A 143,768-nucleotide genomic window follows, 5' to 3' on the forward strand; every position below is an offset into this window, starting at 1 on the left:
CATTTGACAGAGAACATTCCATAGGAGCACAGTTTCCAAACTGTTTTTTGATGTTTCACTACTGAAGCACGATTAAAAAATCCCATATCCTGAATATACAGCCCACAAATCTAAACTACTTAATAGACAACTTATGGGACCTTCACAAAACCCAGCTATGAAAATTTGCACAAAGCTTAATGAAAACCATGGATGCACTGGAATTCAGCACGCAGTCTATCCTCCAACTCGGAACACGAGTGACTCTGCTTATGCTGCTATCATTTCGTCTGCTTTGCAAGTTGTGAAAGGCTCCACTACATCTTCCAGCTCTGCTTTAATGTCAGTACATTCATTGAAGCATTTCTCAGCAGCTCCTAGCCATGTATGGCAGCCTCATATCTCCCCTGTTCTTCTGTTATAAGCCTCATTAGGTGACACCTTAGCAGAAAATGAAAGGGAAATAGAGCAACAGTGAAATAGCAACATGACAGCACATTGTTATTATTCACTGTGCTGTTTGTGGTGACATTTTTTTTCCAAGGATGCCAGGATCAAGTAATTTTTTTCTCAATTGCCCTTATTTGTATTAGATGATCTGGTCTCATGAGTAAACTTTGCCAGTGCAGAATAGCAATGCAGCTTCCCAGCTTGCAAATTCAGAGGCCTAACATTTATACTACAATAAGCTGAATGAGGAACACCGGTTTTATCTTACAGAACTTGTTACAAGTCAGATATTGGAAGGACTGTGCAAAATAGATTAGTAAATCACAAGTTCTACACATCTGAAAACAGAGTAAAAAGGGCAGACTGTACAAAACACTTCCATCTGTATCTCCACTGAAATATTTCTGAAGTATCTCTCAATTTTTCTGTTTCAGAAGTATAAAGCAGAGAGCGTTACTGTAAAGATCTCTAACTCATTGTCTTTGTTTGGTTTTTTGGATCAACAGTATGATGTGATTGGCCACAGATCTTGGGGACAACATGCGAATAATAAAAATCAGAAATGCAAACTGTGCTTCAGTTCTTCCCACAGCCCCCAGGACCAGCACTTCTGTCTGTGTGGTGCTAAATGCCTTCTTGAGAGCCAAGCCCTGCAGTAAGGCTAAATGGCTCAAGACAAATGAACCAATGGTCCTTAACCACTGCCTCTAAGATTCTTCGCACTATGCAGACAAGGAAACTTCAAGGCTGGGCAGCATTCAGACTTACTGCGAAGTTTCACTCTCCTTATATTCTTAGGTAACACTTCAGTGCTCCTAATATTGAGTAGCCTTTTCCTTAGGGAGGCTCTGAAAAGAAATTAAAGTGCACCTTTCCTAAGTGCAAGGAACTGAAGAGGAAACGACACTTGATGTAAAGGAAGTCATTCTGCTTAGCTTGTGTGACAGTTGGCTGAAGATGTTACAGAGCTGGGACTTGTATAGAATGTTTCTCAGTCTCAAAAGCAGACACGATATTACCCCAAAATCCACATGACTCCTAAGGCTACATTTTTTCCATTTTTAAAAATTATTTTTATAATTATTATTGTTAAAGACTTGTGGTGATCGTGTTCTCTGAGCTTTTCCTGCTATTATTCTGCAAGAAAAATGCCCTGGCAGCTGGCAATGTATTAACACACTCTTTATAACTGAACTTAGGAGAGAGTGAGAGTTCAATCAACTTGGATCAATATATCTTCTCTTAAGGCAATAATGAGAACAAGATTCATAGCTAGGAAAAAAGTAAAAAATAGGGTCATATCCCTCAGCTTTGAGGGAGTTTAAATATTACTGTGTTGTCAGTAAGATTCACAGCTCAGACTCTGACCAAAATGAAAGCTGTATTTGTTACATATTCAGTACAACAGAATAAAATCAGTAGATGCTGAGAGTACCATACATTAAGTTCAAGAATTGTAGCTGAGAGTAGCTTTAGGCGGGTCCTCTAAACCAACTCACACACGGTTCAAAGCCACCCCATGGAATTGCCATTGTTTGGGAACGTTTTAGGAAGTGGAGGCTATTTGGCGCTCAGCTGGGACAAACTGCTGGCTACCTAAACCAGGCTGGAAATTAACTTCAAACTACATCAATCCCTTACACAGAAGGAACTCAGACAACACACAAGACATGCTCATGTGCATCATACAAGTATCAGAGAAGAGCAATACAGAAGTGTGTACTTTTCCACACCAGAGTGGAAAAAAAAACCCCACAGTCCATCTTCACTATTGAAAGAATTCTGGAATATAATAAACAGGGGGCGGAGACCTGACCTGACAAGGCACAGTCCTACAGAACTCAAGCACAACAGTTTAGTTTGATACTTCAGGCAAAAATTGTAGTGTGGACAAGATATTAAAGTGTTCTAAAGTGTTACGTTCAGACTTTAAGGTTATAAGGTGAAGGTTATAAGGCTATCTACATCTTTGCAGTACGCTAAACTAGGCAGTCAAAATTTCTTAATCATCAGAACGTGATAAATTGCTGTTTTATGTATCTTTGTGTGTATAAATATATATTACGTATACACACTGTGCTATATCCAGAGACTGTTGAACTCTATGCTGATCTTCAGCAAAAAAAATTCCTTCCAAAACTGAGTCAAATCATCAATCACAGTGGAGAAATGATGCCATGAATAATTTGTATCACTGTTTTTACATAATCTCAGGATTTTCATTTTAATTTTTCATTAAAAGCAGCAAAATAGTTTGAATTTGCTGGAACAGTATCATCTTGCTTCCACTGGGTTTGGGACGGACCTGTGACTTTTCAGGTCCTGGATTCTAAGAGGCAGTTCTTACTGAATGCCTCTTTCTGCTGGAATTCTGACTACCCATTCTATGGCAGAGAAAAACAGGTTCTCTCTCCCAGACAGTCAAGTTCTTGCTGACAGAAACACGTCCTATGAGAAGAAAAGCACCCTACTTGAAATGTTGAAGTCACAGATAGCATTCATGCTTAGGATTTATTTTCAGCTCACAAAGAAAATGACAGAACTCCGGTCAGAGCGATCTTCAGAGCCCTTGACCCATTACACAGTAATCAACCTTAATCTAATTATACTGATCATGCGAAATTGCTGGTGAGACTGAAACACAGTATTATCTTACAGAGAAGTTCTACACTATTTTACAGCAGCTCAAAGCATGGAGAGAAATAGTAAATGTCAGGAGTGCCTTCAGTACCCCTAGGTACACTGCTGCATGTTACAAACCTGTACCGACCACATTAAAGTGGGTGCAGAAGATGCCTCTGCTCGTGTGACACAAAGGTGTGGCTCAGGCCATGCAGCTTTGTTGCTGAGGTAGAAACCTTCATGCAATCATCAACCTGCTGACAGACAATTCTGACCTCCTCTTCTACCTGTGGACTAACTGAGGGTCGTGCCTTTCTCTGCAATTAAAAATGGCGAGTCGTGCTGAAACATTTCCTGGCTTTGTGAATGTCTGACTGAAATGAGTTGTTGGCTGAAAAATTAGACCAAGAATAACCTGTGCACAAAAGAATCGCTCATGAGAAGAGTTGAACACTTCAAAACACTCAGAACTATTACCACCATAAGCTTCAACACAGTGTTTTTCTGGAATTTAGATTTAGACTTGGCCACGATTACACACATAGTGAAATATTTAGACTGGAATATGGCAACAGTATAAAGCAATGAAGGAACAGTTGGAAATATTGTCTGATTTATAAAACAGCCCTGTGTCACAACTGCAGGGTCAATGATTCACTCTTTGGTTCCATTCTTGGCTCCTGGTTGTAATTGCACATGTGCCAGCTTCCACACCTTTCTCCCTGCACTCTCATCACTGCCTGCTTCCATCGGAAGAAGTCTTTGACAGTTTAAAGAATCATTTCTTAACCTTTCATTGAAACAGATAGAAGATAATTCATTTGAACCCCGTACCTTCAGCAAAGTGGATTCTGGTTTGGGATGGGGATTTTTATTAAGATAGGTGAAAGATCCTATCTTATTGGTAACAACATAGTCCAGAGCTGCAGAAAAACAGCTTTCCTAATTTAGTGCAGGGGGTTTGAACAGCCATGTCTCAGATCTTTCACGTAACCTAACTGTGGGACTGTTGACTGTGTTTGGTTGGGTCCTTCCAATTGGCTTCCCTGACTTGGCTTACCTTGTATAAACAAGTATCAGCTGAAGCGAGGACCGAACCTTACTCTGTTGCCTTGAAGGTCCTCGAATTCTTCTGAGCAATTTTAAAACATGAGTCTATAGCAATATAGCGACCTTTTAAAAGAGTTCTATTTCTTAGGTCTTCCTTTTCCAGCACTGGTCCATGTCAGAAGTTCGTGCATGTATGCGTGTGCCAGGTTTTGTCACTTGCACAATTTCCCAAGCCAGGTATTTTGTCCTTTTGTCTTACAGTATGGATTTTCTGGGAAGGAAGAAGAAATGGAGAAGGGAGAGGTCATGTGTGAAACGGCTTGTTTTGTTCTATCATTCTCTGAGTTGATCTTCAGCTGCGTAGCCTCCCACCAACAGATTTCTTGTGTTCAGATAGTGATGACTGCAGTATCCATAACAACGTAATTTGTTAGTTATTTCAGAGGATTTCCATTTTTGCCATGCACATGGGACAAGTGGAAGAATAACCAACATGCTCATGTCTGTGGTGGTCACTGAATTTCAGCATTTTGCACAGGGTTTCTAAGCATCTCTTACCTTTATTGATGCCGCTTCATGCTCCATGGTTTGGACTCCCATGCTACCTTACTCGCCTTGGTCAGTGTCTACTTCAAAATGAAAGGGGCAGGGATTCTTCTTTTTTAATGTATTGATTCATTTATTTCATTAACTTCCTCAGGGCTGCAGAACTTGGTGCCAGAAACAATTAGAATACAAAGCACATAGACTCAAATCAAAAAACACAGAATTCACCTTGCCCTAGGTCATCTTCCCTTAATATGTAATTTTTTTTTACTGTTTGCTTTCCTTAGAACCAGTTTCACTTCTATTTTTGTCTTTGACTGAAGTACAGTGAAGTCACTGAAGTATATAATGCTTGTCAGAAACCCCATCAATAAGTAATTGCAAATAAAAAAGCTCCAATTAGAGTTTTATCTTTTCACCTTCTATTCAAAAGTCAAATTTAACGCTACCTATCAGACTGAAGAATATTACTGGAGAGAAGATGAGAATGTTCATGTGTTAAATTAGGTGCTAAAGGCATCTATTGTACAAACATATTGATATTGGCAAACAGCTTAATTAAACACTTCATGTAGGGACAATGCACTTTCCTATGTGCATGTTAAATGATGCACACAAAACCCCCCACACCTGCTAGAACATACTCTTTCTTCCTGGTGCAAAATACGAAATAAAGAATAGAAAACCAAGCATTTTTACTATTTTTTGCCTATGTTCCTGGGTAGAAAACAAATAAACAAACAAAACCACACAACAACCTGAGAGTGAAAAAATACGTGCCAGGAACATGAGACCTATATATGTAGCCTCAAGTTGTGCCAGGGGAGATTCAAGTTGCATGTTGGGAAATACTGCTTCCCTGAAAGAGCGGTCAGGCGCTGGAATGGGCTGCTCAGGGAGGTGGCGGACGGAGTCCTCGACCCTGCAGGTGTTCAAGGAATGTTTAGACGTTGTGCTGAGGGACACGGTCTAATGAGAACTGCTGGTGACAGGTGGACAGTTGGACTGGATGACCTCAAAGGTCTCTTCCAACCTTGGGGATTCTATGAGTCTATGACAAAAAAGCTAAAGGAACTTTAGCTCTGACTATAATGTTTGCCCAGTGAACCAAAATACACGTGAGTATACAGTGCTTGGTAGATAGCCTTTTCATTATTTTATACAAGAATGGACTCTTTTGGAAACACAGTCTTGCTGTCATAAGACAGACTGCCATGCCTCTTCTCTATGCACTGTCAGTATTTTGCAGCTGGTTGGTCAAGAAGCAGGTCTTGATTGAGTTCTCAGACAATAGAAATGCGCTACTCTTAAATCCTCTGGCTACTGACTTCAGGCTGCTTCTCTCTGGAGAAGTCACATAGAAGGTAAAGAACGTGCAAGCATGGAATCTGAGTGAGCAAGCTAACAGTCATACAGCATTACAAACTAATGCTTCAGAGCTGCCTCACTGTCACCACAAGCTCTGCTCCATCTTCTCTGGAGTAAAAACAACAGCTTAAATATTTTGAACCGCACAAATATAGAAGCCACAAGAAGTCGCAGTTTGAGCTTGAGTTTCCATGTAGAAATTTAAAAAGTAACACAGGAGAACATCATAGTATTTTCTGTATTTTAAATGTATTAAATGTAATGCAAAGAGACAGACAGCAACAGATATGTCAAGATTCAATCAGAACTACTAACTGAACTGATTTTCTCCTGGACTTACAGGCTTTATTCAAGGCCACTTTTTTTTTTCCAGAGGAAAATATTTATTAGGTACAAGTAGTGCTACTGCATTTTTTTATTTTTATTTTTTAATGCAAGAGAGGAGTTAGTTGAGCCACTGAATGCAGGCTTCAATTATACCCATGAGATGTCATCTAGTAACATTTCCATGGATCAGACTACGTTCAGATTTGGTTCAGATTCCTCCACTAAAGAGACTGAAGAAAAGATGTTTTGGGCATTCTGTGATTCACTGCATTGTGCATATGAGTGGAACCTATTGAAGGTGAAAAGAATTGGGTGACATAAAGAATTCAGTGGAATGCAGAGACTGGAAAGGCTTGTCACATTTGTTCACCAGTGTATATATAACGCAATGACCCGAGAGTATGTCAAAATGTCTTCCAAAGCAATGCGTACAGAGGGGACAGATAATTAAGCAGTAACTGCTGTTTTGTGAAGCAGACAGGACAGCATTTCCTCCTCTACCTTTCATGCTATCAACAACAAAAAACCCCAAAATAGAGTGCTCCCCTGAGATCTGAAAGCAGAACATCACATTTGGCAGTTTCACGTGAAGTGCAAGAATGGTTTTGATTACAGTGGTCAGAATTCCCTCATACTCATTACTCAGCAATTTCCAGAAATGCTTTAAATGTTATGCAACAAATTTGAAGTGAAAAATAAGATGACCTGTGCTGAAAGTATAAGCATTTTTTTCCCACTGTCAGAACTGTGTATTAGAAACATTTCAGCTGATACAAGTAGAGGCAAGCATACTGTTAACAGAAGCAAGAAAACACATGTTTTTGGCACGACATAAAATTCACCCACGTGCACTGATATGTGCACAGCTCTGGGATGCACACAGTGTATTTGTTTGTGCCTTCTGACATCTCTAGTACAATTCACGTCAGTATCAGTAGCTTTTTGAGAAATTATGAGACTCGCAAGATTTTGAGTTAATTCTGATAAATGAGATAGACTTTGTGAGCTCTCTGATATGATGGGCAATTCACTAAGTGTCTTGAAATATACGCTGCACTTTTTGCAAAGTCACATCTGAGTGCTAGATAATGTTGAGTTTCCAAGTGTACATTTATGTTATGGGTTCTTATCTACATCATTTGAAGGAAGAGAAATACATAAAATTCCAGGCTATTATGGTCTGAGCCCTACACTATTCGATTTTGCCAGTTTTGTTGGGTGTTCACTGCCTCTGCCTTGCAAAAGATGTCATCAAGCATCAAGCAAGGACTTGTCAGCACCATGTGGGTGCTGAGAAAGGCTTTCAAGAGCTGAGCTGGGGATGTGGTGTCACATTGTCCATTACCTGACGCTGGAAGGGCCACCTTCATCACGGCCTTGGTGGGGATGCTAAGGGAAGAAATCATTGCAGTGAAGGTGCAACACACTCCTCATAAAGCAACTTATTTTCTAGAAACATTAGTTGCTCAGCACTGCAAGACGCAGAAAGGGCTTTAGAAAAAAAGCACAAAAGACTGTAGAAAAATGACAATGCTCTCTACCAGTGTAAATAGAGCTAACATAAGTTGGTCTAACACAGGTGACTGCTGGCAGCTACTGAGCAAACTTAAAACGATGCTACTCCTATACAGCGGGCTGCGTGTGCAAGAAGTGAACATACTGTACAACCATGGAAGTCTGAATTAGTAATCGAACCATGCCAACCATCAAATCTGAAGTGGCTGTCCTACAGGAGGCAAGCTGTACCTTTATGTTACACACGGCATCAGACCACAGAACCGACTGCAGAGATGGAAGCACTGGTGGGCTACCATAAAGGAGCTTTGTGCACCACACCAGGTAGTGAGGACAGCATAGAATTGTTCTCTTTGAGACGATAATAAATTAATTGGCACGCAGCACTGTATCTACGTGCGGGTAAAATCTCATCAATGTCTACAAGAGATATTCTTAATTAAGAACAAGAATAGCGCCTGAGGCAACCAGGATGGTGACACTATTTGAGCAAAAACCAAAAGCGACAGATAAATACACTTAAAGTAGGCGTTTGGGTTTTAAAAACAAATCTCTCGCGTGTAAGAAAACATCCCAACTTATCAGTTACGCAGAAGCAGCAAAGCATCGGGAGGGGAATACATTTAAACCCTAAGGAGGGCACTCCAGCCTTTCAGCCGCGCCGCGGGGGAGGACAGTGGCTGAAATTAAATTAATGTCGCTTAAAGAAAAAAAAGCGGGCTCAGAGCTGGGGGCTGAGGCGGCGGGGGGCTGAGGCGGCTGGGGAGCGCGCCCGCCTTCCCGCCCTGCCGTCCCTCCCCTCAGCCCCGCTGCACGCGCAGTCTCTCCAGCGATCGCGGCGCCGCTTCGCGGCGACCTCACTGCAGGCCTCGTTTCCACTCTATCTTTTAATGCCGCCGCATTTGCGGCTGCTGACCGCCCCTCCCCTAAAGCCATGATCTGATTACGGCTGTAGGTCGTTAGGGCAGCCCTCTGCCCTCCACCCTCCCCACGCGCCCAGCCCCGCTCCCCTCCGCGGGAGCGCGCGGTGGTGCCGTGACGCCAGTTGCCGTGGTGAGGCGTGCGCGCACCACCCGCCCGACCCCCATCCCCAAACCCGGCGCCGCTCTGGGTGGCCCGGCCATGGCGGCGGAGGAGGAGGAGGCCGACGTGGAGTGGGTGGTAGACAGCATCGCCGGGTTCCTCCGCGGGCCCGCCTGGTCCGTCCCCGTGTTGGAGTTCATGGAGCAGAAATGCGAGGGTGAGCGGCGGGGCGCTGAGGCCCTTCCTGGCGGAGGAGCCGGGTTGGCGGGCGGGCGGGACGGGCGACCCCGCTTCGGTGCGGGTTGGTGAGGTAGGCCGGCACGGGACCCCAGCGCTGAGGGGCTGAAGGCATCGCTCTGTGGTACGAGGAATAAAATGTGGTCCTTCCGGGTCGCACCCGAGGAGCTGCCGTGCTTAAGCAGCGGCTCGCTCCAGTCAGCTGTATCTAAGAACAGGGCGTTTTTAACCAGGAGAACGATATGAAGGAAAACTAACACATATTAAGAGGTTGGGAAAGCTGTTGGAGGTTTGGGTGAACGGGCCGTTCTTTGTCACCCCAAAGCCTCAGTGTCCTGGGTGGGATGGGGAGGGCTGGGTGAAATACCTGCTCAAGCAGGTATGAGTGTGGAAAACCCCCAGTGATGGTGAAGGTATGTTATAAAATAAAAACCTGGTTACAGTCACCTATCCTGAGTTTCTCAGCGTGCAATAAAAGGAATGCTTTGATTGAGGAGAATCCTTTAAGCCATCATCGATGCATTTTAACACTGAAACACTGACATTATGACACAAAGGCTTCCCGGCGCTGTCACCTTGTGCTGTGCAGCAGCTCGTGTCGAGGGCTGCTATGAATCTGGAAATTGTTTCCACCCTTTGTGACCTCTGAAGATCACTGTGGGCACTCACACCTTTCCCTGATACACTGGTAAATGAGAAGGTCGGGTAAAGTTACCAGTCTGCCACATGGAAGCAACAGAAAAAGCGTGGCTAGAGCTTTTGCCTCAGTGTCTGCTCAGACTTCTTGCCATTGAGGCGTTTTGATTGCCGTGAAGTGGGTGGGATAGGTGGGAGCTGCCTCTCTTGTTTTAGGAATCAGGGTGTGCATTATCCCTCTCTGTAGCAGTGATCTCTCCTTAGAAGGTTGAGTGGAATTTACTGGCAGTAAGAAGATTTATGGAACCTCTGTAAATTTCCATGAAGCGGGCTTATATAATGGCCCCCTGCCAGTTTGTTGCTGTGTAAGAAATTAGAGGAGCAAAGTAGAGAAATGGGAGCAAGTGGTCTTCCAGGGTTTCTTTGGACAACTCCCAGCAGCTATTGAGAAAAAAGAAAAGGCTGAGGAAGTGTTGCTGCAGTGTTAGGGTTGCTAAGAAGCACAGTTGAAGAAATGCAAACTTTTAATTGCAGTTCAGCGCTTGTTTGCTTTTCCTTTCAATAAATGTGCTAATTCTACCACTGTTACTGAAGTGTTTTGTTGGGGCAGAATTCTTTTTGTTCTCAAAATGTCCAAAGCCTTCGGACTGAAGAAAAAAAAAAAAAAAGGCATCATTTCAATTAAGTGTCAATTTCTGATTAGTCAAAACTAGAGTTCAAGCTTTAGTAATGGGTGTGCAATTATTTTGCATATTTAGTTGCATATTACTGAATTTTGCATGTTTATTTAACATTGCATTTAGTAGGAGTGATCCTACTGTTGTTGTATCTGTTGCTAATTGCTTGTTTTCTCTTTCCCTCTTTCTGGGGACTTGACTAATTTCTCGTGGCTTCATTAATTTCCATTTCTGTGGCTTCAGAACTCAAGCTCAGCCTGTGGACATGCCTTAAAGGGTGGGGGCTTTTCTGTTTTACTCAGATATTCTAAGGTATAAATTGAAATATTGCTTTGTAAATAGATGAGCTTGACAATGATGTCGAAGACTGGAGGGTAAAGACAGGGTACAAAAAGCAGCAGCAGGTGACTGACTCCCGGTTGGGGGTGGGACTGGGGGTAGGAACAGAAGAGCTCCTGTACTTACTGGGTCTGTGACTGCAGATGAGTCAGCTCAGTCCCAGCAGGGAGGACTCAAACTTCACATAGCCGTCACCCTGTTTGAGGAATTTGCAAGCAATGGTTTTCAGTGTTAGCAGGAAAATGCTGAGTTTGTCTCCAAGGACGTCTGGGTCTCCCATCTTGTCCTGGTGTATTGGGTTCTTCAGGTCTTTCCTGTTCGATGACCAAAGACTCAGAGCCAAAACCTAGAGGAAAAAGATCACAACATGATTTAGAAGACATAACTTGAGAAAATCCAGGATCCCCATTCAGACACAGTATTCCTTAATGCAGTTTAACACAGGAGGATGTTGACCTCACTTGGTTTATTTGACATTTCACTTCATCCTTTTTGTTCAGACTCTGAAAGCAGCAGTTTGTGGAAGCTTTCCATTCTGCTTTCCATGTTGTCCTGGAACTGTGCAAGGAGGAGGACCTGGAGTCCCTTTGGTCCTTTTGCCAGCCCTCCGGGGTGTTCAGAGGGGTAAGGAACAGGAGGGGGTAGAAGGGCAGGGAGACATAAAGACAAAGGTTAGGGCCTGCATAGGCTATCACAGAGATCCCCAGAGGGAAGGAGATGCAGAAGACAACAGAGGAGTTAAGAATCTTCACCATCTTGGGTTTGTAATGTGGTGGTTAACATAGAAGCTGTTTTGTTTTAAGAGTAGGATTTATAGTACTATTTTTGTGAAACAAGCATTTTCTACCATTTGTATGTATTGCTGTATACTTGTAAAACCTCTTTTTTTGTAATGAAATGATATGGAAAAAAACATTTTCCTAGGTGGAGAAATGAAACAAAAGCAATTGCTGGCCTTCCAAATTCTATCTATTGAAAAGCAAGCTTCCTTGTGTTATTTAGAGGGCCAGAACTGTTTGATTAGATGTTTGTATTTGCTGTAGGTTGTAATGAATTAATGCTAGCTGTTAGGAACGACCATCTTACAGTCTGGGTTCTGACTGACGTTGCCTCAGTGTTGTTGCAGCTGGAAAATAATCTTTCCAAGAGTCACTCTGAATTACTGGGAGAGTTGCACTAGTTCTGTCACACAAATACCATCACCATTGCGGATGGCACATGAAAAAAAATCTTACCCGCTCACCAGTTTGTGAGCAGAATTCCTATTCTTCAGATGACTTCAAAGCATGCAAATGGGCAGTGATTTGTCCAAGGTGGAGTGGCTAATCTTGAGGGGAACTGACGATGTCTTACTAATAAGCCTCTGCTTTAATTGCTGGGTTTTGCATGACTTCTGTTCATTGCTGACATGATAAAAATGCAAATTGTAAATGTAAGTGTAAAACCCCCAGTCTTCCATTTCTCTTGCTTTCTGCTGCTTCTATTCTGTGCTACAGAAATCATTAGCTTGGTATTTCCAGTCAAAAGTTGTTAATGTGAGTCTACATGGATAATAATGGCACCTGCTGCATGGATTCCCGTTTTGTCTGGACCGTGGTAGATAAAATGTTCAAGTAACAGTAAATGACCAGCACCAGATCTTCTCTTTGGGACTCTCTCTCAATTGTTTTGCAAGCACGATCTCTCTTTCCTGCATCGCACTGGCTTCTTGTTAGTGAACAGCATTTAAAATAAAAGTTCAAGTCATTAGCACAGCCTTCATTTAAATGTATGCAGAGACAAATAACCTGGTTCAGTGTCATCTTCCGTATTAGAACAACCTCATGCAAGTTCACATGGTAGTTCTTACATTAAATCTTACTTCTTAATGCATCTATCTGCCGAATCCTCGGCTTGCTTAGGAATCTCTTCTGTTGTGAAAATGCATTTTTCTAGTATTAAATTAGCAGTGTTAGGATAAATTGCCACAAGTACGTGGGTAGCCTGAATGTGTGAAAAAATAGGTTTTTATTACTGATCATGTCTTGTCACATGATGAAAAGTATTAGCTTGTAAAGGTCGGTCTTACTTTAAATGGAAAATTAATTTGTGGCACTGGTATTGGAAGTACAGGTATGTGAAACACTGACTCAGAGATGTGTGTTTTCCAGTTTTTGATGATGAAGAGGAAAGCAAGTTGTCCTACACAGAAATTTATCAGGAATACCAAGCACTGGTGAGTGTTATTCACTGCTGGGGTGGAATTCTAAGAAATAATGTGCACTGTTGAAGTAGTATGTGGATAAACTTCTAGTTGTGCTGTATTTGTTATTCGGAATTTACTAATGCTGCATGCCATGAGTGTTATTTAGGTATTCTTTGAGTCATGCTCATCTGTGCATTTTGAGGCATAAGCACAGATATACAGAAATGTTACTTTTTCTTACACAGCCTTACCTATTTGTCCTTAATGTGAGTGCTGTGGCTAGCTAGAATGTGTTATGAGCTGGAGAGCCTTCACATGTGGAAAGTTAAGGACAAACAGCACAACGTTAGAAAACTTGTTTCCTTATGAGATCGGTAAACCTTATTTCAAGTATCAGAATAAAATACAGAATGTTTTTGGAGCATGCTGAAAATACTTACAATCAATGCACACAGTTTTCTAAAACGTTTCCTTATAACAAGGCTTGGTAGTTCTTGATGTCAAGAACCACGAGTGGAGTGAGTATAGGCCAGCAGTGATTTCTGCTGTGATCCTGAAGATGGATCCTTGGATGCACAGACTGGCCAAAAAATCCTTTTACTTAATAAGTACAAATGGTGAGGAATATCAGCTGGGAGTCTGGAGAGAAGGTAGAGAGGTGAGGTCCCTGGAGGCTGGAGAGGTTCAGTTAAGCAGTGACCAGTTTCAGCAAAAAAAATCGGCACTGATTTAGGACGGCTTATAAAAGCAAATAAGCCAGAAGCATCAGAGAAAGCAGTGATGTTATTGCAGTGATTTCTCTGGGAGTTTTAAAAAAACACAACAGCAGCAAGAAAGAAGACAGAGCTATGGGCAAAAAACACCATGATTCTTAGGGGAAAATCTCCTAGAAAGTAAGGCTTATATTTCTTACAGGTCGAAAAATTATTAGAAGGCTATCTTACAGAAGTTGGCATTACTGAAGAGAAATTTCAGGAAGCTTTTTCATCTCCTCTTGCAAAGACTCACACTTCGCAGGTATATTTTCCTTTGCTAAGGAATGCATAGATTTAATGTTTTAGCTTTGTCTTTCCACAGATGTATGTTTGAACATGCAAACATACATGTTGGAAAAGCTTTCTTTTTAAAACTTCAACGTTCTAAAACCTAATGTGCCTGTTTATATTGTGAACTTTGAGCAGCAAAACATGCATCTTTGAAACAGCAGCGGGCACTTGTGTGCTGTCACTCTTTTGAGATTTCTCTTCCATGCTTTATACTTTCTAAACCAAACCTCTAAGCTTAAAGGCATGTCTGCCACCTACCTTTATGTGCAGATTTGTCAGCTTTATGGTGGCATTCAGTCCATTTGTAGTAGCAGAAAAACTTGAAGATTAAGAAAAACAGACACAAAAGCAAAAGGTGTTTTCCCCCAATTTTGTAATAAAACAGTAAAATCTGTAAGACAGAGATTGCCCTGGGGAGACAAGGCTTGATTCTGTACTGCTTCACCTGCTGGAAGCTATCTTTAGGAATTGTCTCAGGTATGTGGGGCAGAGAAGTGGGAGCTCCTCCTGCCAGTGAAGTGCCTTGTTGAAATGTCTCCTCCAGCAAGGTTTGTCAGGGCGCACATTCCTTTCTCAAGCTTACAGATTTGTTCAAGAAATCCAACAAATTGTGGTTGTAAACTTACACTGGGAAACCTTCCGGGCTTTATGATAATATGTAGCCATGATGATCCAAGGGCAATAAACCATCAAATTCTTTTCTTACCTACCAGCTCAACTTATATAGCTAGAAAAAGCAGACAGATAAAAGGATGAAATAGAGTTATTAACATCAAGTTCCACAGAATGTAAATTTTAATATAATTTCAAGCAAACTGAAAAGGTTTTGATTTCTGTATTTTAATTAATTTGCATATGCCTTCCTCCCACAGGCCATTTTGCAGACAGTGCTGGCAGCAGAAGATTTTAGACTATTTAAAAAAATGATGGTACAGAAAAATATGGAAATGCAATTGCAAGCCATAAGAGTCATGAAAGAAAGAAATGGTAAGAAGTAGAAAAGAAAACAAAAAGCCTCATATTTATTTATTTATTTTTTTTTAAGACTGTGTAATCCAGTTATAAATGAAAACAGAGTGCTGGAGTTGAAGTTAAGTTAAGGGAAAACACTGAGCTGGTTTTACTGAGACCAGGATTTTAGTTCTTGGATTATATTCTCAGACACAGCAGTTTATTTTCCTTTTTCAAGTAACAGATGGTGAACTCTATAAAATTTTGGGTGAAACTTGATCTGTTTTTTGCTAGAGAATTTTGCTGAGTGTTAATTGCATCAGTTCATCAGTAGTGATAGTGCTCTGCTGCAGAGCTCAGTGCAGTCTGTCATGCCTGCCCTACAGTTCACACTGCATTTGCACAGGAAAAAATCTATGGACAGAGCAGAAGTTTGGCCTTCATCATTGTAATAGATAAGTGCTGTAAAAGAAGAACTTTACACCCAACTCTACTGCTCTGCTGATGTTCCTAGAAGTTTTTTTTTATCTTCTCCCTCTTTTCATCCATGTCTTCTGTGTTATTCCTTTGTTTTGTCTCACTGGGTGTGTGTTTTTTTTCCAGAGAATACTTCAGTTTAATGCAACACCTAGATTAGAAAATGGTTTAATTAACCATGGTTGGTTTGTAGTCTGCAGGAAATAGCATATGACAATCAGTGCAGACTGTGCTGTATGTTCTGCCCTCAGATAGCAAAGCCTTTTTTATGTCAGAGACTTTTGCCTTTTTGCTACTTGCAACAAGGATCTAGAATCATTTTGTAAACAATTTACAGCAAGGAAGGATTAGGTACATTTTTTCTTTCTCTCCTTTATCTCAACAAGATTTATTTCTCATCTTTGTCTGAACACTGATGCCAGTGGAGTTCGAAATAACTTTCTTTAGAGTAAAGCATGCTTTTTGCATACTTTTATTTTTTGGTAGGTGTGTTGCCTGACTGTTTGACAGAGGGTTCTGATGTATTCAGTGAAATTGAAGAAGAAGAAATGAAAATACTCAGGGAGGTTCTAAGGTAAAATAAGAAATCAGTCCTACTTTCCACCTTCCTGGAAAATAAAAGGATATAGGACCTATATAGCCTTTATAATGAAGGATATAGACCTTCTAGCCTTTTCTGGGAAACTGCTTTCAGATGGCACGAGAAAAATGAATTGTGCTAGACAGTGGATGTGATCAAGGCTATCTAAAGACATAAGAATTACCACTCTGCCATGGTGGAACCATCTTGGTGATTCATGAAATGATGTGCAGCCTTAAAAGCCCCACTGGTTCCATTGTCCTCTGAATCTCAAGGCAGAGCTGTGTCCAGTGACTTTGGACAAAGGAAGCTGTAAGCTGTTCTGTGAGCACTCTTAACCCAGGAGTGGAGATATACGATCAACACTGCTTAAAGCAGCTTTGTTACTCCTTAACGAGGATACCATACTTTGTTCTGTGTCCTTCAAAGCCTTGGAAAGGCAAATTCTGCTTCTGCAGTAGTCCTTACTCATTTCCACAGCCTCCTCCTTAGTTGTGTTCAGCGTCTCCTGCTGTCATCTAAGATGCATGTGACTGATACAACTTCCATAGATTCTCCTCCACTCCCAGTTCACCCATATAGAAAGAATCATAAACAAATAATAACATATTAATACATTTGGGTTATATTATTATATTTACCCTCTGCGTTTCTACCTTTAGCAAATCAATCAGTGGATAGATAGATAAGCCCTGGAAATTCATATACAATTATTTTAGTTCAGGGAGAGATAGAGGACTGAGTTCTGCATGTCTATCATGATTTTCTCTTTCAAGAATGCATTTTCATTTAAGTCATGAAATACGTAGGCTGCTCTGGAAGAAATGCCTGCTGTGTTATGATGCTGGCCTACAACATCACAGCCAGATGGTGGTAGTACAGCAGTAGAGGTTGAACCTTCCCAGCAATATCCAGTTATATTTTGTTGCTGAGTGACAGATGGCAGCAGAGGGGCACTCTGGCAAGATGGCATTTGATACAGAAGCACATATGAAGCCAAGGTGCATCCTTGGATTCCTTTATGCAGAAAAAAAAATTGCTTCCACTGAAACTTGTAGATGCTGGCTGAATGTGTATGGAGACCAGGCACTAGATATTAGCACAGTGAATTGCTTGATGATCAGCAGTGGTGACAGCAGTGTGGAAGGTAGCCGTGTTCTGGACAGTCATGAAGTCTTCTAGGAGCACTGAACACAAGCTCTTTTTCATTGCTGCTGAAAATGCTTGCTTAGTGGTGATTGCATTGAAAAATAACGTTTTGTAGCTGAGAATTTACCAAATTGTGCTGTTGTGCTCCGTTGTATCTGCTGTCATTTCTGTGGAAATAAATAGGAGACACTGCCTATGTATTTTGGACACTTGCTCACATATCCAACAATTGATTTGATAGTCCCCAGCTATTTAAGCAATGCTGAATTTACGTAGAAATCATTGGTAGCAAAGAAGTCTCGACTTATGTCTTGTGTTACAGGAAATCTAAGGAAGAATATGAAATAGAGCAAGAAAGGAGACGGATGGAAGAAGTGAGTATCTTATCTTTCTAGATGGTTTATGCTGAGGATTGAGAAATGCTGTGAATATTCTCGTCCCAGGCATCAACTGTATCAGTCCAAGGCAGCACATGCCACCCTAAGCAAATAAAAGCTCTGTCAATAAGGTCTTCATTTTGAAGGGGCTGTTCTGTTGTCTACATTTTTCTTGATGGTATCGTTGACGTTAATGCCATGTATAATACCAGTATTTACCAGTCATCTGGTGCAGCTCATAAGCATATTCCTTTAGTACCTGAATTGTAAGATTCTGGCAACGGGTGTCAGCCTTTCAGATTTAGAGAACATCTGAATTACCAATTCTGTCAAGATCAAAGAAACTTCAAAGCATAAGCTTCTTAGTGACTGCAGCATTCTTAATCTCTCAGGAATGTTAAGGATTGCTTCGTAGACACTGTAGTTACTCATTAAGTCAGCCCAGCGCTGCCAGAACCTAATCACCAGGAACTAGAAATCCCTTCCAAGCGAAACCATCACTCAGGTAACTGAATGTAAGTGGGGACTGGCTGAACTGCCAGTCATTAAGCAACTGAGAAGCAGATTGAAGTCTGAGGAAGGCTTCTCTGAGGAGGCAGCAGCAGCTACAATGACTGTAGTTTCTACAGTGAAAATGTGTCAGTAAATCTCCTCTTCAACAGGAGAATACATTTCAAGTATACAAAAAAGCTCGAATTGTAGGCCGTTTAAAAAGGGAGCAAAATGGCTTCTCTGTTCTTTTCCATCATAGGAAATTGAGCCTAGTAAATTTGAAAAGAGAAAGCATTGTGTTTCTTCAGCCTGATTGACAGAGGAAACTACCTGGAGGCCAAATATAACTACTGCAGAGGTCTCCACTTTATTTCCAAGCTTGTTCCTTAGGTCAGACCATGACACATGCAGATGATAGTCATGTTACTGAAATTCTACCAAAGTAACCTCTGCTGTCCTCTGACACTGCAGAAAAAGGGTGAAAAAACATTGTTTCCTATGTTACAATGATGCATTCCAGGAAATGAGTCACCTGTTCTAAGAAACCTAGAAGCTCTCTGTCTCATTTTAACAAATGATATTCTAAGGTACAGGCTTATCCAAATCCTTACAGGCCAGCCAAGAATATCAGTATTCTTGATAAACGTGCCAGATTACAGCAGTGTCTCATTTTTCAGCCTAGCCACTGAACTGTTTCTTCTTGGAATAGAAATGCATGCACGGAGCTGTACCTCATGAACTGCACTTGAGAGTTTACGATATCTAATTCCATTTAGTGGTTCTTTTTGAAGACATGTAATTCTGTCAGCCAAACTACTTACTTATTGGAAGACTCTTCTGCATATTTGATAAAGATAAAACTTGGTACTTCAGCTCTATTTGCTCTAAGATGGAATTCTTAAACCTTCTTATCCATAGAAAACTGTAGCAAAGAGCACGTGGAAAATACTATTTCAGCTTACCTTAGCATGACTGATCCCATTGGGATGCCTTCTGCCACTTCCTTTCAGTCACAGGACCAGACCATAAGAGTTTAATAATGCAGAACTTATTTGGAAGGCATTGGCAGGAAGTCTGGCTACAGAATTAATAGAAATTCACTCAGTTTAACTCAACAGAAAAGCACGAATCAGAGAGCTGATGAATAGTAGAGACATTTTCTGGGCAATTTCCAGCTTTTTCAGGGGTGGATTGCATGGTCAAGATTTCTCAGATAAGCATAGAAGTAAAGCAGCATCAGAAATCATCCAACCTGTTACTTCCATTCAGGTGATTATTTATTTCTAACTTCAGTGCATACTCCTAAGTCCTCTTACTATATGACATGTTTTTATGGTGGGTGGAGGTCTGTTGGAAAGTCACAAGCAAAGCACAGTATAAAAAACCCCTAAGTCACCCATTTGTAGCTGGGAAAGAAAAATGTCAATTTATCTAATGTTTTCAATTTGACTGTTGGTTAGAGAGTAAGTTTTGAACTAAAATAAACAGAGAAGCTCATAACTATAAGCCAGTACAAACATTCCTACCAGTAAAACAAAATAAGCAGTTTGCTTTGTTCACTTTGTCAATGCAATATAGGTAGTGTAAACAACACCATTTTAATTAGGAGTTTTCAAGAGTTTCCTGTGTATTGGAAGTTTAATGCCTGGGATACAGTGGTGGGAATTGTAATGCTTGGTTTTGTTTGCTGTTTTAATTCAAGGCACGTGCTAAATGCAAATCACCAGCTGTGACCAGTTCTCCAGGAGATTCAAGAGAAACTGTAAAAGTTAAGGAGTCTACTGAGGGAGCTGATGGTTCTGAAGATACTCCAAAGTTATCATTAGGTAATCTTATGAGAAAGCTCAATACTAGATGTGCAACACACACACACGTGATCCTCAAGAACAAGCATTGTATCTCAGTGGAATTTATTCTTAAAGAGAGTTTGTGAAAAATTTGTAGCTTGATATTCTGAGATCACTTTCAATAATACAGTTCCAACTTTAGCAAGTCTGCACTGTCCTTAGTTATTTTTCCATGGGTCCATTATTCATCTTTGTATGCATTCACACTAAGCTCTCATATCACAAACACTTGAGCTGGATACTTTTAGCCTTTTTAGTACCTGTGGGGCATCCTTGGGCACTTCCTGTTTTGTGGCCGTTAATACATGAAGTGGTTGTAGGACCCTCAGTTCTTTAAAACTGACTTAGTGTCCTTCATGTTAGGAAATATAAAAGAAAAGAGTGTCACCTTATAAAATATCTTTTTCCCCTCATCTTTTCTGCCTTCTTGGAAAGTTTTGTTACAGTTGTTTGAACTCTGATTCTCTGCTTTCCACTCTTGGAAGAATGCAGGAGGCCTGCAGGTGTACTTGTATTCTTCTCTTAGCCTGATTTGATTCCTCTTATTTTTGCATAGTTATGCCACCTTTCAACAGCACCGTTAGATTACTCATCTGCAGAACTTAATCTGTATTTGAGAGACAGGGGATCTTGGAGCCTGGGATCAGAACTTGTTTGCTGTTCTTGTGCCTGTTCAGCTGAAGCTGAGCATTTCTATGCTCCTTAAACACCAGAGAAGAGAAGTCAACAGGCAGCTCTTTGAGAATCATCTTGCTTTGTAGAGCTGGCATCAAGCAACACATACCTGTTCCAAAAGGCTACTAAGAAAGCTTGTCTCAGCTTATCCTCCAGTATAACCTTAGAAAAGTGGTTTCAGTTGATGGTGAGGGCTAAAATAAAAATCAAAGAGCACGCATACTGTGAATCTTCTTCCAGACTACTCTCCTACAGAGACTACTTTTCAGTCTCTTAATACCTCACTCCAGAGCACAGGCTCCCATCTAAAGCTCCATCTTGGATAATGGGGTCATAACCGCAGCTTGAGTCTCTTCTGCATAGTACCACATGCAGCGCTGGGAAGGAGCACAGCACTCTGTGCCTCTGTCTTCTCCATGTGGTTTGGTCCCAGACCCTCACTGCCCACCACACCTGTTCTCAGATCCTGGATGTATTCTCACTTGAAGAGTCACCTTAGCACAGAACAGAGTAGCTTGCCTTTCCTACCTGAGAAGAGGAAGTATCCCATACCAAGGGAGCATCAACTTGGCAATGTGACCCCTTACACAAAACAGTCCTCAGTCAGGGAAATACAGCACCCCACCTTTTGTCAGGCACGTATTTCTTTTCTTTCAGCCTCTTGCCTTTTCATCATCTTTTGCAGTTTCACTTCAAGATCCCAAACTTCATTTGGTGGACCTCTAAAAGTTTTCTACTATATAATGAATTTGAAGCTAATGGCAATTGTTTTAGTTTTCTTAGTTTCAATTTGTTGAACCCTGTTAGTGGTTCACAAATGAGATTGCAAAACCATTCATCCTGTGCACTGACCACCCAACTTCTTGCACCGCTAGGAGATAGGAAGGAGAGTTTCATAGTAACAGTCACACACAGCACCTTGGAGTGCAGGTGACCTTCCTACCATTCCTCAAAAACACCCCCCCTTCCTTGATACCTGCCAGTTGTGTTTGCACCCAGCACGGATAAGGATGCAGCACCTGCTAGAGTGGCCCTGGGGTTGCTTTTGAGAAGAGTGAAGTATTTGCCCACATCAAAAAGCGTTGCTTAGCTTAGTCACCCACAGTATGAGTGTACATACAGACAAATTCTCAGAGGAAAAAACAGGTTATATGCCAGTGCAATTACAGTGCTTTGAGATGTTGTCTCCTTGTACGTCTGCCATCGACCCTCCTTCCCTTGTCTCCTTAGTGTCTTTTCAGGTTCATGGGTTAAGTGAAACTGAGGGTCCTATGATCACATCCTACAGGTACTGCTAGGACACAAACATCTCGAGTGTTTGCAATATGGACAGCAACAGTGTAAATGCACACACACAGCACATTTCAAAGGACCACTTCCTGGTAAGTGGTTTCCCTTGTTCATAGTGTTGGTTCTGGTGTTCGGCATGCACTGTGTGTTCTTTAGGTCTTTTTTTCCTCTGCTTTTTAAAGAAGGCAGCTCTGGTGTAAAGACTTCTTCCTAGCACTTTTAGCTCTCGTGGTACCTCTAAGCAATTTATCAAAAAAGATGGACATATTTCACTGAAACACAAATTCTTCATCTTTATTCTACATTTCTTACTTTGTTTTCTGCGCTTTGAGCATTCTCTCTCCTTTGCTTTTCCCATTGCTTTTTTCAGTTGTCATTTTCTGTACTGAAGAAAGCAGCAGCATTGAACTGAACTATTCCATGCTTTAACTTAAAACAACAGCAGCCTCCTGCAACAAAAAACCCACAAACAACTGAGGGAACAACACCTTGCTCTGCACTCGGTGTCAGTGAAGCTAGGCTATGCCATCTCTTACTGTGCTTTGCTAGGGGCCAAGGAAACAGCTCATACTTTAATACTAATGCCACTTGTTTCTAAACATTACTGAGAAAAACCCACAGTGCATCACTGCAGAATTATAATTCGCTACATTCAGTTGTGCATCTTAACTCAGGGATCACAGATACACTCAAAAAGACTGCATGCACTAAAATTCTTATTGTACTCAGTGTTTTTGCATTGATACCAGTATTTTCAGGTTTATTTAAACAGTTCTAAGACTCTCCATTTTTAATAAAAATGTAGCAGGGGCGGCAGCTTACCTTACTCAGAAATAGTTGTAGGTCGCTTTGGGAGAAGTCTTGGTGAAGTTCTAGAGACATAGGCTGCTCTGCAGCTTGGTGACTGGAAAACTTTGACTCTAGCCTCAGCAGCACACAGTGGAGTTCTGTGGGATTGCAAGGCAAAATTATCCTTTGTATCTGCAGACATGAAAAGCACAGCTGGAATCAGCTGAGGGTTTGTTTGTCAACACAGGCAGCACTTGTCCAACAAAAAGCAGCCAGAACTAAGCAGGGTGGCATGCAGAGTAGCTGCTTTGGGCAAGGTGAGGGAGCTGATTGAGGAAGGAAGGCACTGGGGTCACCTGAACCTTGTTTGAACTTCCCTGCCCAGAGCTCCCCTGGCAGCCCCCAGCCAGCCCACCTGGGCCTCCGAGCTCTGCTGATGTCAGGCACAAAGCCAACTTCTGGTGCATCCTCTCCTAGAGAGAAGATCAGTTCTGAAAATGAGATCTTGAGCTGTGGGTCTGAATAGGTGACCTTCCAGTTTTGGGGCCTGCATAACGCTTTGCACCTTGAGTATTTGCTTTCTTCCCTCTTCCCTACAAGTTCACTTAAATACTATTGTCTGATTCTGTTCTTCGAAGCTGAAAGCTGAAGCAGCACCCTTGTATTTGGAGTTGGCTGAAGCATGCTGTGTGGGCTGCTGATTACTTACTCCTAATTAACACAGAGAACGAGGGCATAATCTTAATGTAAACCATTCACTGGAATATTGCATATGAAATTACATTCCAAGCTGTAGCAATAGGGCAGAACAATAGGATGGGAGAATTGGCATGATAGAAAGGTGCTATAAGAGAAGGGGAAAAAAAATTGCTTACCCATATCTGAAGGCTCCAGGTCCACAGGGGAAAGCTTCACCAGAAAGAGACCTCCAGAGAGAAATCCTTCCCCAGCAGGGGTCAGCCCTTCAGTGGGGTCTAAAAGAGGTGCAGCCAGGCTCCACCCCTTCTGGTCACACAGCTGAATTGCCTTCACCTGTGCTCCCAGGGCTGACCGTCCTTTCCCCAGGTGCTCCATCAGTGGGTCAGGCTGGGACTCAGCAGTTCCCATACACAAGCACTGCACAGTAATTCATCATAGCAGTAGCGGTGCTTTAATGTAAAGCGTTACTTAGTCGTGTAAATACAGTACTTACCAGTGGATTTTGATGGTAAGTTTTATGAAAAGAATATAAAATCACATTTCTCCCCTTCTTATTAAATCTCCCACTTCTTCAGAGGAGAGATCTGGATGTTAGAGGAAACCCTCCATTTATTTGTTATTTGATGTGTTACTGTTTTGTTTTTTTTACGTGACGTTGCTGTTTAGAGGAATCTCGGCAATCTGTAAGGGCAGACTTAAAGCCAGTCTGCCCAGCACAGAAAGGCCCAGAGCGCTCACCTCAGCCCACCAGAGGGAAGGAGGACACGAAGAAGAGAGCACCTGCAAAACGTGCAGAAAGTGCAGCACAGAAAGCTGTGCCAGAAGGACACGTAAGTTTAAAACAACCAGCAATGCCTTCTGCCCCAAAACAGAAACTAGAATGACAGAATATAGTGTTACGTTTATAATCACGGTTTTTATTATCGTGATGCATTTCTTTTAACCAGCATGCTGTTTGTGGTATTTAGCACTTTGATTTGCATGGAGTTCAGATCACCACTCCGTTCTTAAGAGTAGAATTCTAGAACTTAGCATTCAGCCTTTAACCTTGTGATAAGTTCTTAGTAAGACAGCTGTGGCTTGAAGTTCTCGCTTGGCTTCTGAAAACAAGCGACTAAGTTGAGAGGCAAAGTTGATGTAAAGGCTTTTATTTCATGAATGCATAACTTAATTTTGTTATGTGTATTATTTCCAAATGTACTTCAAAAACATCCAGAATGCACCAGAACTTGATGAGCAGCAGCTGAGACAACGGGAGGAGTACCTTAAGAAAAAACGAGATATGCTGGTAGCTGCAAAGAAAGAGTCAAGAAATAATATAATACCACCCACAAACAGGGACCAGAAGGAAGAGGAACCATCTCCTAAAGAGGTAAAGGGTTCGAATACTTAAAATCATCCTGATGGCTTTATAACAGGCAGGCAGTTTCAGTGAAGGTATGGCTGAGTGTGGTACCAGTATTAAAGGACAAGTGGTGGGAGTAGTGGAACTATTGTCAGGTCACGGGTTTTGCAGAAGAGTACAGGCTAAAAGTGTTAATGATTAACTTAGCATTTCACCTCTGTATTGACAAATCCTCTTGATTAAGTTTACGAACTGGCTTTCTTTTAATCCTTTGACCAACTCTTGGGCTTCCTTAAATCCCTGTTTTTGTTTTTTTTTTTTCCATCTAAGACAGGGAAAAATATTTTGCAAAGTCCAGTTTTACATAGAAAAGCTTGCTTAGTTCTCTTGATCTCAGAGGGTTTTGCTCCTTTTTCAAATAAATAAATCCCTGGTTAACAAATCAGCCACTGGAGTAGAAGTGATGAGATAATGCAATTTAGAAAGACAAGGCACTCTGAGGAATAGATGCTGCTATCATCTATCTGGTTGTCTTCAACACAAGAAAATATTTGTGGAAGAATTAGAATTATAAGAAAGGGAATGGTAAATTTGTAGAGATACAAGAGATATTCCATTCTTCATGGTGTCTTTGTCCCACATACAGTTGTGAACGGTCTCCTACCCATGTTGGTCAGTAGCTACAAACGTGTTCTCTGTTCAGCCATGTATCAAGGGCAGGGAGAGCTCTGTGGGATAGTTCTGCACCTCAGAAAGAAGATTGAATTGTGACTGTAGTAATAAGGCTGTGTCCTCAAGAGATCCTCATCCCATTATTCTAGTTGGTAGACACTGCAACGCAGCAGCAGTGGTTGGCTTGCGGCGTGTTGCTGCTGGTTCAGCTGGTCATCCTGTCACCATCTTGGTTCCATCTGCAGTAATGACTGAAGCATTTGTCACAGTCTGACTTTACAACTTGGACAGTCAGCAGATCTCTCTTACAGAGGGCTTTGTCCTTGCATGTGTAGTGCAAGGAGGTGAAACCTGTGATGGTAACAGCAAGTGCTCCGTGCAAGGAAAGTCAGTGAAAACAACAGAACCACTCTTGTATCAAATCCTGTTTCCTTAAGGCACAGTAGGAAAAAAAAAAAAAGAAAGAAAGAAAAAGAAGGCTTCTGCTGCTTTTCAATCTGTTAGGCAAATGCCATGTATAAAACACCCAGTATTCTGGGCAGGGCAGGGAGATGAACTCAAGGACTGACTGTCAGTCAGTGAATTAACCGATATGCTCCTTAGCATGCAGGAGGTGCTGCGATCACAGAAATCCTTGTGATAGAAAATCACATCTGGGAAAAACAGTCAGCTGCACCAAGGAAAGCAGGCACAGCCATAAAGACTGGCATCCTATGGCAGGATAAAGCAGTCAGTGTAGGTCAGACTTCAGGAGAAAAGAGCCTTCTGCTAACCATTAATTATGGTAATATGATGTGTTTGTTACAAATAACAGGTCTGATAAACACTTTTGTGAAAAGAAATGCTTAAACTCTCAATGTGGATAAGGGGGATAGTAGAAAACCTTAGAAAAGAACGCTATTAAAAAGCAAATCGCTGCTCCTTAGCAAAGAGAACCCACTTAAGATAAGAAACTTTGTTGTCTGACGAGTGCTTTGTAATTGCTGAGCATTTTAATGTGCTCAGGATGCGCCCTTGGCGATGATGGGTGAACTCCTGAGCAGCACCAGTAAAGTGAAGACACTGCTTGACCCACTTCCCAAGAAATGAAGAAACTTTTTGCATCATTTTGGGTTGCAAGCGAGTTTGAAGGGGTGGCCGTGCAGCATCAGGTTTGAAAGTGATGCTCTTTGGCTGCTCCTGGTTAGGAAAAAAGGTCTCTGCCAGCACTGCCTGCCGTGGCTCAGCTGCCTGGGTAGCAGTTAGCATTAGAAGCTGCAGTACGCATTAGGAAGTCGTGCAGTTTATTTATTGCAGTGTTTTTTTTTCCCCATTTTGTTTGTAGGAAGTTTCAGAAGAGAAGCAAAAACTACTGCAGAAGAGGAAAGTGCTCGCAGAAAAACTAAAAGAAGAAGTTATTAATAAGCGGTAATTGTGAGAAGCTCATTGCAGACCTCAAGAACATAGGCATCTTTTAGAATAAATTATAACCAATAACGGAACGGGTTTGTTTTCAAGTATCTCACACTTGTTTTTATAGAGCTTTCGGACAACTCATTCTGTACTTTGTATAAAATATTTGAAGTTGTGCTGAAATGCATTGGAAACGGATTTTCCAGAATGCTGGAAGCTCACGGATTTTCACTGGAATGTGCTCAGCACTGAGGCAGTTTCACAGCCTCACCCACTCAAATGTACAACAAATATTCATCTGTTAAAATAATAGCTAAAAAATGTGAACAAACAGGTTTGATTAACCTTAACTTTTTCTAAAGATTATAGAACTTGGTTCATTAGAATATCAGAAATAAACTACTATTTCGGGCTGTAATGAGTCTGAGTTCACATAGAAGTGCTAATGTGACCATCTTGTAGTTGAAGGAGCAGCTCATGCAGCATGAAGTGAGGAGAGCTGGAGGTGACGCTGCTGTACACACCTTCGAGGCAGCTCACCTGTATCTTAGATCCAAGTTTGCTATGAATAATTTAAAGAACAAAGCAAAAGTAAGAACTAGGAACATCACCAGAGCAATTTGGTTCCAAAGTCAAGTCTTTAAACAAATCATTTACTGGTTTGCCTTTGGCAGACTTAAAATGAAGCAGGGGAGAGGGTGTCCTTAGCACACTGTTGACTGTAACTCTAACTGACGTTAAAAGAAACGGCCCAACCACTTCAAGTTCGTGTAGCTTTTTATTAAAATAGCATTTATAACTGATACATGTTGGCAGATGTTCTTTACTTTTCCAAAAGGAGTGGTAGTGGAAGGGCTCCGGCAGGATCCGTGCAGGGGAAGCAGCTGTGGGCGACCCCTGGGGGCCGAGATGCGAGGTGACAGCCCCAGCCGTGAGCTGCTCGTGTGCTGCCTGCCGCTTTCTACAGGAACCTGGAGAGGAATGCGAGCAGCACAGCTTAATGCCCCTTTATACAGTTTTTTAGTAGCTGTAAAAGTTGGTGATGTTCTTGTTTTTGCTGTTGGAGAAAGACTCGTGTTGGTCTGAAGCATTTTTTAAGCTCCTGACAGCACTTGAGGAGAGAGCTGACGTGGTGAGGAGCACTGAGCGAGCTCAGTGAGCTTCAGTCAGAGCCTGAGGAGCTGCCTTGGGTAGCTGTTCAAAGAGCATCAGGACAGCCTGGGTCCACGGGCCAGGTAACAGTCTTTCAGCCTTAGGTTAGTAAAGGCACACGGTGCAGCTGCTGCTTGAGTAGCACTGGAGGTGGTTTATCATCTTTACCGATGGAGAAAAGACTCGAGAAGAAAAAGAGACGGCGGTCAGCGGGAGAGCAAGCACGCAGCAGCAGTACTGCAGGCAGCTCTGCTTGGAGCAGTGAGGGAAATTCAGATCCTCCACGTCCAGAGCTGAGGGCTCAGCACCGCCATCCCCAGGTCCACACGAGTGCCATCCAGCTGCACCTGGCTCAGAGGTGGGAAGAGCTCGTGTCCCCTCGTAGCAAGCAGTCACTAACACAACGGCACAACAGCTATTCTAAACGAGTGGTGGGAGATGACCGCACTTAAAATCCTGAGTGAACTTACCGTGTACAACAAACCAAACAAAAGCAGTAATTATGGAATTACAGGGTCACATTTTAATTCCTGAATTGTACAGTTCAGCATTAATATCACCACGTGTATACAAATGGTGTAAAACAAGTACAGTGGTATTTTTAATACAAAATAAACTTCTGTTTTATGGAAAAACTATACTTCATATCTACACAGACAGCCCATCTTTTTCCAAACGATAGCTAAAATTAAAATTAACTACAAAATCTCCAAAACAGAGAAACTGCTTCAGTTCAGACTATTCCAGGAGAAATGGACCCATAACACATTACAAGAGTGATCTACGTGGTGGACTGCAGCTGGTTTCGTAGCTCATTCTGTTTTTTAAACATTTCTGACATCACGTGCTGGAAGTTTCCTCTCCCTTCTTTGTGATCTCAGAACACATATGGGCAAACTAACATTAAAATATTTACAGTTCGCTTCCTGTTCTTGAAATAAAACCCTGGACCTGGCCTCTCTCAGCTCACCTAGCTTGGCTGCGCTTCATTTACCTACGTGGAATGTACTTTTATTTTCTATCTTTAAAAAGCAGCTTTCGTCTCGCACCCAGACCGAGGTGCTGCCTGCTGATTCCGCCCCAAAGAACTTCTGCTCCTAGAATTCCACCTTGGTCCACACAGACTTTGCTGTTAAACGCCACTAAACCCTAAGAAAAACCCGTTAGTGTTTCTTAATACCACCTCAGCTACGCAATTTCAAGTTGCAAACAGGGAGATCTGCTCTGAGAAGCTGCAGCTCGTTTCAACCAAGCACAAAATGATTCCGATTCCGCGTCCTCCACAGCGTGAAGCCCACAGCTGTGAGCACAGCAGTCCCTGCAGATGTTTGGGAAGCAGTCAGTCCTTGGCTTAGTTATTACTGGATATCTAATGGGGGCTGGGGGGAACAAAAAGAAAAACAACAACCAACCAAGCAGAACCATCTATTCTGCATCCAGCTTCCGTTTTATCCTCTTGGAAAATAGAAATTAAAACTGATTTTCAATCGTTTAAAAAAACCAAAACCAAACCAACTCAGCATGCACTAAAAATGCCGTGTCCCTCCCTCCGACCGCGAGAAGTTGCATCTGTAATAAATGGTCCCAGAAATCTAGATTGTTCTTATGCAAATACAGTTAGTTTTCCCTTATGATTTTTTTTTAATTTTTTCAGTTTTTTTCTTAAAGAGGCATTGCTAAAAGAACACAATGTGACAGCACCATTACAAAATTAAGATTACCGGGTTCCAAATTTAACCTTGATTTGTTTTTCCTAGTTCTGTCAAACACTGGGGAAACCCTGCAATAGTTTTTTTTTTAAGAAATCGTTCCCTTCCCCCCCACGCCCTCCCAACACCTGAGACTTTCCTTGCTGAGAAGCCATCATCCAGGTTCTGTGAATACTAACCCACTTCTTTTTTCTTTTTTTTTTCTTATTTTCTTTTTTTCTTGACAGCCTGAATGGCAGACTCCTTACTTACTAGAAAGACATTCAGTTCCTTGGAAGCCTTGTGTTTACAGAACTAACCCTTTCTAGCTCACAGACTGAGTTTCTTTTGCTACTCCTTGCGTTATCTCATGTACTCGTGGGAGAAAGCTTTCTCAATCAGATTCTTTTTAGCTCTTAAAACAGTTGCAGCATTTGAAACCCCGTAATAAAAAGTTTTTATTCCAAAGTTTTGGTTTCCTTTATGAACCCAGACGAGATCTTTTCCTTGGAGACGTCTCTTCCTCTTCGTCGTCGTCTTCATCGTCAGGATAATCCACCAGGCCAACTAGACTTCCCTGCCAAGCCAAAGAAAAAGAACAAATCTCACACTGAAAAAGCACCCAGCGGAGTGACATTTTTAAGCATGCCTCCCCCAAAGCTCATCCAGGACACAGGAGCCTGCAGAACGCCAGGCTTTTCTTAGGATGGCGCTCAGATCTACCAGTGCTTTACAACTTTCTGTGAAGTTCAGTAATTCTCCTCTAAGGAGTTACAAACGCCGAGTGCTATTTGCAAGCTGGGGATTGCCTATCTCCTTGGTGATGCCTTTTCCATTCACAGACCCATTTGTCTTCAGAGTGTCTTTCAATCTCAAGGGCAAAAGAAAATACTGAAGCATCCCTGCTCCTCTGCATCCGGCCTCGGAATTATTTCAGATCTCTGTAAGCTCAAACCATTGCTGCAAAACCTAACGTGTACACACACATCTTCCTGGTAAGGCTCAGCAGTGTGCAATAAACATTTTACCACACTCATCTCCAACCTCTCCTGAGCTTTCAAGGCTGACAATGCAAACAAAGCACGGACAAGACATACCAGGTGCATCAGCTAACTTCTGAATTTCATCTGCTTAAAAGCACTGAGGCTCTTGACAGTGCAGCCCACTGACGTAATACAGGGGGAAAAAGTAAGTCACCCCCACAAAGCAGGAATGGACTCGGAAAAGCTGAGGGCTGGGAGCAGCGGAGTTTGGCAGAAGATGAGATGACAGCCCAGTGCACGAGCAGCAGGTTCCCATCCCCACTCACTACTTCCAACCTTCCCCAAAGCAGCAGGCAGCAGACAAATGCACACTGCAGTAAGGCACCACCCACAGACCAGCGCCGACCTGCAGCTCCGCTGCCCTGCGTGAGGGCAGCTGCTTTCACACACATCTCCCACCTTTGTGGCTGTCACTGCTGTGGTCAGGGTGGCGTTCTTGGAAGAGGAGCCATTGGAGCTTGCTGGTGATGTCTGAGCTGCCACAGATTTGCTGTTTGCACCGTTTGCACCATTGGCTGCGCTGGCTGAGTGGGAAAAAGTGAACTTGAATCCCCCAGCTGAAGTCCTTTTGGGAAGATTCTCTTTATCTTCACTTTCCTTAGCTGAGGGACAGAATTTTCACGCGTAAGTATCAGCCGTACCCCACGCAGCACAATCCACATCACTGCATCATGGGGCAGAAGCAGCCTCTTTCTAAAATTCTGGTTTAAACGAGCAGCTTGCTCGCTGACCTCATGCAAACAAAGCGTGCCAGCACTACAAGTGAGAACGGCACAGCTTTGGCACAGGGACACAGCACACACACACAGAGACATTTGGTTTTGGACGCCAGTTAAAGCAGGTGCACGTGTGGAGCAATTGTGCTTGTTTTAATCCTCACCTGCCTCACAAAGACACACCGGCAGTTCATCCCTCACTGTGGAACCCCTTTCCTCCTGCTTGTGACTCAAACCCCAGGTGTGAGCACACAACACTCTGCGTGTCTTGCACAGAGTAAATATGGTGGCAATGAGATGAAATACCTTTTTTAGTTTCCATAAACTTTTCGTAGCTGTCTGGAAAATCATCCTCTGGTTTAGACTTCTCAACTGGAGGTACAACAGCTTCACCTTCCTCCTCTTCATCTTCATTGAACCACATTTCTTCATCCTCCTCTAAGGCTCTTGCATCTCTGCGAAATCTATTGCTACGCAATATAGATGGAACACTGTAAGAGACACACAACGTGTGGTTCAAGTGTCAGGATCCCACAGGACAAGAAATGGCTTCTGATGCCTTAAGGTAAACTGTTCTGCCACCAACAGTTTGACCAACACCACAAGTGGCAAGAAGGCAGACTGAGGCCCAACTTGGAATGAAACCTTCTGGCTAACATCTAGCGTGCTGACAAACTGAACTGTACAACAACAGACCAATGATGAAAGCCAGACGTAGGTTTACTCTTAATGCATATAAAAATACAAAGAAGCTCACACCTCAGCCACAGCTTCCTGCTTTTTCTGACATTTATGAAAGAATTAAAAAGAAAACAACAGCAGTAAGCTGATACTACATGACACTAACAGTAGCATTGCAAACTACAGTTATTACCTGTTCAGTTTCTGGTTTTGCCGGTCTTTCTCTTGCTCATATTTTGTCTTCAACCCCTTGAATGTTTGAACGTATTCGATAGATTCAAGTGCATTATAAAAGTTTTCAACTATATGTGCAATAAGCGACTTAATATCTTCCTGCATAAGAACAAAGCAATATTTAAGTCTGCAGAAGTTCAGAAAGCTTTACAATTAATTTTAGAAGTAACTGATGAGTTGCCCTAAGTGAATTACAAATTCTGTGGCCAGCAGGGTCGGGGGAGGGTGGAGTGTCCACTGCTGCTCTGCCCTTGTAAACTTCATCTGCAGCACAGGAGGGATGTGGAGCTGCTGGAGAAGGTCCAGAGGAAGGCCACAAAGATGCTCAGAGAATGGAGCACCTCTCCTATGAAGGCAGGCTGAGGGTGCTGGGGAGACCTCAGAACAGCCTTCCAGTACCTAAAAGGGGCCTACAGGAAAGCTGGAGAGGGACTTTTTGCAATTGCATGTAGCGGTAGGACAAGAGGGAATGGCTTTGAACTAAAGGAGTGGAGATTTACGTTAGGAGTTACAAAGGAATTCTTCACTCCAAGAGCAGTGAGGCACTGGCATTGCTGCCTGGAGAGCTGGGGAGGCCCAAGGCCAGGTTGGATGGACCCTGGGCGGCCTGCGCTGGTGGGAGGCAGGAGGGTGGGTAACTGTGGGTGGGGGGAGAGGGGGAGAAGGGACACTTTAAGGTTCCTTCCAACCCAAGCCATTCTGTGACCATGATTCATGTAAAAAGCATAAAAAGCAATTGCTGTTTTTCACAGTATTTCTCAGATTAATAGACAACGCTCTGTATTTTACCAACCCTATTTGTTATATTTTGATTAAACCATGATACTCACTACCCCAGACTAGGCTTAACTGAGGAAAAAAAAGTTTCATTAGGCCCTGCTCTCCCCCTAAGTTTTACTTCTCTTTATAGTTCTAAATAGCTGCATCTGCACATGTGGAACATGGCACCTTTTGTTCAGCCGCCCAACCATAAGCCTAATTGTGTTGGTAAGCCTTAACACTCAGACCAAAGGGCAAAAGACATCTGAAAATACAACACACTTCCCCTTTTTCTGGGAATGACAGCAACTGCAACACCCTACATCTCAAAAGTGCCTTCATTCTCACAGGCCACAAAGACTTCTGAGAAGACTCCCACGCCACCGTGCTCGCAGCACACAGCTCAGCACCTGCTCTGAACCCTTGTTTCCTACCCCACAGTACAACAAGAGGCTGCTCCTGCTCGTACTGCCTGTCCTGTCCGTGTGCTGCCGTGGAAGAGCCACTGTTTCAGAGCTGACACCATCTCAGAAAGGACAATGATCTTTCCAATTTACACTCAAATCGGTCTCGTTTTCCTCACTTCCAAGTCTGCTCTCAAACAACTCAGCCACTGACAAGAATTCTGTCTCCAGGATGCCATCTTCTACACAGACACGGGTATAAATAAGGCTTCTACATTTATCTGCACAGAATATCAAGTAAAACAAGCACACAGCAGCGTACTGGCTCCTTTCTATTTTTAATCTCTCTCTGGGATTTTAATTTGTGACTTTAATTACTATTAAATATTTAATTCCTGTGAAGTACGTGCATTTTGTTCTGCCTGGGGTGACTGGTGTGCATATATATACACACACACAAGAGCTGCAGAAGCTGCTTAACCACGTACCACTCTGATGAATTCAAACAGTTCGATCACAGCAGAGTTGAGCAGATTGTATCTGGTTCCATTATCCAGCAGAGCATTTATAACCGGCTCAAAGAGATTCCCCTTGGTGATGTAACGGTTGTAAAATTCATCTTTCAGGCCAATTATCCTCCTCATGAAGCGAAGAGCACCTATATGAGGAAAGAAATGGAAGAGTAACCACACATCCAGCCTCCAATCCGCCCCTCTTGGCAAGAACTGAAAAGACAAATTCAAAACAAACATCTGCAGACGGTTAACTTGCTTTCCTCCTCCATTCTCTGACTTTCCTCTATCTGAATGCCATCAGGATCCATCAGGTTCTTTTTGAAGTAGTGCAATAACAAACCTCAGTGAATGTCGAATTAGCTCATTCCCATGCTTCTGTGTGCACCTTCCAGAACCACGTATCATCCAGTCTGTTTGCTCCCCAGGTGCAGCACCAGATTTAGGAAGTTACTTAGAAAAGACAGGACTTCCACTTAACACACAAGATCACAACAGATCCCTGCTACCACATCACCAGCTGCAGTCATTCTCCCTCCACCACTCCAGTTAACTCCACTAACAGATATCTGCCACTTCTTCTTTTCAGGCTCGCTAAACAGCAAGCCTGTAAAAACAGAGATTTACCCCAGTTCTGTACTTAGGCTTATCCTTTTATTTCCAACCTATCCCATGCAGTACAAAAAACATCCTGAGGAAGGAAACTGTGGCAGCTCCATACTCACACAAGGCCAGAAAAGTGTGTTTTGAGTTCATCAAAACCAGCACCCTTCTTAGCAAATCCTTGTTCATAATGTAGTTCTTGATGTGATACGTGTGGTGCTCCACACAGAAAGTGAGCAGCTCCAGGATTAAGGCGAGCAGCTGTGCTGTCTGGTAATTATCTGCAAGGAAAACGTAGACATGAACAGACACTGAGGAGGAGGATCTTTCAGAAGCAAGAGAGACCGGAAAGGGGAGAATTAAAAACACAGCTCCTCAGAAAGAGATAAAATGTTCTTCCAGCTTCTTGCTAGCTCAAATGAAACCCAGCACCCACAGCTCCTTTAACAGTAAGTATTGAAGCAACAAGATGAACTTTCTCCTTTAAATGAAGATGTGCATGATACAGAACAAGGTTCAAAACTGAAGGTCAGTTAAAACTTACCAGGACAAATTGTATTACTCTTAGTGGACCCAACTACCGCATCTGATAAATAGAAAACAAAGCAAATGTAAGAAAAAGTCTTCAAAGCACTGCAAACACACAAAAGATAGGGATAAGTAGTTCTAGCAGCTGTTTGAGCTTTTAATTTAACCAAAACTCTGAGCTGCAGGGAAGCAATCACAGGCAGAACGCATGCCAGCTGACGTCTCAGTGCATTTATGTTACAAAATTTCAATGCAAGTAGGTGGAAATATGTAATCTAACACTGAGGAATATTATTCCTACACAGCTAATTCTGTTTTCTTCAAATATCTCCAAAGGAATGCTCAGATATTCTATTTCTGTTCCCAGTTAACACACATTTGGTTTTTTTCCACTCAACCACGAGAAAATGGGTACCACCAAATCAAACACATTTGCAAGAAAAAGTGCTTTAAAAAAAGCCTGACTCAGAGGCTGCCATGACATTAAGTGTCTGTGTAAAGCATTTAACTGATGTGAGTGCTAATTACGTAATTAAGTGCCAATTCGTTCACCACCACCAAGTCAGAGAAAAGAAGAAGGAGCTCCACAGAGCTTTCCTTCAGCATTTCTCCACTGTTGCCTAATCCAGGCTTCAGTCAATCGCCTGAGCTGACAGGAACTTCCCACACCATCACAGCATCTCTGCACCTGCTCTTCCAAAAGCCTCCTGTGAGCTACAGATGCAGCTTCATGGCAAACATCCTCTTTTACTGCCTGGCTAACACTGGCACACTGAGCAGGTGTCTGAGAGCACAGACCTGCACGTCGCCATGCAGTGCTGCAACACGGGCTGTGAATGCTCTGTGCTCACAGAGGCCCAACAGTTTCCAGGACACACATTCCCACCTTGCATCACAGGCTTATTGCTGGTATTTCCTAAAGCTCAAAAAACCAAGATTTTAAAACCAGAAGTAACATTACCTTTTTCACATTTATCCTCTGATGTGTTTGCCAGAAGTGGAGCAGTAAGAACGTGCATACAATGGTTGTAGAAGAAGTTGAGGAATTCACTTTTTTCTGTTTTCTAAAACAAACAAAACTTTATTAAACATTGGCAACTGCATGTGTACTCTTAACTAAAAAGTAGCAGCAATGGAGATACCCTGCAGAAAACTGCACCCAACCCCCTCTGGTCTGCCTGCATCTTCTTGCTTGCAACTGCAATGTTAATCTCTCAAGGTGTATTCTTATATTTTGGGAAAGTGATCTGAGACACCAAATCAACTTAAATACCAATAGAAAAAAACACACTGAAAAGACTGACTGTGCTCTCACTGCTTCACAGAGCTTGCTTAAACCACTCCTGAGGGCATTAATTTTACCCATAATCATCTGCAACACATCACAACAAGCACCACCGTGTCTATTTCCTTACATCCTATACAGCAAATGCCCGCCAACACAGCGTGCCTTCTTAAGGACAACACACATTAAATATGCTTTGCATTTAGGAGGAGGTTTTTCAGCCAGAGGGTGGTGAGGCACTGGAACAGGTTTCCCAAGGAGGCTGTGGATGCCCCATCCCTGCAGGCATTCAAGGCCAGGCTGGATGTGGCTCTGGGCAGCCTGGGCTGCTGGTTGGTGACCTGCACACAGCAGGGGGTTGGAACTGGATGAGCACTGTGCTCCTTTGCAACCCAGGCCATTCTATGAAATACCCTGGCATGCTGCTAGCTGCAGCTGCATTGTGCCACTGGTATTAAAACAGCAACTCGGTACAAGTGGACTCTCTCATCCATGTATCCATAGCTGAGCTACCAGAAGCTATGATCAAACTGGTGCTATTTCACTGCAGCCTTCAGCAGTCTGTGTTACCAAACCCTTGGGCAGCGCCATATCCACACGTTACCAAAGGAAGCTTCAGTTTCTCTTACAGCTTGTTAAAACTGACGCTGTAACAAATACTCTTTTTTTAATCCTCTGATAAGAACAAGACGAAAACCAGTTTCTTATTTCTGCTGAGCTGGTGAAGTGCCTTCACCCCTCTGCATTCCCTTACATTAGCTGTGGCCAGCATGTTCTCTGGGTCTATCAAAGTGCGCAGGAGCCCCATCAGCTGAACAGCCCCGCCGAGCTCAGGATCAGTGTCACAGATCATCTGCTCAATGACCACATTGATGAGGAGGATGTCCTGAAAAAACAAAAGCTAACAATGAGGCACGGTTTCAGGAGCCCAATGACTTCCACAGCTCACACATCAGGCTGCTCTTTTTTCCCCTCCGATAATGAAGCAAACTGTGAAAATGCACAGAGCTGCACTTAAACACCAGAGTTTTTGTCATGCAAAACCCACCTCAACTAAAAATCACTGCTAGAAAGAGTTATGAACTTATTGCTGTGCACATGCAGGAATCCACCATACTCAGAAATGTTTGCATCTGACATCTATTTTTCCCTGTGTTTCTGCCATCTACATTTCTGCACTAAATGCATCTCAAGTGCCAGGGAGGCTTTCGGTCTGTGGGTTTTTTTGTTCTGTTCCCAAACGAATACATTTAATGAACTCAGACTTTACAACATGTTTACTTACATCATCACTCTGCTGGGCCTCTTGCATTACGAATTCTCGGACCATGGATGGACTAAATTCTACCAGATAAGAAAATATATCTGTAGCAGCAGATCTGACTTGCAAATCGTCCATTCCCTGGGAAAATGAGATCAATTTAGCAGGGAGTTACAAGCTTTGAGAACACGTTATCATTAAGAAAGATTTACACGGCAGCAGAACAGTGACAGGAGAAAGAAGGGATTTTTTTCCCCATCGTCTCCATCCTTTAGAAGATCACAGGGATGTCTGTTGATTTGACACCTCTAATTTAGGCAAGAAATGTTTTATGGTGTTATTTCCTATGGCACTGAAGGCGAGTATGCAGAGTTCTGTAGAAAAGAACCAACTGCATGTTTTAGTATAAATTCATTTGTACCTCACTCAGACAACAAGAAAAGGTGCAGTTTCTAAGCTTAGAAGATTAACAGGATGGGAAACACTTGAAGCAGTCTACACATGGACAAGCAGCACAAGATCAGAATTTGTCCCATCACTTAACATTCATATTGCTTTTACATTTGTACACAGTCAAAGAACGTTGACATCACAGGTTGTTTACCAAATATTAAAACAAACAGTACAACAGCTTCCAGCAACACCAATGACACACAACTTGTAACATCAAGCAGCAACAGATGCTTCAACCAAAGGAGTGAAAGAGCATGTTTTCACACTGCTGATTAAGATGGATTAATCTGCTTTATACCACTGAAAAGGCAGGATTAGGATAGGATAGGAACAGATAAGAGGTCAAGATTATCTAAAAATACTTCTTTGGTCCTATTCCAACTACAACAACAACAACACTGAGCTGAACCATGAAAGAATCCTTTCTGAATTTGACACTTGTTGTCAAGAGCACTGCGCCATCACACCAAGCCACAACAGTCACAGCAAGCAAGTGGGGCCACTGCTACTTTCAGAAGAACAAAGCCATCCAGTGAAACTTACAGAAAGGCATCGGGCAGATCTGCTGAAAGGTCACACATTTCCCCCCCTTTTAATACAAACAGTTCTGAATTTTCACTTACCATCACAATTTCAAGAGCTGGAAGGATTCCCAACTTTGCCAAAGTTTTGAAAAACGCATCTCTGTTCTGAGGTTGTAATGTCTGAGAAAATGCACAGAACTCCTTGAAAAAGTTAACCTGTAACACAGGGAAAAAACGAGCATTTGATTGAGGAAACTCAAAGTATGAAATGGTTGTGATTTGTATCAGTTTGTGTACTGGCTGGGCTATGCCTGCCTGCGAAAGGGACTGCTCTGCTCCTCTCCTCCAGTGTTCAACATCAGTGAGGCAACATTAAGGATGAAAGGAAAGCCAAAGCAGTTAACAACAAGATCTGTTAAGAGGCTGAATTTACCTCAAAGAAGGACAGTCATCTTGCAGCTATTTTATCACATTTAGCATGGGAAGGATTTCTACTTCTGCAGTTTGCCTTCTGTTAAAAGAACAAACACGTTCTCCCTTGCTGAAAACAGCCACTCTAGATTTTAGTAAGGCAGTTTAAGCTGATAAAGAGTCAGAAAAACAGGCTGCCCTAGGAGGCTGTGGATGCTCCATCCCTGCAGGCATTCAAGGCCAGGCTGGATGTGGCTCTGGGCAGCCTGGGCTGCTGGTTGGTGACCTGCACACAGCAGGGGGTTGGAACTGGATGAGCATCGTGCTCCTCTGCAAGCCAGGCCATGCTGTGATTCTGTGTTTGTAATATACATACTAAGAGACCATCATTAACCCTCAGCCCCAGGGCTGAAACAATGAGACTGAGCAAAATACAGTGAGAAAAAGCAGTAACTGCATGGTAAGCCTAAGGGAGACAGCATGCTGAAGGGCACTCGGGATCATTCACATGCCAAGATGGAAGGGACACACAGGGATCTCTGAGTCCCATCCTGGATCCTGACAGCACCACATGCAGCTTGTCACCGACCAGTGAAGGAGGTGCACTTTCAAGCTTAAGACTTAGCTTAGCACCGGCACTTTCTCAGTTACTGAGAACAAATAAATCAGATTCTTACCTCACACACAATATTCTTCTAGTGAGTACAAAACCAAAGACGATGCTACATTAGAAATGGTTCCTCTAGGGTTACAGAAACACCTGACTGGAGGCAGAACTAGAACAGCTCCAGTGTTCCTGCTTTGTGCCTGAAGATTAAAGCACTCCAACAAGTCCCCAGCACAAGGACTTACCAATTCACATCGTTTGTCATCATCTGTAGCTTCATCTGTTAGTTGTGCAAAAACTTCGGACAGAAATTTTTCATCTTCCTGCATAACACAAAAGGACAACAACTTACACAGGACAGCTTACACAGCCAAATGGCCTTTAGAGGCTGACACTACAGAGTCAAACTTAACTACTTGCTCACTTCTTAGAAAGGAAAAAAAAACACGCAGTTGTAGATCTGGTCAATAAATACATACATTTTATCATTAAAAAGGGAAAAGCAAGAATGCAAGTTCACAAACATCACTTCCAGTGCACTCTTTCAGTCCTCACGCTGTGCAGCAGCGCCACACATGAAGCTGAGGACGGGTGATCAGACCTGGCTCCCAGCAGCAGCGCTCAGCAGACCTCCCCTCTCCCTGCTCTCCTCCAGCACTCTGCTCCACACCTCACAGCACCACAGGCTCACCGTGTGACGTCCTGCTGCCAGCAGGCAGCACAGTGTCACAAGTTCCACTTCTGTATAGGCCACTTTATACTCCAGGCTCCCTCTCTGTGCTGCATGGGTCCTTCCTGTTGGGCTACAACTGCACAGCCCTGCAGCAAAGCTCTTCTCAGCAAGCCAAGCTCCCCTACTTGTACCAAGTTCAGTTTTCGCCCATCTGGAAAACTTTTCTTCTCCACAGTCCTTTACATGGAACAGTGCTGGTGTTCCTTCAAACCAAACTGCCTGTTACTCTCCAAACACAATACAGATCTTCAAGCCAACGCTAACGTTACGCTTTACTACGAGTGATACCTGAATCAGCATCAGATGGAAGATGACCCGCACAGACTTACTGGTTTATTTTAAGCGCTGCTGGCCTTAACAGCTAAATTAAGCCTGTTAAAAAATCGTATCACAACAAGCAGATTGTGTAAAGCTGCTGCAGCTGTAGTCCTCACATCCTGGAGCACAGCACAGCTCCAGGCTCACTTTCTATTCTCGCTCTGCTTCCCACCCATCAGAGCCCTGCTGCTGCACAACCTGTCACTCCTATCGGCCGTGTTCCCCACTGGTGTGCCTAAGGCAGCAAGATTTCTAATTTCTACACCAAACCCAGAGGAGCTCCAGGATTCTTATGCCACACAGAGAAGCTGATTTACACCAGGAAAGTGGGGAAAGTCCTGAACCTCCTCTTAGCAGCACCGCGCAGCTCCCCAGAGCTACGACAGCCAGAAACTTCTGCCTGTGCTTTCTGCATCACCCTCGAGGCAGGCTAACTGATGTAGGTAGCAATGCCACTTGTAGATCAACGTGCATGCCTCAATTACAGTGCTAACACCAGATAAACTGTGTGCCATCCATTCATCCCAACCACAGCCCAGATGGCAGATTGCACAGAACTGCCACAGTCCAGAGCTTCACTGAAGTACCAGAGAGACGAGGCAGAAAGTGGGAGTTTTCTGCTAAGGTACAATTAAATGTTCAGTGCAGTAAAACTTCAATGGAATATGAAAACCTTTTCTTTTTTCTGTCTCTCTCTAAATGGAAGTAGGACTGTGGCCCTGGGAAAATGACACTGAGTGTATTTTTACATTTTAAAAAGTGACTAATGCAAAATAATGAAATGGGAAAGATTTCCTGAACCAAAGCATTCTTTTTGCAAGAGAGACCTACTTTGCTTCTTTCTGCTGTTCAACCCAAGTGAAAAGCAGCCCCAAAGCTCATCCACGTAGCTGCCTTTTGCTGTTCCTTTGTGTTTGAGTAGTTCCAGGTTTTTGGGTTTTCTCTCTCCGCTCCTCTACTGCAGTCCTTAGAAACACCCCTCATGGCAATGTTATTCCTCCACTGCCTGCTTCCTTCCACAACTTTAATATTCTTTCCTTCAAATGAAAACTGACACGTCTGTGAAGTTCTGCTCCACCTAGATGTGCCATATTCCAAAGCAAATGGACCACAAACAGAACCAAACCACTCCGGTAGCCCACAGTCTGCACAACAAAACATGAACTGAAAACACCCACATCATCACCACATGCATGCAGAGCACTTCACATCTAAGGCTCTTTCCACAGCCCACTTTGTCTGCGACCATCAGCTGCTTTTAAGTCTGTTTCTGACTGTGAAGACTTCAGAATATTATTCAGGACCTTGGAATTGCAATATTTTATGTGTTATTACTGTGGGATATCAGCAGGAAGAGAAAACCACTGAATCAACTCCTTCATATCACAACATGAGCATCAGACATCAGTACAATGAATTATTTACAACATACCGAAAGCCTGTAAATCTGAAGTCTAATGCTTTTAAAAATCAAGAATAAAATTAAGGTATCAGAAATCAGGGGAAAACATGCAACTACTTCACACAGTGAAGAGCCATAATCAGTTTTTGCAACTAAATCAATTGCAAATTGCAACTAGATGCATCTACACACCAGGAATCCATAGCATATTAAAAATCACTTACCTGCAACATACTGACAATCTCAACTTTGTTGAAGAAAATAAAGGAAGTAAGGGTAGAAAGGAAATTCTCTTCAAAAACCGATGGTGTCGGCAAGATGATGTCCTGAATGTACTGTACCCTGTAAGTCTGATGGATTTTTTGCCTGAGTTCAGAGTCTGTGATAGGAATAACCTCCTTAAATTTTGCTGTTTTGGTCAAGAACTCCCTGTGCCGTTTTGGCTGAGCCAAAGAAGGGTCATACTCAAGGCATCCAACAACATCCATAATACACTCATCAGAAAACATCACCTCAAACAGAGTTGCTTTATTGAGGAACAAAATTCCTCTAATAATTTCATACAAATGATGCAAGCCTTCTGTGTTCTCTAAATTCTCGCAGACTTGGAAAAGCTGCAATAGTTTTTTAATATAGCCTTCGTTCTCCAGGGCCAGAGCTAGCTTTTCTCTACGGATGGGTGAGGAGAGAACAGAGGTAACAAGGTCAGCAATCTCTTCAAGTTTGTTGAGTTCACAAGAAGGAAGGTCGATCAAAGGACTGGTTTCGGGCATTTCTTCTATGTGCTCCTCTTCAGACTCGATAAGGTCCTGTGTGACTTCCACTGAAGGATCCTTACCCTGAACCTAAAAGCAGTGCACACAGTTAACTGTCACATCCCAATACGTACGTAAGAGCAATCAAGCAGAGAACGTACATAAGTCCTTGCATGCCTTCAGCTGCCTGGGAGGTTTCTGGCCATGAGGAAAAATAGTCAGCTCTGCTGCCTGTGAATTCTACAGAAGATGCTGCCATTACCTCCAGTAGGTATTTGTCAAAAATCAAACAAACAAACCCACCAAAACCTAACCACATCTGTGCAACAAAGAAATCTGAAGCACCCTGAAGATAAAACAGAGAAAGTAGAGAAGGGCATAACAAAGCCTTCTTTCAGTATCTCAAACAGAAGGGAAGACTAGGGTATAAAGTCATGGCAGGAGCCCACAGCTATGCTACCATAACAAAAAGACCAAGAACAAAGGCATACAGGTATAATGGATGCCCAAACTGAATAGGGAAAGAGGGATGCAGCTGACCCCCACTCCATACTCTTGCTCTGTTGAGCATGCTCCCCTCTTTCCCCCAGCCTACTCATACACCCTGCACTCTTTCTTTCCTGTACTCATCCTAAGATTCATACGCTCCTATCAGACCTCTCCCACAAAGGATCACCTGCCAGAGGGGAGTCTCCAAGTGCTAAGAGCTCTGAAATCCAATGAAAGAACTAAGGCTAATGGCTGGCACCATCTGACCACAGGAAGACCTTCCTTTCACACTGATTATCAGATCAGCCCACACAGGACTAACTGAAAACCTGGACTATGTATGAGACATATCTGCAGCCACTAGCATCAGTTCCTTTCAGTATTTCACAACTGACTGAGAAGATTCAAACTCAGTATGCTTTGGAGTATGAGCAAGCATCTTAATCAGCTATTTTGGTTCTCAGTTTCTTTAGTTACAGCTTTATGTTTTCCAGAACCTGAGACAATTAGGATCAACTCTGACACAAAAGTCTGGGCTTCTTCTGTGAAGTACACGTAGGTGTAGTAACTCCCCTCATCTGTTATTAGCACAATCAAAAGTGTGAGACCTGAACTCTGTTCCCTACTAACACAGGGCAGGCTGAAATACCCCCAGGACACGGTGAGTAAGACTCAGGCCTTGATGGAAACATGGCTGACATCCTGAGCTCAGACAGCAGTGCCAGCAGTGCCTCTCACTGAGGGAGAGCTGGGCCCACACGTATTGCAGCTGATTACAACCAGCAGCTCCCCACTGAACCATCGTTCAAATCCAGCACTCGAGGTTTTCTAGTTTTTAACCTAAAAGAAAGTCAAAACCTGGGTTTCTCTCACTGACTTTAAGAGCAGGAAGGCCAAAAACACAAATTTTGTTCTAAGGAGTGGCAACTTAAGATTTGACACAGAAAAGCCACAGAAAGCAATGACAAAGACACGCTTGTTTTACAAATAGGTTTTAAAAGTACAACACATGAGAAGACAGAAGACACCAAAACATCTGCAAGAAACAATAGGAAATTTTCATGTACCTGGCAGATCTTTTCCCAGATTTCATCACAGCCAGCTTTTTCTTGAAAACTCAGTGCTAAGTCATAGTTCTCTGCTTCTGACCAAACAATCAAGGTGTCCTGTGTAAGACAAGAAAAACCAACAACAAATGCATTCATTGCCCAGACAGTTCAGATCTTCACCAGGGATTTAACTGTATTCTGCTGAATCACATCTAAGGAATAAGTAATAATTGATGTTACCTTTGTCAAAGCTTTAGTCACTGAAATCTTAACTTCTCTGTTCTGCTCTAAAGGACATCGCTTTTTTTTTTTTTAAATGAATGTTCTCTTGTATATTCATCTTTCCATATTGAATGCATTCATAATGGCATTTCTCTGCAACATACAGTAGCTCTGATTGTGCACATGAATGCACACAAAAAGTAAAGTAAATCTGTAACGTAAATATGAAAAACCTGAAATTCTTCTCAAGCTGTGGATGAAAGTAAAAGATCATCATTTCCTTCTCAGAAGGAGTTTAACACAGCTGTAACAACGTGAGAAATAAAGCCTTGAGTATCACAAACCTAAACACATGCAATATGCTTTTCTAAACCACAAGACATGCAAGTTTTATGTAACCCAAGCAGTAAGTTACTATCAAGCCCACAAACACCTTGGCAACAGATATTTTCAACTGAGCCAGTTTTCTTTTCCTCTGTAATTAATTGAATAATAACTGAATAATTAATTTCCACCTCTGCTAATTGAATTTGTACGTTTGATTTCGCATTTGAATTTTGGCATAGACTACAGGAGATCTTTTTTGGTGAGGTTTTGTTAGGTGACGTGCTGCTCTAAGTCACGCATTCCTCTTAGCAGGCACCTAAAACATCTTCTGACTTATCTCACTATATGGCACTACCAGTACAGTCTTTTGTTTTGAAACAAGCCCGACTTCCTCATTTAGGGTAGAATATTTCCAAAACAAGGCCATTCAAACACATACTGAGCAAACTTGCAGAGCAAAGCTGCATGAACGTGACTTAATTCAGAGTGGCTGAGAATTTCAGTGCATCAGGCTCAAAACATGCGAGTTACCGGGTCTGCAGCAGAGCTGCCAGGTCAGGAATGAAGCCTGTGCTCCGACACCCAAACATGCAGCTCTGCATCCCACAATAAACCCCTCTGCACATCAAAGTGCTTCACGCCATCTGCTCTCTGCTGGCTTTGAGAGCTCCAGCAGAACAGTTCAATGCTGTTACGTCTGCTGACTTCCTGAACTGCTACCACAACTTGTTTTAAGCTCCAGTAAACCCTCGCTTCATGTCAATAAGGCAATTCACTTCCTACTTTTGCTGAGGACAATATTAAGCACACAACTTAGGGAGGCCCGTAAGTCTTGACCCTTCACCTTGTACTTTTGTCACAAACAAAATACCTGAGTGATGTTTTCAAGTTCAGCAATCAGACCCAAGCAAACAAGTGGGGGGCTTACAGACACCCAGTGTATTAGAGGAAAGCAACGGGCAACAAGGAGCAGAGGTCCCAGTGCCCTCTCCCTCACATCCCTATCCCAAAGGGCTCTCAAACCTGGCCCATCCCACGTCAAAGGGAAGAAGCCTTCTCCCAAAGGTCTCAGAAAGGTCTCAGAAAGGATGACTGCCTTCCCAGGTGATCCCCACTGCTCCCACCCCCCCGTGTCACAGTCAGCTTTCCTTCATCCTCCCTGACCCAAGCTGGGTTAGCTCAGATCTGCAAGCAGAGCCAGCAGCAACTGGGGGGCAGCTCAGGGAGCAGAGAGCTGACCTGCAGCTGCACGGCTCACAGGGGGCCTCTCCTCCCACACCAGTGCCAAACAACTGCTGCAGCTCCACAGCCAGCAGCTCTCCAGGGAGCTTCTGCAGCGTCCTCGCAACAGCCAAACGCGCTGCTGCGCTTCCATCTTTGCTTCTCAGGCACACTATTGCTTCTCTTATGGCAACCTTGATGATGAAGGCCTACTACTAAATCAGCTTCTGTATTCCACAGGAAAACCACAAGCCACGCTAAACAACAGCAATTGTACAAGCTCAGTATTTCTCTCCGTATCTGTCTACTTTTCCTTAAAGAGAAAGGTCTTCCCTAGCAAAGCACTGAGCTCACTGCAGTGCTCACAAGAGCTCTTTGTTACCACAGTGCCCTCATAGGACACCTGCACTTTCCTGCTACGTTTTCCCCGCTTGGGGGTTGACCCACGTGTGCAAACAGCACAGCTTCCTAGGCTGGCACCACTCTGCTCACAGCTGTTGAGTCTCGTCTGTGGCTCCCAGACAGCTCAGTCCATGCTTACAGTGAGCGTGACATTGGAGAGAGAGCAGGGAACTGGCCTTCAAGGAACAGCTGGAAACTGCAGAAACTGAAAATCCAGTCGGCTCTCGACTCGATTCCAACAGAGCTGCACAGAACCCAAAGAAGAACACAGCAGAAAGAGGTCTCCCAAGGGGGCACTCGGCCTTGCCAAAAGAGCTTATTTGCAGGAAGTGAAAACAAAATGTAGGTTTTTGTACCAAATGCATTAGCAATGATTTTGATCAATAAATTTGATATAGGCTCCCTGAAAAGAGCTTGGAATCACTTTCATTCGAGTACATGTGTACTGTGGGATGCCTGTTACCACCTGAAGACATTTTACAACATAAAATCAGTCAATAGTGTAAAACAGAATGATTTAACTGATGCTGCAAATTAATAGCATCAACTTGTCTTTCCTGTAACATCCTCCCTTAAAAACACTTGTCTTTTACAGACCAATTCAGTTAAAGAGAATTCTTAAGTACAATTTCTGGGGAATTGCAAAAATCAAAATGGGAGAAGTACACCTGAAAGCGTTCTGTGAAACCCCGGATGCCCTAATGCTCACAAATCAATGCTGCTGCACGTAAGCTGAATCCCAGAGGAAGCTTAATGAACACAGGGTGAAGTCCTGCTCACAGCCCAGGATCACACAAGAACCAGACACTCATCAGCGACTCCAACAGCTGCATGCACCCACAGACTGTGCTTAAACGTTTGGTGAGAATTCTGAGTTACTGAATGGTGCCTGCTGCACTCTGCAATGCTTGCACAAGTTCTGTAAGTTACTCCAAAAATATTTCCAAAGGACTTTAAGACATAAACTGTCTTAAGTGCTTCCAACAAATAAGCACAGAGAAGAACCACAAGGAGCAAACAGGATCCTTCCTGCTCTCTTTAAACACTCCCACTCAGCTCACAGGCAAGATGCTGCCTGTTGTCTTCTTCAGTTTCATCAGAAAATAACTGTCCCACACTGAATTTACCTGTCATCCCTACGCTTCCTGCACGACCTAAGAGCACCCAGCATCACAGACTGACTGACACATCAGGTCCAGCTCCTTCATACCAACACTGCTCTGGCACGCTCAGATCAGCAGCAGCAATCTTCCTGAATTCACTCAAACAATACAACACAACACAAAGCAAGAAAAAGAGTAATTCGGATCAACAACCTGAGCTCTAAAAGAGCAGCTCACTCCCTCCTCACTGTCAGGGCAAGATCACAAAATGCCTGCTGCTCCATCTCAGCATCTCCAGGCCAGCCCCTCGCTCTCCTCCAATGCTTGCAGTGGGGGAAAGAGGGAGGTAGCTCAGCCAGCAGAAAGAGATGTTTGGTGGGATCAGCTCCTACAGCTGATCTGCCAAGCAGCTGCATGGATGCTCATGCTAACTGCTCAGCTGCCTTCAGTCCGTTGTGGTTTAACCCAGCAGCAGCTCAGCACCATGTGGCCGTTCGCTCCCTCCCTCCACTCCCAGTGGAATGGGGGAGAGAATTGAGAGGAAAAAAACCCTAAAAAACAGAACTTAGACGTTGAGATAAAACCTATTTACTAAGAGAAAAGAAAGAAATAGCAGTAATGATAATTATGTTTACAGAAGAACTGATAAACTACACGATTTGCTCACCACCCACAGTCCGATGCCCAGCCATGCTCACTGGCTGCAAAGCCCCCCAGCCAATCCCCCATCTTTATAGCTTTCTATGTAATGCCACACAGTGTGGACTATCCATCAGCAGTGCTAGTTGTGTCCCTCTTGGCTCCTTGTGCCATCCCAGCCCCTCGCTGGCAGGACAGTACAAGAAGCTGAAATGCCCTCAGCTGGCCCTGTGCAGCACTACTCACCAACAACTCAAATGTTGGCATGTTATCAATGCTATTTTTCTCCCAGAGACACAACACAGCATCACAGCAGACACCATGAAGAAAACCAACCCTGGCCCACTTGAAACAAGCACAGCGTTGCACCACTGCAAGCATACTGAATCCCAGCCTCAAGCAACTCTGCTGACTTTGCCTGAAGCAAATTGCTCTGATGTCACCCGAATGACAGCAACTGTGCTTCAAGAGCATTCCTCATCTCACATCTGAAAACAGGTAATGCTCCTTTCGGGGAGCTCTACCATCAGAAGGTGCTGCGCACAGTGAGAATTTCTGTAGCAGCTTCAAGGCTTAAAGCCACACAGCTGCAAACGACCGCCCTCAGAGCCGCTCGGCAGGAACAAAGCAGCACAGCCATCTGATCTCACTGCAGCACTCATCCACCCTTCTGCCAGCCCTGCCAGGGAACAGTAACCTCAAGCAGAGGGTGGAACAACAGATGGGTGCGGCAACAACTTCTGAAACTGCTCCTGCCAGAGCCTCCGGAGCACATCTGACCCTGCCCTTTGGCAACCACCCGTGCTCAGCACAGGCGCTTCGCTCTCAGAGCCCAAGCCCCAACAGCAAGGTGACCCAAAGCTCTAAGGGTGCTCCTTGCTGTTTGCAGACATGGAATCAGAGGCTCTTTCAGGCTGTGTGCTGAGCAGCCTCCTCCTATGTCATGTTTCTCGTGAGGAGAGGTCATGACTATTGCTTGCCAGGGCTGTGACAGAACAGAACCCTGCACAAAGCCAGGCACCACAAGCTGGATTCAAGAAGGCAGTTTTGTTTACAATTAACCAATAGTTCTAGTACTACTTAGCACAAATTGGGAATCGTATACTCATGCACAGTGATTAAATATCAGGGTTTTTTTTTTCCCCCACCCACAGAACGATGTTATGCAAATCACAGCTGAAGCAACAGCTACTCTGTAAGTGGATTCAAGTCATTCACAAATGTGTAGGCAGGGCAGGCTTCCTCTCTGTCAAGGTGCACCATCTTGTGGCTTCCCCCAGACCCAAGGTGAAAGGCACCTCAATGAAATCTGCAGCTGAACTGTGACACCACCTGAAGTGCCTGGCCTGGACAGACAGGCAGGCACAAGTCCTCAGGCTACCTGCACAGCAGATCTCAGCCAGGGTGCTAAAGAAAGACAATCCATGTTCTTATCTGGTCAGCCAAAATATTTTGCCTGATTCTTCCCACCGTTTTAATAACATCTGCTGAGAAATGGACTTGTGAGAACTACAATCTAAGCTGAGACTGAAGCCCAGGACAGCCAAAAGTTTGGCTCTTTGCAATAGGCACATAAAAATTGAAGACAAAGCGCTAGTCAAATAAAAGCAGCATGAGTTCAGAAATGAGACAAATCTCCAACCTGTCTCTGGAAAACTCCCATCGTAAGTACTTAAAAATAAAAACAAAAAAATGAAGACTTCCCCAAAAGAGCGAGAAGCAAAGTAAACACTCAGCCACAAGGGCAAAGAAGCATTAGAACTGACAGTAAGAGCCAACCCAAACAAACTTCAGCCTAAGATAAGGTTTTTAGAACTACAGCCTAGATGGACAACAACAAAAAGCCAACCACCTAATTAAGTCAATTGAGACTTCTCTCAGTTAAGTAAAGAAAGTTTTCAAACAAGCAGCTGTCCGAGGATTTCAGAGGACAGGCAGCAAAAGGAAGCACTTCCAGCTTTGCAGCAAGGCAGCCTGCACTGGTGTTTTTGTCAGGCGTTAGCTTCCTGCACCAAACAGGAAGCAGCTCAAGGCCTTTGACTCGCAGAACCCTGCACAACTCCCACCAATATCTCCTGCCACCCACCCAAGAAAAGCCAGCAAGCATCACCTGACTGAATACACCAACATCTCACCAGAGAAAAATGGAAACCACAGAAAGAAGCTTTCTGAGAAATGAGCTTAAGTCTGACTGCAGCCAATCTGCATGAAGGCCCCTCTCCTCAAATCCTCAGAACGTAACTTGTCATCTGTCTTTTGAAAAAATCCAAAGCGAAACACTTCAACAGGCTCTTAATGATTTAGGAAGAAAATCAAATTGTTTTCTAGAGCTGAAATGCTTCTGGACAGCATAATGATGAAGAGCAGTATAAAACACTGAACAAAAGAAATAGAATCCACTGCAGAACAAAGAAATAGACAGAAAAAAAGAAAACCAACACAGTACAAAACCATGAGAACAATGGAGGCAGAGACATCAAGATGGAAGACAGAAAAAGGAAAAAACGCAGTAAAAGCAAGAGATGTGGTAGACTGTTTCAGTGTGTTAAACAAAGATGACCTAATAACGTAGCTCCCAACTGTTCTGCTCCTTTGTGTTGCAGAAGCCTTACCCCCAGGAAAGGCAACTGTGCAGCTAAGTCCCCCAACTGCAAACTCACTGAGGAGAGCAGGGGGTTTCAAAGCTTAAAGCACGAGGTCAACAGCAACAGTAACAAAGCCCACAAACTCCTTTGTATTACTGTCAAAGAAAGAATGGTGGAAATAAACACAGCAGAAATCACAAGGCAGCTGAACTGTTGCCTTCCTCATATGTCAGTTATTTCACATGTGCAACCCCTGTCTCCCACTACAGGCTGTATGCGTTTCTAACTAATTTTCCTGTAACAAGGGCAATATTTACCCAAATATTACGCACAGATCCTCTTCAAAGCCTTCATTCCAAAAGGCTTTTTAGGAGAACAATATTCACGTTTCTAGAACACAAAGCCAGACAGCACCTATAGGCTCCTAACTTAAGTGCTTCTGCTCTACGAAAAAGCACCACCACCAACTGCACATCACACGTCTCTCTTCCTGCAGGACAGTCAGTCTGAGCATCAGTGATCAGAGAAGGTGAAGCCTGGTAATGATACTTACCTGCTGTTTTTGATATGCAGTGTTTGGATTTATCTTCGATTCTAGCAGTAGTGAACCTGAAAAAGTTATGAAGACATTGAGTTTAACAAAGCAAACATTTCCATGGATCTTACATTTTGAGCCTAACCCACATCTTCCAGGAAGTCCTACAGAACAATATTCTTTTGACATAATTCTAAGTAAGCCAGATAAAACAAGATTTAACACCTACAGTAAAACTCTAAATTCTCCACACATTTTCCCCAGGGACCCAGTGTGACAATTCACCGCTTTAAGGGCCCTGTATCAAACACATACAAACTCACAGCGGGGAACACGCTGCACAGAATGAAAACATGCTTGCCCACACAAGCCACGTGGGGCCATTTGCTTTTATTTCCTTCAACTGCCCTTCACAAGTGAATCATCCAGATAAACCCAACGCTCCACACTGTATATGTGAGCAGTGTATGTATCCTGGCAACAGCTCCAGCGCAATCCGTAGGCTCTGAGGTGCTTTATTCAGCACGCTGGCACCTGTTGGCTGCTGAGTGGCCGGAGCGTGCCCTCTGCCAGGCACACAGCCGTACAGCGACTCCAGAACGTAAGGCAACAACACACAACACAACCTGAGCCCTTCGGGATAGCATCAGTGAATTCCCAGGGTGGAAAAAGCCCTCCTAGAGCACCGAGCAGGGAAAGCAAAGGGCGCTCCAGAACCGAAAAGCAGCCTTTGCTGGAGCCGAACAAGATGTCGTCACGTGCAGCAGCTCCATCTGCCCTCGGCCGGGGGCAGGAAGGAGCAGCGGGCGGGCAGAGCAGCGCAACGCACGCGGGGAGAGGCCCGGCGGCCTCCGGACCGCCGACAGGGAAAGGGAAGGGAAAAGGGGAGCCCGGAGGAGGCGGCCCGGAGGAGGCCCAGGCCTCCGCGCAGCCCCGGCCACGCTCTCACCGTCCGACTCGGCGCGCACCAGCAGCGACATCCCCTTGAGGCGCTCCACGTAGGTGGAGGAGACGTGCCCGGTGCCCCTGTCGTCCCATTGCCGATCCTCGTTCAGGGTGTAGACCTTCACCCGCCGGCGGGTGTCCGACATGGTGCGGCCCCGGCCTCGGGCCCGCGCTCCGGCCCCGGGCCCGCTCCGCCTCCGGGGGGCGATGGAGCCGAGAGCGGGCTTGGAAGCGGGGCGGCGGCCGCTCAGGGGCAGCGCGGGGCCTTTAACGCGCCGCTTTTCATGGCTCCCCGCCGGCGAGAGGGCGACGCCGCGCCCCGGCTCGGGCCTCCCTGGCGCCGCTCCGCCGCCTCGGCAGCTACCGCGGTGCCGCCGCCATCTTGTAACCCGACTCTCGCCGCCTTTCTCTTCCTCCCAGCCCGGCCACGGGCTCCCCTCGCAGGGGCTACGGCGGCCGGCAGTTGCCTCGGCGCCGCAGCCGGGACGGCGGCAGCGGGCGGGGCGGGGCTGTGGCGGGGCCCGCCCGAATCCTCGCGCCTCTCGGGCCCCGAGCCGGGCGGTTCTGAGCCTGTCGAACCGAGCTTTTACGTCTTTGTAGCACACCTAATGCCAACCGTAAGTTACACACAGCACGTCCCTAAAGCCCGGCCGCAGGGCCGGTACCCGCACAAGGTCCAGCACCGAGTCCTGAAAGCAAAGACTGACGTTTTGCTCACAAAAAACACCAGGATCGGTCTGCAGCATCTCCTTCTCCACCCACCCTGTCACAGCAGCACCGCCAGCCGACACTGCGATGTGCGTTTTGTTGCACTCCCACTGAAAACAAAATCGTTACCAGCTTTTGCAACAGAGATACGCCTCTGTGTGCTTATGCTGAACATCCTTTCTGTGCACATCTTCTAAGTACGGATGAGCAGGTTGGTAACTCTGCATAAAGGACTGCTGTAGTTTGACTAGCCATGTTAGGAAGAACACACAAGACAGCTGGCTTCCCAGCTTCTACTTGGTGGATATTTCTATATTATATGGCCTGATGCCCTCAAAGTTTTACAGATCAGAATTATTTCTGCTCAAGTGAGAGCCCAATAGAAAGAAACACGCTAAAATAAGCTCAAAACTCAAAGGTCACAGCATGCTGCTGCCTCAGGATCCCTGCCACTCCCTTCCTCCCTCTGCAAGACCTCTACATGCACTCACCCTTCAGCCAACGTGTAAAGTGAAGGATGGCCTCTCCTTCTAAACTGGGGGTTGGATGGAGTGTTAGCAACCATAACAATCTTATCTAAACCACTAAAAATCAAATCCATCTTTAAAGTTTAAAAGTTTTCACCAGTTACGCAGTACAGCCAAGTACCGTACTTCCACTGTATAGTTTTTGCCCACTTTCACTTTCCATAGCAATTCTTCTCAGTGGCCCCATTTGGGATGATGGGTCATTAAAACAGCTGATTATCTACATCAGCACTGACAAAAAAATGCATATATATCACTATTTCAAACATGAAGAAATAGACACCTGCTCTGTGATCACAGCCAATAACCTGAAGGGAAGAGCCAAGCACCTCCAGCCACAGCCCAACCTGCTGCTATGGGCAGCTCCAAATGCAGCCAACCTGCCATCTCTCCAGGACGGTTCTCATTTACACACACTTACTCTGTTCCTGGCTCCAACTGAGCTCCACTCCTCGAAGAAGAGCAGCTGGTCTGTGCTCCTCCCTGACACTTTCCAAGCAAAATTTCCTTTCACCCCTTCCCTTTGAGCCTGGAACTTGTTACAAGTGCAGAAAGTCAGGTTGACTGTAGAGGTTTCACCCATGGAAACTTACACATCTTGCCCCCCTCCACTGAACAAACAGATTCCCCAGCACCCCCACAGTTCAGTTAGTGAGACCGCCACATGGACAAACTTAAGCCATCAATACTACAGGTGAGAGTTTCAGGTTTTTCATTTTCAGACTCAAATGCAAGCATCTTATTGGCAAAGTACTAACTAAAAAGCTCCTAAGTATTTTGTGTGGTATTTTAGTAGCTGTCCCACTACAAAAAGGAACTCTACAGAAAGTTTGCTATAGTAAACATAAGTTACACCTTGAAAAAGCACACTATTTCATTAACACTATGAAGAACATTATCTAACAACTAGGATACCAGTCAAATTAACTAGCTTATGGTAAGTAAAGGTATTAGAATTCTTACTAAGAAATATAAGCATACAGCCCTTACAGACGAGCGTGACAACTCAATGAAAGAATGACAGCTGCAAAAGAAGCTGGTGAGTCGTTTTCTTTAATATTTTAGGTTAGAGTAAAAAAAGCAAAACAATTTTTTTTTTTTTTTAACAATAAATTCACATTTCTCCACAGTGTTGTTTTTTTGTTTGTTTTTTCCTTCAAAAGCTCCAGAGCCCACTTGCTGTTAGAAACCTGATTTTCCTATGAAGAATATCTACAAATTTGAGTACATCAGAGGGGATCTCTGTTGGATTTTTAAGATCTGTATCTCACCGTAGAAGAACAAGTAGTTCTAGGGAGACCCTTGGAAATATTTTGAAATTCAAAGGATCAGGAAGCCAGACAATAGAACATAATTTTAGCAATTCTGAATCCTATGGCAGTCATCAATTTATCTGAAACAACATCAGTCATGATAAAGGAGATCATTTTTAAGTTTACACATTTTGCCCAACATTTCAATCTTGTACTCTGAAAAGCCAGCAGAAGTTGGTCTGGCCAAGTATGCCTCAGGTGCTGACACTGACCAACATACAGGACAATTCCTTCTCCCAGAAGCACTTTTTCAGCACTTCTCATCTTTACATTTCTATCTTGAGATGACAGTGAGAAAGAAGTCTTGAGAACTGAAGTGACTGTTGGAAAAAAACCAAAACAATCTGCTCTTCAATCTGTACAATTCCACATTCCTAGATTCTCACCATGGTACACAATGTAAGAGTGTTGCTTGTTTCTGTTTTTCTTTTGAAGAGAGTTTTAATCAGTTTCAAGACTTTGAAGTTCCACATCACCTTTAACATGAACAGCATCTGTTTTAAAAATATGGTTCACTCCCATCCATACACAGATTCCTGTGAAGACATCTGCAGACTCAGGTGAAGATGGATCAAATTTTCAGGAAGAAGCCCTGGTAGATAATGGAAGAAACAGAAAATACTCTGTAACCTAATCAGCACCAAATTCAGAAGCACTTTTGGTGGCAGGCTAGAGAAGATTGAATACTTAAAGAGATGTTTAAGAGGTAAAATGGTTTTGGAGGAAGTACACTGTCTAGGAAGCTGGAAACTGTTGAGACATTTGAACCCACTGTACAACATCAAGCCCCTTATGAACAGTTGTAACGTAGCTGGCAAGCAGTAATCCCACATTGCTGAAGATTAACTGTACAAAAAGGCTGATAGACCTCTACACAGTGCTTATAAGGAAGGTACAGCACAGAGCTGTCTCTCATATTGCTGGTAGCCTTACTTGTCACTGTGATGAAGACGACGACTCTGGAGCAGTGCCTCCCAGGACAATACTGTTTTTGTCTGTAAGGGTTTTAAGCACGGTGGTGGCTGGTGACTGCAGAACTTTGCGAGAAAGCCTCATTCTACCATCAGTTGGATCACGCCCAAAGTATTTAACCTGTTAAGAAAACTTGCCACTTTAAGACCACCACAATGCTTCAGACATCACAAAGTTAAACAACAACGCGAGAGCGGCCAACTTAGAGAGCTAGAGCTGGCATTTTCCTTCATTTATTTTTTTTAATGTGAAGAAAATCACACACAACAGATGCTCTTCAAGTCTCTACTGCTCAGTCACATTCATATGCTGCTTAGGATAGCAGGAATATGACAGCAAAAATTCAGATTTTTTTTTTTTTAAATCATCAGGCATTTAAGCAGCACAGCAAAATAATCTGACAGCATTTCCTTCATGAACATAAAACAGAGAAATTCACACAAATACTAATACATGAATGGCAGGCAGTTTGTTGTCAATTTAAAGTCCATAAAATTACCTGGATTTCTTGTCCAACTTCTAATCCCAGGGCACTGGGATGTTTGATCTAGAACACAGTATTTTTCAGAAAAGAAAACAGAACACTTTAATCTTACAATTTTTTTACAACAAAACATAAAAAAAAACCCTTCCTTTAGGGATTCAGCACAGCATAAATCCTTTAACTACAGTAGATTCTTTTTCTGTAAAAATACACCAAAGAAACAGTGTACAGTCTTGTATTATGAAAAATGCAAGATAAATGCCAAGTAACAGTAGCTGGAAAAGAAATATTCTCTCATTGATACAAATTATTTCAGCAACAGCAAAGGAGGAATTCAGACCTGCCCTGTCTCACCAGTTGAGAATGAAGAATAATTATATGCTCTCTACAAAGCTGATGTTGTTTTGAAGTACATTGACAGTGAACTGCAAACCACTGCGAGGTGCCTGAAACAACTACTGTCTCTTGGAAGAGGCAACCAGCTGACAGAAGAACAAGGGAGAAATCACAGGTGCATTTTCCTCACAAACAAGGCAGAAGGACAGCTTCTTAGCAGTGTACCTTGCAAAGGACTGTTGGCCAACGTACAGAATGCATGAGAGCAAGAAACAAAAGAATACCAGTAGATCTATTTATTGCTTGCTACCAAGCCAGAGACTGCAGGAACCTAATTAGTGGATCGTTTATATAGATTAGACATAGAGTACACTATCAAAAATGTAGCTGACAGTTACATTTAAACAATTACTACATCCTCCTCCATCTGCATTTGTTAAAACCACACTTTTACTTCCTTAAGCCACCCCCTGCTCTTCTGTCAGCAATACATGCAGGTATTTTTCCAGCGCTGACCAAATCCTTTCTGCTATGCTTTCCCCTGTCACTAACGTGAATTTCTGCTACCAGTTCTACACCAACATAGTTTTCAGGAGGAAAAAAAAGAGCAAAACAAGAACAATACATTCTTCTTCATCAGGCAACTTCACACGGACCTAAGTGGCTCAATACAAGCTAAGGAGCAACTGCTGTGTTACAGAGGAAAGGGTATTCAACCTAAAGATGGTGGTGTGCTTAATGGCATCAAGAGCAGGATCACAGCACTCGAAAGTTAGATTGCTTGCAGCTCTAATGCAGGACAAAGGTTAAACAGGAAGTTGCTGCTAGACTAAGACTCCAAAACTCCACCAGGCGTGCAGACTAGGTAATACACACAAGGTTTAGTGAGAAATGATGTGAACTAGAAACTCTTAACTGTTTGTCTTCCACTTGTTTAAGCATTTATTACCTTCCTTTGATCAAGCTGTGAATTATGGAGTAACACTGGTGTCATGTTTGGGTACAATTTTACCATCACTCCAGAATCTCTGAAACAGAGAACAGCACTGTTATCTCAAAACACTGGGAGAGAAGTTTGTTTGCAACTTATTTTGTAAGCTGATTCCAACACAAGACTTGGTAAACTTCTCATAAACAAGATTTTACTTATCATAAAAAAAAAAAAACAAAACAAAACACAAAACACACACAGAACCAAAAACCAATTTTATACCAACCATAACATGCCTTTGCATTTCTCCTTAATTGAAAGTGGATGGAAGTTATTAAAATACATTGCTCTGCAATAAGTAGAGCATCCATAAAGCACATGTAATTTTCATGCTAGATTTGTTTGTCCTCACAGAAAAGTAAAAAGCAGGCTCCAACCACCTCTTACATACAGAGGCAAAAGAAGACCTTATGGTTTATAATTCGAAGAGACATTCTAAAAACTAAGTAGCAAAAATAAACAGCCTTATTGAGAAGAGAATGTTTTCAACAGAGCAAAATATCAGGAACAGCGCAAGTGCCAAAGTCACCAACATGAGTTTGGTATCCTTTAGAAAATCAGTTTTACCTCATGTATCAGAAATATGCCTAAGGACATAAACTAAATTCAAGTTCACAGCATTCTTTGTACCTTATTTCAGTTATTGTGGCTGTATAAATTGCACCAAATTCCAAATTAACTTCTTGCTACAGGGGAAAAAAAGAAAAAAAAAAACAGTAAGACACATGCTCACAAAATACAATCTGAAAAACAACAACAACAAAAGTTTGTCCTTACATCATCCTTGCAGAGTTCACCAATAAATTCTCTTGCCTCATGCATAGCACTAGGTGTGGGAGCAAACATAGAATACGTCTCTTCATCCAGCTGACTTAAAGTGACACCTTAGAAACAGAATTCATTAATGAAGAGATGTCAGTGAACATCTCTAACATTCCATCAAGCAGAAAATTCACACCTAGTAAAGGCTGGCAAAGCAAAATCATTTTGCACATTTTGACAGAGATCTGTTATAATCATTTCAAATATTCTTTGCAACAGACAGCTCTTCTACAGCAACCACGTTACTGGCATGCTTGTCAAATACTTGGACAAACTTGTGCCCCACATGGAATCATTCACATTTGCAGAAGTATTCTTTATTATAATCTTCTGTAAGAGGAAAAAAAGCAACACTGAACTAAACCCTGTCAAGATAAGTGTAAGAAATTAAAAACTAATTTAATATCCATCTTAATAAAACTAAAGCTTTCACTAATGGCTGACAGAAATTAAAGTGCTTCAGGGCCAGAGCACAGTAAGTTGCACAGTAATTCTTCACACCTCTAGACTGGTTTTTCCACCCAAAGGGAAATTTATTTTTTCCTCAATTTTTTTTCAGCTTGTCTCCTTAACAAGCACTAAAGAAGCCAGCTAGATTAAGCATTTCAAGTCCACAGCAGCTGAATCAGAACATTTTCTAAATCCATGTTTAAAATATCAGGCATTTTAAAGATTTCTACAAGTAGCTTTCTAGAACTACATTTACTACATAAAAGGAAAGTACTCAGAAAAAGACCAATGTGTCTTGTAGTATCACAGCAGAGATACCTCTGTCTGGCTGAATGTTGGTTACAGTTATCTTGTTACTAAGTGGACTAAATCTAGTTTCACTGATGTCAATCATATGGACAAAAGTTGTGGTTTTTTGTGTGTGAAGCACAACAGCTCTGTTCTTCTCATACTCACAGTAGCACTTTCTGAAGTTGTCTTTAAGCACCCATGAATGCAATGATTCATTTCTTCCAAGAAATGCAACAAGCTCAGAAAACTCTCACACCACTTGTAATCACTTGAAGCCCTGGTTCAGACCACTCCTGTAATCCTTGCACTGCGAGTAACCCAGCATGCTAACAATATACACAAACTCTTCACAGCATGTTAGCAAAACAACGCATGGACACTGTAGGAAGGCCTCAATATCCCTTCTTAATCACAAAGCTTTAGTCCATAGACAAAGTAGCTGTGTGTATTTTATCTATCCTGAACACGTTGGTAACACATCAGCCTTGCCTGACTTCTCTGCTCATTCCACATTATCTAGAAAATGGTCCTTGGAAAGATCTTTAACCACCTCTCATGTAAGCCCTGAGAAACACTGCCATGTGTGCATTGTACTTCTGCAAATTCCTACTGCAAGATGAACTGCAAACAGCTCTAAAGAGAATCTACACATTTGAGCTCACTGAAGCGAGTCTTAACATCTCAAAACACAGGCATGCCTAGCAAAGACAGAGGAAATGCTTGATTTGTACCAAGCACTGGAACAGCTGAATGCACAAGTCTGAAAACATAAACCATGACATAGTCTGCATCACAAAGTACACTTTTTGCTCAACAGTACTTGTTGTGTATTTCCTAAGGTGCTCTTACTGGAGCAGAAAAGTCACTTATACTAAATAAAGTGGGAAGCTTAAGCTTCCCCACTTTTAAGTTCTGAAAGGACAAAGGAGAGCATTAATGCTTAACAGTAGCTGTGATAACACTATTTGTGCTACCAACATCCGTTAATTAGAACTCTACACTAATAACTTTCGTATGGTCAAAAGACACTAAGAACACATAAGGATAAATTATCACTTTAAACAAGGATGTCTTACCAGTCTTAGCTTGCAGCTTCTTCAAATTATAGGCCCCAGGACCAAGGAATCTTAGCCTTTTTGATAATGGAACATGGATAGTTTCTGAAAGAGCATGTAAAGATACTCTGAAATGCTAAATATAATGCTGAACACCAACACAAAAGTCAAGTCTAATTCATTAACATTTAATATTTATTTGTACTATATGCTGATCAGTGATTAAATTACATTTAAGAATTAATATAAATGAAAATATAGAATGTAAGCACCTAGAGCATAAATTACCACAAGCTGTTCCAGTAGTGACATTTATATCTATTTTGATTTCATGAGTTTCACACAGTTTCAGCTCGATTCTGCTTTCTGGTGTCAAGTAAAATGGTGCTCAGGGCAATAAAAAGCAAAAATCCACCTCAAAGCACAAAGCACAAAGCATCCCCAGTGCAGCAGAGACAGAAAAGTGAGACATTTGTTAATAAAAGCTGTTTTCTGTAATAGCTTAAAAACTAGGAGTGGCATCAATCCATATCAACGTACAACTAATATTACCTACAACTGGTCCACTTTCTTTCCTGTTAGGTCTGGGTTTTGCCAGCGTTTCATTCATAATTTGTAAAATCTCCCTCTTGGCAGCTGCAGGGGTTGGGGAAAAGGAAGCAGTAGTTTTGCATGAGATTGTAACAAACCCAACAAACTGAAGAGCAAGTTAAAAGCAGACAAGCATCCATTCATAAAATCTACCTTCTGCCTAATTTAAAGTATCACAGTACCTTAACACAACTTGGGTAAACCCCCTCCTCCCCATCTCACCAACATATGGTTTGAGTACATGACAATTTTTATTTATTTTTTAACTGACGTGGCTCAGTAGAATTGAATTTGTTTGCATCAGGCAACTCCAAAATACTGGAACCAAATACTTCATAACACACACCACCACCTCGATGCTGTGCTTCTATAAGTGATTTTTCCCCCCAGTTTGCTGCTACAAGTTTCAATGCATTTTTTTTTCCCCCCAAGATGCAAACACTGCTCCTACAATAGTGACACCAATGGCATTTTTTCCTTCCTTCTGTTAGTAGGAAAGTAACCTCTAGAAGTAGCACATATTTTCATTGATACTATGTACAATGATATGAAACAGTGCACTGGGAAGGGTCAAGCTCTGCAGAGGCTGAACTCTCCTCTAACAAAAACATGTAACCATAAAAGACTGGGGGGGAGGGGTGAAATCTTCCTCTTTTTCCCCAATCCGAAATAAAAATAAAGTGCAGCTTATAATTTAATACATTTTATAATAAAATGGATGCAAATGTATGCACAAACCTGTAGCTTGTTGAATAGCTTCCATGATAATTTTTATTGGTATTCCTGGTAGTTTTAGATCAACCTAATGTGAGAACAGTTAAGAGACATCAACACGTAGGGAAAGCTTTTCTTTTTTAGAGAGAATCTTCTTGAAGATTAATTATAGCAGTATTTTCTGTTAGCATACCTGCAAGGCAGTTACTCCTTTACTAGTACCTGCCATCTTGAAGTCCATATCACCATAATAGTCTTCAATTCCCTGTCAGTATAAGCAGAAAAAACCCAAATTGGCCTAAATACATCCCAGTGCCAAAATTCATTATACCAAAAGCACACTCTAGGTGTCAAGAAGCCACAAAGTGGATCTGAAGCCACCTGCAGTATTATCACTTTTCACATTTTTTGTTCCCCCCCCGTTCATGAATCTTATTTCACTGTTCCTAATGCATACGGTTTCTTTCTCTCCTTATAAATTAAGAACCTTTGTGGACTCATTCTCTGAACTAATCTACAGTTGACTTGGTTCTACCAATGACTGCCAATGGAAGAAGGATGACAACGTGCATTCTTTCTCCCCAGCAACCTTGCCAACAGCTCATTTTCCTCCTAATATATTGTGCTTCTCAGTACAAAAAAGAAACCCAACAATTACGAATCGCTTTCTTCCAAAATTCAGAAGTTTTCTGTTTTCACTAGGAGCTTAAAAGAAATAACATAGCAGCACCTAGAATTACGAGGATAAAACATTACAGAAGAAAGCTAGAAGCATCAACAGAAACAACTGTGCCAGCAACACTCACCAGGATGTCTGTCAGCAAACGATAATCCTCAAGATCTCCTCCTTCTGGATCGTATTTGGTAACAAGACCTACTGCCACACCTGCCACTGCACTTGATACAGGAACTCCTAAGAGTGGTAATTAAAAATACAGTTTTATAAGCTTGGATCATTTCAAAATCCTTTAATGTCCTGCAATATGCAGTTTATCTTCGTAAGTACCACATTCTGTACCTGCATCCATCAATGCCAGACTTCCACCACATGCAGAAGCCATTGATGAGGACCCTAAGGAGTTAGAATACAGGGGAAAAACAGCATTAAACATTGGTTAAAAGCACCTGAAATAAAACCTGCCATTTATGTTCTTCAGTGACCGTCTGGAAATTGACTCTGCTAGCCAGAAGATACATTACAGCAACACTCACACCATAATAAACTAACAACACTTAGTGAGAAGGTTTCTACAGAAGAAGCACTTCATAAAGAAATGGGTAAGACTTTGAATATTTCACGATATTGGTACCAAAAAGAAACCAACAAGCATAACTGATACTAAATATTCTAGATAAGTAAGCTAGGGGCTTAGTCAACTGCAGATGGGACTTATTCCCTTTCTCCACTAATTCTTCCTTCCAGGCACCAGATCTCACAACACTAAGAAATTGCTGGTGGGCCTCAAAGAACTCCTGGCCACAGAAGGGAACCTGCAGAAAGGTGAAATCAATAGCTTTCTCCCAAATGGGGAAATGAGAACAAACAGACAGAAGTTATCTGTAAGTCAGCTGCAGTTCTACACTGAATAACTGGTCTCAGCAGAAGCCTTTTTATTAAAAATCATATTTGAACTTACATTTCATAGTGATACTGTGCTGTGGGTTTATTACTCACGACCATATGTATTCTTCCCACTTTAAAGCACTTCAGATAATAGAGATACCAGATTTTAGAACTTAATTAGATTTGTGGCCTACAAAAACGTCCACGTCTCAATGCTTCTTTAAGAGCCAACCTCCATCCATCTCTCATTGCTCAAAGAAAATCACAGTACCGTTTGACTCTAAGACTTCTGAAGTAACTCGTATTGTGAAAGGGAAATCCTGGGGAATAACTGGTTTCAGTGCTCTCTCTGCCAGTGCACCTGGTTAAAAAAAAAAAATACAAAAATTGAGCTGTAAATAAAACCAACCAGACAGAAATATTAAAGCTTAGAGCACGAGACAACTTCTGTAGCCTTATCTTACCATGTCCAAGTTCTCTTCTATTCACACCAGTAACTTTGCCAATCTCATTAGTTGCATAAGGAGGAAACTGCAGACAAGAAATTCCAAAATATACATACAGAAAACTACTATTTTTTCCACTTCAAAACACACACTTGGAGGTTTTGGCACATCTCAAGGTGAAAACAAAGCAGAAACAAATGAAACAAAAATCTAGCAACCAAACAATATCAGTCACTTAGTCTGCAAGTTGAGATTATCTGACATAGAGTTTATTTTACACCTGCTTTATTCCATACGAGAAAATAAAACAGTTGTAAGATAGCAAAGGAATAAGGCAACAAGCTTACTCTAAGGAAGCTTGTCAAACAACACGTTAGAAATCTTGTTTCTAATCTAATCTTGTCTTCCAGCAAATGCAACACATGCCTCTTGCCCATACAAAATACCATGGGTAAGTTTCAAAGCTTGTAGAAACACTATTTAGTATTGCTGCAGAATGGCAGCTGGAATGTATTTATAGTTAACTAGAAATACTTGAGCAGCTTCATCCTGTCTGCAGTAATAACTTGTCCCTAAGGAGCTGACAAGTGTTAAACTACTAGAAAGACTGCATAAAATGGCAACTATTTACCTATTTAACAGTACTTTTGTTCATAAACTGCAGGAAAAATTCACATATAAATTGTTACTTATAAGTTCTAATTCAGATCTAGAAATAATTAACATCCTTGGAAGGGACTGATTTCACCTTTAAAAGCAAGACCAGATGCTCTTACACAAATCATGCACAGCTGTGACAATATAACACTCACCTCATAGTGAAGCATGAAGTTCTTATCTTTTATTCCACTATTAAATAAAAAAAGATACAACAAAACACAACAAGAACACATCAGAAGAACACTACAGGATGTAAGTAAGGAAGTAGTTAGTAAGTTTAGGACTAGTAAGCCCTAGTTTTATGCTCATTTTGATCCATCAGGTGATAGACAAACTTCAAGAACCAGTGTTTTACTGCACACACTTCAGTAAGGGCTAACAAATACAAGCACTCAGCAGGAGAAAGTCAAAGTCTGCAAGATTACTCAATTCACTTGAAAGATGCCTACGGTCAAACATTTTATTGCATTATCCCAAGAACTGATACTTAACAACAAATAGAAGTGCTAATCTACAAAACTCAGCTATTTTAGGTCAAGACTTGTTTCACTGAGCTCCACCATACAGGCAGTCTCTCTCTCTTGTTTATGAAAGTCTACTGGCCACTAGTTAAAGAATACTTAGCATAAACTGAATCCCAGGAACAGTAAAGTTAACAAATATGGGCAAGCACCTCCAGGTCAAAAATAAAAAAGCAAATGAATAAATAAACAGAAGGAAAACAAACCTGACACTACTACGTGAAAGCTCCCACACTGATGGGATGAGATCACTGAACTGCAGCTTTAAAAGGAAGGATTTTCCTCTTCCCAACAAGTTAGCTCTCAGCAATAGAAAGTTAATGGCACAAGGGCTTGTTTGCTACACCGCAAGTTCAATTTTCCTTACTCCACTAAAAAAAGACCACAAACACTCTTTTACCCTCTGAACATTTCTATTTTTGTGATAAAATATTTTAAAAGGCTTATTCAGCAGGGAAAAAAAGAACCTGCTGCTTTTTGCATGGGAAACACTTGAACCAAGATTGACAAACACAGCAGTGCTTCGTGGGCTGCATGTATCAGACATCAAAGAAACCCTCCAAAACCTATGAGAAAGCAATGAAATGACTGGAAGACATACCAAGTTCCAAGTATGATGGAACAAAGAGAATCAGCTTTGATATATACACATATATTTTTTTTTTTCCAGGAGACCTGACATATTGATGCAGTTTTACAAATGCAAAATTCATTTGCTATTTTCTTTCTCTCAAAACCAGGCTGGACACAACTTGCAGTACCCTTGAACTTCAAATGTGTGTCTGTGGAATTAATATATTCTTATCAGACAGGTACTTTTAAGAAGGTGTTTACGTTCTCACTGCTGACAAAAACACACTCAAAGATACACGTACCTCACAGCTGTTGAGATAAGATCTGATTTTACACTGGATTCTATGGAGTCAAATGTAACAGTGCAGAGAACCTGGAATAAGAAAACAAGGTAAACAGGTTTTTTCATACTACTAGGAAAAAAATATAAAAAAAGAATGATTACAGCAACAGATAGGATGGCATCACCTATCACTTTTCCCCACATCTCAAACATTCATGACTTGTAAAGATTGTACGATCTTACAAGTGATCACATCTAAAAATACCATTTTAATATTTCCTAGCTTGTCAGAAGCCAACAGTATGTTCTGTAAAACTGAAGTAGCTCACATAAGAATCAAAGGTTAAAATTGTGCAGACAATGGTTGGCCAAATAGCAACGCACAGACTTCCAGCACGCATTGTTTTTAGGAGGATATGCAGGACCCAACAATCAGGAAATCAGCAAATCTTTAGTCTTTGTAGCTACCCACATACCCAACAGTGAGGCACAACTGAATCTTTCAAGAAAAACAGATGTTTAATACATAATAGGTTGGACTGGATGATCTTGTAGGTCTTTCCCAACCTTGGTGCGATTCTGTAAATAAATAACAGACCTGATCATAGAATCACCAAGGTTGGTGAGATCATTCAGTCCAACTGTCCACCTGCCAACAAGATAACCATGCTAAATCTTGATACCACATCTACACATTTCTTGAATATGCTCAGGGACAAGAACTCAACCACCTCCCTGGGCAGCCTGTGTCAATGCCTCACTGCTTTTTCAGAAGAGAAATCTTTCCTAATATCCAAACTGAATGCTCTTGGCCTTCTTGGCCACTTTGGCACTCTGCAGGCTCATGGTTAGCTCAGTATCAGCCAACACCCCCAGGGGTCCATTTCTTCCACAGTCTTCAAGCCACTCTGTTCCAAGCTTGTAGCATTGCCTGGAGCTGTTATGGCCAAAGTGCAGCACCCAGCACTTGGTCCTACTAAATTCCATCCCACTGGCCTCCGCCCAGCAACTCAGCCAGTCCAGATCACTCTGTAGGCCTTCCTACCCCCAGGCAGATGGACACTTCTTCCCAGTTTGGTGTCACCTGCCAGCTTACTGAAGGTGCACTCAATCTCTTCATCCAGGTCATCAATAAAGATACACAACAGGACAGGCCCCAGCATCGACCCACGGGGAACATCACTTGTGATTAGACACCAGTTGGATGTAACTCCATTCTCCATCTATCTATGGGCTTGGCCATCCAGCCAGTTCTTTACTCAGTTAAGAGTGCACCTGTCCAAGCCACAGGCTGCCAGCTTCTCCAGAATACTGCAGCAGACCGCATCGAAAGCTTTGCTGAAGTCTAGGCAGACTCCAACAACAGCCTTTTCCTCAACCACCAAGCAGAGGTCACTCAATCATAGGAGATCAGGTTGGCCAAGCAGGACCTGCTATTCATGAACCCATGTTGGCTGGGCCTGATCTCCCAGTCATCCCACAAATATTGTGTTAGCTCATTCAAAACAATCTATTCCATAACCCTTCCAGGCACCGAGGTCAGACTGACAGGCCTGTAGTTCTCCAGATCCTCCTTATGACCCTTTGTGTAGACCCTGAGTATAATCTTCAAATCTACCCATCTCATGCTTTTGGAAAGGAATTAAAAAAAACCAAACAGCTCATATCATCATACTAATGTAATTTTTGGTACTATTTCCCTTTTAATCCAGTTATATTAAAAAGATACATGAAGTTTCATTTAGAGGATTTCATTATAGACACAAGTTAACATTGCCCTACATATAAAAACCCCCAATTAAGCAGATGCTAGAAAAGTTAGTCACCCAAATGCTTTCCTAAATATGAACACTGTATTTCACACAAAAACCTTCTGTTTCAACATCTTTTTAACATAAAAATATTACCTGCGTTTGACCTCTCTGAAACAAGGCTGATCCATGAAGCATTTTAAACATGTTCACTTCACATTTAATATCTCTGAGGGAAGTCAAATCTCTCCCATCACACCTGAAGTGAGAAGCAGAAATTATAAGAACAGTGAAACATAGTCTTAAATGAAAAAAAATGAAATTCAGAAGTTACTATTCAGCATGGAGCTTGACATACTTACCTTCTGTATTCACTCAGAATAAGATTTCTAAAGATATCCTTTGAGACTGCATTGAAAGATTCCATGATTTCATATGGCTCAGCCTCTGGAAATTTTTCTAGGCATAAAAATAAATAAGTAAATAAAAAAGAAAAAGCAATTGCAACTGAAACTAGAAAATCAATTACAGACAACTACTAAGATAACCCTACAAAAAAACAAAAAACCCAAAAAACCTAACAAACCCTATACTATACTACATTTAAGCAGTGTCATTTAAGCTTTTCTAAATACCAGGAAAGCAGAAAATAATACCTTTCAGCTGCTCCTCTGTTTCAAGTCTTATTTTGTTAATTGCTTCATCTCTAGAGATCTAGAACACAGGATTTGCAATTAGTCAACTCTACACAGCAGAACAAGGGAAATCTGGGCTGTTGTTGGGTTTCTTTTGAAGTTCAAAGTAAAAGTAACAGAATCTTTATGTAATTTCAGAGAGATTGACAAGTGCTGCTATAAATTAGTTCTGGTAGATAAAAACTTACAAGACAATTTATTATTACTATTCCGTACATTCAAAAGGAGAACAAAAACTCAATCTTACTAGCTTTATTATATTAAAAATAAATCACGTTGGAATTGTACTTACTTTATCATGGCTAAAATCTGTGAACACCGCATAGATCTTGTTAAAAGCAAGTCTGCAGGAAGAAAAGAAAGAATTTATGGTTTAAAGTACAACCACGTGTTTTCATGATTGTTTTTTAATTTTTGGAGATGGAACATTTTTATGAGAAGCATGAAAGCATCAAACTTCCATTTCCAAACACCACTAGCCCCAGCTGTCCATCTTACATGCTCTTGTTCCTGTCTCCTCCACAATAAAGCTCACAAAAGCCACACAACACGGGTTGTTTTTTTTTGTGTCACCACTTCACAAGAATGGCATACAGCTTGCACTGACTTCTCACGTCACTTTCTTGTTTTGCCCTGCTCACTAAGCATGAAAGCAGAGCTGAAAGATGGGGTCCCTAAGTTTCACTCGAAAATGCTTCAAGAAATCCTGAAAGCTTAAAAGATGATTTTGTGGAACAACACTCCACTTTTTGCTTTTTGGTCACAGATGATTAAATAATCTTAAAGTATATATTTTTGAGCCAGCTAATAGACATCAGACCAAAACTGTTTGTTCCCAACTTACTTCTTGGCACATTCCACAATCTCTTCAGGAGCAACAAATAATTTCTGAACAGTTCTCTTGACAACACCACGTTCTTTCACCAGCTGTTGAATTCCTTGAATTATGTGCTGGGTTTGCTTCACCCCTACTTTGATAGCATGACAGAAATCTTGTTGCAATATATTCTCAGCAGTTGCTTCCAACATAACTATCAATGGAAAATTAAAAATTATTAAAAACAAACAAACAACCCACAGAAATTCACTTAATCTATAATTTAACCAAGGAAATACACATTAGCCATCAATGGTGTAAATACAGTGGAAATTATTTTACCTTGAAGTTTCTTATCAATATTGTCTAAAGATATTTTTCTGACCTCTGAAAATTCTATCTGTAACGAGGCATTTACTTCATTTTCAAACTGAACATTCAAGAGATATTAATAATTATCTACTTACCCACTTGGTTTTGTGGGGCTGCAGCAACAACTAAATTCAAAGCGCTAGAAGACATTTGTTTTCGAGTTGGGTTGATTACAGTTTCTCCATCAACCAGTCCTACCCTGACTGCACCTAGAAAAAAACTCCAGAAAATTATTATTAAAATAAAAACACATTTTTTTAAGGCATCATTTTACTTTGAGAACCGTACATTTAAAAACAATAATATTTCAAAATAAATCAAAATAAATTTTGTCTAGGAAAAAACCCAACGATTTGAAGTACTACAACTTTATTCACCATGAAGTGAATTTCACCACATTAAACAAAAGACAGCAACCTCTACATTCAAAGTTTTGTTAGAAGAAGCCAACTGTTGCCTAATTCTTCCATTATGCTCAGGCCACCCATGATTTCAAAATACGTACTTACCAACAGGACCATTCCATGGGATATCAGATAAAGCAAGAGCTGCAGAAGCTAGAATAAAAAGATAAAGATTCCTATTAGCACAAAGAGATTACATTAAAATCACGAGCAATATGTTGCTGACAGCACTCTTACCTCCATTAATTGCTAGAACATCAGGATCATTGACACCATCTACTGCTAAAAGATTACAAAGGATCTGGCATAAGATAAAAGACAATAAATAATTTTGACCTACACATCTGTATTAGCTATCATCACAAAGCTAAAGACAAAACAACAAAGCATTTCACAAACTTATACAGCATTAGCTACAAAGGAAAGTCAGTTCAGGTGCTTAAGCCAGGAGGTTAATGCTGAAGAACCAGAACACTAATGCTAAAGCAACATCAGGTAACATTATTTTTTGTTTCCCTTGCTGTACTCAGTGTTTTTGAATTTGTCTCCGCACCTCTATAACAAAATTTGAGAACCAGCATGTAATTTAAAGACACAAAAATGAGAAACTAAAAAGCAGAATTACAGAATCAGCCTGTTTTTCGAAGCGTAAGCCCAACCTTCATGCTAACATAATTGCTTTTCCTAAAGTAGTTTCTACATCACGTGTGATTTTCTTCCATTCTAAAGGCGAAGGACTGTGACTTACCTGTGTATCATAAAAGTAGCCTACTGGAAAGAGGGGTCTGATTGACCTATCTGCAAAAGAAACATCCAAATGTTCAGTTTTCAGTAGCCAGTGCCAGCTCATCTTCTCATAAACTCCACAAGAAGCTGACAAGATCATTTAAATGAACAACTCAAGCAAACAAGAAGAGGAAAAAACCCAGGAAGAAATGCAGTATGATATATAATCAATGCTAAAAATCCATCAGCACTCAGAGAAAATAAAAATATGAGTGCATCCATCGCCATGAAACACGGGATAAAAACACTTTTAAGGAGTCTTCATGGTTTGTAATGGTTGTATGGTTATAATCTTATTACCAGAAATGTTTCTAATGAAGGGACATGAAAAAGATACAGACCTCAAGGTGAAACAACAAAAGCATGTTGGTTACTTCCAAGATGCCTAGAAGCTCTTAATTTTACCTGCAAACTCTTAGAACCCAGGCCTTACAGTTCTTCTCAACTCAAAAGTGCAGTCTTAAAATGCTGATGCATTTGACATCAGCTTTATGTAAATGTTGAACTTCAATTTTACCCACAAAATCATTTTTATCCATGGTAGAAATGACTTTTTCAGCAGAATCAAGAGGTACAGACTGAATGTTGGTGTCTCAGTTCTTTTGAGTTTACCTTGTTTGTTTTTTCAGTCTTTCCAAATAGATGTGCAACTGGAGAGGTGACCTCTCATTAGGATGAGAACTTAGGTACTATAATCTCAGAGGTGCCAACATGGAAGTTCAAGATCCAGATGCATAAAAAAATAAGTGCAAAAAAAGCCCCAGCTGACATAATTTTTTAAAATTAGCCCTGCTAAACTTTACCATGAGCAATTTTGCTTTTTTCTTTTCCCTGATATTACTGCAGAAACAATCAACTTTGCAAGACACAGCTACAAATTACTGCCTCTTTTCAAACACACATGATGTGATGAAATATTTTTAAGTACTGCCAATAAAATGAATGCATCCTACCTATTACTCTGCTTGTAAGAATTTCTTTATCAGTAGTACCAAGTTCTCTTCTTAGATAGTTTGTTGGAATCCTTCCTGCTGCTGCAGCTTTCTGACGATAGTCAACCTTTCAAAAAACAAAAGCAGGATTCTTAAAGACATCAGACCACTAATTTCAGAGCTACAAAATCACTCAAGCTAGAAGGGATGCTCAGAGCAAAGTCAGTGCTGAATCAACTGCACCCTGAGTGATGAGTGTTAATTCCAGCTCACGGATACAAGCATCAAACAGGCAATGCCCCAGGATAGACCCCCTGAAAGACGTACTGTTAATCAGCCATAAGTTAGAACATGAATCCTTAACCCCTAATAGCCCTTCAAGAGTCACAATCCAAACAGCTTCCCCACACATCTAAACTATAACGTTTGAAGTCTGTTGTTGCAGCACGCATCCAAATCCACAAGGCTTTTGGTAGGTAGACAGCATCTATGGCTCATCATTAATCAATAGATGTAATAATTTGATTGTATTGTTTTATTCTGAAACCCAACTTTGTACTCTGTTTTTTGCCTTCTTTGCTCCCCTCGGTATCTTCAGCTTTTTGTTCAATGACTCGTGCAGCTAAAGGCTGCTAATGATCACTAGAAAACAACTTCTGGCATTAAAACTTACCACTAATGGCATGAACTGAGACGGAGAAGGTTTGGTTTTACTGACTGCTGTGACCATCACTGCTGTGTCACCTAGCTGGATCAAGGAAAAACATACTGTAAAATCAATGGATATCAAGATGTTACAATCACAAAATAAACAAGAGAGTTAAGCGAAGTGGACTGTGATAACAAAAGAGAATAAATGGAAGGCTTACCCTTATGCTGGGCTCACCACAAAACACCAGAAGGAGGGATCTCCAGAAGAGATCCTTCCCCACTGGGAGCCAGCTCTTCAATAGGTCTAGGAGGGGTAGAGCCTGGCTCCACCCTTCCGGCAGCACAGATGAATTGCCTTCACCTGTGCTCCTCTGGCTGACTCATGGCTCACCTCAGGTCATCAATCAGAGGTTCAGGCCATGACTCAGTAGTTCCCATACACATACTGAGATTATCCACCAGATAGCATTTAAAGCCCCAAACTTAATATTAAAATTATATTTCAAAACATTCTCTATAGAAAAAACTCACATCATTCCACGGTTGCAGCAGCAGCCGTTCAGAAAGAAGGGCCTGCCCCCACCCTCCCCATAGGGCATATATTGCTCCTTCAGGCCCTTTGCTCCTCTGCACGCCCCCCATATCCCGCTAAGATGTGAAGTTTCCCTGGGGCCGTTTTTACCTGAACGACAGCAGCTCCATCAGCAAACCTGGCAAGTTTCCCTGAAGACAGTTCCATCTTCCTGTTGGAAAGAAAGAACCCCGTACTAACAACAACCGCAAATCCACGGCGCGTTCACCTGCGGCAACCATTCGGAACGATGTCCGTGCTGATACCTGAGGCCTCATGACGCACACAAAAGCCCAACGCCTCGCTCCAACGCGCCTTTGCCTCACAGCTCTTCCAGCCCACAGACCCGGCCCCGCGCAGCGGCCGCCGCGCTACCCCTCACCTGCCCCCGACGTCCACCGTCACGGCACAGCTGGGCCCGCGTTCCGCCGCCGCGCTGCGGGCGGACACCAGCCGCGTTCCGCTGCCAGGCAGCAGGAAGCGCCGCCATCGCGTCACGGCCCGACCACCGACTGCTCCGATGGACAGACCGCCAAGTGCGGCGCGCCGACAACTCGTGGCGGCGGCCATCGCGCCGAGGCTGGGCGGGCACCTCGGCGACAGTCGGCATCCTATTGGCTGCTGGAGGGGCTGGGGGCGGGCCGCCGCGCAGTAAGCTCGAAGCGGATTGGCTCTCCACCCGGCGGTTTCGTTTCGATTCCGCTGTGTGAGGGCAGCGCCGCGCCTCCTGGCGGAGTAAGGGCGGGTACGGCGGCCGGGAAGGGTCATGCGAGGAGGCGGGAGTGTCCGTGGCTTCATCCAGATCCTGAGCACACCGCTGCGGCTCTGTTTTAGTATCAAAGCACATCAGGTGGCAGAGCAAGAGCGTTCGCCAGGCTTTCCTGCGTTCACATTCGCTCTTCTGTCGACTTCTTTGAATGATTTTTGTCATTATTACTCATTAAAGCTGCTATTCTCATAACAAGTCAGTGTTCAAAGCTCTGTTGTGTTATAACAACATAAAGGACAGAAGCAACACAATCTTTTGTTCTCCTAACTTCAGTCATCAGTCACATAACGGAGTTGAAACTTGTATCTGTAAGAAAGAACAACGTGAGAATGCAACAGAGCTTTTAAACTAAGGAGCAGTCACGCAAACTTCATGCTTCAAGAAGAAAACAATAAATTTAATTTGACTTATAGTAACATATATGCCCCCCAAGAACACAGATCACTTCTAGCTTCTCCATTCACATTTCCTCAACTAGTTTGGGATCAGGACAGGAGATGTGGCTTTCTTCCAGATCTATGGTTACACACTGCAGATGCCAGTAAACCAGGAGTAAGTCTGTATCTTGCACTCTGCCTTCAAAACTGTAGCTCCTGAACCACCCACCAACATCCTAGAAGTCAAAAAATACCTACAAGGTATTTTTTCAGTCCTGTTTCACATGATTCCTCTTCTCATATTGAAGAGCACTGCACATAGGAAACTACACTAACAAGATCACTTTATAAAATTAACATCTGCATTCTGTCATTCAGGTCTCACCTGGGAAAACCAGTCTTTTCTGACTATGTAACCCATTATTATCTTCCTAAAACAGCATAGCATGGCAAATGGCTGGTCCATACACCATGCTCTGAAGGCTAGCACACATGGACTCCTCCTCATCAAGAGGAAATAACAAGCTCTAGAGCCAAAGAACCGCTGCTGCCAATGCCCTACCCACAGATGTTCAGCAGTCATAAATAAAAGCTAGTCTCAGCTCCACTGACAGCACATGTGGAGATAGATTTCTCTTTGCTATTGTATTGTAAATGTGACCATCCAGAGTCCTGACAACAACTCAAAATGCTAATTAAAATTGTACACATCAGCCTTGGAAGTAGATATGCACTCCTTTTGTCTAAGACTAAAATCCTCTCCTCCCAAAATAGATTCATTCACACACACTTATATATCTCACCCAGATTACCCGGTGTTTCTCTCTTAGTAACCTTGCCATTAGGTTGGCCAGCTGTCCTTAAATAAGCCCCCCTAAGAGTGAGGTTAGAGTGAGAAAACACATTGAAATTCTTCCTTGAGCTGTTGTTCCCATCATGCCATCATACCACGCACATCTCCACAGACCAGAACATTCAAAATCCACTCTTTGCCACTCTATTTTTTTTTTTTAATGGTATTTAAGAGTGAGCATTGCTTTGCTTCATTTGAAAAATTTGCCTCCGTAATGTGTAGAAATGTAACTACATTGCTCCTTTAGAAATTCTTTCTTTAATTATTTCAAAGTCTTTCATAATGCCTGCACTATTTACTCTGTCCTGTAATTATAAATGCACTGATAGTAATCTGACATTACATCCTAAAGAAGCCATTAGCAACTTCAGGATGTATGCATTTCCTCTGCTCAGAGATCACACAGTTGCTCCTGCAGCACAAACCTCAGCCCATCAGGAAACTCCCCACTCTGATGGTTTCTCCTCTTCTTCACCCATCGATTTGGCAGCACTGAGCATGCACTGTCTCAGACATTTCAGCACAAGTTTTGGATGCTCAGCACTATCAGGAGTCAGTGTGAGTGCTACAAGGAGTTACAGTTGAAGAGAATCTTTTTTCCCTGACTGTGTACAGGAATTGCCTGTGTAAGGATATTCATTATTAAAAAGGAAAAAGGCATCTTCAGTGTAAATGCCATTTTTCTTCATCTGCCAGCATGAATTTGCAGCTGGAATGTTGGCCATCACAGTGCTTCAGGCTGCTCCAAGGTCTCAGCAGCATCTGAAGAGTTGAGGAAGAGAAAAGCAGAATAAAGTGCTGCTACTCCTCCTTTATACCTCCATCAACAACAGTAGCACTGTAAAGATCAAGTAGGACCTAACAGCTTGGTTTTCTAGTATTGAGCACCAGCAGCTGCCACCAGATGCTTAGCATTAATTATAATCAATTCATTACTTAATTCATGTAATTGTACATCAAACCACCAGGCGGGTCTCCAGGGAGAAGCATTTTCTATAGTAAGAAAACACATGAGGCCTTTAATGCTCGTGAAGATTTGTATGAGTAAGATTTCACCACTGCAGATGATAAAATGTAAGTCCTTCATGCTAGGTGCTCCAGTTTCTATTTTGCACACATGCTTTCACCGGATGCCTTCTTATTGTACTACTTTCCCCAGGCTTACATTTACACGCTACAGCATAAGATTAAACTGAGCTCCCTAAGTAATTATTGCATGAAATTATATAAACATTTTTTTTCCTTCTTGAAAGTCAGATCCTTTGCAGAAGCCTAGCTGTATGAAAGCAACTTGTGGGGGAAAAAAAGGAAAAACCAACAGAACAACAAAACCAAACCAGAAGTAGTGCTTACCTTAAGAGAAAATCCACAGTTGCAGATCAAGTTCAATCAAGAGTTGAGCCCTGCACGTAGATAGGCACATATATAATCTCTGTTTTCATAAGGTCTATCATATAACCAGTGTAACAGATATGTGTAGTTTTTCATACCTTTTCTGCAGCCTGTTTTCAGCCTGAACATCCTAGTGATGCATGTGACAAGGGGCTTTTTCAACAAAGGGCTTTGAAATAGGCTTCATGGAAAAGAAATAAGCTAACCTGAGCATCTGTGTCTGTTGTCGCCTTCTGGTGACAGAACGAGATCAGCAGAGGCATATTATGAGAGTGATCTTTCAGTCTGAGGATGTCTAGTGAAAGCTGATATACTGAGATGCAGGGGCTGTGCAGCAGCATGCTGAATCTCTCAAAAACATGTGAATGTGAGATCACAGCTGTGGTTCTGTGGGATGACAGGGTGCCAGGCTTGTGCTGACAGAAATGGTTACATGTACTTGTAGAAAACAGCCTCTCTGCTGTTTGGAAGTAGACTTGCTGTTTGCAATTCTTTCCATAAATGAATAAACATCCTTGCACAAGCTGCTGAATTTCAGTGGGGTTGTAACAGGTTCTGCTAGCTGTGGGTTTTGGCCCCTTGGCAGCTGAGATTCCCTTAATTCACTTAATCTGATGCTTTGAGAGACATAGCGCCAGTGACGACTGCTTGGTTTTGAGGTGGTGGGTGAAATATAATTGCTGCATGTGTATTTACTTACTAAATATACTTGTAGGCAATCCTTGATTTAGCATCTGCAAAGATTTCTGTTGGCTATTGGTAATGTCTCGGGTGTGGTAAGCGTGCTTAGAGCTGTGGAAGGAGGTTGGGGTTGGGCTGAGCACAGCACCAAGTAGATGGGCTCCAGGTTTGTTGTTTTGTCACAGAAAAGGGCACTTGAGTTGGGAAAAGGAGGTATGTCACAGAGTAGGGAGGAATGAATGTGTGTAATAACTTGTGAAAATCTGGGCAAATCTCACTAACTGTGAAGATGGGAGACTAATTGTCTAGATCTGATCTGAGTTGGAGACCCAACCCCTGCAAGCACCAACTCAGTGTGGCCTGGCCCTATAGGTCTCAGATTGTGCCATCGTTCCTGTTTTGCAAGTCCCCTTCCCTTGCTGTTGCAAATTCTGGTGGAGAGAATGCCATGCAGAGATCAGAGGGGTTACGAAAACACCCTTTTGTGAGGAGGTTTCTCTTTCCTGAAGACGTTACTTATCCACGATTGAAGAAACTGAGAATACCCTGTGATAACTTGCAGAAAGCTCCCTGGATAGAGGAAGACAAATGAGTTCTGCGCATCTTCGTCTATTTAATTTTCTGCCATGTGATGGCACTGGTTAGCTGACCAGAGGAGCTGGTGGTGTACAGACCAGGCCCTCAGAGCATGGCTTCTGCCCACATGTCCCCACCGCAGCTTTCTTGGAAACTTGGGGGTGCACCGAACGTTTGTGGAATGAGAGAAACCAACAGTTTGCTTTTCATTATATGTTACTTCATAGGTCTCTAATCCCTGAGATGAATCCACAGCTTGCCTACTGAGTACTGTGAAGCAAAAAACTCATGGGTAACTTTTAAGTGGTGGGGAAGGACGAGTGGCACAGGAAAGAAAAGTTAAAAGATCTTTACTTAAAGAGAGAGGGGGAAAATCTACACAAATGATAAAGCTGACAATAGTTACAAGAGATGGAATTAGTCTCTTTTGCGTCTGTGCCCTGGGAGTGCTCAAGAGCTGCTAGCTTAAAGGAGGACCTAGAGGTGTAATTTTAAGCCCTGTCAGGCATTCAAGTGAATTCTAAGCACTCAGTGCATTCTTCAAACAAACAAACATCAACGCCAGGAAACAAAAGCAAACGGCTAGAATCTAGCAGAAGCACAGAATCCTCTGTCAGTATGGATGATTGTAGTTACCTGTTCTCAAAACTGTATTTGTGATGCTTCTAACAGCAGGGAAGACTTAGCTTGCCTCCAGATGGATGAGTGAAAGAGGTGGGTGGCAATTAGACAAGCTGAGGGAATGGAGGAGGGCAGCAATGAGGACTGATGGTGTGGTTCAGGTTGGCAGTGGAGTAGGGGTTGAACGTGAACTGCGATTGATCTGTGTGCCAGATGTTGCAATGAAAGCAACCGAAGGGATAAAGTTGGAACTTTTCTAATCTATGTAGTTGAAAAGCTAGTTATGAATATTTAGTTGTGGATGTGGCATTTCAAAATAGCAATTTAATAATTACTGAAGCTTTCATAGCAGGCAGGAGTACTTGAACTTGATGGCTTTTATTCTTAAGGCATCTTAACCATTGAATCATTTTTATACTTGCTCTTTGTAAAATGCAAGGCAAGTCTTTTTTTAACTGGCAAGACTGAAACTTTGGACGCTGACAAACTTGGAGCTTACATCAATGCTATGAGCATGATGGACAGCACACTTGAAATAAAGCAGCAGCCTTACCCATTCCCTCTCTTTCCACTTTGGCATGATGGTTTGCATTTTTCTCTTTAATTTCAAAGAAAAACTATAAATAGGAGTTGGAAACTGCATGTATGTGGTGATTGATATGGGTTTTGTTTACTGTTCTCATCTACTTGCCTTAAAAAGAAGGTCTAAGCTTAAATTAAGAGCTAATGATCCAGCAGTTTGTCATCCTATGCCATGTCCTTGATCCATTTCCAGCATGTAAGCTTCATTCTCTCATTGTGACATGTCATTGAGTTTTGGCAGGACTGGTTCAAGCCATAACATAGAGCTTTCTTGTTTAACCGTGAACAAATACGAAAGACTGATAGATTTGAATTAAACTTATGTCTTCAAAAATGACTCCTGGGACCCCCTACATGTTTATGTTAGTTTTTATTGTATTTTGCTTGGGAGAAAAAATAAATCAACTTAGTTTTTTGGGCATGTGGTAAGAGCTAGTTTAATCTAGGTCTCCTGATCAGAATGTAGAACATACTGCTATAAGAGGAAGGATGAAGAAAGGCAGTAAAACATTTACAACTGATTTATGTGTGTGTGTGTGTTTGAGGAGAAAAAATACTGCAAAAATCCAATTATAAATCCCATCAATACTTCCTATAGTTACACTTGCATGTTGCTGTGTTGTTGAAAGCAAGTTTCCTAAAGGAGTTAGGTATGTGGTATTTAGTTTATGTGGTTACTTATGCAAGCTGTAACTAGCTCAAAAGATGCCAGAATTGTTAGTAAAAACATTAATAGTGATAGATGTTAATAGCTGTAAGGTTTCTTTTAAAACTAGGAATAGGCAAATGCATTTGGGGACCTGAAGAGTGTAGAAGAGTATATGAAGTTTTTAATGAGCAAGAGCAGGTGCAGTCATCAGCGAAAAAAGGACTTCAGATGTAGGGAAGAAAGAGAGGAAGGATGCCTCCCCAAAGCCCACATTGCAGATCTAGCTTGGTACAAACTGGTTGTGTGGGCAAGATCTGTGTGTAATTGCCTCCATCTTCCTAATTTCGATCTCTGGTATTTGTTATTCCTGGTTTGCAGCAAACAGATGATGTTCAACTTCCATAGCCTTGCTTGGAGCTTCCAGTGTTGTGCTGTGGTGCTTCAGTTCCTGCCTTCAGAGCTGCAGCTACAGGATTTTGAGGTGTGTTGCAAGCTACCTTGCAGTCATGGCAGTCCCTGTGCACACAAACACACAAACATGTCTGTCCATCTTTCTGGTGCATTCAGAGATGTCTGAGATTAACTTTAATGCAGAAATTGAGGTCTCCTTCAAATACATTTGCCCTTTTAGCCGGGCAGGTGTGTGGTTTTAGTTGTACTTACAATTTGACGTGGCCTGTCGCATCAGCAGCTGATTTCTCTGCCATGTGACAACCAGTAGGTATTTATCATTACATTTGATCTAATATTTTGGCAAAACTGACTATAACATATATAGCTGGCTGATGCTTGTGTACAGTTAAGTTTGGATGCTGCTCTTGCCTTTGACGGAGCAGAGTTGCAAATGAGATCTGGCACCTGAGCAGGCCTGTGTTAGACTGAAATTACTAATATACAGTCAAGTAAGTAAACGAATGAGGAATTTGGAGTCTTTCTAGTTTATTGAGCTTTTTTCCATTTGGTATCTGCCTTTTTAACATGGAGCTGGCCAGAATGGTCTTGATATTTAAGCTTTTAATCCTAACAGCTCATTTATTTATTTCTAGGAGATGTTATTGGCACGTGTAATAAATTAATGGGATTTAATGAACCCAGAGTAGCCCTAAAAGGGAGGAAGCGTGTTGCAGTGTGATGGATGCATCTGAGCAATCGGGTATTATGTGCTTTGCTGTCAGATTGGTGTCCCTGTAAAGCTGAGCTGCATGGCACTATGGCTCTGTTCTGCACTCAGGTGAGGTGTTGTTTTGCTGAGTGGCCTCTTTTATACTTTGAAGTGCTGTGAAAGGATGTGAGCCTGTAAATAGAAACAGGTGCCCTTGTAAGGGAGAGGTGAAGAGGAAGAGTAGAAGCACATGCCACTGCACATCCCATGTGTAAAAGCAGAAATAGCCTCAAAGCAGCTTAATCTTACATGGGAGGAACTGGTGTAACTCCGAAATGAAGCAGCAACCAGCTTTGGCAGCTGCAGCATCCACAAGATGAGCTGTTCTGCACGATGTTCTGTGAGCTGTCACTGCTGACCTGGGTGACATGTGCCCAGCACCATCTGCCAGTGGCACTTTTGCAATGATCCTGTACTGTGCTTGGTGTCAAGCTGGCCTTAGAGAAACCAGCCTGTGCATCCTGACAGTGGACTGAGTATTTTGGCCTCTTGGGATCTGTGATGCTGGTGTTCTGGGTGGCTTTTGATGCTGAGACAACCTGTAGCACTTGCAAAATTCTCAGCATCACTGCATTAAGTAGTACTGCAGCATCAGACCTCACTGTATTTAGGCTTCAGGCTTGCATCCAGAGGTATTAAAAAGCTTGTGTTAGGCAGGAATGCTACCCTCGATATAAATTTCCATATAAAAATCTCTACTTGTCTTTTCTCCATGCATTCCCCTGTTTGCCTCACCCTTACATTTTTTTATTGCTGTTTCTGCTTGGCAGTTGCAATCCTCACTGTGTTAGCCTTCAAGGCAGCTGCTCTGGGGCAACACAGGGTGAGCTTTTTAAAATTAAAAAAAAAAAATGTTTTTAGGCTTCCTGAAGGCTCTCTGGGGCTTTTTGCCTGCTTGTTTATGCTCGGTAGAGGAAATGTGTGAGCAGTGGGATGTGGCTGTGATGGGGGAGTGACAAAGGATGTGGTGGGGGCACAGTGCCCTGTCCCCCCTTGGTCCCCTGGCCTCTCCTTGGTCCCCCTGTGGTGGCATTTACACCTCTCAAACCTCCTGGGCACTGTGCTGATGAAGGAAGGGCTGTGTGGTTGTTGGCTCCAGCCTCGGCGCTCCAGGGCATGGTTTCAACCATGTCTATGGAGACCAATTTTCAACATCAAAACAAACCCATGTAAGTGGAATTTATATTACCTTTAAAAAGTGCGAGTCAACAGAGCGGAGGGCTCTGCTTCGAGGAAGCCTCTTGGGTTTGTTCAGCGAATTACTACAAATATTTTACATCCTTTCTGGGACTCCAGGCAACCTCAGGAAGCAGCTGTCAAAATGCCCCAAGCTGCACGGCTGATCCAGGGTGACTATTGAGCCCGTGGCACAAGAAAGACATCCACCTCCACCTCCAGTCCCTTCACTCCATCACCAAATATCCCGCACTGCCTGAAAGCATCATTTTCCTAGATATCTGGACTGTGTATTTTTACCCTGAAGCACTGGGTTTTGGGCTAAGGTGATGGTGGTTGAGAGAAAACAGGGTAGAATCTGTTAATCCTGAGTGCCCCAAAGTATGCAAATTTTGGTGACCTAAAGGCAAAGAAATGCTTTGTTCCACAGAACAGCCCCAAGATGGAGATCATCCCTGCAGGTGTGTGACAACAGTGGAGAGATGTGAGTTTAGGTGAGAGCAGGCTGCAGTGCAGGATGTATTGGTTTGCCACCTGCAACCCTGTTGGTAGGCAAGTCATGGATGTATGGTGGGGTGCTCCATTCCCCCTGAAATGTCTCCAGTTGTTTGAAGATGGAAACGTACTCCATTTTATGCTAGGAGGAGAACAGGCCAAATAACAACATGTGTTAGTTAGCTCGGTACCTTGGAGGGTGTGGATTTGAGTGAGATGTTGATGCCTGCAGAATCCTCACCTTGCGTGTCTGCACTGTATGAATGTATCGTATGTAGATAGTATGTACATCTTATCTTTCAGGAAAGCTTTATTGTTATCTTTGCCATGATGTGAATGTGGTTCTTCTGTTTCTAATGTTTCTGTTTGCATGCAAAGCACAAATGGAAGCTCTGCAGCGTTACTGCAGCCTCATTTTCATTTCGGCTAGCTCCAGAAACAAGGGGGAAAATCCTAAACCAAGCAAGAAAACGTGCCTGAAAAATATTTGAGATGGAATTTGGCAAGTTTCAAGCTGCTATGATGTAAATTTTAAGAGCCAGCAACGCCTGTACTGTGCAGAAGGGAAGAAAGGGCTGTTGGAGAGGGGCAGCTTCCTAATACAAATGAGAAGCTGAACCACAACAGGTCTGCTTTCAGATGGAGCAGGCTATCAAAGTGTTCTGCTCCTGCAAACCATTCCCAGCACTAGTGGGGAAAATGATGCGGGTTTGCAATAAGACATTAGCATCCATCAACTTGATCTGCTCTGCATTTGCAGAAAATAGTAGAAACTGTAGCCTTTGTGTAATAGATTAGAAACAACTGCTACTACATGGACTACTGGTCCGTGAAATCTTAACGCTGTGTTGGAAAAGTTCACCATATAATTTGGGTCTTTCCCTCCCCAGCATACCAGTGCAGAGGCAGAAATTTTCTGACCCTGATGAAATCTCATGTTACCATTTCAGTCTTCAGGGTTTGATTTGCAGTGCAAGCTTGCTGGCCTCACAGCGAGCACTAGGCACGGTGCTTCATGTTTTCCACTGCCCATCCACCTCTGCCAGCTTTTAGAGCTCCTGTGAAACAGAAGACTTTGGAAATCTTTCCTGCAGGGAAAGGCAGTAATGCAGTATGGAGGAGATGGGTGCTAGGAGTGAATGTGCTTTTTTTTTGTTTCCCAAAGACTGTGGAATAGTGCTAACTTGAAATGTCTGAAAAATAAGCAGATCATAGAATATCCTGAGTTGGAAGACCCATTAGGATCATTGAGTACAGCTCCTGTCTCCACACAGGACCACCCAAAAATCAGACTATGTCCAGATGCTTCTTGAACTCTGGCAGCTCGGTGGCACGGCCACTGCCCTGGGGACCCTGTTCCACCTCCTGGAGAAAAAGCTTTTCCTGATATCCAACCTGACCCTTTTTGTGCTTTGGCACCCAAAAGTGCACTCAGTTGTGAGGTGAGGTGAGATGAGGTGAGATGAGGTGAGGTGAGGTGAGCTGAGGCTGCACCAGTGCAGTGCAGAGTGTAACAATCCCTTTCCTTGACCAGCTAGCAGTGCTGGCCTTGATGTGCCCCAGGATGTGGTTGACCTTTGTGGCTGCCTGGCCACACTGCTGGCTCATGTTCAACTTACTGTCAGCCAAGACCCCCAGATCCCTTTCAGCAGGGCTGCTCTCCAGCATCTCTCCCCCAGTCTGTATTTATAGCCAGGTGCAGAATCTGCCACTAGCTCTTGTTAGCTTTGTGTGGTTGGTGATTGACCAGCTCTCTAATTATTCTAGATCTCTCTGCAGTTACTGATATCCTAGCCTTTCAATGCAACACATTTCTTTTATCCCCTATTAGTACCATTACAGAAGGTAGGCCTTTTAAAAACGTTTCTAATTTCAATCATGTTGAATTGAAATCTTGGTATGCTGTGTTTCTGCATTTAGATTTGGAGCAGATTTAAATTTCACCACTTCCACGTTGCCTGGAGCCAAGTTCATTGCAGGGAAAGAAAGAAGCGATTGCAAACTTCGGCCTAGAACTTCAAATCACTTTGAAGGTTAGTTCATGTCTGATGAGTGTCTAGAGGTGGCTTTCCTAGAAATGCCATTATTTGCAACAGTCTGGCTCCTACTGCCTTTCATCTGGGTAGAAATATAGGATTCTGCTCACAGTTTTCGTCTCACAAAATGCCTATTTCTGCTCTCCTGAGTCAGAGGAGCATCTTCTTTTACATCACTGCTTTAAAACTGTGACTTTTAGGGAGGAGGTAACAATCCCTGCAAAATACAGTCTGAGTTGGCTTAATGCTTTTGTGACTTTGGCTGAGATGAGTGTGACTGCTGCTCCCCAAACCTGATTCTGATGCAGGTGATGGATGTGGTCTCTCCAGTCATTTCTAGTGCTGGAGCTGTTTTTGGAAGCTGGCGTTTTCTGCTGAACTGTTGTCCCCTACAAGGACAGGCTGAGAGAGCTGGGGCTCTTCAGCATGGAGAAGAGAAGGCTCCAAGGAGACCTCATAGCAGCCTTCCAGTACCTGAAGAGCCTACAGGAAAGCTGGGGAGTGACTTTTCATAAGGGCAGGAAGCAACAGGACATGGTGAAATGGCTGTAAACTGTCAGAGGGTAGATTTAGACCAGATATTAGAAAGAAATTCTTTCCTGTGATGGTGGTGAAACACTGAACAGGCTGCCTGGTAAGGTTGTGAATGTCACCTTCCTGGAAGCATTCAAGGCCAGGCTGGATGGGGCTTTGGAACTAGATGATCTCTAGATGATCTTAAAGGCCCCTTCCAATCCAAACCATTCTATGATTCTATATCACTGCCCCCTAGGAGAGTGTGATCAGCTTGAGTCCCCCACTGCTCTCTTGTTGCAGTTGGAGTGGCTTCTCCTCCCTGCATGCCACATGACTTCATTTTTCTGCTCTGGTGTTATCTTGTTTTGGTTGTTCCCCTCATAATGCGAGTCATGTCTTGGCCACATCTGCCTTCTGGGGGCTTCTTGCCTTTTCTGAGCCTAGAAGAGACTGGCTTTGCCCATCCACGTGTTGGTGAGTTGCTTTTTTGGCCTATTATTTTTTCCTAATTCTTATGCAACCTCAGCTTCTTGGATGATGACTTGATTATAGTAATGCATTTTACCCTTCTGCTTTGGTATACTGGCTTCCCCTCTGCAGCCCTTGCTCTGAGCTCCCAAAATCTGTTTGTTTTCCTAGTTTCCATGCCACCTGTGAGGAGGATTTCGTGCTCTGACTCCTGACTTGGATGTTTGTTATGTATGTTCTGCATAGGAGACATTCCTATGTGTTGCACGTGGATACTGCAGGAACATTGGAAGTGCAAAAAAAAAAAGTGACCTCCAAGGGAAGGAGGTTGCAGATTCAGATGTTTGCCAAGTCACACTGGCAGGATTCAGACCTTGAGGTGTCCGTGCACAGACTTCCATGGCTGTGTCTTAAGATTTAAAGAGGATACCTATATTACTGTTGTCAACCCAACAGTTGGGTTGGGTTTGCTGGGTTGGGGTGGCAGCCTGTTAAATTTGGAAATGTTGTTTACTTGTTATATACTTAGGTGTATGTCTGAGGATAGCAACAGAGTTTTTCTTCTGCACCGGATTTGCAGAGGTTTCAGGTTGTGCCTCTAGAGGCTGGGGCAGGGGGTGTACAATGAGTGCTTCATTAAAACAGCAATAAATTGCACCAGTGTGAGCGTTTACAGGGCAGGAACAGCTGAGGTTCTTTGTGTTGCTCTGGTGCTGGGGCTGCTGGGCTCAGTGAGCTTCTCCAAGGATGGCACTGCTGGTGGGGTCTTGCTTGAGAGCTGCACCTTTCACTTCAAAGCTCTGAGCTGAAGCCAGTGGGAACGCTTTGTTTTTGAATATCTGTGGTGATACAGTAATAGGTTAAAATAAAAATATTGATCATCTGTGCGTGTTGCTGAGAGGAAGCAGAAGTACAGAGCATGGTGTCCTTTGTGGGACTGTGGGGGCTCGGGATTGGGAAGCGAGCGATTTCCAGCTCAAATGAGTGGGAACGGTTTGTAACCATGTCTACAAACAAAACCTGCAGCTCATCTACGTCCAGTCTGTAAGATGCATTGCTACACATCCTATCCACACAGTCCCAGTCCCATTATTTACGTGTTCTGAGACACCAGGGACACCTCTGCTGCCTCTCGGTGTTAGCGGTGCAGCAGTGGTTGCTGTAAATGCTTGCAGCTTTTCCTACTCAGCAGATATAGACCACGAGTGGGATGATTTAGGAGGAATTAACTTCGAGAGAACTTATTTCCCTCTTTAAAAAAAGAAGTTAAATGCGTGTAGCCTAAATCAACATAATATAGAACTGTGTTTTTTTCCCATGCAGAAAAATAACAAGAGCTTTTGCACTCTGTCCTTCAAATTTGCTTTGGCAACTATAAGCCATCTCCATTTTATTAAACAGCTCTCTTTCCTCCTAATATATACAGAAATGTTTGCAGTATAAACAACTTAACTAGACAGCTGCCTCTCCCCAGATGCAGGACGCAGTTAACTTTTTGCCCCGTTTCTGTTCACCAGGGCTGGTAAGTTTTCCTGCTGGCCAGATGAAATAAAATTGGATTTTGTACCAGATGCGGCGGAGCTCAGTTTTGTGTTCTGCAGGTGTTTCCCCAGCTGGGGAGTGTGGAAGCGTGCCATTTTGCTGAGATGATGGTGAGGTTTAGAAATGTGAGGGCGTTAAAAATAATTCTCCGTGTTAACAGTGGGCTTTGTCCCTGGTGGGCTCCATATGCCGAACAGCTGACTGGGGCAGCAGCTGGCTTTTTTTTTTTTTAATAGGAGAGTTATAAAGATAGAAACATGGATGATCATTCAAAACATAAGCAACTCTTTGCAGTCATGGAAACGGGATACAACAATAAACTTGCATTTGTAAGCCTTCCAAACAAAATAATCCCACTGCTCTGCGTTCAGGTGGTCTCAGGGAAGTGGATGAACTTGGTTTTCTGTTTCCTTAAGTTTCTGTTTACTCAATCCTATTTCTTTAAACCTTTTTCTCTCTATTTCTGAAGCGATGTTAAACTTTGCATGTGATGCTGATTTAGGTGGTTCTCTGAGTGACAGATTTATATGAGAAGCCTCCCTGAAGCGCGTTGCTGATAACCATGCTGGTACACCATTGAGAAAGCTGAGCAAATGCTCTCCTTTCAGCTCATTCCTTGGAACTTCGATGCCCTTTCAACCCAAGCAGTTACTTATACCCCTGAAGCAACTTTGCTGCAGCTCCACATCCTGAGCATGGGATGAATCTGTGAGTTTCCCCGCTAACACCACACAGGTTTTCTGACAGTGTATGAAAGCTCACCAAACCTCAGGCACCAAACCATCTTCTCCTCTTGCTTACAGGCCTTCTGGACCAGTGTAGGCTCAGTTGCATACTTCACACCTATCTGAAACAACCCTAGTCGCCCTTTTCCAGCCCCTGGATTGATCCTGCTAGCCTGCCCCATTTTTGCTTCAGAGGGGCTGCTGCTGTTTCAGCTCCCTGCTGCCATGGGAGGGCTGTGATTCACGTTGTGCACGGGAGTGGTGAGCTGAGTCAGCCTATATTGAAGCGATGTGCTCCTGAGCTGCATGGTAACCTCAGGCTTGGCATGGTTGGGCTGAAAGCAGTCTTATATCAACCTGCATATTGCAAACAGATGGGGGCCAGGGTGCTTGGCTGGACAGTTTGTGCAGAGATAAAAGTGGGTTATATCCAGTGCATGAGCCGTGGAGGAGCGGGCAGGTCGAGTATGGCTTGGGTGCATGTGTGAGCTGCAACTGCCTTTGCTGCTTATGTCATTTGATGCACAAAATATGAAGCTAAGAAAATGTGGTTCCTGCAGCATGTACAGGCTTTGTGGGTTTATCAGGAAATCCAGGTAAACCCCCTGGATTTTGGGATCATCTGGCTAAGTGTACAGGTCGTATTTATATATGCACATATATAAACCAGTCCGTTTTGTGCTGTTGTGTTGTCAGATAAGCAGAAATTCAAAGGGCAAACAAATTGCTCAAGCACCCGGCACAGCAGTGGCGTGTAAATGGATTTGCAGCTGGATGAACGGAGCGTGTTTGGGGCTGGCTGGTGGAGCTGCAGGCAAGAGTCTGGTATGGCAGCTGCAGTCCTGGCCAGGGCTATGGCTGGGGCAGGACGGGTCGGTTGTGGGGCTGCCACAAATGTTTCTCTGCTTTCCCGATGATTGCAAGTAAGTGCTGGTGATAAAGCTGGTGTCAATACGCATCCTGTTTGCATTGGCAGAGGTTGAAGGCAGAGCAGGTCTTTGGGGCAGAGCTTGGCAGCGTGGGGTATGCCAGAGATGGTTTGTGGCTCTTGAATGCACAGCAGGGGCCAGGCAGGCGCTCTGCAGCCTCCTGAATGTGAGGAAAGCGACCTTTGTAAACCTAGAAACAAGAAACCCAATTGCTTATTAGAATGGGCAGTGCTGAATTACACGACTTAGGCAGTTAAAGGAGACCTGACCATTTACTACTGGCGTGGGATGAACTCTCAGACCAAGCGAGTTCATAGCAGTGATGATGAATGGGGAGGAATCCCTCTGGTGGGAGGAAGGAGCTTCCTATGAGCCAGACTTTGCACATCAAGTGTTTTCACCGTGGAAAAGAGATTAAATCCCTCTCTGAAGTGACTGGGTTTATATTGGTGAGCCTGGTTTGCAGAGGTTTATGAACACTACTTGTGTGCTCATCCCACAGCCCTGGGCCCCAGGCAATGGCAGCTTGGTCCGTGCCAGCACTGTTTATTTTTCTGGCCTGTGCCACAAACGTGTGCTCTGACCCCATTGGCAGATGAAGTATTTACTTAAAGCCACAAATGAATGCCTGAAGGAACGATCATTGGGTAACGGGGTCCTGCTCTGCAATTTGTCTGAGTGTGGGGGCTGTGCTGCCCCAAAGCAGAGCAGTTGTGGCCAATCCCAAGCTGTGTCCTGGAGGCAGTTTTGCTGTGTGTCCCAGGATCTCTGCACGCCATGTCCTCCAGCCATGCTGGCTGCTTGTCTCTGGGCATTTTTCCTGAAAAGCCATCACCAAGGGTAACAGAACCACTCAAAAAATCTGAATACGTGGGTCTGCACCGCAGGGGGATTTTGTATCCAACAAATACAGTGTCCACAAAGTTTCAATGGAAGGTGTTGAGTAGAAAGGAAGCTCCTTCCTTTAGACCAGCAACTAACGTGTTGGTGTGGCCTTTTAAAACATCAGTAGGACTCAGTAGGTAATGACTGTCCTTCCACAGAGGAATGGTGTTAGTTTGCCAGGTCACTCTGTGACCTGACATCTTCTGTGCCATTCGTTCCCTACAGAACCAATAGCAGTGAGCGCTCAGCCCTCTAGTGTGGGCTAGGACTTTCTCAAAACAGACTGAACACACTACGGTAAGAGAACTTTATTAAAAATTTTGTACATCAAAGGATTAACTACTACATTTTAAACAGGAAATAAGATTTTACATATTACAAAAGATGCTATTAGTTCTTGAATTAGAAATAAATTTTATGCACACTGTACATGACACATCTGAGTTGTAAGCGCAAGAACAGGACAGTGCTTGAAAATATATGATATAACTTAACAAGCAAATATGCTCGGTTTGTAGTACACAACATAATATTTCTGGAGAAATAGCACATTAGCTTCTGTCTGAAAATGCTGCATCCCTCTAGCCAGTAACTGCCAACAGTGTTCTCGGGAGAAAGCGAGTGCCCAGTGCGGCGATTTTCCACTTGGAGTTTTTCATTGGAGGAGAAATGCTCTTATGATGGCCTGTTTCTCTTGGATCAGGATGTTATTCTGTGGTATGGTGAACACAATCTGCACGTAAAAACCCGATGCAAAACACTTCTCACAATGCAACTTTACCCCCCAACCCAGATCAGAAAAAAAAACAACAAGTGATAGCACATAAATGTCTACAGGAATAGATTCTTATTAACTGGTATCTTTTGTTATAAAGTTAGTTACAAAGAAATATATTTAGCTTATCAGAGAACCATTACTTTGTGTGTCATCCATAATACAATTCTTTGCCTTTGAGACTGTCAGTGTAGCTGCATTAGAATTTTAAACAAGAACAATTCAAGATCACCTCTGAACTGTGTGACCTATTGGGCTATGGAGGGTGTGTGAAGTTTTACAGGATAGCATGAACAATACAGTTCTCATACAGAAGTACTATGCTTCTAGGCCAAGTAAGGTATTAAAAAGATTGAAATCTTTATACAGAAAGTGACAATGCCCATGTTATACTATGGAACACATCTACTAATTCTGAATTACAGGTGTAATGTGTGGGTTAAGGATATCAACTTACTACACAAATATATATAAAAAAAAAAAAAAGAGTAAAATCTATAAATAAAATAGTAAGTGCTTTCTTTAAGATAATATTCTTTGGCTGCTTTAAGTGCCAGTGGAGGGTTATTGAAAACCACTAGAATGCATAAGGTCCCACTATTATTGTTAATCTTAACACTGAGCTTGTACGGTAATTCAAACTGTTGACTGTTAGCATCTCCAGATCCACAATGTGTTCTCTTGGCCCCGACAGCGATTTCACCAGCACCAGCATTGCACTTACGGCGCTTGTTTGCTGAAAGAAGGGAAAAAAGAAAGTTCAATTCAGTCTTAAGCGATTCTCTAGCTGTGCCCAGGGACTGCTTGCCTTACTGCACCATAAAAATGCTCCGTCTCAGCACGGAGATGCACAATGCAAGTATTATTTAAGCACTTCTAAATGGCCGTGACTAATCTCACACCTGGCCTCGCTGGAGGGAAGGCTTTACCTGACTGGGGCATGGAGGAATAAACCGCGCTACAAAATCTGTTCCTGGTTATGCTGAGTCCCCTGCAGGACCTGGAAAGTGGTAATCTATCCCAGGATGGTTGTCGTTTTATCTCCATCTATCAGCTTTTAAGATATGTGAAGAACAAGTAGAGAAACCTAATGTGTTTAACAGTGATGCAGCTTATTCAGTGGAGGGAAACTGCACTATGGTTCATAAAACTACAGCAGAAGCTGTGTACCCCAAAAACACTGGGAGTTTTTGCAGCTAGCGTGCCTCAATGCCTCCTGCTCCACCCCAAAGTTCTTTCCAGGCTGGGGTCTTGCTGCTAGGGAATGAGACTTTGATGGCCCAGCTGAAAGGTGGCATGCCATCAGTATGGTGAAAGGCTTCCTAATTTACAGATGGTAAAGGGGGGAAACTCATCTCCCCCTTCACCTATTGTATTTTGCTCCCCATGTGAACCAAGTAGGTTAGACAAATGAATCCATGTGCTGTGTCAGAGACTGCAAGCTTCACTGAAACAACAGGAATGATTTCTAAGAGAGAGCTCTATTTACCACAGCACTCTGTCAGGAATAAACACAAGCTTCCTTATTTAAACCCCGTGATTTCTTGTTGGGTGGCAACAGAAGATTGGAATTCAGTTTCAAAGTCAATCTGCAGGCTAGACTGGAGTTTCTCCTTACCTAGAATGAACTCGAACTTCAGAGCTGTCCATTTTTTTTTCTTAAAACAACTGTTAATACTTTGGGGGTAGGTATGGGTTTTTGATGTGCAATAAATCCAGGGAACAGCACTGAGTTATAGGTATACCAGATTAAGTTAGGCACAAGTGAGGAGATGCTTGTTCTATCTTGATGTAAACAGGCAACACAGTGTTCTGCTGTATTATTAGTACACTCTAATCCTCATATTTTAAGAAAAATAAATGAAAACATTCTAATTAATAACGTTCTGGCTTGTTTTCAGTGCTGATGCTTTTTTTTACTGAGTATAAAGCCACATAATGGAAAAAGGATTTTCCAGGAATCTATAAATATATGAAATATCCAAAAAAATTAGATTCCTTTCAAAAAATCCTGAAGTAGAAGTTAGTTTCATTCATCCGTAATCTACTTGAATGCATTATACCAACAGGAAATACTGCTGTCCTAAGTCATTTAAACTTCTGTGGTTTTCTGAAATAGTTGCAGCACTGTGAGAAAAAAGTATCTCCCAATACAGACTTTGCTGCACGTTTGAATTTCTCTCTCTTGGAATCAGTGCCCCATCCTGAGCTATTTCCTGACTTAATTTCTTCTGTGGAGAAAAAGAATACTCATTCAATGCCTTCTGTGTTTTTTATGGTTCTCTTCTAAATATGCACAGGAGGGATGTCAGTACGGACTGCAAAATCATAGAGGCATTTTGAATTTTGGGTGAGTATCACTCGCTAAATATCCATGGTGGTTACTTGTGCTGCAGTCACTTGAACTGTTTGATTCTCAGTTTGTAGAGCTGTTGGGCAGAGCAGGGAAAGGCTTGAAATTTGTAAAGCAAGCACACTTAATAAGGTGCTATTAAAAAGCTGATACTACTGCTCTTACAGGAACACTGCAACTCCTTGGCAGCACTAGAGGTTTCCATACCCCGCTCTACCAATACTCACTCTCAGGTAAAATTCTCCATTTTCGTTTCCTGACTTGATCCGGAATGTGTTAATAGTATTAGGATAAATAGTGGTTGCCTGAATCTGGAAGATGTCAGAAGGCACTGTTCTGTCTGAACGGATGCTCATGTATTTGTACACAACGGAGTAGGGCAGCTCTCTGCAGATGGTGTTTGATACGGGGCAGACACAGCGGCTGAAAAACAAAAGCGGGTGACTTTGATAACAGCAAACAAGCAGTACTTGTGTTCTGCCAAATTCGGTCATGCTGCCTGGTGTGGATAACCCTAAAAATGTGTCTGTCTTTCTCTTACTTCTCAGACGTGAGGACATAGGGCTCCTGACAAGGATTTATCGGGTAACAACGAAATCCTCCATGGTAATTCCAGCAAATCTCATCCTCTCTGCATTCATTAGTAGTCTCACACTCATTTATGTCTAGGAGGAAGGAGAAGGAACGGTCAAAGCAGAAGAAGTGAGTTTGATACAAAAACAAACACACAAAGCAACAACCACCAAACAAGCCACCTGCTCTTCTGCTGGAACTGAAGATTTCTGTTTTCTTTACCTGCTTTTCTGGTGCCTGGCTATAAAGCATTTCCCTGTGCAGACATGGAACATATTTGTTAAATGCATGTTAATCCTAAACATTTTTTGTTGACTAAAGAAACACAGGAGTCACGCTATAATGCAACTGTAGAAATACTGAATTCCAAGTTAGCAAAGAATCATTTTATAGCATAAGACATCTTATAGGGAGAAGACAGAGGCTTTGTGATTTCATGCTTTTTGCGGGACCTCGTTTCTAATTGCCTGGTTTTCATGGTCTAGCAAAAATGCCCATTAAATGGTTACATTTCAACAAAAATAGCTCTGAAAGAAATTATGAAGTCTTGTTTATTTTTGTGTGAAGCAGTGCTTCCTTCCCCCCTCCCCCCCCGGGAAAATAACCTTGAATGGTTATGGAGACAATCAGACTTGTGTTCTATTAATGTTCTGTCAACTTGTCAGTGCCAGAACCCAACCACTGTCACTCAAATGCTCTCCTGAAATTAACCCAGCCTCCAAAAGGGGTTATTCAAATATAATCTCTTTGAAGACGGATGCTTTTTTAAATTAAAGATGGTCCAACTGCCTCAAGATGCTCCGTATCAGCTGCTCTTCTTAGAAATGAAAAGAAATTCCAGTCTGAGAGAGAGATGGATGCCTGCTATGGTGCAGAGGCATGGACAGACAGACAGCCCTGTCCTGGGGTCCAGCTAGGGGAGTAAGATAAGCTGGCTTCCCATCTGGCAGGGGGTGAACTTGTGCAGGTGACAGTGACTGGACATTTGTCTCTGCTCAGGGACTCTTCTCTCCCCTTGCTCCTGAAGTCCCACTAGCTAATAGATTTCAGGCTGTGGTGTGGGAGAAAGAAGAAGGTATGGATAGCAGCTGAGAACCAGAAAGAGGTGATCACATTAAGAAGGCCCAACTGAGGACCAGTGCTGCTAAAAAAGGCAAAAGGTCTTAGCAATTGGAGATTTTGTGCTGAGAGGCACTGAGGCATCCATCTGCTGCCCAGATAACCTCTCTGTAGGCCTTCTGGGGGCTTGCATTCGGGACATCAGGAAGGGGATACTGACTATGATAAAGCTGGAGGACCACTGTCCTCACCGAGACTTCAAGCTAGGTCACACAAAGCTGTGACTGGGAAATTAAAATACATCAAAAAAGACCTTATGTCCCTTGGAAGATGTTGAAGGGATCAGGAGTGCAGGCAGTGTTCTCCTCAGTCCTCCCAGCTGGAAACTGGGATCCAGGCAGGAGAACAGACCAGTTGAATGATGTCTGTGTGAGTGGTGTCACACCAAAGGCTATGGATTCTATGATCTGGGATGCACCTTTGCCAAACCTGGAACGTTGATGTGGGATAGTACAGAACTGACCAAGAGGGAAAGGATATACTAGGGAGCAAGATGGCTGGGTTCATCAGCGGGGCATTAAGCTAGAGCTGCTCGGGGAGGAGGTGTACTGCTGAGTGACAGAGAACAAGGGAATGCTGTCACTTTAGGAAGCTGAGGGGGAAAAACTCCCATTTGCCCTGGAGGTTTGTGGGAAGGCTCCTTTATGAAGGCAGTGAGTCTGAAAACCCAGCTGAAGTGCCTCTAAACCAGTGCAGGCAGTGTGGGAAATGAGCAGGAGCATGTGCACTTGGAAAACTATGATCTTATTGCTATCACAGAAACATGGCGGGATGGTTTGCATAGCTGGAATACTGCCATGGAGGGCTATGAGCTTTCTAGAAGGGATAGGCAAGTTAAGAGGGGTCAGAAGAGACAGGCCAAGGAGAGTGTGCCTCCTCTGATAAATGAGAAAGGAGAAGTAGCTACAAGAGACATGGAGAAGACTGAGGTACTCACTGAGTCCTTTGCTTCACTCTTTATTGACAGCCAGGATTCTCATATTTCTCCCATCCCTGAAACTCTTGGTTGGAACTGGGGGAACAAACTCACCTCTGCTGTAAGGGCAGAGTAAGTCTGAGAGTGCCTCATGAGACTGAATGTGTACAAGTCTATGGGGCTGGACAACATGCATCCCAGAGTCCAAAGGGAGCTGGCTGATGTGGTTGCAGAACTGCTCTCCATCACATTTTAAAAGTCATGGCTGTCAAGTAATGTCCCCAGGAACTTGAAAAAGGGAAACATCACTCCTATTTACAAGAAAGGGAGGAAGGAGGCTGGTAAGCCTCACCTCTGAACCTGGGAAGATCATGGAGCAGATCCTCCTGGAAGACATGTTAAGGCACATGAAGGAAAAGAAGGCGTTCTGAGGCAGCCAGCACGGCTTCATCAAGAGAAGGTCGTGCCTGACCTATCTGCTGGTCTTCTATCTTGGAATGATGGCATCGGTGGACAAAGGAAGGGCAACTGATGTCATCTACCAGGACCCCAGAAAGGCCTTTGACATGGTCTCCCACCACATCCTTATCTCTAAAATTGAGATACAGATTTGAAGGGCGGACTATTTAATGGGTAAGGAATTAGTTGGAAGACTGCAACCAGAGCGTTGGGGCAAATGGTTCTATGTCCAGGTAGGGGCCGGTGATGAGCAGCGTCCTCGAGGGGTCTGTCTTCGGACCACTACTCTTTAACATCTTTATCAGATTATCTATTTGACATAGAGGATGGGAGCAAGTGCACCCTGAGCAAGTGACACCAAGCTGAGCGGTGCAGCTGATACAGATGAAGGAAGAGATGCCGTCCAGAAAGACTTTGATAAACTCAAAAGGTGGGCCTGTGTGAACCTAATGAGGTTCAACAAAGCAATGTACAAGGTTTTGTGCTTGGGTTGGAGTAATCCCAGATATATATGCGGACTGGGAGAACTTGAGAGTAGCCTTGCTGAGAAGGACTTATGGGCCCGGGTAAATGAAAAACGTAGCATGGGCCATCAGAGTGCTCTCGCAGCTCAGAAGATGAGTGATATCCTGGGCTGCATCAGAAGAGGGGTGGCCAGGAGGGTGAGGCAGGTGATTGCTCCTCTCTACTCTGCCCTTGTAAGGCCCATCTGCAGTACTGTGTCCAAGTGTGGGACTCCCAGCACAGGAAAGACATTGAGCTTTTGGAGAGGACCCAGAGGAGGGCCATGAGGATGATCTGAAGGCTGGAGAACCTCTCCTAAGAAGACAGGCTGAAGGAGGAGGGCTTGTTCAACTTGGAGAAGAAAGACTCCAGGGAGACCTCACTGCAGCCTTCCAATAGTTAAAGGGAGATTATAATCAGGAGGGAAAAAACTTTTTACATGGGTAAATAGTGACAAGACAAGGGGGAATGGTTTTTAGCTAAAGGAGGGAAGATTTGGATTAGATGTCAGGGGGAAGTTTTTCACTGAGAGGATGGTGAGGTGGTGGCACAGGCTGCCCAGAGAGGTTGTGGATGCCCCATCCCTGAAGGTGTTCAAGGTCAGGGTGGATGGGGCCCTGGGCAGCCTGGTCTAGTGCTTGATCCAGTGATTGGCAACCCTGCCTGCAGCAGGGGGGTTCCAACTTGATGATCCTTGAGGTCCCTTTCAACCCCAGCCATTCTATGATTCTATGAAATTAGTTTGAACTCTAGAACAAAACAATAAGAACGGGAAAAAAAAAAAACAACCCACGGCCTTACAGCATTTTCATAAATTTGAGTTCTTCCCCTCATCCCCTTCTGACAATTAGCACACCTATTTCTAAAAATAAAGTTTGTTAAATGAGGTTCAGGATTACAAAGATAAAATTGTTCTTCAGTATTTTGGAAGAAATTGCAGATAACAAATGTAATATAGTGAGAAAAACAAGCTTCAGAACTATAATCCTAGTAATGTGGTGGCACCCAACCAGAACTGAACGACTGACCAGAACATTTGTTTTCTAAACACAAAACCAGCTGCTCAAAGTTCTTGCTTTTTTTGCTTTTTTTTCTTCTGTCTGTTATCAGAACATATCTTTCATTTCTGTTCTGGCTGCACTTAGGAACCTCTATAAAAAGAAACATGGTTTAAAGCAATGCCTAGTGTCTGTAATAAATGGCCTGATTTTTTTTCAGATATCTATCTCCGGAACTTAGATTCACAACCTGGACATCCAAGATGAGTTTTACCTCAGAGCTGCAAAAAATTCAATTTTGTTTCCTAAGCATTTGAGGAATTTAGAGTTTGAGCTGAAGGATTCACATAAAAAGAATATCAAATATACAACTGGTCATCAAATGCATCAACAAGTCATTTGTAAGCATGATTATAATGTCATAAAACATAAACAATTAGACAGCAAGCATTCTTAGTCTCGTGTGAAGTGATGTTACTAACAATGCAGAATTGAGAGTGTTAAGATAGAGGCACTTACCTTGACATGTTCTGCCTCCCACTACCTGGTAACCTTCAGGGCAGACGCAGGAGAATTTTCCTGGTTCATTCACACACTGATATTGACATATATAACTTGAAGTTCTGCATTCATCAGTATCTGCAGAGAGCAGAACTTTGGGTTATTTTTTTGACATCTACCTTTCTACAGGATTGAACACAACAGCTAGTTGCTGTTTCTAAGGGAAGAAACAGTGAAGCTGTTTTAAAGAATAAGCTCTCAAGGACTCTGAAATGACTTTACACCTTAAAGCTGGAAACAGAAGGTCTAGTTTTACTCGTGTTGTTGCACACTCTCAAAACTGAGAAATACATTTATTTGAGGAAGCTAAAGTAAGACTTCAGAAGTAGTTTGGGAAAACTGGAGTGAGAATCTACAGTTCTTCTATTCTAAAGAAATGACTGCTTCCACAAAAAGCAAATACGAGATAAGCTAGCATAGCAGAAAATGTTGCCTTTGTGTTTGTGAGCTATCCTAATGGAGGAGTCTTTTGGGAAAGAGGGCAAGGCCTCTTTCTTGTCTTCAAATATTATTTGAGATATACCCTTTCTTTTCTTCTTTTAATCCTTGTGTAACCATCAGCCCCTTGCCAGAGAGTTGTACTATGAAACTGATTTAAACACCGTATGTCATTGCCTAGAAATGAAATTAAACCAAGGAAAACCAGGGAATGGCTTGGAAAACACTGTAACACCCTCCCAGTACCTCAGATTTGAACCCAGCTCTCGACTTTTGTCAGGGATTATCCCGAAGGCTGCATTCTTGCTGCTCCCTGTTCTGTTCACTTGCAAGTAAATTAGCTTAAGAAGCTTGGAGAGGAAGCATCTGTAATAGCTCTGCTGGCTTGTTTAGGAGGGCAGTGGTAAACCAAAAAGACCTCTTTGGCTCACAGACTGGTAGAAGGGATATGGGCTTTAAGAGTGAGATCATCCTGTGTCCAAAAGGAAATTAGAGGACCCCTGTGGAGGCTCTGGCAGAGGAAATAAAGTGTTGATTGTATAATCATCAGGAGACATGCTGTTTGTATACACAGGCTTGAAAGCGCCTCAAAAGCCCAATTGTTGTTTCCCTGCAATCAAAAATTGAAGGTTTTTCTTTTCTGAGGAACCTAACAGCACTCAGAATTTCAATTGTTTTTTGGTTTTCATTCCTTTCCAATTCATTTAATGGCCATCAGCATTAGACCACACACAGTTCAAGTGCTTGTGAAGCCTTATTCTCCCCAGCTGTGATCCGAACAGTAGTGATGTCTGTCCTGTGTTGCCCTTACTGTTCAAGACAGCCAGCCATACCTACACATACCTGAATTAAGCTGCAGCTATGAAGGTGCGTATCAGCAACAACATTTGCAACATCAAAGGAAAAAAGCCAACTCCAGGTTTTTGGCAATGAAGCACACCCACAGTTTGTTTCCACTTGAATTCTACCCCTTAGTTCACAGGGAGACTTCTGGGAAAATCAATCCAAAGTGACTGCTCTTCCAAGAAAAGAAAAACGTCGCTTACCTTCACAGTTGATTCTGTCACTACTTAACTCAAATCCTGGGTTACACTGACAGATGAAAGAACCCAGGATATTGTAACACTGTTGTGCACACGGGTTATTGGCATCACATTCATTTATGTCTGAAAGGAAAAATTGCAGATCTTTATCTTTTGTACCCAGTAATTAGGCTGATGAAGTGGATTAGTCCTTAGTCTGGGTCCGCTGCTTAGCCGGAGCTCAGCTGACTACATCACTATAGACCTGCAGTCTTTGGAACAGTGTCAAATCTATGCTTTACATTCCGTGTAGAAAAAAAGAGTATTTTTCCAGGAATGAGAGTTATCCGAATGTGTACTGAATTATTCCAATAATGTTTAGTGTGGCTATTAAACTCCACATTCCAGTGTCTTTTTTTTTCAGGTATAAAATGCCAAGTCTATAAATAATTGATATAAGGAACACATACTGATAAGACCTCTCAGCATGTGGTGGTTAAGATTGGAGCTATTTATTACTCCTTAAATTTGTTCTTTGAAATACCATTACAATTACAGCATGAGCCTTTTAGGCCAGTACAATTTTGCAGAGCTCTAAGGCCTAGACCATACAGGGGGAAGGTATGTTTCTAGGCTAGATTTTCCATGATGTGCCATCCGAAGGATACATGTGAGAACACTGCAATATGGGAAGAGAAGCAAATTAAATGCAAGGTTTATAGAAGTGTAATCACGTTTACAATTTGTAGAGCTCATTTTTATAGGCCGATGACTAATTGTTGCTTCTTTGTTGCTTCCTTATTTTCCCTTGTGTTTCTTTCCTGCATATTTTCCATTCATATTTGTGTTCATCAGCTGTAATCATTAGTAGAGAGCTGCACTGTAAACAATTTTTGAATTCCTAGCTTTTGCAAGTGCTTATATGTGTCAGCAACAGCCACCTCCAGAAACAACCAATAAAACTGCAAAAAAACCAACCCAGCCAAAGACAAGGCATTCATGAGAACTAAACCAACGAGGAGCATATTAATTAGCTATATGATCCTGCTGGACCTGACAGTGAATCAACAGGGGAGAACTGACTACCAAGCTTTTTTTCCTCCTTTCATTTGGTTTCTGGCAGCAGTGTGAAGAACGTACATCATGACAACGCTACCAGAAGGAATAAATAAGCAAGCCAAAGCCACAATTCCGTTTGTTTCCCTTCCAAGAAATATTGACCCACTTTCAATATATGCAAAAAGTTGTAAGACAAATGTGATCAGTACAGCTGCAAAGTATCACTTCTGCCAGATGACTGTTGCAGATGTGAGAGTCTGCCTTGATGCAGCAGCCATTCTTTTACAGATTTTCTTGTTAAGATTCACTTTACCTTTCCTGGTGGGAATACGACTTATTAGGCTGGGAGGCCAGCAAGAGTCCAGAGGGACTTCTTGGTGAAGCACCTAGCAAACCTGGAGCTGTCATACGGATTTGTAATTGAAAGAAAACAGCTTGAATTTGAGCCACGGAAAGGGTCAGATGAGTAACAACTTGTCACATGATTATGTTAAGTCCACATGCAATATTTATCCTATTATTTGGTGCAAAGCAATGAAAGCCCCTGTCACTGCAGTGCCGTGCAGCGTGCCTGTGCATGTGTGTATTGAGCCAGGGAGAACTTCCAGCCTTCTCCATCACCAATCTCTTGATTTTCACAGCCACTCTCATTCTTCCTCCTCCTAGCTGAGAACTCAGTTGTGTTAAAGTCAACAGCCAAGGGACCAGAATTTGAGATCCAAGATCATGTTGCATGAAAAAAAAAAATTATTAAGAAAAAAGGGAACACAAACCACACTTACTGCTTATTCAGTACTAGGAACATGGGAGGCTACTTACTTATCTTATTTCCTATTCTCTTCCCTAAAGCCTTATTTGGAATTTTGGAGAAGGAATATTGGGTTAAGCAAAACTTTGCTCAGGTTCAGTATGACCATTTATGTTCCTTAGCCCAAATCAGAGAAAAGCAATCTCCTGACTTCCTACCTAGCCTTGTTCCAAAACATGAAATAAAAACAAAGAACAAAAATTACCACCATGGCAACACAGGTTTTATTCTTTATGGATATTTTCAACGACACTCTTGTCTTTCAGTACTGTTACTGAGAAATGTGTCTTTAAATCCTGGAAAATTAACAGTTTTGCTTAAGAAATAGCATCCTTCTCTCAAGTATGTATACCTAATATAAACTTATTCAGTACCTTGTACTTCAGCAGCCGTATTTTCCTTTTTATTATTACGATCTCTGATTCTTTTACAGCAGATCTTATGATTTCCTACAGTCAGGACAGCCTCTCACTACAGCAACTAGTGTGATGTGCTGGTTGGTATTTTTTTTTCCTTTAGTAAGCTGGGATAAAGACAATTAAATTGCCATCACGGCAAGTCATGTGTGGGTGTTTGTCTCTACCAGCTGAGCTTACGTGTAAGTGCGTGTAAAGAAGTTCTTACCTACACAGGTGTGGTTGTTGGATGCCAGCTGGAAGCCAGCATTGCACTGGCAGTAATAGGATCCAGGAGTGTTTACGCATCGATGGTGGCAATAGGGAGGCAGGGTGCATTCGTCTACATCTGAGTTAGCAAAAAGAGAAATTAGTTTGAATGGAATCACGGACATTCACAGCTGCTGTGTTACCCAACTGTAAAGTTAAATGAACTTGATTAAAAGCAGAAAAAAGCTTATGCGGGCTAGATATAGCTTCCACAGATCTCAATGGGCATGCTGCTTTACTCTTCATTAACTTTTTAAGTCTGCTTCACTGATTGTCTTCCAGCCACTACTATCCATACATATGCCAATTTTACTTCTTACTCAGTTCCACAGTACTGGTCATATTTGTTATTTTGTATAGGCAGAACCCAGAATGTTTCATTCAGCTTTTCAAAACCTAAAATGTCCCCTAATCACGCACAATGTTGTCCAACATGGTGACTGAAACTCATGGCTCTGTTTTTTTACCCAAAAATTCTCATGCAGCACACTTAGCATATACTAAATCTTTTCAGCCCTGTTAGGAAAAGAGTCCAAACTTTCCCTGTGAGGACAGATGATTAGTGGCCCTGAAAAGGAAACAGATGGCTGTGCTTCCACAGGGATCCCCCACAAACTGGCTGGGTTCCCGAGGGGCTGCTCTCACTCCCTTTCCCCTCCTGCACACCTCTGCATACAGCAGCACTGCACCTTCTGGCTGCGCTCCGGGGCTGAGCAAGGCTGGAGCTGCTGCTATCTCAGGCAGCATTCTCTTTCCCTAGGCTCTCCCTGCAGATTAGCCCTGGTTGTGAGGTGGAGCAGACTGCCTTTCGAAGCTTCAGCATTCCTAATGTGCATTGGAGCAGGCTTTTCACCTGCAAACCACACCAACCGCGCAGCAGCCCGTTCTTTTACCTCTCTGCATTTTAGAAGGTTTCTTTACACTCTGGAGGAGATCCTGCCTGTTTGGCTGCAAACTGATTTTTCAGCTACGTTGCAATGCTGATCGTGCAGAAGTTGTCTTCAGCTATGGCCTGCTTGGGCCTGGTAGAGAAACCCACGCCTGTTCTCTACACGTACACAATGGGAGATTTCAAAGGCTCAGCGCGCAGACAAATAAGACCAGTTTTCACTGGAACAAAGAAAGACACTTCCCATAACCATGCCAGATCTTGAGTTTCCTACCTCCAGCTGTTTCCACCATAGTTGTGTTTCAAAAGAGGCCAAGTTGGTTTTTTTTTTTTTTTTTTTTAATTTTTATTATGAGAAAAGTGTTTGTTTTAATGTGGAGTGAAAAAATAATCATTAGAAGTTAACCCTTTCTTTGTCCATTCTGCATCCTCTGTCAGGAGCTAATCTTAGTTTTGGATGAGTTTGAATGAAAAGGCTTACATTGGAAAATCTCTGACTATCCGTGCAGTAGGGGTTGCTGCCACAGCTCTTTTGTTGCAGGGAAATTCTGAAGTAGAAATGGAATAAATGGGGAGGTACAGCAGATCTCACATCCCTGAATTTACAGGACTAAGCTCTACAATTTGCTGTTGAAAGACTGAACAATGTAGGTGTATAAGCGATGCTTTGCATTTTAGACACTGTGTTTCTGCATGGAAACGCTTCCAGGATCACACTCCAATTCAGTGGGAGTTTTCCTTGCAGAGTTAGGCTCCTGTGCTCATCAGCTCCACGTCGACCTAAGTGCTAAGCATAATCTACCCAGTGCTGCCAAATCTTCTGTTTGAAGTCATGCTGGAGTACAGTTCACTCTATTTGCAGTCCTGTGTTTCAGGAAACACTAATTTTGCAATAAGTGAACAACCAAATTCTTAAAATAAAATAATGTAATGTATAAAAGAAATGATGAATGGTTAGAAGTCAGTCCTTTTCTTCCTATAACTTGAGGCCAAAGAAGTCTGGAAAATTTTTGTTCAAATTTGAAAGAAACATTTCCTCCCATATGGAGAATCTCTATCAAGAACATTTTCTGGCTAAATTGTTAAAAATAAAAATAAAATAAAATAAAATGCCCAAAGACAGGCTTTATTCTGAATTGCTGACAGTACTAAGTGCAGCAACGTACTTATAATTTAGGTCACTGTGTAATATGTAACACAGGTGTTGTTCTTGCTTTTGACCTAAATAAGAGAAGGGAAATCTCACTTTCCAGACAGCTTTAAGTGTAGATTTAGATGCATAAACGGATTCGTGCAAAGATATATGGGTGTATCATACTGCTTTGAGTTCTGTAATTTATGTCCTGTAAGGCTTTCAAGTAGTGCCCTGGGCCATGATATCAGAAGTGTTACTGCACAGCAGTTCTATACTTCTCAAAAAAATTAGATAAAACCCATCTATTTAAAACTTTATATGTTTATCAGCAGGCTGTCAAAACTATTCTTGTGCCTATGCTCCCAAACTATTCATCCTCCTTTTGCACAAAGAACTGAGAAATATCAGACACATCTGTATTTACACCAATTTGTCAGTTAAGAGCCTGATGCATACCTTTAGAAAAGATTCTGGGGGTTGATTTCTATAGCCCTCAGCTCAGAACACCTGAGAAAAGCCATGGCCAGAGATTTAAGTTAGACTGGATGCGTACTGAAGCTTCTCCAGTGTCCCTCCTGCAGCCCTTGGTAGGCAGTGGCTACCTACAGCCTTGTCAAGCCTTTTTGGAAGAGCCAGAACTCTTTCCATAAACTTTTTCAAGTTCAAGATCCTTAACATGAAGAAAAAGAGGAAAACATGATCTGTTCCTGCTTTGCCGTGGCCCAAAGAACTGTTTTCTCTTAGGCTGCATAAAACCAGTCTTGTGACTTACAGGATCCTGAATGCCACCTCATGATGTACACAGTTGATTCTCCTACTTCAGTTGTTTTTAACATCACTTGACAGACCTCAGGCTTAGGACTGGAGCGCCTATAACAGCACTTCATCCACTGAAACCATGATTAAAGAGGTGCTACAGGCTGACGGAGGACTGCAGGAACAGAGTAATGGCACTTTTGCATAACGTCCCCAAACGAGGACGGAATAGGAAAGATGCAGTGTTTATGCTGCACTTGGATTTAATTTAATGCTCTACTTGTATAGGTCCCAGAGGTGCCGATGGTTTATTTTGGCCCAAGGAATAAAGCACAGTGGTTTATAAGTTGCAAATATCGTATACTTGCATTCAGAGTTTCCATCTCTTACATTTATACTCATAAAACAGACTGTGCATGGGGGCTCTGCAGAGCAGGGATTAGGTCCGTGTGAAGGTAGTGCTTTGTCCTGCAGATCTGGATTCAAATCTCACTGAGGTCAGTGGAAAGACATGCTTTAGCTTGCTGCTATCATAGACTTATGACTGTATCTGGGACATTAGGCAATGCCCCAATACAAATAATAAACACAACAGTAACTATTAAGAAACTTAATCTTGTGAAGTTCAATTCCAAGTGTTGATTACACTCAAAATAGTTTCTAGTTACATGTTTTAGTGATTAATTATTTTGATAAAGTGATTATTCCATTGCATTTCAAAAATACACAGCTTTTTTACCCACGTTTTATTATAAGAGGTTGCAACTTCAAGTAATGAAAGAAAGTAATTTAGGCCAGAGGAAGACTTACCAACACACTGCTCCCCTCGTTTCTGATAACCTGGAGGACACTGGCAGCTGAAGGACCCTCTGAGGTTGACACACACTTGGTCAGCTCTACAGTTATGAGTTCCTGTAGCACATTCATCTATATCTTTAGAAAAACAGCAAATATGATGTTAGTGACAAAGCTTACTTAAAGCATTTAACCTGCTGAAAAGTTCTACTCATTTTCAAGCTATCTACAAATGAGGCCAGCAAAGTTCAGATACTCCAAAGATGGAATCTCAAAGCTTATTCCATTTGCAGGATTTAAACTCTGATCACATTTCTCATAGTTTTTAACCACGTTTGAAAATATTTCCAGATAAATTACTTAAAATAATCTTTTTTTTGGTCAAGTAGCATTATTATTTAGACTTATCATTATAAAACTTTCTGAACGTGTCTTGCAGCTCTATGCTACTTTACCCATTTGGCTTTTTTGTTTTCCATGCTGAACTACTCCAGAAAACTTCAACAGAAGTAGCTCAGCTCTTTCTCAAGGGTTAGATGTAGAAATATTTTGCTAATGTCATAAAGGACTCTGGTGATCTTTTTTTCGCATGGTTCCCATGCTCCACATATTTGAGAGGGACTCGGAACTTGGTATGTGGTGGCCTTCTCATCAGGAAGAGATCTGCCTCTTGTCATTCCCATGAAAATTCCCTTAATTCAGTCAATCTGTTCGAGTGCTTGGAAACGGAGTACGCCTGTATTTCAGCAGTAGAGCTAAAAATGCAAAGACTCGACCAATACTTTTCTGTGTAATTCAGGCAGCTTCTCATTCACGCTAAACACAGGCTTATACAAGTATAAAAACATTCTGACTTTGCCTATTTGTTATAACTGCTGGAGGTACTTACATGCAATTAAAGTGCATGTGCTGACAAACAGCTTGCTTAAAATGGAACTGCAATTTTATTTTCTCCTCTGAACACCCAAAGCATTGGAGAGCTTTTTATTGTAACCTGACACAGTACAGTGAAAAGACTTTTAATTTTGGCATTGTACACAATTTGGAGACTCGAGGCTGAATAAACAAATTCCTTAAAACTTATGATCTCTAGTTTACAAATCTCAGCTGACCTCTCTATTTGTATAGGCACTTGGGACGTTAGAACATCACCAGTGGCAGATTCTGGGTGGTGCTTTGGAAAAAATGATGGATTCTTTCACATCGCAAATGAAAACAATTTTGACCACAAGATTCAATAAAAAATAAACCATCAACAGTTTGAATTAACTCTCAGTGTTTGCCCTTTCCCCTAATGTCCGAATATTTTACATATACATTTGTATTTTTCAATCTGACAGGAAAAATGAAGTCCTTTTGCATTAGCTCTTTGCATTTCGGCACAGTACTGCTGTGCTGGTGCAGGCCTTGCTGACTGCTTTGTTCTCTAGTGGCAGCTGAAAAGCACATTCTCAGGTGTAAAGATTTGCAGGGACAAGGTCTGGCTGCCTCATACCAACCTGACACATCATTAACCACTTGAGCCAAAGCACAGTGGATGCAGTGCAAGTCTTTGCAGGGAATTTGCTACGCTTTGCATGCACCCCCAGCTTCTACAGAAGTTGAAAATAAAATGGCTGTAATACTCATAGAGATTAAACCCTTTTGAAGTATGCACACTGTTGTGGAACAGAGAGAATTGGTTGGATCCATAGGAAGCTCATATATGAGTGAACTTAACGTGAGCGAGCTTTTAAGGTGGATTAGTTAAAATGCATGGAGTCCTTGTGCAGTCACTTGCATCCCTGGTTCGATTTCCACTGAGTTTATTTTTCTGTGGAATAATAAGCTACTCAGCTAAAACAAAACAAACTAGATTGACTTATGCACTCGGGGTCTTTGATTTCTGTCCCAATGGTAAGTTCAGTTTGAAAGAAAAACAATTATTGAAAAGTTCTGTTTGCCTGCTAACCTCCTGCCCAGTTGGAAACTGTTGGAGGTTTTGACACTATGGCCACAGAGATCTGTGTTTATAAGAAGGACCTTTTCTTGAGGCTTATTTCAAGGAACCCCTCAGAGCTCTCCTAAGCTTCTTACTTCAGTCAGTGCCCTGGACTGGGCTGCAGCTCACACTGAGTGGGCATGTGTGTCTTGTTTGGCTTCTACGCGCTGTGAAAATGCCCATTAGTACATGGCATCATGTTGGTGGATTTTATTACTGTTGTCACTATGCACTATCATGGTACTTTTCACTATCTTGATGATTTTTCTGGATGGCTTCTTTTTTTTCTTCTTTGAGATGGTCGCTAGGAGAGCTAGGGAAAGAGGTTCTTTGAGGACAGGAGGCCGCCATGATTAGAGCAGCCCTGCTCACATCTGTGTGAAGGACTCGGTAATATTAAGGGAAATTAATTGGTAGCCTAAGGACCATTTTTCGTAAGTGCTTCAAGGAAAATACTGTGGGAGGGAACAACAGGCAACTATGCTAGGAAGGTTCCAGTGCTGGAACATTCAGTTCTGAAATCTTTAGTATTGCAATAATTACCGCTATGTCTACTATTGTGATTGATAGAAGAGGGTGAGCAAGTGTGTGAAGATTTCAGTGTTGGAAGTGGTGCCAGATGTGAACTGTATTGGTGGCAGCCCAGCCCTTGTGGAGTAAAGAAAGAAGCACTGGTGGATTTGGCAGTGTGATGTTGCTGCACAGATCTCTGCATCTGCATTCAGTGAGGCCCACAGAAATGCTGAGCTTCCTGGCGCACATCAGTGTGACCTGAATCATCCTCCACCAGAGAAACATTCGTTTTTTCTAATTGCACTGAAAGTTGTTCAAGCAAACAGGGGAGTGGAAGTTGTAGAAAGGAAGCAACATCCAAGCTGGAGGTCTGCTTGGGATGAGGTGGACCATTTTTCTCAAGTGTGCTAGCATTGTTGAACAGTGTATACAAGCACATGCATTTCTCCCTCATGTGAAACACCATCATGTTCCACTGGCCTTGTCAGTACTGACCTGACACTGCCACTTACTTCTTTGTTCACAGTTCTTGTATGGATGGACTGTCTATAGCTGTGTGGGGATGTGACTATGGCCACAAAGCTTTCAGATCATTCTGTCAGTTATGTCCCTACCGTACGAAAATTGGTAACTCCTAAGTCTTCACTATTCTAAGAACTTGTTTTTCCAGTTTAAATCAGACTTTTCCAATCTGTTAGATTCCTAGCTTGTTTGTCGTAAATTGCACTGTGCCCTCAGATTCTGACAGCAATCTGGAAACTGCATCGATTCCTATGTTAATCTGTATCAAATGCAATAAATACTGGGATGAGACTGTGATTACACAAAGCATGTGTTTTTCCTTAAATCCTACCATCTCATTCCATTTGATGTTTCTTGACAAAATCCCTGGCCTTAAATAAGAGAAGTAAATGAGGTTACTAGGAAGCCATTCTTGTGGTTTCCACCTATTGCAGAGCATGACCGGACTGACTTGATAACTGTGAAGACACAGCAAGCTGGGGCAAGGCTGTGACAGAAACTCCTGTAAGAACATCAGAGAGCTCACCAGCTTTAATCCTAAGAGAAAGATAAATTTGTTTGACCTTTCCTCTAGCGTGAATGTTTAATAACATGTGTACGTGCATGTGTATTTATAATAATTAAAAAAATTAAAACAAGACACTCCACTGCACACACTTGTCTCTCTGGGGAGAGGGTGAGAGAACAAACATGTGACAGATGTTTGTCATGTTGCTTAATGCACTACTGGAAAGCACTCAAGATACCACAGTGATGAGTGCAGTATAAGAAACAGATCTAGAAAGAAAATAACGGGCTTTTACAAGCTCATTCTTGAGCATCTTTCCTCTGCATCTTCTTTTCCAAATTTAGTGTCATCATGACAAAGTTTGTTTCTGTGTTTCAGCAACTGATGCCACAGCAGAAAATGCCAATCTCACACAAGAATCCTGTAAGCTGTACGTGAAAACTCATTCCTTAGCAAGTCTGTTTAAATTTAACTTCTACACATTACACATTTGCTCACCCAGGTAAGCAATTTAAGTTACATTGGTAACCCATAATGAGAATGAGCTTTTCTTAGCATCACTCTTTCTTTATATTTTCTAGTCTCAACTAATCAACTACAAGGTTGCTCTGTTCACTACAGATAAACAAGAGCAGTAGGTTTGTGTTAAATTGTTAAATAATCTGATCTGTAATTGATCATGGATACATGCAAAGGATGAAATATAGATGAATTCTTAAACTCACTGTATCCTCACTGAGGATCACTCACTGAGGCTAAGATGCTGCTCAAATAATAGATAATTACTCTGACATCAATGCTGTGATTACTTAATGCTTGCGTAAAGGACAAAAAGAGATTGAAAAGCTTTAGCAGCTGAGCCCATGACAGCAAGGAGCATGGCTAAGAAGCTGAGCTCTCCAAACCATGCCAGAGCAAGCACCATCATTACGGCTTCTCTGCTCATGTCTATCTCTTGTTGCTCCTTGAGTATTAAAGCCTTTATGGGAAGCCATTGTGAGTCGGATGCTGCTGTGTGGCTTTGGGTACTAACATGAGCTTTTACATAAATACACATTTGTGATAGAGGTTTAATTAATTCTCTTGAGAGTCAAAGTATTTCAAAGAAATTCTTCATATCTCTGATTAGCCAGGCTACCTAGCCTTATCTCATTGAGCCAGTACACATTCTGTTGTGGCTGATGCCATTCTATTCCCTGACAATTACTCTTTGGGCAGTCACAGCCTAGTAGTTGCACAATTTCCTCTGAAATAAATGGAGTCTCTCTAACAATCCTTTTACAGATCCTGTGAATTTGAAAACTGAGCTGGGTTATCTTCAGTGTCTTGATCGTTGTAGTATTTACATAGCCTTCTTGTAGCCGAATCGACAGCAAGCTGTTGTTATGGGATGCATTTTTACATTCAATAGTTATCTATCTGTAAACATAAAATGTTTATTAAATAAACGTTGGGATTGAGTGCTTGAATTTCCCTATGTTGCTTACAGTATCCAGAGTACTCACTTGATAGAATGTTACAGTTTGACCATCCAGTACTCAGAGAGTAGGAAACGCAAAATTGGGTTCTCTGACAGCCATAATTTAGGCATGTTATATATAAGAATTATGAGTCTTTAATTGTCTGAATCTTGCATTCTGCTCTCAGGCTTGTTCTCAGTCCAATGTTACCATTCCCAAAATGTGCTAAGAGGTACAGTACTTTATCCTTGGGGAATGCTGTGACAGAAATTGCAGTGATTACTGCTGTATGAAAACCTTACATAAATTTAAACAGTCAGAGTTAATAGGGAAAAGAGAGAAGAATATTTCATTTAAGGACAGCGGTCTCTCCATTCAGTTATATACAAGGCACATGGCTCTTTTGGAAGTGTTTATAGAAATACTCATCTATACTACAGAAAATAACAGAATCATAGAATCACAGAACGGCCTGGGTTGCAAAGGAGCATGATGCTCATCCAGTTCCAACCCCCTGCTGTGTGCAGGTCACCAACCAGCAGCCCAGGCTGCCCAGAGCCACATCCAGCCTGGCCTTGAATGCCTGCAGGGATGGGGCATCCACAGCCTCCTTTGACAACCTGTTCCAGTGCCTCACCACCCTCTGTGTGAAAAACTTCCTCCTCATATCCAACCTAAATCTCCCCTGTCTCAGTTTAAGACCATTCCCCCTTGTCCTATCACTGTCCACCCTCGTAAACAGGCCATCAGAAAATTATGGCCATCAGATCCCCATGACTCATCCTAATACAAATGCTGCCTTTTCCAATCATTTTCTGGACTCTTCTGGAAGGTTCATTTTAGAAGACTTTCATACTGACAGCCATCTACTGACTAAGATAACACTGATTTGCAAAGGCTGATGTTTGAAGTTTCCAAAGAAATAATGTGAGAACCATGGAGGGCAACAGAGCTTGCTCTTCTTCCTTCAAAATATAAACCAACTTGCATTTCATAGTTTTAATTCCACAAGCCTCACTAATAGCTATACCCAGAGATTCCCTCATTTTCCAAAAATGTACCCACACTCCCTCTTGCAGTGATTTACACAATTATGTCCTTCCACTGCTGACTTTGGCAGCCTGCTCTATATTTCAACCACTAGTTGTGTACAGAAATTTAGCTTGACCTGCTTTTTAGCTATAGCTTTCTCTAAATCAATCTCGTATATGGTTCCCTGTTTTAGAACTAGTTAGTTTTTCTACTTCTTCCCTGCAGTCCATTCTCTCAGGCTCTTATCTGTATCCATAAAATTCTTTCCTAGTCCCATTCTGAGCTACAAACCTGGCTCAGTTCCCTTCATGCTGTGACTCATTTTTCCCAAACCCCCTGACTCATGCCGCTTGCTCACTTATGCAACAGCTTAATCTCTGTAATTTTCTTCATATCTTTATGAGAAGTACATAAATTCACAAGATGCATTTCACCAGCGCTTTTGTAGAAAAGGTCCAACCCAAACTATCCTTTGTCTTATTTAAGCCACTTAAATCTTTTCTCCTCTAGCTCGTACCTAGCTGTGTTCTTAGCTAGCTCATGTGTGCCTTACTCTTGGGACTGCAGTGCTTGGCTTCTTGCTGCTCTCTGGTTCTCAACATACTGCAGTTTACTACTCTGTTTTCCTCCTCCGTTTGCATATTCATGTGTTCATAACAGCCAGAAAATGCCCCTGGGTCCCTTTCTCTATTCTGTTCTGTAGCAACCCTGCAAGCAGAGTATTACAGCAGATCAAGAAGGGGAGCTAGTGACCTTACAGGATTCAAATTCTTTCTTCTGTCCCTGCTGAGCAGCACCAGTGGAGCAGCTCCTGAATGGTTTATACAAACCTAAACCCAGAATAACTCCAACCATGTCAGTGTTGTACTTGTCACTGACTTCAGTGAAGCTGTTCTCAATGTTTTGAATGTAAATGATAAATATTTTGGTTAATCAGTTTAAATTTTCTGAATTCTCAGTATGAGTGAGACCAGAAAATGACTCAGTCTATTTTTCTAATAGATACAGCTGAACCGAAAACATTGCCTCCCACAGAAGCAATGGCACCAGTGAGTCTGATATTAGACATACAACGATCTGCACAGCCTCTAAGTTATCTTGGACAGCTTACTTAACTTCAGGTTTCTGTAATACCTTTCATTTTTTATCCCTTTCGTTACCTTTCCTTCTCTCTCTGTTAGATATTTTGTATTAGTATTTCTCAGAAATGACCAGGTAAGGGTAAAATATTTGAAGAAATTAGACCACTAAACCTCTTCCATTAGCATGGCTTGCTTTATTGTACCAAATTAAGTATTCGGTCCCTTATTTATGTTCCTTATATTGTTCTTGCAACTGAAGCCAAGCTCACTGCTATGTCGTTTCCTGGATCCTCCCTGATCCTTTCTTACACATAGGAACAACATTAGCAACCTCCAAATTCCCTGGTTCCCTCCCCAGCCCTAGCAAGCTATCAACAATTTCTGTCAAAGGCTTTTCTATTTCCCTTGCTACTTCCTTCAACATTTGGGATGTTATTCATCTGGGCTGAATGCCCAGACAACTTTTAACTCATTGGTGTTGGGAGGCTGTGTTCTGTGGTGGTAAATACCAGCAGAAAATCTGTTTCATACCATCAGGTTGGTAGGTACCAAGAGACTAAATATTTGGAGGAATTTCTCACTTCTGGAGTGGCAGAACCTACTAATACCAGAGACTTGTACTGCAACAGTGCAATCACTATCCAGTGGTGTCATGAGGTAGCGTCTATAATTCTCTATAACACTGTAGCAGCCCATAAACTCCCCTTTTATTGCTGGTTTTTTTTTTCTCCTTCCTTTTAAATTTTCCTTTGGCTCTCTCATGTTAAGTATATTGGACTGATCGCCCTGGTAACGAGCCTTCACAGTTGAGCGAAGGTAACCTGCACAAATGCTTGTTTGCACAAGAAAAATATAAGCAGGAGCCAAGACCTACATTTAAGCAAATAAGTGAGGTAGAATGTTTAAATTAAAATGATTTTCATGAAAATGGTGTAACTTCTTCTGGTAAGCTGAAACGTTCTCTCGCATATTTGTGAGTACAGCAAAGTGAACTTGTAGATTTGTCTTCTAGTACTACTGGACATCGTGGCATTACAGAATAGAAGTAATATGAAGTATTAATGCAGAAAGGGTGGAAAAAAACCAACCTAATGGGGTGCAACTTCATAGTTCCTTGTATAATTTCTATCTTTTGACTGAAAAAGTGTCAGCAGGTACTGTGAGTTTGGGCAAGTTACCCAACCATAGTGATTTCATGAATATGAAGGTACAGGAGAAGCATCCTTCCTCTATTTACTCAACAGAGTTAACAAAGGATCAAGCTGTAATAATCAAGTCTGGACTGCAGTATTTTGTCACAATTATGTATTGTCTCTGGTATGTCCAAACTGAATCAACTTCTCACATAGAATAGCTAAATAAAGGATGAGCCATAGCTTTCAGCACTAGAACATCCCCCACATGTTTGCTTGGGGAGTGGCAGGCAGCTGAAAAGAAAAAAAATGAATGAAGCTTTGAACTGATGCATTACTTCCTTTCTTCTCCACTTTGCCTCAATCTGTAGCTTCCTTCTCTAGAAGGCTATGCCATGCAGTCTGCAAACTCCACTGCAAAAGGGAAATTGCTTTTGATTCAGAAATTACATTTGACTACAATTGACAGTGAGATGCTGCATGCAAAATGTTTTTGCTATCTGTAACATAAAAAATAGTTATTAAGTTTGAGACAGTTCTTCAGAGGTAAAAAGATCACAGAATCATAGACTCGTTAAGGTCGGAAAAGACCTCTAAGATCATCCAGTCCAACCTCCAACCCATCCCCACTGTGCCCACTGACCACGTCCCTGAGTGCCACAGCTGCACAGTTCTTTAACACCTCCAGGGACAGCGACTCCACCACTTCCCTGAGCAGCTGTGCCACTGCCTCATCACTCTTTTGGAGAAGAAATTCACCCTAATTCCAGCCTGAATTAGGACCCAAACATATATTCTGTTCCCTTTCTTTCTGCACAGTAGCTGTCCATGCTGGAGATGGCATGGGAAGTTAAAAACCTAATGCTGTACTATAACTTAAACAATAACTTCTACACTGTGCTGTATATCTTTTTCCAGGCCCCCACCAGTACAAGCCATGGCTCATCCAAACCTGTAGGACTGTGCTCTGCCAAAGGGACATACTTTGATATCAAGCCACAACCACAGGTTATTAAGTGAAGCTATACATACAGCACCGTTCAAATGGCAGCAATTAAAATGATTATTACAATTAAAAGTAGTATGGCTAACATTTGTCTAATACAAGGCCACAAAAACTATTGCCAAGAATCAACAGAATCTTCTATCCATGGCACTTCAACATATACTTCTGAAAATAACGACACAGGTGTACCATATGTCTATGTTTAAAGCTGCTCAAAGGGAAGAATACTTTTTTTTCCCCAACAGAAGAGCAAATAGTTAACTATTAGTCTCTCTGTTCATCAAAAAGGCAAATATTTCACGTTTTTGATCTATGTCCATTTAAAACTTGTATTTTTCTGGGGCCACACATGGGGGTGTGCTTGCTTTCAAGCTGAATCCAATAATTCAGTGCAATGCATCTGCGAATCTCAGAGTGTTTCAAAATGCGAGCTGTCATAATGGTAAACTTTCTGACTTACATTGCAAAAGCTTATTCCTACTCTCAGTAGAGTATTTCCTGCTGTTGCTTTCTTGTGATTTTGTGCTAGAGGTCTGACTTGTGCGTTTTGGTTCATGCCTGCCTAAGTGAGGATCACCCACCCATGATGACCAATACATTTGGACTATACTCAAAAACAACAAGGGTGGATTAAACTATTCCATTATTGCAGATGAAAGAGTTCTCCCCGACATCTGGCATATCATCTTCAAAACTGATATGGAACATTTCCATAAATTCAGCTTAACATTGTTTTTGTGAGTGTTCCAAAGTATTTTTAACATGAAGAAATAGCATGCAAACTAATTTCCTATTTGAAAAGTAAAATGTCTTGTTCTTATTCTTTAATTCATCTAGTTCTTAAAAAAAAAAAAAAGGAAAAAAAAAGAAGAAAAAAAAGATGTTCACTTAACTTGAAGCATACTGTTTTGTTTATTCAAGTTAATGGAAAAGCTAGTCAGTGTTTGATGTAAAGCTGCCCCCTTGCTTGAAAGAAAACCAAACAACTGGTTATGAATTATGAATATCTCCTAATAGTTTCCAGAATTATCTGAAGGATGTATTTTTTTTCTTAATTACATACACTTAAAAGTTCCAAGTTCCCTATTCATTTCCATTTTGTTTATTTCTCTCCTTGGAAACCTCATAAGCATTTTCCTTTAGTGAGGCTTGACTGAACAAAATATTACTGCTACAACCTGTAATATTAGGGAAATAAATGCCTGAAAGCTCATTGTGGTTTTTAATTAGGAAGTGGAAGAATCGCTTATTAAATCTTTGCAAGCCTTTTCACAGCACTTATACTGGGATCTGCTGAGTCCCTGCAAAGGAAAACACCGAGCTTCTACCTAAACACTGTGCTTAAGAATACATTTCAAACCCTTTTTTTATTTTTGCATGGCCTCAGAATAGCAGTTCCTGCAAAAAATTTTGCTTTCCTTTTATGCTGGCGTGTCTTAAACTGTTTCAGACCTAACCAGACATAATCTTGTGAGGCATCAGGTGTCTCCGTACTCTGAGGGAGGCACCTCCATATGGGAGCTGCTGGCAAAGGTACCACAATGAGGGATGCAGTCTGGTGAAAACCTGATTGCTCTGCATGGCCCCACCATTGCCTCCTTGTCTTTCTGACAGCAGAGCACTGGTTATCATCAGAACAACTCATTAACACAGCAAGTAAACTGATGGACTGACGCTGCGATGTCCAACCCTATTCCAAAATACAACAGCCTCTTTTTTGTTGGTTGTGAATGCAACTCAGGGGACAGCTGTTCCTTTGCTCACTTGGGATAAAAAGAGACCTTGAGGTATAAGGGACTTAATATGTAAGACTTAAAATACTTGATACATTTTATCAATAAAATCTGACTCTCCTGATGCCTTTGCAGGCTGAATGAGCTGTTTCAGGAATTATAACTGTAGTTCCCGAGCTGAAAACATTTAAGTTCAAGTCAAGTTCAAAAGCAATTATCAGAAGGAGAAAGCTTATCTAAATGATGATATTGTTTTTAGCACTAATCATCCTATCTGTTGGCAGTACCAACATGCTGCAATCTCCACAGCTCCCTACGTAAATAAGCAGATTCCTGATGCTGTTCCAACTTTCAGAAATGCCTTTGAAAGCATTATTTAGTTATGAATTTTTCCTACATGTGTTTCTTTTAGTGTTGCTGTACGTACTCACAGATGCTCTGTTTTGGAGAGCAAAACTTATTTATTTTTAAATTACAGTCAGAGAGCACTGGCCTGTGTATTACCTTCTCACGAAATTAGAATGTTGAAAGAAATTCACTTCCATGCCCTCTACAGCTTTTGAGTGATAAAATAATAAAAGCAAAGAATGGAAATAGTACTTAAAAAAGACACATCAGTTGATTCAGTCCAAAATATACTCTAGGGAAGGGAGGGGATTGGAAGAGCTGGGATAGAAAAACACAATGTTCAGGTTGCACAGTTCAAGTGAAGAGAAATAGATGTGCAGAAGTTAAGATTGCTGTGACAATATTAATTTGACAGTGCTACAAACGAGCCCTGTGGCAAGGTATTGATCTAACAAACAGCAGGAATGTTGTGCATTTTTCCCTCTCTTCTTTCCTTATGAACTTCACATTCGCATTAGCTGGCTCTCCATTCAAATTCTATTGGAAAATCCAACCTTCCACCTAATTGTTAAAGTGAAGGAGGCTTAAAAGGAAGTTTAAAAGGAAGTGGTACGAGATGAAGCCAGGCAGGTTCAAAAGAGAGGGAGGGACACCAAGGAAACAGAGATGTATCATTTGAAGGTAAAAGGAAAAAAAAAAAAAAAGGCAGCATGAATATTTATGAAGAAAAATGAACATCAGAGTTAAAAAGAGATGTCGTGATACAGGTGACTAACTGGGGTCTGAAGAAAAGAATGGGGAAAAGAGTGAGACACATGCATGAGAGGCCCACTGACACAGCTGCTTTTCACTTACAGATGTAGCATTTATTAAACACTGTATTACAATTCAAGACCGGCAGCGCGATCTGGTTTGATGATCAAGGTGCTGCGCCGCTCTATTTTCGACCAGGGAGCTGGTGAGTACCTGCCAACGTCTGTCTGCCTGCTTTGCTGCCGTTTTTCCTATTGCAACTATAATTTGAGCTGTCAGAAGAATGACGAAATACGAATTGCCGAGGCGGTGCAATGGCACCCTGCACAGCACGTCCTGCTGGGACACGGTGCGAGCAAGGCGGCAGCTCGAGGGAGACATCGGGGAGGTGTGGGCAGAGCAGGGATGGACACAAAGGGTGACCGAAGGAAGGGCTGAGGGTGTGCAGCCTACTGAAGATTGTAAGTTGGAGTGGTGCTTGGGAAGTATTTGTTGTTCTTTCAAAAACCTGACAAAAAAATCTTAAAACTGAGAATTATTATTATTTTTGGACCCGAGCTAAGATTTTTCTGGGGTTTAGCCACATTTTTTTTCTGTGCTCGGGAACAAAAAAAAGGAAAAAGATGCTGAAAAATACTTTGTTCTTTCAATGAGCCAGTAATAAATAAAAACTAACATTTCCCAAGGAAACTTCTGTTTTTAAAAGAGAGCTATTTTTTTCTTCCAAATTACTTTGCACTGAAATTGCGATCAACTCTGCTCTCAGGCTAGGATCTGACTGCCCAGCTGCCTTTATACAATCAAACAGAAGTAGTAATCAGGACAGATTTCTCTCCCCTCTCCTCTCCCCCCTTTCCCCCCCTTTTTTTTTTTAATTTTCCTTCTGGTCTTTAGCTGGGAAGTTTCATGAGTTTGCCTGAGAATAGATGCTGTGCTGCCATAATCCTGGCACTCTCACTGAAAATGAGATTTTGGCAGTTATTTCAGCATAAGCAGAATACTCCTGAAGTCTGCTCGCAGGGCTGTCGAGATGGTGAAATGCAGCAACCTGCTTTTGTTTGTCTGAGCATGTGATTTCTTTTTTATACCTTGTGATCTTCACAGATTTCTGGCGAAGCTTAAAAGGTTAGTTGGAAAAGGAGTGGCTAGCATTTGTTTAGAAAATAAATAGAAAAAAGTAGGCCAAATACCAGTAAAGTTCCAGTTTTAAAATATTAAACTAACACATAACATTGCTGGCCTGGAAAGGTCAGATGAAGGGGGAGAAAGGATGTATTTAGAGTGATTGCCAGGCAGGACGTGGGATCTCTCACTGACTTGGCAGTAGATACTTTAGCTCTATTTGCTATTAGTGCTGTTTCAAATGCTCTATATTTGCTAAGTTCTTAAGTTTGACAAGATCCATGCTTTATTTTCCAGTATTTACATGGTATTAAGCAAGTGTGTAAATCCATTCAGAGAGTAACCAGGACATACACAGCCCCCCCACCCTTCTCCCCCCACCTTTTTTTTTTTGCTGGCTGGCAGTAGACAGGATGCTCAGAAACCCAGGACAATGGAAGTCTGGAGGCATTTTGCTTTGGGGTGTGCTATCAGATAACAAGGGTATTTGTGACATGCTTAAACTTGCTAAATACAAGTGGAAGAGGGCCCTCTGCTTCCAAATTTGTCAGTGGGAGTGAAGAAAGAAATGGTTACTTAACAGTAGAGCAGCTACAAGTCCTTCCAATGAAATCATAAGATTTAATGAAAACGCCAATACTCCTTTCTATGGTCTGATTCTAAGGACTTGGCTAGTGTAAAGAAGAAAGCCTAATGCAGCAGCTAAATAATTGCTGCCACATCATCTAAGCATCTAAGCACATCATTATCACTGCTGGATGAGATGAAAGGTATTTACAAACTAGAGTCTGCCAGGAGAACAGAGTCAGCAAAAGCTTGATCCCGCTCCAGCTGTAATCAATAGGAGCCTTCAACTAAATTAGAGTTTAAAGAACAAACTAACTACTTTGTGAAATGTATTACACTTTGAGTTTTGCAAAATTAAACCTGGAGCTCATCAGAAGGGAGGCACGTAGGGATTTGTTGCCTAACAAAGCTCTTTGTTTTACTTCACGCATTCTTTGCTGGTCTTCCAAACTGTATTTCCCACTCAAGCAACCCAGGCTCATTTGCCCATGTTTTTTCTTTTTTCCCCCCTCTCCCTTAAATCCCCCACTTTTACTTTCCTTGTGTTTTTCTTTCTGTATTCCTTTGGGTTCTGCCCTTCTAATTTTTCGAGGCAGAGAATGCGTCTTTGTTTGTGAAGGGCAAAGCAAGTTTATGGCACCCTATTCATTATATTTATGAATCATATCTAACTGAATTTTTCCCATAGCCCAAAGGTGGCTGTTTGCCCAAAGGCACTGCTCTCAGTGCCTGTATTTTCTATTTATAAGGTGTATTTTAGTTTACATCAGAAGCTTAAGGAAAGACTTCTGCTTGATATCACTTCTGCCAAATGAAACCCACAGAGAAGCTGCGGCCAAAGGAACTCTGTACAAAAGTTGTCTGGGCTCTGTAATTTCGTTCACGTGGGCGCATGGTAGTATACATTAGTTGCCAATAAAAACAATCAAAAATAGATAGAGCACTGTGCAAGTCCTGAGATGATCTTAAAAAGTACAGAACGCAGGTAAATGCTGACTGAGAGACACGCTGTCAAAACAGTTTGGTGAGAAAACCAGTTTTTGCAAGACATTCGGGACAAGCTGCTCCCCTGACAACTCATTCTACTCTGTGCACCTTGGTGAAATTCCAGAAAGGAATAGTTTACAAGAGGGTTAAAGAAAATTGTTGTTTTTGAAACTATTTGTGGTTGTGACCAAGTGTGGGCGCTCCGCAGATGTTGACGTTGAATAGTCAGTATAGCTGAGGATAGCAAGGCATTAACTGTTTCAGTCCTCAGGAAGGACATTAGTAGTAGCAGATGTTCAACACGAGGCAAGTCTTTCTGGCTCTGGATATGATGGTGGGTGCTGAAAAGCTACAGCAGCATCAAGCCTAGGATGCACTTGGGACGAGGTCTGCTGTGGGACAAGTGTCCATGCAGGTGCCCATTCAAACCAGGCTTTCTGGCTCCAGAGACTGGCAGGAATAAAGGAAGAAACAGGCCCTGATCGAATCACTAGACTTTAATGCAAACAAACAAAAACAACCTTGTGGTATGTTTCTTTTCCTCTTAGCTCCAGGAAGAAAGATGAGTGAGAAGCTCTAGCCACCCTCCTTGACAAGACAGCTGTTAGGACCTCCTTCCTCTCAATCATTTCAGAAAGTATTTGTCTTGATTTTCAGTTCATTCCTTCCCCAAAAGGCATGTGATCCCAGATCCTGACGTTTTGCAAATTGAGTGTGTGAGCTAATTGCCAGCAATCTATCGCCTGCCTGCATCTCCACGTTGCTGAGGGATGCCCAGAGTATTATCAACACATCACTCAGCACTACTGTTTCAGCGCCTGCTTGTCTCTAACTCTACACAGACAGTCATAAACGTCTGGTTAACATCTAATCTAGCCTTTCCAAGCCTCTTGCAGAGGTTAACTAATGAGCACAAGCCTATGGGGGAACATAAGGGTTGAATTCAGCCCAGTACTGGTTGGTCAAAATGTATTTTGCTTATAGCTTCTTGCAGAGTAGAAGAGATTTCTCAATTTAAACTTCCATCAAAGCTATTGGAAAAAGCTGTCAATCACAGTCCAGTTTTTCATAGATGTCTTGCTGTTTCAAATACCTTCCAGATGGATTTAATTCCAGTGACTGATTGTCCACTTGGCTGTGCAGCTGCGCACTCCAGGGGAAAGGTCTACACCATGCTCATTCACGTGCAGGATGGCAAAAAATGACTTCTTGTAGATCTTTCCTCATGACAGTGTTATCTTTCAGTAAATGAAGAGGCAAAAGATGAACTAACAGAAGATGAATCTACAGGATGCTTTTTATATCCAAGTAATTCATGCCAAGAGCAAAGAATAGAATTTGAAAGGTAAAGCAAGGAGATAGCTGCTTAGATATTAAAGAGATGATCCATTTATGGGGAAGGAAAAGAAAAGCAAACATTTACAAGCGCATTAATTTCTCACAAATATGATAACATAGAAAATCGCTTACAGTTCAGAGAGAAAAATATTTAATAAAACTTTCTTTTGCATTCTTACTGATCATGTACTATTATTAACCTGAATAACCGAAAGGAACTCTCCACAGTACCTGATCCCTATTCCGAGGCTAATCACAGCCAAATTTATTGTGTAAGCTTAAAATGTCTAACACTATAACGTTATTTCTCTGTGTGGTTAGTTAAGAAGCCCTAGCTGCAGATAAGGACTTTGCTGTATTGCTGATGGGCAAACTGAGCCAACTTTGAGACAGATCGCAGTCTGACAGGAGAGAGTGGATGATTCCAAAGGAAAGCAAGAACTAGTCTAGTAGACAACACTATTTTGTTTTAAGGGACTCAAAGAGTTTGCATATAGCATCCAAACAATTCTATTGATTTAGGGGCTGCTTTTAATTAATCAGATGCTATTGTACCAATGAATGTGCAAAACACTAGAGGAAGACCAAAGACAAGACTGATTTCCAATATTCATTGTAGCTAGGTCTTATCTAAACTGAGGTTCAAGCAGACAATTACTATATTTGAAGATTTCAAACAGATGAAATGAGCAATGTTAAAGAAAAGAAACACTGTGTTGCAAAGATAGCATCTTCTGAACTGATTTCAAAGTTTCAAAAACACCTCAGAGAAACGAAAACTAAGCCATGAAAGCTCTTGTATTCTATTGTTTTCAGAAGGACTGGAAACTGTTCAACGCTTTAGGATCAAGTCCAAATGATTTTTAATGAGTTAAATCTCATTTTCAATGGAAGGAAAATAAGAAGGAAGCAAAGCATAACAGATAAGTAATGGCTGATATGGACCAAGAACAGAATTCATTTCAAAGTAAGGAACAGCAATATCTTAACTACAAAATGTTCAGTAAATAGGCTAATTCTGCTTATCCAGCTACTCTTGGGCTTGATTTCTTGCTGTTATTTGTGCAATAGCTCGTTACCTACCCCATTTGGATTCATACATACTGTTTGCACACATCTAGTAGTGGAGAGCAAACCCCCTAGTAAAAAAAAAAAAAACAACAAAAAAGAGGATCTGAGAAGTTCATGGAAAAGTTCTGTGGTTCTGTGAAACAGAGCTACAAATCATTTTGTCACAAGTCACCACCAATTCAGGGATAATAATGTCTATTACACTGCTCTGCTCCTCATACTGAAGAAAATGTGGCAGATTTTCATATCACAACAGTTTTGCAACTCAAATTCAAAAAGTGATAATATTTTACAGAGAGGACACTTAGGAGATGATTATTTTAGTCAAGCCAGGCATCACACTTCCTTCAGAAGTGGCATGAAGTATCCAGTTAGCAAGTGACAGTGCTTTTACATCTGGCACAGTAACTATGTTCGTATTTAGTCACCATAAATCAGAAGTTGTAAAGTATCTAGTTTCCTAAAGGAGCAGCTTTATTTCATTAACATCTTGAAACTCACATTGTAATGTTGCTAATTGTATAGCAATTTATCTGGGATCACTGTGTGAATTGCTGTTCTCAGTCAGCTTTTGGCACCCGTTGTCAGCTTATGAAAAGAAAAGAGAGTAAAGAATTCAGGAAAGAAAAATTACGTGGATGATCTAAAAGGGACCACACTGCTAGATTTGAGACAAGCTGGGATATTCTGAATTATCTAAGAACTCTGTCCCAGAAAGGTAATTGCAAGCCAAGTAAATAGCACTGTTCCTGCAGATCAAGGCTACTCCCTCTGATACTTGCAAGCATTTCCTACCCACTTGTGAATAGGATTGGTCTGTGCTTGGTATTGCAGACTTGCTCTGGCAAGTTTTTTAGCGAGGGCTTTTTAAAATAAAAGTTCCTAGCAACAAGGTGAAGGACTATTTCAGGACAGCATTCCTATCCAGGATAGCATTAAGTAATTGTGTAAATTTAGGCATGTGCAAAGATGTCAGTGAAATTACTGGGATCCAAGCATGTGCTTTAAATGCTGGCACACATTTAAATGTCTTAATACGACACCTCGAAGTATAAGCAGTAATTCTGTTTATGAAAATCAGTCTCGACGTACTTTATGTACTTCATGACCTGTTTGGTGCAGGTACTCGTTATGAATAAATCTCTGCATTTATTCAGAGTTTTGCACAATGAACAGCATAGATGCTGATCAGTGAAACTACATTTTTTCCTGGCTTGTGAGGAGATGTTTTTATTTTTTTTTAAACAGACAAACTGGAAAAGCTAAGCTGCAGAGGTTAGCCTGTGGCAACAGTTGGGCCATGGGAGGCTGGGAATGACATTCAGCTTCTGGCTGGCTAGCCTGCTTTCCATGAAAATGTTTGTGCAGCTCAGGGCTGCCCCAGAATTGTGTTACTTTCCTTTATGGAAAGCATTTCCTCGCCTTCACCTTTTGTAGGAAAACAAACAGTCTTTTTCACAGATCTAGCACAGTTTCATAAAAACCTCAGTTCTGAAAAGCACAGTAAGTAAAGCAGTCTTGGGATATGCAAACTCCAAAAGAAAGGTGTATTTTTTTAACTTTACGGAAGAGAATACAGAGTAAAGAAGAAGGAATGCAAGTCAAATATTAAAAAGTACTAAGATTGAAGGTTTGCTCAGGTAAGCTTTTCTGCTGCATCTATACATACTGTGCCTTCCAGAAGAAAACTTTCACGGGTGACTGGCACCCTCTGTGTGCTACACAATTATAGCCAAATAAACAGCACTTCCGAAGAGTCTGATAACTAAAGCTGATGGACCAATAGTAAAATGAAAAATGGAATAAAGGAGGATGCCTTTGCAACTTTAGCATGTCTCTGCTATTGGTCTCTGTTGGTCTAAGGTGAGTTTAAATGAGGGGGCCTGACCTGTCAGGAAAAACCTCCTCACCATTAGGGCAGAGAGGGACGAGTTGCCCAGAATGATTGTGCATCCTCCATCCACAGAGGTCTTCAGGAGCTGAGTGGATAACCTGGGGGTCTGATGAACCTGGTCGGACCACAGAGCTGACCCTGTTTGGAAGTCTGTTCCCAGCTGATTTAACCTACATTCCACTAAGACATCAACCTGAAATTCAGGGCAGCTGCAAACAAAGAGCGAAGAAACTAAAGAAACCATTTGGTCATCAGTGAGCTGAATTGTGAAATCTTTGCTAAGAATAGTTAACAATGGGACATCAGCATTTAATTTTTCAAATTAAGGACAAATGATAGGCATGGAAAAACCTACATATTATCATTCCAGTTGTTAAGGGCTGTTGTATATCCAACCCATCCCACTTGCCTCCCAATGGGACAGTAACACCGCCTTGAATCTGAATTTCTGTGACAGAGGCAGTTCTGTAACTTTATGCCATAAAGCTGAAGCATGCTTTAGTTGGTGCATGCAAGAGCCTCTGCGGTGTTCTGCAAGGACAGTCTTGAGCTGATCCAGGCAGATCCCACAGCTTGGGACGCTACAGCCAAATACAAAAAACATTTGTGTGTCAACTTTATGCCATTTTTTTTCCCATATTTTTAGATGCTTCAGATCATTCTTTCTGGCTGAACCCCCTGAGTGGCCATTCAATCTGCGAAAATCCCAATTGGTCCCGTTGGTCTCTTTAATACCGAGCTTTCAGCCTACCAATCATAGCTGTTGGAGGAGTGAGACTCCACCCTGAGGACAAGGCACTGTGAAATGGCTCCTCAGCCCGTTTGGTCACAGATGAGGCATCTGTATGGAGCCCCCGGGGCTCCCACAGCCTCTTACGAGCCAGAAGTTGCTGAGGCCAGTTTTTGGCTAGGTTGGACTTGACAGATACTAACACAAAGAATCAAATGCAAAGAATGCTTTTGTCCCAAATACAACACTAAACACAGCAACAGTGTTGAGTAAAGTATGCGCTCGGCAACACGTGTGAATGCATGCACTGTTTGCAGCAGGACAGGGCCCTTCTACGAGCTGAAGTTGTCCAGAAAAGGAGCTCTGACAGACACAGCAATACAAAATGATGTCACTGCATTTCAACACTGTAAGCTTCTCCTTGCAATAAGAGTGATTCCCACAATGAATATGTTCTGCCACCAATTCCTAGTATCTTCTTGAAATAGAACTGGAGGTCATAGAGTAGGGAATGGATACTGAAGCTCTTATGTCCACTAGGAAGATTAATCAAAGCTTTGGTGAATAGGTTAAACAACAGGCAGGAGCCACCACAAAGATGGAAAATTTGATGCTGGAAGATCAGTTCTCAAAGCGGTCAGCATGAGTTGTCCAAGAGAAGAATACAGATACTGCCACTCTAGATGCCAGCAATTAACCTCATCCTGATATTAATATTTTAAGATTCTCTTGAGCGTTTAATTAGGTTTGCTAGTCCTTTCAAAAGACTTTTTTCTGAACTCATGACTAGTTTCACTGTATAGGATGTCCAGAGCTTTGTTAAATCCAGTTCTTAAAGTCCTGGCTTCACTTGTATGGTAGAACAAGGAGCTCAGAAACTGTTTCCTTTTCTGGGATTGACCTTCTATACCGCCTTTCAGTTTCATAAATGAAATGCAGAATTGTCATCTCACAAAGTGGGGAACAGAGCAGTTGCAAGTCTGCTCTCACAATCCCTTTATTTCTGTATGGTTTTGCTATGCTTCTCATCTCTTTTTGCAGCCATTAGAATATCTCCTTGTTCCCTGACTTGTTCTCCCCAGCTATGAGCTGCTCCTGTTTCTCAGTATACTCCTTGAAACGGGCCGAGCAATATTACAAACAGCCATGCTCCTTATGAGCCTTTTGCTAGGTAAGAAAATCAAGCAAACAAACTGTTTCTGCATCATAAGCAGCCACTCGTAAAGCTCTGGCTTCTCTGCTGGCTGGAGAATCCCCCAGGAATCTTTCACAAGGGTGGAGAAAGCGGAGACAAGATCAAGACCAGTGCTCTAAAGCTGCGCTTAGGGGAAGAAGCTGAGGGTGTTCGAGGGTGTTGCTGGGTGGATCTCCTTGGCTAGTTTCTGGTTTTGGCTTTATTACATGACTGTGCTTTCAATTTATTTCAAAGGTGCCTGGAGCCTTATAAATCTGCATACATAGTAAGGAAGAGATTCTCTTAACGGTGAATACAGAAATTTGAGTTTAATCACAGTGGAAAGAACATTTTGATTTAAAGACAGAATGAAGCAACCTTTTCATGATGATACATACTACAAATTAAGATTTTTTTCCTTGTATAGGCATACAGAGCAACAGTTTCTAATAGAGGAATAGTTTACATCTTGGAACTGAAAAATAAAAAGCAGACCCCTCAAAATCATTCACACACGGCATAACATTAGAATTTACAATCATATTTTTTAGCTTGTTTAAATAATAGTCAACAGTGCTTATGATGGAAAAACAGGTGATTTTCTCCTGTATTCAACTGCTGCAGTGTTTGAGCTCTCCTGCTTCCACAAACCCAGGAGGCAGGACAGCACCCATCACTATGGAAGGCTGACTTAGACATGCCATTTTTACCCGCCTGTCCAATGCTCTCTGCACCAGGCCTACAATGTTGGCAATATCTTTACTTGGGGTCTTGCAACTATCCTTGACTTTTCTACTCGAGGAATCTACAAGGAGTGAGCTGGAAAGAAATTCTGTCCTGACCCTATGAATTAAGCCAGTTAAGATTAAGATCTAGACACAGTACATGCAAGCAGGATGACTTTGGATGAGAATGGTCTTTTTTTCCTTTTTGCTTGGGAATTGCATTTGGATTCTGTGCGCCTTCCTGATTTGTTTCCCTACTCTTCTGTAAGGAATCAAGTAGTAAGGTATCTTCCACAGGGGCAGATCATTGGGTATTCCAAAGCTTTGTTTATTTTTACTTGACAATGCACTAACTGCAGTGCTGTCTATTGAAATACTGTTTAACTAATTCCAAGTGTGACAACCAATACATGGTTTTATTTGGTTCACATCTATCATGTAAGAGCTGTGCAGATATGTTTCCTGATAAGAAAGAACCTTGAGAACACATTTATCTGCTGAGAAAGTGCTTTAAATACAGGAGGACAGAAAAGTACAAGATCTATGAATACAGGAGCAAAACAAAATGGTTTTGAAACTGATGTAGAACAGCTGTTAGGTACTTAACAAAGACTATCTATTTCTTAAAATGCTGCTAAACTTATCAACTGAGATGAAATTTCTCCAAATATGAACTGTCTTTGTTGCTTTGTACAAATTCCATTTAATGCTAGCTCTTTTCTAATGCATCCCAGACGTACAAACTTCTCCAATAAATCTCAGTGAGAAAGACATTTCCCATCATTCTGATCAGGATAGTTTTACAACCTAGGTCAAGTTATCTGTAATCACACCTACCCTCCTGCTCATTTTGTGTTTCATTCATTTTCTTCTGCACGTCTGTTACTAAATGTCAGTTTATAGGCAACATCTCTAAAACCATACAGAAAATTGTTATCTGTCCAAAGTCATTGCACTTCCCAATTCTAGTTATTAGAACCAGCAACGGTTACAGTATTGATAATGATTTCTGTTTAAGTTAATGCTAAGAAATGCTCAGTAATTGACTGTCCAAACGGCATGCTATTTTTTTATCCCACAGATGTCTTTTTCAGCTAACGCCTTCAAATCTTGTGAATTTGAACAGCAAACTTCTACATTTTCTTTGTATATAAAACCTCTGTATAGGTTTCATACAGCAGTATTGCTACTCAACTTACCAAAGCTTTGCTTTTCCATTGGCCAGTACTCTTTTATAAAAAAGCCATCTCTCTGTTATAAAATTCATGGGTGGACAGACATCAGTTACTTTGAAAACTCAGGTTGAAGATCTTGCTGGTGTGCTGGACAACAAATACCCATTAAGCCTTTCATTCTTGGAACTCTGAAATCACTGCGCTCTCTGTTTCTTTTGCTATCTACTTGAAGCATAAGTTTGAATGCATACGTTATGACCAGTTACCTGTTAACAAAAAGTCCATGCATGCATATGCATATGAAAATCCTGGAACAAGTTCTGCTTGTACTCAAAAAACTACACTGAACATCTGTTCAGACATGGACTGAACACCCTCAAGTGCAATGTCACATCTGCTTATATCATACCGCAGCGGGTCACGCATTAGAGTAGAAATTTATTCCAGATTAAATCCAGCTTGGAAGAGAAAGCTGTTTTCTCCTTTTTAGAACTGTTTTAGATGGGCTTCAACAATGCTTAGATACATCCCCTGAAAGGGCAGATTTTTTTATTAGGAGTTAATAAAGACTGATTCAGAGCTTCCCAAATTAAAGCAGAAACAAACAAGCCACAAAAAATTCATAACCAAAAAACCTAACAATGCAACAAATCCTTTGTACTGGAGAATGACTTAAGTAAGCAAAATAGCTGTGGCTATAGCATTTTTCACTGAGGTGAAGTTACTCATTAAGATATTCACAAACAGGCAAAGGTTTACTGAATATCTAGTTCTAAAAACACTTAATTAAAAAATTAGGATATATTATGCCAGAAAAGGTTTAATTCATGCCTGTGCTTCAGGAACCCTTTCTGAGCAATGTAATTTCTAAAAGTGTGTCTAACAAATGTTTTCTTAGTACCTTTTTCAGCTTCAAAGCTACGGGCTTCTCCATGTAATTATACAAAGCAGTAATTAGTCATTTCTCCGCTATACGTACAACTTCAAACATGATTTGACATGATTAACGTGGTTTTCAGTTCAGCAAATAAAACACAAAGATGTGAATGAGCATAAAAGGTATTTTATGATAATTGCATGTATGTTAAACGATTTCGTAACTCTGATTTCAAATCCCTCTTGTATTTTTAGTTAAGTTAAAATGTAAATGAAAGAAGGTACAAACAGGATTCTGGTGTACTTAGCATGTCTTCTGTTTCTTCCTTTATAGTGCAAAATGGCAAATAGCTTTTAATCTAAAATTACTGCTTTTTGGCTGCTAAGAAAAAGCTTAGCAAATTAAAGATGAAAACAGATGACTATCTGTGATATGTCAAGCTTTTTATTCACCAACATCATTCAGGTTGATTACTTATTCCATATATTCTTGTCATCTACAGGGAGAAGAGATCTTAGTGGCCAAGTTCAAATCTTTGGGTCCTGTGGACAGAAGCACCTGAACTTTGGCAGGTATGTGGCAAACTTCCCTTTGATAAGATCCTTCCAGCCAACAGGATGCTTCAAGTATGATAACGATCCAGAAAAAACATAGCTCCAAAAGCCTCACGGAGGGGAAAATGAGGGTAAATATTCTTGAAGTGTATTGAAAGGAGATGGCCAAGCTCACCTCATATAAAATCCACCAACAAAAAGTAGAAGTTCCTATCCAGTTAACACACAGGACAGAGAGATTTGCCATGACAGTTCTGTACAGGAATAGTCTGTTATATCACATCTATCAGTATGTTCTGATGCAACCTCGTAAGGTGAAATCCAAAATTCCTCTTTCTTATTGTGGTTTCAAAAAGATCAAAAGTATCTCACTGATGCATCACATCTCATTGTCCTGGATGATAGAGAAAAACCTCAGAAGAGCAGGCCTGAGCAACACACAATTCAAACAACAACTGAGTTTGGTTCGCTTGGCTACACTACAGCAGACTATTTTTTATTTTATCCTTAGCAAAGGATATGCAAAGAAACACAGACATCACTACATGGTGTAGTGAGCAATCAAACAGACTGCTTCTTTATCTGTGGGTAGCTTTGTTCCTCCTTTAGGAATATTTTGGCACATGTAGAAAGCCAAGTGCAAGTAGTAGGTATCATCCTCAGTTGCCATTATCAAAGAGAAATGAAGAAAATCACTTGAAAAGAGAATAAAATAACAAAAATAGCAGTTCTGATCTTCTGCTCTTGAATTAGTTTTCCAGCTTGCTAAATTGTGCAATCTTGCACGTTGGAGATGTGCAAGAAACGTCTAGAAATGTCTTGGACCTTTAAAAAGTATTCATCAGTAACACTGTTATCTTTTAGGGATGTTCTATGGTTAGAAAGAGTGACTGAATGTAAGTCAAACTTCCAATATGAAAATACAACATATTACAATATAGAAACGCTCCTGCCTAAGTAATACAAAGCAGGAATCTGGTGTAAAAATAGGAGAAAATGTTGAAGGACAGAAAATTCCCTTAAGCAAACAGCAAGCTAAAGAACTATAATGCAGTAGTTTGGGATGAACTGTAGAGAGATGATTGCAAACAGAAACAGAATAATGCAATACCTCTTTCATGAAAGTAAGGCAGGAAGAACCCATGCACAGTGACAATGGTCATCCCTGTAACTTAATCCAGGAGAGGTACCAAAAGCAGCTCTGGGATGGCCTCACACAGCTGTCACAGCTGTGGAAACTCTGTACCACTGCAACTCTGCAGGCCACAAATCCTTAACAGTAAGTTTGGAAACGAGCACCCAAACCTAGCCCACACTCTCACTCATCATTTTCATGCTACCTAATGCTGTCAAATGCAAAAGATGACAGTTATCTTTCCTTGCAAACTTTACTGACTTTTAGGATGCTTTCAACCCAGTTTTTACAACAGATGCAGCAAATTCCTTGCAAAGATACCTAAATACTCTGTGCCTTCTAACAAGGTGCCTGACATACTGAGATGCCCAAGTAGAATCAGACACGTTCTTCCCCTTTGCTATCTAATGTTATTCCCAACTGTGTTACGAAAAGATCTCCAGCTTGCAGCCTGACAGGCTGAAGGAGGACAGATGGCTGAAGGCTTGGACTTCCTCTATGCCTTCTGAATACATTTGGTATGCTTTGTCTGGCGAAGCACTAGCCTCCTCGGAGCTGCTAAGCCAACAGGCTTTACAATCAACAAATTAAACCCAAAAGCATGAAAGTATGACAGTCAGCATGACCACTCTACAGTCCCATATCTCTTGAACAAGAAATCATGAGAATTGCTAGCGAGTTTACTTAACTTGAACCTGAAGTTTAGTGATTGCTTGCATAATCCCAATTCAAGAAGCTAAGGTAAATACAACTTTCGGAAGCCTGCCTGAATCTAGGACATTTGGCATGATTAGCATATGGTATGAATCTTAATGGCAACAGACTCAGCATTTTCCTGCAGGGGTCAGAATAATGGAAAAGCAGTAAGCAACTAAAGGAAGTGAAGCAGCTGCTAGTATTTATGCTTGTGATGGATGTTCACAGTAAAATGGTCAGACAGAACAGAGAATATCTATCCAAGGTCTTGACATGACACTCACAGCTGTGCAAATAGCACAGATGGGAAGATGATTTAGAGTGGCCAAATCTTGAAAATGCCCAAAAGCAGGCCCTCGGGCCCTCAAAACAAGATGTTTCTTGTGACCTCCCCTCTGGCCCCTCGTGACTGTTGAGGAGAAGCTCCAGAAAGGACTCTGCAGCATTTTCACAGCTTAGCAGCTTGAACAGTTGGTTTGGGATGGGTTGATGAAGGACAATCTCTGTGTGATGTACCCAAATGTACAAGAAATTAATCGGCTTCTATGAACACTCAGTACGAAGAGCTGTGAAAGTGTCAGTTCGTATTCTTCTGTGGATTCTCTTAGATCTGTAAAATTCCTATGGCTGTTCCAAGGAATCAGCATTAGCATGTATAACCAGGTTGGTCTCTTAGGGTGCCTACTGCTGGCAGAGTGTTCTCCACTTGCTGAAGTACTGCAGCAAACATGTACGGCCTAACTTTGCTTGCATAAGCACTTTGATAAACTTATGGCAGTTCTTAGAGTACTCTTACTTTGGATTGTCTTCCTAAAATAAATAACTAGACTTTATTTTTTCCTACCACAGCTCTTTTCCTCACCCCATCCTCATTAAACTCATTATCTGTTTAGAGTAACATTCTGGAAATGAACACAAGCTCTTTTAAAAGTCATCTCAAAAGTAATTTAAAAGAACTCCTTAAGTGCAAGGAGAACATTTGGGATGCTGCAATGAGTTCTGACTGCAGGAATTGTTTTACAAAAGGCTCCCCAGAACATTTCTGGGGCCAGCCTAAAACACTGTTAGAGCTATGGTCTTGTTGTGCATTCTAGTTATGTCTAGCTTACATAACAGTCATGGGCAACAGGGACAAATGAGAAGCTGGTGTAGGCATTCCTGAATCCCAGTACATTCCTTTCTGAAGGCCTCTAGGCTTTTGATTTACTTTGCTCCTGGAGCCTGAATGCTCGTTAGTGGCTGTGAAGTATTATCAACACTCCTGCAGTGCATTTCAGATTTAGTTTCATCTGAACAGGATTGGGATTGCATGTTCCAAGACTGCTCTGCAGGACAGCTTGAAGCACAGTAAGGGGAAGCTCATTAGGATGTGTGTTGCAGAAGTGCACTATGCACCCAAGCCAAAATGTCAAGAAAGAGCACCCGAATGGAGGCACAGCAAGCCTCTCCAGCCAGGGCTGGTTCTGAAAAGAGCTGGGCTCAATGCACATGTATTTGTCCCATTTGTAGTTTGTGCTCTTTGCATACTACTTGCACATATAGGTCTTACGGAAAGTAATTTCAGTATGGAAAACAAAATATCATGAGCTGTTTCCCCCTACTGCTCTCCCCCTAAGAGAGGAAATCTAGAGATGCAAAAGTTAGATTTATGTAGATTTGGACTTACATAACTTCTCAAGATAAAAGCCTAGACTGGGTATAAGTTACTTTGGAAAGTATCAGAAAACTGAACTAACCCCCTCCCTGAACCCTACTTATGAAGGGACCCCTAAAATGATTTTGCAGGGGAAAAAATACAGAACAGAAAAAAAAAAAAAGTCAAAAGATGGGAGAAATAAAAAGCAAATAACCAAGTCTGGGCAGAATTATCTGGAATAAATGCACCATTTTTTTTTCATATAAAAAGCATTAACCATCATATTACAGCTCCTTTTCCATGTACTCCTCAGTCACAGCAGCGCAAAGGTTTACAAGGAGACTGAATATAGGGCTGCAGAAATATAGGAAGCTAAACTAATGAGGGTGGTCTGGAGAGCAAAATAAATAAATAAATAAATAAATAAAAATTTGATTGCTTTATAGCTTGTATTGCCAGCATGACAGGAAGGGAAAACAAACAGCCAAAAGCCTTCCATTCTCAAATTCACAAGTTACTTGGCATCTTTGCTCCCCCCCCTCCTGTTCTCCCCTCTACCCTCTCATGTAAGTGTTATGACATTCAAGGAAAAGCTCATAGCTTCTTGCAGGCTAGATTTGACAAAATTGAATTAATTGGGTGATTTTCTTTTGATTCCAATAAGAGTAGACTCAAATCACAGAGTCTAACAACAATTCAGTTCTGCAGGCAGGCAACAGAGTTCAAGTATTTGATTAGAAAGAGGCAAAGAAGTACCTGTGTATTAGTGAACTCAGTAATTTATTTCAATATATTTCTTATTCTGCTTTTGGCTTCTCCCATAGTGAGCAATACTCTTGTATTGGCAGGTGAGAATATCAGAGTGGTTTCCTGAAAATGCTGGTTGGTGCCATATGGGAATCAAGCTGGTGACCAATTCAGCAGCACTTCACGTGCTATTAGGAAGTAGGGTGGGGTCAACATTATCTTGAATTCTGCATTTAATAGTTTTATCACAATTCAACTGTTGGATCACAATTACTTTGTACATTTTCTAGGTACACACAGAAAATCTTTATCCAAAATAAACTCCCCTCACTTTCTCATCTGTTTTGGAGATTCCTAGCACCTACTGTTCAGATACAGCATGCTAAGAGATCCCCAGAGTTTTGCTACCTCCACTTCTGACAACCAGAGTTAGACAAGAACTTGGTTTGGATCAAGAGAAGTTATAAAAATGATCTTCACATACAACGTACATACATCATAGTTATTTCTATGGCCTTGTCTTCTTTGACACAATGTACTTTACTGCCAATCTGCCATCTGTGCTATTAGTATGCTACGTAGCCTGTAATAAATACCAGCACGCATCAGATACAAGAAGTACTCAACACTGACAAAAACTTCAACTTTCACTTGCTTTCTTCAGGTCAGAGGTTAAGAAGGTATTAAAACTCTTGTAGCTCAGACACACAGCCAAGTGCAGAGAATCCCACACCTCCAGGAATCTTTATCCTATCAACAGAAATGGGATCTGGACATACAGTATCTTTCTTTGCCTAAGAATGAAGTTCAGCACATTACTGAAGCTACTTAGTCAAACATGAATAATGTCATTTCTGTATTCCAAGCACAAAATCCAACATGGGCTTGGCCTATCGTACTCTCACAATTCAATGTTTAAAAAAGGGAATGGACAATGTATGGTAACAGGAGGCCCCTACTACTCCAGCATGATGTCAGCAATATAGCTCCTTAGAGCACGTTATTGTTTTAAACAGAGGTCTCCACACTTTCACATTGGTTATAAAATACTTAGTGCTGCTGGACTGGAAGGAAGAATGTCATACATCTGCAAACAATTAGAAGGAGCTGGGCTTCATATTTGATTTACTAAACAATAAAACAAGCTTAAGTGTGACTATATGTATAAGTTACACTCCCTAGGAGCCTCAAGCAGTTATCATAGCAAAGTCTTTTAACCATAATTAAATAAATCCACAGTGGGACCATTGCTGATCAAGATTATTTTTTATAAGACATTTTCAGTAGTGAAGATCATGAAGTTGAATGCATGCTTTAAGTGCTCCTAAAGTCTTTTATCCTTTCTTTCAAGCACACTATCCACTACATTTTCTCCAGCTGGAATTCATTCAGTACAATATATTTCAGCTTTTAGGCAGTAACATTTCCATACTTTCTGCATTTAGAATGAAATTTTGGCACAGGGAGATTAGTAGCAAAACTCTGAATCAGTAAAGCTCAAGATTTCACCATAGTTTGTATGTCTGTTAGTTAGAAGTTCTGGTACTCTAACAAAAACAGTTAGTTGTTATTATAAATTAACCACAGATTTGTAAATTGAATATAAATATTTGGTTTTAACTTCCAGGAAACTAAAACATGGAGAAAAGATATTAATGTATCATTTCTCAAAACAAAACCCTAGCAGCTTATCAGTGTCTAAGTTAACCCTGTCACACAACCTTTATTCAGAATATACAAAGGCATTGGTACCATTTGCCATTAAGCTTTACTATACTATCACTTGTACACCTAAAGCCATTACAGCAAGAGTGATGTTTGTGCTTGCAATTTTTCCAGCATTATCTGCAAATATTATAAAAGAGCAGTGCTAAGTGCCCAACTGCAAACTCTTCATCGTAACTGACCAGTGAAGGGGAGTTTTTATAGCACAGCAGATCACCTGCAGTGGCTCATGCTGGATCAAACACAGGAGTTCAGTACTCTCTCCTTGGATCTGCTAGCCCTGTTCTAAATTGAGCTGGGGGAAAAATAACTTGCCATCCTTGGCATTAATTTTTCCTCAACAGCCCCAAATAAACACTTGGGATTAAAGGATAGTACAGTGCTGACCCTCCTCTGACAGGCTCTTCACTTGATATTCTTGAATTAGAAAGACAGAAATGCCCAGCATCAGACAAAGTAGAAATGCAACTCCAAGGCTTTGCTCATCAAAACAACTTATCCAGACTCCATGACGATTACTATGCTTCAGAAGCACGGGGAATTTACTCACTGGTGATAAATAACATTCCATATATATATATATATGAATACCAAAGAGAAAGGAACTACCACTGTAAAATACAGCATACTCTGATTATAGTCAGTCATGTACTATTTTATATGATTATACTGTTAAGGACCACAGAAATGGAAAGGATGAACCACGGGGTCACAACTTGCCCTCTGTTTGCATGGGTATCCCACTGACATGCTTAGAAGCCAAGTTTATGAGCAAGGAGTAGAATATATTTTTATGAAAGAAAATGAAACAGCGGACAAAACATCTGTTACTTCAGCAAGTATAAGAGTAAACTATTTATATAAAATAATAAATGAAACAGTCTTAGTTTACAGTAGTGCTTGTGAGTCTGGTTCCTGAATGCATACAATTAACATTGCTAATACTCTGAGAATTTTGGCACGCTGTGCAGTGTATGTACACCCAGATGAAAACTCTTCATTGCCATAGTTTCAGAGAGTGGCTAGACCATGACTGGAAATAAGTTGGCTGGGTCTGTGGAGGACTACTTCCACAGAGACCAGAAGAGCACAAGATGTTCAGATGTTTGGTTCCTAGTGCTTGAGGAATGTGTGTCAGACATATATGAGTGACATAAAACACTGCATTGTTCAGCATTACAATCTGATCTAAGCAAAGGCTCACACTTCTTTTTTTTTTTTGTTCCATTCAGCATCACCTTACTGAAAACAAACCCAGCAGCATAGTTTTGCATGTCTTCAGAAGATGTCTGCAGGACATCCTGCTGTGTTACCTGTCACCTCCTTAAGGAGGTGTGTACGTGTCCAATCTAATGGCGTACAAATTCCTAACAAATTCAGAGACCTAAGCTGTTATTTTCCAGGCTTAGATTTGTTATCACGTACACTGCAGTTATACTGAAAGTAAAACACACGGCAGCTTGCTTACCTTGGCACACATTGTGCTCACTTTGCTCATACCCAGCTGCACACTGAATTTGATGAGTTGGGTTTGGAGGGGCACGGTTAGGATCAGCTGGAGTCCGGCGAATGACGTTGTTTCGACCACTAGTGGATTCAGCTGCTGCTTCTTCTCGCTCATTTACAATAATTTGGGCTGTTCTAGGTAGACAGAGGTATCCTCCATAGTGGTTAACACATTTCATCCCACCTTTACATGCATCTGGGACTATTTCACATTCATCAATATCTGTGGTTAGCAACAACACAAATCATGCTTTTAACAGTCGAATCCTCTGCAACAGCCATTAATACAAACAACACAATGAAGCATGCAAGCACACTCCTTGTCTGAAACAGGAATGTGACAATACTGAAGTAATTCCAGCAGCAAGTTTTTCTTTGGAAGTGATTTACTGTACCTTTGCACCGTTGCCTAACAGGATCCCATTCATAGCCATCTGTGCATTGCTACAGATAAAAGAGGAAAGAAAACATTGGTAAGAAAAATATTGCGCTATACAGGATTCTTTATTTTGGAAAAATAAGGATATTTCAATGAACTCCAAGCTTTACACTGGGAGAAATGCAATGTTTCTATATCTTGGAAAGCTAGAGAAATGGCTATTAGTACAGTATTGCTAGGCAGGAACAAGACAAATATGTACAGATAGCGGTTTTGTCTCAGGAAGGTCCCAAGATGTCCGCAGAGTAGGCAAGGCTTTAATAAGAATGGGAAAAGCATCACTTTTTTCTTGTCTTGTTGCTATTTTCTGTTTTAAAGCATCTGCTGTTGCCTGAGTATCAGAACAGATATTTGTTCAATGGATACAACTGACCCAGCTGACCAGGATGGAAAAGTCTTCTAATGAAAGAAAAAGTTTTTCTTCTTCTTTGATCTTGTTCACCTTCCAAGAGGTGAACATCTTTTATTCCAGGCATGAGTTTGCCAGAGGGACTAATGGACCTCAATACCCCTGTATATCATCTTTTCTCCCATTAGCACACTAGCAATGGGGAAAGATCCCATGACAGCTGGAAATTCATTCACATGCACTTTAACCATGTGACTCCAGGAACTGCAGTCTAGGAAGAACAATTTATATTGTGAGACGTACAATAACCGGTTAGAGTTTATAGCAGCAGGACTACTTATGTAAATAAAACTTGACAGAATTCAAACAAGACTGAACTCAGCAACTATTCGTATCAACTCAGGCTGGTAACTTCAGGAAGAATTTTAAATATTCTGCCCTGCAGTTTAAGAAAATATCTTTGTTATCCCTCTGCCCAAAAGCATTAAAGTGTCTAGAATGCAGTAATTTTAATCACCAGTTACATTTCCAGAAATTAGTTAGTTAAGCATCACAATGCTGCCAGCTACAGCAGACATTTAAAACATCAATGAATCAACTGCTGCATTATGCAGGTGCATATGCATTCTGCACTGCTTAGCATATTATTTTAATGGCCTTATAGAAAAAAAAGAATCGAGTCAATTAATGTAACTAGCCAGAATCCAGCAAGCAAAATGTTACTGCAACTCTTCTGCCACAGAGAATTGCATAGGAGACAAATTTGACCTTCTGGTGCTGAGATCCACTGGTTCCATGCACTATGCTCAAGTTATTTTGAGAAACTTGTTACAGACACTGACTCAGCAACAGGACTGAAAATATTCTTCATTCTTCATTCACAGGTGACACCAGCCATCTGCTAGATGCAGCAGCGAGTTGGAAGAAAAAGCCTCCAATGTTAGGAAGGGGTAAGTGGACAGCAAATCGTGTATTTCAGTGCTCTATCTCCAAAGGAATGACTACATGCTGAATTGACAACACCAAAGTTACTGTAGCTGTGAAAACCCAAACCCAAAGGAAAACAGCTAATTCGTGCATCTACTGAATCACCTGGTTCCTGCTGATGCACAACAGGAGGGCAGTCTATTTAATAGTAAGGAGCCGAGTCCAACTATTACTGCAGCTGAAAGGAGTTTTACAATAGCAGTGGATTTGGTCCTAAATGAACACAATGTACATATGAGAAACAGTAGCATCCAAAGGGTAAAAATTCCAACAGCAAGTTCTCATTGTTAAATAATTTTATATGATGAGAATCACTGAAGCACCTGAATGCTAAGACCTCTTTGAAAACATAATACCAGGATCCAAGTCACACAGGCATGCTAGAAATCTATTGGTTCAAAAAGATCCATTTAGGCTTATCACAAAAATGCTATTTTTATTTTAATGTGTAACAAATGCTGAAGAAGAAGGGAGTAGGATCCCTATATTAGTGTGAATTTTCAAAATGTAATTAATTCATCTGTTTCCACTTAGACAGAGGGACTTAAAAACACCCCAGAAGCCTCTAAACAAAATCCTCCTGACCACCTATTGCTTCTACAGCCCAGGGTTACAAGTATTTCATGACTGACTTCCTGATGTTCACTGAAGGCTTCCTGGAGCCCCATCTTCTATGGCAAGGTCCAGCTCTGCAATCTTTACTTGCCTGAGCCATCCCACTGACTTCAGTGGGATTACTTGCAGAAAACACAATCTCAGCCTTTGGCTGTGGTTCTGTAACTTTCTGCATGTGTGCAGAATTTTCTGCTTGTGTGGCATTGCGCTGATGTCTGTATACATATTCTGAGGTCCACCCATATGAAGCAAGTTGCAGGGATTACAGCTGTAATCAGATGTAAAAATGTGGGTTTTTCACCAGCCCAAGCCGATGTAATTGCCACTCCTTCTATGACATGTGTTATACAAGCCAAGGAGTGAGCACAGCAGTTTAGAACCAAGAATTTCCAAAAAGGACTTTAAACTGCTGTTACCTGGTTGTAAGGAGAATCTGCTTTCAGTTTTCCTGTAGAAACTGATCAAGGTGGACAGAACCACTGGTCTAAAGCAGGTCGGCAACTAACATTCATGCAATCACCCCAGGAGCTAAATGCTTCATTAAGAGCAGTGAATTTTTTTAAGTACTTGCATGTTGTTATAAGCAGCTTGAAACATCCAAAGGAAAACACAGAAAAATGTTTGACCTAATTATCCATCAAGTTCCATGTACTTCAAACGAGGGTCCCAGGGACCTTTACTTGAAGAAGGCAGATACAAAAACTAAGCCTCATAGCTTCACTCAGTTCATCAGGCACAGCACACAGATAAGCTTTTCAGAACAGGGAGCCAGAGCCCGTTTTGCTCGGTCTTGCAAACTTCAGCTTTTCAACTACCCTTTCAGCATAGGAACAGCTTATTTTAGGCTAGCATTCAAACTCAAAGAACTTTGCATCGCATGCTACGCGTTGGCAAGAAATTTGGTTTTTCTTAAGGGTCATTTAGAAAAGAATCCCTGCAAAGCAGCAATCATCTCCCGCTCTATTAAACCTTACCGTGTACGTTATGGTTTCCTCAGTTTCCTGTGAATGTACTGTAATGAGAATGAGAGCAGCCAAGAACATAGCTGTCAACATCATGAACCTGGAAAGAAAGAAAAACAAATAAACCGGCGGTATTTTTAGCGCTAGAAAACACAGCGCCCAGCGCGGCGCGCGTCCTACCTGGGCACCGCGGCCAGCACGCAGCCCCTTACTGAGCGGCAGCCGAGGGGAAAAGCCCTGGCAGCGCGGCCAGCCCGCTGCGCCCGATCCAGCTGAAAAACAGTCACAGCAATAATAACAATTAACAACAAACCGCCTTTAAAACAACGCGGCACTTAGCGGCACGTCGGGCGAGGAGAACGCAGCTCGCCAGCCCCGCGTCTCGGCTGCTGAAGCGATTTCTCGAGGGAGCCGCTGACGGTCAGAGAGGACCTCGGAGCGGCACCGACGGCCAACGCCGCGCCGGGCACCTGCCGAGCCGGGCCGCCGAGGGGCGGCGGGGCGCACATCCACCCGCCATCCCGCTCCTACCTGCGGCGGGGCCGGGGCGGCTGCTCCCGGCGGCGCGCTACCGCGGCGGCTCGGCCCCGTCCGTCTGCTGGCTCCGCTGCGGTGCCGGCACCCGCTCCCCCCCCCGGGCCTTCAGCTAAATAGAAACGGTCCCGGCTCCTACCGGAGCCTCCGGACGCCCCCTACCGACCCCTCTGGGCGGCCGGAGCCCGGCTGCTGGGCGGGGCGGGCGGGGCGGGGCGGCACGGGGCATGGGGCACGGCCCTTCGCCGCTCTGCGCTCCCGCTCTCCCGCCCGCACGCCGCCGGCCGAGGCGCCCGGAGGCAGGGCAGGTGCGGGGCCCCGCCGCCATGTTGCGTGCGGGAGGGACACGGCGCGGAGCCGCGTTCCGAGGGAACCGGATGACCCCGCCCGCCCCGCCTCGGGAGCCGAAGCCGGCTCAGCGGCACCGGCTTCGTCTCGCCGGACGTGCTCCCGCCCGGTGTCCGTGCACGGTGTCCCGGCAGGCAGAGCCGAGGAGGACACGATGAGGGGCGTCGGCTGCCGTCCTTCTGGTGCTGCCCGCCCAGCCCCGCGCTGAGGAGAAGTCGGGGCGAGTGACGAACTGCGGGACCGCAGCAGAACGTGCTGAGCTGGAAGGGGCCCACCAGCCCTTCCCCTCACACAGCGCCGTGCGGCTCCCCGCCGCGGGAGTGAGCAGGATCACGGGATCGTTAAGGTTGAAAAAGACCACTGAAATCATCTCGCCCAGCCACCGCTCCGTCCCGCTAAGCCGTGTCCCTCAGTGCCACATCCACCCTTTTTCTCGAGCACCTCCAGGGATGGTGACTCCAGCACCTCCCCGCTCTGCCTGTGCCAATAATGAAGAAAACAGCAGGGAAAAAACGGCCTGAGGAAGGCGGCGAACGGCGCTGCGCGTCCCAACATCTGCGGTATAGGAGCCCAAATAGCAATAAGTGGGAAACCTAGAGCGACACTCACTGACAGTGCTACTGATGGAAGCAGCCCTCTGAGGTTGGCCCCTAATTACTTGTTCTGGCTCCTTCTGCGAATGATGCGCTGTATTCCCCTCGGCTTTAGTGAACTCTGTCACATCTCAGCCTTTGCTTCCTTTTAAAACCACGGTTTTCATGCATTCTTTAACGTGCTGTCTTTATGGCCGCATGTTTGCTTTCTTTTTTTTTTTTTTGTCTTCCTGGCAGGGCTTGTCGCCACTCCTTTTTGTCCTCAAAAACCCAAGGATAGGTAGGCTGAAGGAAGACTGTGTGTGGTCAAAATGTCACTGCACTCTAGCTAATTCTGGCTGCTGGAACTGTCCCTGGGGGCACTAGACAGCTGGACATGATTTAGAGCAGGCTGAGATTGATATTAGAGGCTAGCCTGAAAATAAGGAAAACAAAATTGCACTTTAATCTCTTCTACTCCCAGATCTGACCCCTTTTCCTGTTCCAAATGTACAGAAAATCAAGCACACAGTGAGTTTAAGCAGCTTAAATTTGTCAGCTCAGGGAACCATCGGTGTCAATTTAAGATGATTTCTTTTCTTCACTATGTCATATCAAGTAACACTGGAGTTGTCTGAACTAAGAGCTGGAATGGTGGAGATGCTATTTTCATGTCGGACTTGCAGGAATTTCAGAACATAAATTATTTTGATAACATGGCAGACTGCCTTTCTGCCACACTTCCTGCAAATGTCAGGTTTTTTTTTTTCCACGTTTCAACTCGTAAATGACATAGTGCTAGTGAAGGATAAATTGTGAAGAATTATGCGCCTGACTTTACTGCTGATTAAATATGACAAATGTTGAACTTTTATTTGATGTAAGATTTTACAAGTTGATCTTCGAGGGAGGTAATGTGAGCGTATTGCGTCTGATGTCGGGTGTTTCTTTAGTGCAAACTTAATTTGTTAGCAAACTGCTTTCACGTTTTAACAGAAAGCTGACAGTTAGAGGTAAACCTGTATTTTCTTGTGTATGGGAAATCTTGACGATTTCTGTTGTGCTGAGGCCTTTGGCTAGCTTAGAGCAACTCACACTGTCACATACAGATTTCTAGCAGTGCTCTCTGAGGATATTGAAGTACAACGTTGTTGCCATTTTTTAATTCTTTTTACTTTTACTGAAAGCCAAGCATGCGGTTTGTATGCAGTTTATCCATTTTGCTTCTGCAGTTTACAGAGATGTGCTCACATACTTTGTATGCTTCTGTAAAGTCCAGTGGAAGTGTGGATGCTGTGTGTGGTATTGTATTCTCATCACAGTCCTCTGACATGAAAAGAAAATGTGAGAGTGAGGGCAAGTGGATGAGAAAGGAGCCTCTGCAGAAAGCTGTCCATCTCTTTCATTGCTCCGGCTGTACAGCCACACCAAATCAGGAGACTGAAGGGCTTCAGTAGTGTGAGCAGTTTTTTTGGTATAGCTGAGAATACCAAGTGAAATGAGGGCGTAATTGTGGGGAGAAGGATGATTTCCTTTTACTTTCCATGTCTGGTTTACCATCTCCAGTGTTGTACAGAATCAGCATTTCTCATGCCTGTGCTACTTAATGGCTACTTCATGTTGTAGGAGTTTCAAGTGTCATAAATCCAGGCCTTAATTGGCACCACAATTGCTGAGAAGATTTATTTTGCTAGGCAATTTTATCTGGAATTTGGAGACTCTTTCCACCTGTTGCTTGTATGGGTATTTCTAACTCATTCAGTCATGTTCTTTTGCATAGCAGTTCTTTTCCATTGCTGTGCCTTCCGGTGATTTTCCTTCTCTTGTTCTTTTCTTCTTTGTTCATGCCAGTTAGGAGAAGCAGCACTGGGAAACACGTATCACTGTAGATGTGTGGCTTTTGTAATACCAAAGCTTCCTTTTTCTGGAGAATCAGAACTGCAGCACACAGCAGCTTTAATCTGACAGTGTACGAGGTTTCAACCAGTCCGGGTAATGTAAGGGCTGTCTAGAAGCTTTCCACAGAGCTATAATCCATCTGAGGAAAAAACAGCTTTCTTGATATTCAAAATATTAGCTGGAATGTATGGTTTCCTTTTGATTAAACTATGTCAGCTCCGTTCCTTGCTCTGGCTAAGAGGCAAAATAGAAAAGCCAGAATTCAGATCCAATATTACCCAGAATATGTTGGAGCCAGTTTCATATCTAGCTTTGTCTTCCTAACAAGCTTTGTGCAAGTCATTTAATATATTCCTTGGTACACTGTTGGTCTATAAAATGGAGAAAATATTTGATGCTTGCGCAGGGAACTGGGGAGAGTGCATTCACTTATTTATCAAGGATTTTCAAAGACATTTAATTGCTTTAGATAC

The 143,768-nt window shown here is 42.1% G+C and overlaps 4 protein-coding genes across 7 annotated transcripts; 1 reads left to right on the plus strand and 3 right to left on the minus strand.

Moving 5' to 3' along the window:
* Positions 1 to 8,648: 8,648 nt before the first annotated feature.
* On the plus strand, positions 8,649 to 28,527 carry CFAP36 (cilia and flagella associated protein 36). 2 transcript variants are annotated; one of them, XM_048935403.1, is made up of 10 exons: positions 8,654 to 9,097; positions 12,920 to 12,984; positions 13,870 to 13,971; positions 14,873 to 14,987; positions 15,915 to 16,002; positions 17,480 to 17,531; positions 19,729 to 19,852; positions 23,993 to 24,156; positions 24,543 to 24,698; positions 26,668 to 28,527. In XM_048935403.1, exons 1-10 carry the CDS (start codon positions 8,980 to 8,982, stop codon positions 26,752 to 26,754), a joined length of 1,071 nt encoding a protein of 356 aa, XP_048791360.1. In that variant the 5' UTR covers positions 8,654 to 8,979; the 3' UTR covers positions 26,755 to 28,527. The 2 variants fall into 2 exon arrangements, with proteins under 2 accessions (XP_048791361.1, XP_048791360.1); XM_048935404.1 differs by lacking the exon at positions 13,870 to 13,971 and having other exon boundaries at positions 8,649 to 9,097.
* Positions 28,528 to 29,046: 519 nt separating this feature from the next.
* PPP4R3B (protein phosphatase 4 regulatory subunit 3B) lies at positions 29,047 to 52,741 on the minus strand. Of its 3 annotated transcripts, none has more exons than XM_048935401.1 (16): positions 52,326 to 52,741; positions 51,395 to 51,450; positions 44,361 to 44,459; positions 42,274 to 42,894; positions 39,842 to 39,919; positions 38,678 to 38,794; positions 37,626 to 37,742; positions 37,095 to 37,226; positions 36,017 to 36,119; positions 35,072 to 35,113; positions 34,650 to 34,808; positions 33,901 to 34,070; positions 32,209 to 32,348; positions 31,641 to 31,804; positions 31,018 to 31,220; positions 29,047 to 30,152 (listed from the first exon to the last, which is right to left on the minus strand). In XM_048935401.1, exons 1-16 carry the CDS (start codon positions 52,465 to 52,467, stop codon positions 30,057 to 30,059), a joined length of 2,439 nt encoding a protein of 812 aa, XP_048791358.1. In that variant the 5' UTR covers positions 52,468 to 52,741; the 3' UTR covers positions 29,047 to 30,056. The 3 variants fall into 3 exon arrangements, with proteins under 3 accessions (XP_048791358.1, XP_048791359.1, XP_048791357.1); XM_048935402.1 differs by having other exon boundaries at positions 31,018 to 31,142; positions 31,641 to 31,825; XM_048935400.1 differs by having other exon boundaries at positions 31,641 to 31,825; positions 52,326 to 52,740.
* A 1,829-nt stretch (positions 52,742 to 54,570) lies between these two features.
* Positions 54,571 to 73,194, minus strand: PNPT1 (polyribonucleotide nucleotidyltransferase 1). The gene is made up of 29 exons (XM_048938179.1): positions 72,984 to 73,194; positions 72,713 to 72,773; positions 72,053 to 72,127; positions 71,401 to 71,506; positions 70,410 to 70,459; positions 69,899 to 69,962; positions 69,767 to 69,814; positions 69,353 to 69,466; positions 68,913 to 69,099; positions 68,361 to 68,412; positions 68,030 to 68,087; positions 67,736 to 67,832; positions 67,530 to 67,632; positions 65,642 to 65,712; positions 64,398 to 64,434; positions 63,604 to 63,670; positions 63,411 to 63,500; positions 62,594 to 62,647; positions 62,382 to 62,488; positions 61,769 to 61,840; positions 61,600 to 61,663; positions 60,823 to 60,906; positions 60,292 to 60,375; positions 58,430 to 58,536; positions 58,283 to 58,338; positions 57,611 to 57,689; positions 56,341 to 56,388; positions 55,803 to 55,961; positions 54,571 to 55,461 (listed from the first exon to the last, which is right to left on the minus strand). Exons 1-28 carry the CDS (start codon positions 73,169 to 73,171, stop codon positions 55,806 to 55,808), a joined length of 2,379 nt encoding a protein of 792 aa, XP_048794136.1. The 5' UTR covers positions 73,172 to 73,194; the 3' UTR covers positions 54,571 to 55,461; positions 55,803 to 55,805.
* A 16,134-nt stretch (positions 73,195 to 89,328) lies between these two features.
* Positions 89,329 to 140,599, minus strand: EFEMP1 (EGF containing fibulin extracellular matrix protein 1). Its single transcript, XM_048938192.1, has 12 exons — positions 140,474 to 140,599; positions 140,123 to 140,214; positions 139,955 to 140,042; positions 136,986 to 137,034; positions 136,553 to 136,813; positions 104,876 to 104,998; positions 101,245 to 101,364; positions 98,778 to 98,897; positions 97,252 to 97,371; positions 92,705 to 92,828; positions 92,391 to 92,586; positions 89,329 to 90,546 (listed from the first exon to the last, which is right to left on the minus strand). The coding sequence occupies exons 3-12, from the start codon at positions 140,036 to 140,038 to the stop codon at positions 90,388 to 90,390; spliced, it is 1,356 nt and encodes a 451-aa protein (XP_048794149.1). The 5' UTR covers positions 140,039 to 140,042; positions 140,123 to 140,214; positions 140,474 to 140,599; the 3' UTR covers positions 89,329 to 90,387.
* Between the last annotated feature and the right edge of the window lie 3,169 nt (positions 140,600 to 143,768).

This window comes from Lagopus muta, chromosome 2, assembly GCF_023343835.1.
Source record: "Lagopus muta isolate bLagMut1 chromosome 2, bLagMut1 primary, whole genome shotgun sequence".
Lineage (NCBI taxonomy): Eukaryota > Metazoa > Chordata > Aves > Galliformes > Phasianidae > Lagopus > Lagopus muta.

Coding starts and splice junctions, on each gene's coding strand:
- CFAP36 (XM_048935403.1), top strand. CDS start 8,980: ATGGCGGCGGAGGAGGAGGAGGCCGACGTGGAGTGGGTGGTAGACAGC. Junction 14,988..15,914: donor AGTCATGAAAGAAAGAAATG/GTAAGAAGTAGA, acceptor ATTTTTTGGTAG/GTGTGTTGCCTGACTGTTTG. Junction 24,699..26,667: donor AGGAACCATCTCCTAAAGAG/GTAAAGGGTTCG, acceptor TTTTGTTTGTAG/GAAGTTTCAGAAGAGAAGCA.
- PNPT1 (XM_048938179.1), bottom strand. CDS start 73,171: ATGGCCGCCGCCACGAGTTGTCGGCGCGCCGCACTTGGCGGTCTGTCC. Junction 67,833..68,029: donor AACAGAGGAGCAGCTGAAAG/GTATTATTTTCT, acceptor TTTTATGCCTAG/AAAAATTTCCAGAGGCTGAG. Junction 60,376..60,822: donor AGAAAGTGGACCAGTTGTAG/GTAATATTAGTT, acceptor ATGCTCTTTCAG/AAACTATCCATGTTCCATTA.
- PPP4R3B (XM_048935400.1), bottom strand. CDS start 52,467: ATGTCGGACACCCGCCGGCGGGTGAAGGTCTACACCCTGAACGAGGAT. Junction 38,795..39,841: donor ATGACAAACGATGTGAATTG/GTAAGTCCTTGT, acceptor CCTGTGTTACAG/GTTAACTTTTTCAAGGAGTT. Junction 32,349..33,900: donor TGTTTGAATTCATCAGAGTG/GTACGTGGTTAA, acceptor GTTCTTATGCAG/GAAGATATTAAGTCGCTTAT.
- EFEMP1 (XM_048938192.1), bottom strand. CDS start 140,038: ATGATGTTGACAGCTATGTTCTTGGCTGCTCTCATTCTCATTACAGTA. Junction 101,365..104,875: donor ACGAGGGGAGCAGTGTGTTG/GTAAGTCTTCCT, acceptor TTGCTAACTCAG/ATGTAGACGAATGCACCCTG. Junction 97,372..98,777: donor TGACAGAATCAACTGTGAAG/GTAAGCGACGTT, acceptor TGCTCTCTGCAG/ATACTGATGAATGCAGAACT.